Below are 121,896 nucleotides of genomic sequence, written 5' to 3'. Positions count from 1 at the left end.
CTTGGGTTAGCAGACGTTGCAGCTCCCCTTTAACGCTGCGATGAGCTGGTGCAGCATTGCCCTCCAAGGGCTGGATTCCGATCGCATGCACCAGCTGTTCTGTGGCGTCGCCCCATTGATCTCCCTGCGGTTACTCCTGGGAGCGTGGGGGAGTTGGGCTCTGCTAGCCCGACTGAGCCCACCATGAAACCCGTGTCACCGTGCCATGCCGGGAAGCTGTTAGGGGCATTTTGACCCGTCCTTCCTCTCCCCAACCTGCTAGCATTGGAAAGCCATAAATAGGGCCATAGCATCAAACTCCACTGGGATACCCTGGGCTGGCTTGCCAGAACAGGGAAAGCAATAAATATTTTGCTCAGAAGAAAAAGAGGGTGGCTATTTTCTGTCATTAATGAGGATGCTTTGGGTCTGATCCTGCACGTGCTTCGGCGAGTAACTGCCCTGCTGATCTCAGGTGTAAATGCTTATGCTCAAATAAATTGGTTAGTCTCTAAGGTGCCACAAGTACTCCTTTTCTTTTTGCGAATACAGACTAACACGGCTGCTACTCTGAAAGGTGTAAATGCTGTTACTCCTGGGCATCAGGAAGTCCAGGATTGGGCCACCAGCCTGTCCCTTCCAGCTATGAAACTGTCAAACTGGGGAGCAGAGCAGGAACTTTCTCTGTTGCAGTCACCTGTCTCTGCCCCTTCCCTTTGGCCTTTCACAGCCAAGGCTCCTCTCGAGCCCAGGCACCTCGAATCTGCCAGGTTTCTGGGCCAGATGCGAACGTGGATCGCTGAGCACAGCCGCACTCCCCTGAGCCCCAAGGGCATCTGCCGAGCTGCAGCGAGGGAAGCTCTTTCCAGGCCCTGGCACTTCCAGCTGTTGGCCCCGGAGCCTTGCACCCAGGCCTGGAGCCCTGAGCCAGGGCTCGGGCAGACAACCCAAGCCTGCTGCAGCGGCTACTTCAGCTGGAGGCAGCCTGTGCAGCTTTCTGCAGTCCCCACCCGCCCACGCAAGGAAGTGGTTACATTTCTCAGAGAGGAAAAGGGAAGTCAGGCTACTTCAGAGCGAGAACTCAACTCCTGCCTTTCATTCGGGGCTGGCTCAGCGGCAGTTCGTGTCGACTGCCCAGAGTCCATGAACTAGCTAACCCGCTTTGGAGAGAGAGATTTTCACCCTGCTTTCCTCAGCTTCTCTTCTCGGTAAGTTGGCCGGAGTGTCTTCTCTTTTACCACGGGAACGGGAGGAACCTTTTCTCCTAGCGGAGTTACTGGCTGTGTGTTTAACCCCGGAGTGTGCCACCAAAAGAAAAATCTTTGTTCCTTTTACTTGAGCAGAACAGATCCGGAGCTACGAAACGGCGCTGGGACTGGAATGAACGTCCCCTTCCCCTTTGAATCAATAGGGCCAAAGAGCTGTTGGCTTTTTTTTTTTTTTTCTCTTTCTTAAATGTTTCTTTTCCATTGTAGCATTTTTTCCCCCCCTAGGAGGCCTGAAAGCTCCACGGATTTGGAACAGATCCCTGAGCGGGGAGACCGCAGAAATGAGTGGAAACGGTGTGCTGGACCACAGCCCCGTTAGCCCTGCTGCTGTTCCCAGATCCCTCCCCAGAGATCCCCTCTGCGTGCCCGCTGGGCCTGACTCTCCCCTCGCTTACACGGCTCCCTTCGGGAGAGTTACTTCTGCGTTACACCGGTGGGAGTGAGAGGAGAGTCAGGGCCTCTGTGCCTTCCCCTCCTTGATTTTCCCCCTCTAGCCCTGACATTGACACTCGAGGCGAAGGTGGCTCTTGGCACATATGCCTCGAACCAGCTAGGGGTGCTCTCTTCCCAGCCAAAGGGACAGATCCTGCGCAGATTCCTGCGTCACCGCGCGGGCAAGCGAAGAGGGAAGTGCCCTCCTGGGAGCTCCGAACGGGGCGCTGATCTGCTGGATGCTCCGCTCTTGGATTCGGGGCTTATCGCCGAAACCATCAGGATTTGCTCGCGGGGCAGAGACCTCGCAGCAGCAGGCAGACAGAGAGCTCCTCCCAGTCTAGCGGAGAGGAACTGCCTCGGCTCTGGTGATCTCCGGCCGCCCGGGGCGGGGGGAAGGCGCTGTCAGTGAAATTGGTGCATTTGGAAGAAGGAAGAGAAAACCCTGGCGAGCAGCCGTTGTCACCCTCAGCAATGGGCTGCTGCTGGCTCCCTCTCCTGGTGGGGGGGGGGGTGACGGGCACTTGGCCACAATGACAAGGCCAAGCCTGAATCACAGGGGAAATCGATGGGTTGCAGGCCCCTGAGTCACACAGCGTCACCCCGCCGAGTTGGCTGGAGAGGAGGAAAGGAGAGAGCAGAGCGCTCACCCCCACAATGTAGGGAGCGGATGGGTAGAAAGCAGGGGCCTCCCCCTCCCTGCAGCTGTTGCTGGAGTTGATGGGATTGACCGTTGAGGCCCGAGGGCACGGTCAGTAATAGGGGGCTGGGGCAGTGGCCTGACTTGCTCCCATCCCTGCTCTGGGTCTCTCTCTCCCCAGGCTGAAGCAGGATAGTGGAGATGCAATCTTAACCCCTGTGCAGAGCAGGGTGATCAGACGTCCCGACTGTATAGGGACAGTCCCGATATTTGGGGCTTTGTCTGATGTAGGTGTCTGTTACTCCCCACCTCCTGTCCTGATCTTTCACACTTGCTGGCTGGTCACCTTAGTGCAGAGCATGTTAGCTTGCCTCGCCCCACCTCCCACTGGAAAGGGTCAGAGGAGCATTGCTGGACTCCCAAGGGAACACTGATTCTGCCTAGTCTAGCAATAGAGCCCCCCTGATTGACCGTCCAGCGGGGCAGGGGTTAACACGGATGCCCTGCCTGGCTCAGGGCGGGGGCGGGGAGGACGACTATATTAAGCTGCATGTGCTAAATACAATTTCCTGCTGAGCGTTTTCACTAGGGGAGGCAGTTACAGCAGAGAGGCTGATCCAGCATTTTGCCCCTTTCTGACCTAATTCAGCACTCCCCACAACATTTGCAATCAAGGCCTTTCCTTTTGGGCAACTTCCTTAGCTTGGGGCGGGGGAAGAGAAATTGCCCAGCTCTGGATCAAACATTCAGTTACTTCCCCCAGCCTTTGTCTTCATTGGTGAGGCCTTGAGCCTGGGCAGAAAAGGAGTGAAACGAGAGGAAGTTATCTTATTCTAAGCCATATCAGTGCTGGGGATCAACTCATCGGTCTCAGGCAGACAAAGATCCTCAAACTTGCCTTTGCTTTACTTGAGAGAGCAGGTGTCTGATCGTTCCAGGGCGGCGATGTGCAGCCAGCAGATTCAGGAGGTGAATGGGACCGGCTGTTGGAGTGAATGTTAGTATAGAATGAAAGGTGACGAGCAAAGGAGGGTGGAATTTTTCCGGACCCTTTTTTGGTTCTTTATTGTGCATAAAGGAGACCAGAAAGCTTGTTTTATTAACCTCTGTCCCGCTTTGTCCTTGCATTACAACTTCAGCTCTTATATAGTCTGCCCGGAAAACAAATAGTGGGGCTGTGAAATCAGATGCCAGGCAAGTGAAACCTAACCTCGGAGGGGAAGTGATTATTATTCAGATTGCTTAAAACGCTTGGGTGCAGGCAGCTGGCAGCAAAGCGTCTCCATTTTTAACCATGCAGCCTCCAGTGCCTTCGAGGGAGGGTGAGGAAGGCAGCCAATGAGTCCTCCTGCAAAAGAGGGAAGGCAGAACTGGATATTCCCAAGGCAAAATTAAACAAAACTTCCCCCCTCCTGATATTATTTTAAACCTTTCAGGCTGTCTTGATGCATCGAAAAGAAGGGAACGGGGACACAACTCCCCTTTTCTCCTTTGCAGCTCACTGTTAAAAATGACAGAGACGCAGTAAATGCACCCTTCCCCCAAACCCATCTCTCCTGAAGCAAGGTCAGCTGCTTAGTTCTGGTTAGCAACTTCATGTTTTCTGCTCCAAGCTTTCCCTAACATTAGCAGCCAGGACCAGCTCCTCAAAAATGCCCTGCTTGCAATGGGAGTTAGGCACCTAAATAGGTTTGAGGAGCTGGGCCCAGGCCCCTATTTGCAGCCAGTTTTATTCAGACCGGCCTCCTTAAGCACCCAGCGCAGAAGCCTGCTTGCTTCCTGTGCATCTCACGGCAGCAGTGCAAATGGGATGAGCTGTGGCAGGTTTCAGGACAGCGGCAGCACTGAGTGGTAATCACTGAAATCTAGGGTCTGTCTGGTTCTCATTGGGTCAAACGAATCCCCAGTGTAACCTCATTGACACTTCGATGGGATTATAGCATAGTCCTTTGATGCTCATAACACTGCCCAGGGTTGACACTGGTCACGTTTCCCCCTTGCAGATGATACGTACAATCTCGCAATAAGACAGAACCTTTGCATTTTTAATACAACGGCCTCCAAAGCTACTTAAGCTTAATTCAATAAGGTTTGTGAGGGACAGTGCAGGAAACTGCCAGATCGGTCACAGCTGGCATTGTGCACTTAGATTTATTACGGGTTTTACAGCTGTGTGCAAATCATCCAGCCTGCAGCACTGCTTGCAACAGGGTTAGTAGGATCATTGGTTTGATCCGCTGTAGTAAGTCCTATGTCCTCCACTATCTCCAGATATTCTCATGAGCAATTCCTTGGAGGGTGTGGCTGGATGTCACAGCTGTTTGAAGCATGGGTAGATGGCACATTATGTGCTGTGGATCTGAGCTTTGCTGGGACTCAAACCATTAGGCATTGGGTTTTGCTAATTCCTGTGTGTGGGGCCCTGTTTCTCTTGCTCTTCACAGGGAGGCTGGAATCTGTTATTAGAGACGTTCCCCCCTCCTTAGCATTCACAGCTGCCAAAAAGTGGGCAATGCTTTTTTGCCTCCAATAATAACAAGCAGCAAACGCTGCAATTAACATCCTGTCTGTCCCGTCCAAGTCTGGCGCAGAGAACAGTGGCAATTTCTGAGGACTCCTCATGAAATTGACTTCTGGGTTCAAATTACCTCTGAGTGCAGCCCAGCTCAGCAAACCGGAGTCTGTTGCTTATTCGATGGTTCCGGTTCCTTCCATAGAGTTGGCCGAGGCCTGTTTAAAGTCAAGGGTAGGTTAATTAAAAAAAAACAACAACTGTAAAAATAACCCCTCCCACTCCAACACTGAGTATTTCAAGAAGCAGAACAGTGGTTCTTTCATTATGAATTCTGTACACTGGCAAAAGCCAGCGGTGAGCTAAGCTAGTGGAAGATATTACTCATGATCTACACTGGGGTTGAACAGCCAGCTTGCTCTTAATAAAAATGTAGATTGATTGCTGAGGAGAGGCGAAGAGAAAGGAACGTTTTAACCATAAGAATTGAGATGTTTCTAAAGAGGAAGGAACTCACAGAGGAACCAAAGTGAGGCAACTAAGATGAAGCAACCAAGTAGGCTGAGAGATTGCACACTGTTATACAGTGTCGGCAAGATAGTTTCCAGAAGAAGAGGATGACTTCTCATTTAAAAGGTTCTCTGACTTGGGAGCAACTTGTTAAGACGATCATGGTTGATTTTGCTAAGAGAATTTTGATCTTGGTTGATTTTGGAATGGAAGCATCTTGAGGCACATGCGTGCCAGCCCCTGAGCCTTTTAGCCACAGCCTCTGCTGTGTTTTGGGATGTTCAGCGCAACAGCTGAGCATGAGCCAGAGTAAAACCAGTGGCATTTGTATTGACTAAATCGGAAGCTGGACTAAAGCACGCAGCATAGTGACTGCAGACGGAATGACGCCGTGTGTTGCATGGGCAACGCCAACCATTAGACAAAGCTCAAACAAGCACATCTACAAGAGCTACCAGGTCTGACTTGGCTGACTGCATCTCAGAGAGGCACCTCCCAGCAGCCAGACAATGGTTCGTTCTTTTGCAACATCCTGCAGTGGACCCAGCTGGAGGCAGGAAGCCAGGCTAGATGGGCCACTGGTCTGATTCAGCATGACAAACATTTGATCTGAGGTCAGCCTCTTTAATACTGGAATGCCTCCAATCTAGCCATAAAATGCATCCTTATAGGGCAGCCGGGGGTAACTGGTACAGCCCGCTGCTCCGTTCAGGGCGGTGTTGGTGGGAATGGATCACATGATTCTAGCACCAGTGATTGGGAATAGTGAACTGGAAGGCGATCCATGGGGGACTGCCTGGCTCAGGGGATGGGGACACGGAGCATTTCACCACTCGGGCGCCAGCTTGAATCTAATCACGGTTGGTAGTGACAGAAAACTCTTCTCCGCTCCTATTTGTTCCTTGGCTGTGAGCGGCTTGATGCTCCCTGTCTTGGTACCATTCCCTCCAGGTGTCTGATCTCGTCTGGGCTGGGCTGGGACAACGTTAGGGGAGATTTGCACTAAGTCTGAAGCTGCCCGGCTGTCCCCCTTCTATAAATAAATGGAGGACTGGCCTCTCTAGGGCAGTCAACCCAGCACTGAATTCACCCCCTGCCCCCATGGAGACTTAGTGGGGACACGGCCCCCAGTAGGTGACTGTGTCCAACTGCTTGTGGCTTTGAGGGCGAAAGTCAGGAAGAAACCTGAGCCATGGGAAAGAGAAGATTCCCAGCCACAGATAGTCTCCTCAGCACGGAGGCGTCCATGAGGACTCCCAGATGGGGCAGGCTGTTCCCAGTGCACTTAATTCCCAGGCCTGCTGCTGCTACGTTCTGCTGCTTGCAGCTGGGGCATCTGAGGAATGTGACAGGCATGTGAAGGAGGGGTCTAAGGCACAAGGATGGGGAGGGGTTAGCACAGCCAGCTGCTCTGTGCTCCAGCTGATGGAGGTTAGTGGCTCTCTGAGATCACACTGAAGGTCCTGGCCAGGAAGAAGGGAGGCTGGCAAGGCAAGCAGCAGTTCCTCTCTGACACTACGAACTTGAAGAATTTTGCACTTCATTCATCTGCAAGGAACCCCAATTCTGGGCTTGGTGCATGTGAATCAGCACCAGATAAGTCACCTCCCCTTCATTAAGGGGCCAGTCAGGACTGTCCATGTGAAGTGGACTGAATGGCACTACTGATATGATCTGCTGACAGATAGTTATGTGCCAGTCACCTGGATTAAGAGGCCATGGAACAGAATGATTTCCTGCACCTCTGCATCAGTACAGCAGACTTTCCCATAAACCGGGTGTAGCTATAAACCAAGAACAAATGTGTCCATTTGGATGGAGCTGTTCCAAGTGTTTTTGATCCTGGCTTTTCTGCCCAATTCTTATCTCCTCTGCCCCAAATGCTGAGAGCTTCCCTGATGTTTATAGACATTACAGAAACCAGAAATCCTGCCTAATGCGTCCATTTGACTGTCACCGCATCCTCCCCCTTTTTATCTCCTTCCACTTGTTGCATCTTGACTTTATCCACCCTACACTGCGAGCTTTGGGTGGACAGTCAGGGACTGTCCTAGGTATGTGTCTGCACAGCAAGGAGCAATGCACTGCCCTGATTGCGGCCCCTATACAATACAGCTGATTTCTATGAGAACATCAGACTAGCCACAAAACCGGATTGAGATCACAAGCGACTTTGTGTTGAGCCTGCTCCAATCCCCTCCTGTAAAACCCCAGCATGTGCTTATGTGCTGAGTCTGTTTGCTTCTGGAGCAGGAACCAGCGCCAAGAAGGTTCATGAGTGATTAGAAAGTCCCTTAACATTCTGAGCCAGCTTCCTGTTTTTTAAGGTTATCAGGACCTTTTTGCTTCCTTTAAAGGCCCTGACTGTGACAGGTTGCTGCCAAAGGGCCATTCCAGGGAGACTTGCAAAGGGAACTGGGGGGGCCTCGCTGTGTGCTTCCAGCAATAAGGCTCGACTGAATGGTAATATCATTGCGAGAGCGCCGCGTCCATCCTGTGGGATGGACCATGAGGCCCTAGCCTAGTCTCTTCTCATTTTGCACCACGAATCTCCCTCCACCAAAGCCAAAGGCATAAGGGGAGTAATTTACCAGACTAAATTAGTAATGCATTCCAGCGCTGACTTGTGAGAATCAGACCGTCTTAAGAAATGCTTGGGGCTACTGACCAGAAAGGGCTGGCCAAAGAGAGAGGAGTTACTGGCTTTTCATCGGTTGGAAATCTGGGTTCAAATCCACCCTTAGGTTAACAATGAATTGGTGGGTCCTCATCCTAGATCCTAGTGGCCCAAACAACTACACAGGTCATGATTAGTGGAACTGGTCCGAAATCAAATCTGAAATTCAACAGAGAAAAGTGCAAAGTACTACAGTTCAGAAGTAAAAATAAAACGCACAAATATAAAATGGGGAATGACTGGCAAGGCAGGAGTGCTCCTGAACAGGAGCTGTCGTACTGTGTCCAATTGTGGGCATCATGCTTTCGGAAAGATGTGAAGAAACTGGAGAGAGTCCAGAGGAGAGTGTCAAAGTCAGATTCAGGACTCACATAATTTGTCAGACCACGCTGTTTATTAGCAAAGCGCTTTGCTAATGCACCCAGATGTGAGCCCCTCTCTGAGGCTCAAGATAACTTATTTATACAGCTAAGCTAAAGCCAGTTTAACATAAGAGACAAAAGAAAGCAGAAACTGACAAATATACATACATATCTTATTTGCATACTAACGTTTACCAATCTCTTAGCTCAGTAGGAGCTCTAAGTTAATTAGTTTGAGGACCCATTGTCTCACACTCCTTAATGTTTCTCTTCCTAACAACTATATTTCAACAAACCCTTCAAGTAGCATTTCTTTAATGAATTATAATTTCAATATAATTCATTCTACTTTCACAATCCGTCCTTTTGGTCAAGCTACACAATGACCAACAATGACTGGGTTCCACATATCAATCGTTCTTTATCTCTTTGTTCATCAGTGATATTTAAAATCATCAAATTAGCACTCTGGTTTGGGGCAGCTATCTGTGTAGCATGCCTGACACAATTTTGGATACAACAGGAAAGTAACTGAAAACATACAAAAATTATTAGGATTCCAAACAGGAGAGTTAGGGCTCCCTGAAACAACCAGTTTCCTATGCCAGAGAAATTGAAAAGGTTACTTAGCCACTTCCATAAAGAACTTGGCTCTTCGTGGGGAAGATATGCGATTTGTTTTAAGTGGCTAGCACGATCTATTACTTCATTGGTGTTGTCTGGTATATACATACAGCAGTCTTTTCCAGTGAGAGCACAAGTCCCTCCTTTTGCCACCAGCACTATGTCCAATGCCTGACGGTTTTGGAGGGCCATCTGTCGGATTGCCCCTGTTTCTTTGGCCAGGGCTCTTAAACTTTCTCCGGTTTCATTTGCCATTATTTCAGCTACTGCTTGTAACCTTAGGAGCCTTTTTGCATGGTGTATTACGCCCCCTAATGGTATTAAGGAACCGCCAATGGCCTCTTCCCAGGTTAAGGGGCTTACGTTATTTACATACCATTGAGCATCTGTTAAGTCCCTTCTTTTTCGCCTGAAATTGCGGAGGCGTTCTCGAGGGAAGGTTCCTAGCACTCGGAATTGTGGGAAGAGTCGGGCAGGATAACAGATTCCTGACCAATTAGCTGGCAGTGCGGTATAAGCTCTGGTCTCACACACCCAATGATGGCCTATTAAGGCCGGGAAGGGTTGGTTGCACCCCTTTGTCATATAGGTGTTTGCAAAGGAGGAGTAGTATCCCCCAAAGGGTACAGGGTAATTCTCCTTACGAGAAGTGGTGTTATTTGCATGACATGGAAAGATTGTATTGTTTTCACTAAGGTTACTGTTGGGGGAACATGAGTGATTTCTCTGTTTGATCCCAGGTTGAGAAAAAAATTCATATCTCCATACCCGGCCTGCCACTTTTTAGTTTTGTTTGAATAATCCCATACACCATTGGCCACAATATGCTGAAGGCAACGGCTTTTCCCCAGCTCCAGCCCTGTCCCATTACACACCCAACACCAATGACCTTTTCCCTCCACCACATTTATCCATTTAGATGCATTTATTCCCACCGCTTCCCAAGTATCACTGCTGTTCCATATTTTGTTAAACGGACGAGGCCCTCCAGTGAGGTCTGGGGACTTGAGTGGGATAGCCAGGACAGGATCACCAGTTTGAGAGTGGGCTGGGATGTGGCTGCAGACCCAGCAATTAGAAATATGAAGGGTCTGAGCTATCCACACCTGCTGCTGGATAAAAGAATTGTCATCGTGGTCTCCCCAGACCGTAAGATACCAGCAGCCGAGGAACAGGCCAAGGCGCGTGTTGGAGGCAAGGCTCTTCTGGTTCTGACAACCTCAACGGAGGGAACCGCAGTCACGGTTTTACGCCCACCAGGCAGTAGGCGCTAGGCTCGCTACTGCTTTTTTTTGTTCGTCGTCTGCTTCTGGCAACCCTTACGAGAGCGTAGATGGTAAGATATTGCAGACTGTTCCTCTATGTCTTCTTCTGGAGTCAAAATTGACTCTGCGTTGTCCTGAGGTGACGATTGGTTCTCTGGGGATGGTGCCTTCTTACACTGTGAAGCATGTATCCATGCTGCGATGCCAGATAGTTTAACAGCCGTCTGTGTGGTAAGCAGTACCTGATGAGGACCCTTCCACCGGGGCTCCAAGGCGTGCTTTCGATGATGGCGCCGTACGTAGACCCAATCACCTGGCTTGAGGTTGTGGCAAGCGTCGGAGGTGGGTTCCGTGGGCCAGGCGGCTCGAACCTGTGAATGGAAGTGACTTACAGCTTGCATTAGTCCCTTGCAATACTGAAGGAGCGCACTGTGAGTCAAGTTCAAATCTGGAACGGGGGTAATGGTCGTCATAGCTCGCATAGGGCGTCCCATAACAATTTCAAAGGGACTTAATTTATGCCTTTGGGATGGAGTGGATCTCATGTCCATAAGGGCTAATGGTAAGGCTACTGGCCAGCTTAATCCTGGAGAGTCACAAATCTTAGCACGCTTATTCTTAAGGACACCATTTCGTCTTTCAACTGCACCTGCACGCTGTGGGTGGTAGGGACGGTGCAGCAGGTGTTTGATATGCAATATACGGTCCAGGTGTTGAACAAGTTGTCCAGTAAAATGTGTACCCCGATCACTGGACAGAGAAGCAGGAATTCCCTTGGCAGGCATAATACGATTTAACAAACATTTGGCAACAGACAGTGAGTCAGCCTTGCGACAAGGAACGGCTTCAATCCAACCGGAGAATAAACATACCGTAACCCATATCAATTCATATTGTTGACACTTAGGCATTTGTGCAAGAACGGTGCTTGAGGCAGGCCCAGGAACCCCTGGGCCGCTTTTACAGGTTTACCTGTAAATATTATGGCTTTGGCAAATGGTACAGGCTGCACAGTGGCGGGCTGCAAAAGAGCTAAAATGGGGCGGGGGGGCCTACCATCCTGTCTTTGTTACAGCAGAGACCATCCCCTCCTTTCCGACATGCGAAACACGTGCAGCAGGGCGGCCAGAGATGGGTAGAGTGAAAAGGGGGCTACAAAGGTGCCAGTAGGCGAGCGCCAAAAGGAATCGGGATGTAGAGAGCAACCTTGGGCAACCCAGGATTCTCTCTCGGTTTCTGGGGCAGTCTTAGAGCAGGGTGAGGTCAGTGAGGGACCAGGAGGGTAAGAGGCGAGCAGAGAACAAGGGAATCAGACATTTCGACTAGGCGCGCTGCAGAAGCCACAGCATGCAGGCAGGGGGATAAGCCTTGGGCAACAGGGTCTAAAGTGGCAGAGAAATAAACCACTGGGCGGTTCTTTTCTCTGTGCATCTGAGTGAGAACTCTAAGTGCACACCCAGATTGTTCGTGGCAGAAAAGGGTAAAAGGCTTAGGCAGCCCTAAAGCAGGGGCAGAAGCCAAACCCTGTTTGAGGGAAACAAAGGCAGAATTGGGCTCAGGGGGCCACGGCATGGGATCAGGCACAGAGAATTGAGTGAGTTCCTGGAGAGGTTTTGCAAGGGAGGCATATTGGGGAATCCATTGTCTGCAAAATCCAGCCATGCCTAAAAACTTCCGGACCTGGAGTGGGGAGCAGGGTCGGGGAAAGTTAAGGATAGCTTGGACGTGGGTGGGAGAAAGTGCATGGGAACCCTGGGAGAGGAGAAAGCCAAGGTATGTGACAGAAGCTTGACAGAGTTGTAGTTTAGAGCGGGAAGCTTTGTGACCCTTATTTGTTAGGGCAGTAAGGAGCACTAAAGAGTCAGTTTCAGAGGCAGACATTGAAGGGGAACAGAGGAGTAGATCATCTACATATTGGGCTAGTGTGGACCTGGACGGGAAAACAAGGTCAGCAAGGTCTCGGGCTAATGCTTGGGAAAAATATGATGGGCTTTCAGTATACCCCTGGGGCAGTGTGGTCCATGTGTACTGTTGCCCCTTGTAAGAAAAGGCAAACAGGAACTGGGAGTCAGGGTGAACCGGGACAGAAAAGAAAGCAGAGCACAAATCAACAACAGACTCCAGCGAGAAACTGCTGAATTGGAATTCATTTGCAAATTGGATACTATTAATTTAGGCTTAAATAGAGACTGGGAGTGGCTAAGTCATTATGCAAGGTAGCCTATTTCCCATTGTTTTTTCCTACCCCCCCCCCAGACGTTCTGGTTAAACTTGGATTTAAACTTGGAGAGTGGTCAGTTTGGATGAGCTATTGCCAGCAGGAGGGTGAGTTTGTGTGTGTGTCCCCGGGAAAAAAAAAGGGGGGGGGGTGAGAGAACCTGGATTTGTGCAGGAAATGGCCCACCTTGATTATCATGCACATTGTGTAGAGAGTGGTCACTTTGGATGGGCTATTACCAGCAGGAGAGTGAGTTTGTGTGTGGGGGGGTGGAGGGTGAGAAAACCTGGATTTGTGCTGGAAATGGCCCAACTTGATGATCACTTTAGATAAGCTATTACCAGCAGGACAGTGGGGTGGGAGGAGGTATTATTTCATGATCTCTGTGTGTATATAAAGTCTACTGCAGTTTCCACGGTATGCATCCGATGAAGTGAGCTGTAGCTCACGAAAGCTCATGCTCAAATAAATTGGTTAGTCTCTAAGGTGCCACAAGTCCTCCTTTTCTTTTTGCGAATACAGACTAACACGGCTGTTACTCTGAAACCTATAATTTCAATATAATTCATTCTACTTTCACAAGAGCAACACAAATGACAAAAGGTTTAGGCAACCTGCCCTATCAAGAAAGATTTTAAAAATTTGGTTCGTTTAGTCTTGAGAAAAGAAGACTAAAAAGCAACCTAGTAACAGGCTTCCAATATGTGAAGGGCTGTTGTAACGAGGACTGTCATCGATTGTTCTTCATCTCCACTGAAAGCAGGACAAGAAGTCATCAGCTTAATCTGCAGCCAGGGAGATGTAGATGAGCTATTAGGGAAATGTGTCTGTTAGGATAATTACGCTCTGGAATAGAGTTCCAAGGGGGACTGTGGGATCTCTGTCCTTGGAGATTTTAAGAACAGGTTGGCCAACATTGGTCTAGGTGTACTTGGCCTACCTCACTGCAGTGGGCCGGACTAGATGACCTCTCACGGTCCCTTCCAGCATTACATTTCTATGGTTCTATGAAAGCCAATTGAAGACAATGGAGCTATGCAGATTTACACCAACTGAGGAACTGGCCTTTGGTTTCAGTTGTCATTGAACACCAATGTGAGAATCACCATGAATCTGCCGAGTCAGGCAATGATTGGGTGACCAGTGAGCAGATTCCAGTTTACTGCCCTTACAGTGGCTTGATCCTTTGGTGGCTATTTCCTTTAGATGTGGCTGACAAGGGCCGTCTTGTAACCTGGCTATTACATCTGTGCTTTTTCACTTTCATTCCAGCTGAAAAGCCATGGCCTACCACAGCTTCGTGCTTGAACCAATCAGCTGCCACTCCTGGAATAAGGACAGAACCCGTAAGCATACAGATCCCCTCTCCTCCATGTGCCCTAGCACCAGGGGGTGAAAACAGGTTACGCTGATATAACTGAGTTAGCAGAACTGGCCCCTGGTATGGATGGAACATGCTGCACTGGTAAAGGTCCCTTTTCCCAGGCCCCAGCCCCAGAGCGCAGAGTGCAGAGCTGGCCACGCTGGCGTCCCTTCAGGGCTGGCTCACAAGACTGCTTCCCGTGTTCTCCCCAGCCACCAGCTCCCCCCAGATGTGCAGTCTGTGGAGACCCCTCGCATATGTCTTTGCCAAGTGCAATGACACACTGGGCTGGGCCTATGACCTAGTCATGCTGTTTGTCAGAAAGAAGAGCTACAATGTTCATCCAGGTTCTGAGCGCCTTAAACTCGGCAGAGGGGTTTTCAAATCCGGGACCCTAACAGAGAGAGGGGGCCATTTGCAAAGTCCAAGTCCCAGTTCCAAACACCCAGCAAGTCTGGTGGAGGGGGGGGGGCAGATCCCAGAGTTTGCTTTTGTCCTGTCTCTGAAGCAGTTCGTACAGAGGGATAATGCCCAGAAGCAAGTGGGGAACACATCTGGGAGATGTTCCAGCAGGCTCCCACTCCATGTCTCCCTAGCAGGAGATTGGGGTCATGTAGGAGGAGGCTCAGCCTGGTGCAGCCAGCTTAGAGAGAGGATTGTGCAGCCCCGTTTACTTGGAGCCAGGCGCACCATATGTGCTGCGTTCCAAGGGGCCCAGCCCCCATGGTGCAGCCATGGGCAGAATTGAGGTTGGAGGGAACAGACTGTTACTGTTAGTAACACAGATAAATACATTTCAAGACAATCTGAGCTGCCTTTGTGGCCTGTTGGCAGAGTCCCAAGGCGATTCATGGTGAGCGACACTGTCTCCCCAGCCATGGCGCCCCGGGGTGGAGGGCATAAAAGGGCTGCAGTGAGCACGGAGTGGCTCACCAGAACAAAAAGCACTTTCTGTAGGGGGCAGGGGGAAATAGGCCATGCGGCTGGCTGTAGGCAGGATGGGGTGGGCACAGGGGGCCACCCCTCGACAGCTGGCATTCCAAAGGGAACCTCCCAGCAGAACGGCTCACCCGATGTGGGCGGAGCCTCTTCTGGTGGTGGGCGGGGCCTCTTCTGGTGGTGGGTGGAACCTTCTTCCCACTTGCCAGTTTAACTCGGAGCTGAAAATCAACGCCGGGGGCTGCACAGTGGTAGCAGACTGGGGCATAGATGGGCTGGGTCAGAGGCGCTCAGCTAGGACAATCCACATTCAGCTGCTCCCCTCCAGCACGAGGTCTCACCTAGCTTCACCCAGCTGCCTCTTCCCCTTGTGCTACTGCCCTCAGATACTTGGGGCCTTAGCAACGGGAAAGATCTAAGCTATGCTTGAACAAGGCCTCAGGCTCCCCTTCGTGTCCCTTTTAAAACCTCCACCTTCCTGTGTAGAGGCCCCTGCCCACCACATGCTAGTGCCAGGTTCACCAGCACGCAGGCGCCGACTTTCCCGCTCCGCCCCAGGCTCCACCCCCAATCTGCTCCTTCCTCCAAGCCCCCGCCCCCCCACCTCTTCCTGCCCCTGTTCCCCCCCCAACCCTAGCGTGCCCCGTCCTCGCTCCTCCCCTTCGCTTCCTGCACCCCGCGAAACAGCTGATCCGCGGCGGGCAGGAGGCACTGGGAGGGAAGGGGAGGCCCTGATCGGTGGGGCCTGCCCACGGGTGGGAGGCGCTGAGGGGTGAGGGAGGAGCTGATCGAGGGGCTGCCAGTGGGTGCTGAGCACCCATCATTTTTCCCTGTGGGTGTGCCAGGGCTGGCGCACCCCCGGAGTGGGCATCAATTCTCTCCTAGCACCTCTCTTTGTCACTGTACACAGCGACCCCGCACCCCAGCCCCGCGTCACAAGGCAAGGGGGATGTGGCTTTCAGGAGCTTTCCCACAACAGCGAACTCAGTATCCGCTGAGTGTGCATTACAAGCTGGGCTCCGGCTCCAGACTCAGGGTCACAGAGCAGGCAGCCCTGGGGAAGGTACCAGCAGTGGAAGGTTGAACGAGGAACGGCTGGGGACTGGGGTTGCTCAGAGCGAGCCCCTTTGAAGTGTACAACTATTCCATTGGCTCTGGTATTCGGCCTCCGGCTGCAGCTGGCAGCTGTTGCCGAGCCAACCTCCCAGCCCCTGGCACTAGTCAGGGTAGAGGCTTTCCTGCCTGACCCTTGTGGGCCATAAGCGAACACCCTGAAGCTTGAGACTGGCCTTTCTCACCATGAGCTCGGCCTGAATAGCCACTTGCCGTAGTCATGCGCATCCGGCTTTTCATTGGAACCCAGCTGCAGTACTTAACCCCTCGCGCCCCCCTGCCGCGCCCCCCCCCCCCCGGCGGCTGGTCACGTAACCGCCGTTACTGTTCCACAGAGCTTGCCATCTGCCCCAACAACCACGAGGTCCACATCTACAAGAAAGCTGGGGAAAAGTGGAACAAGGTCCACGAGCTGAAGGAGCACAACGGGCAGGTGACAGGTGAGACAATGCCTCATTGGGCCAAGGGTCCCCCTTCTCTGAGAGCAGCCAGGCAACACTGCCCCTAGACACAGCCGCATGCGAGCGACGGGGCTGGAGGAGCCAGATCCCCGGCGACTGGGAGGGCTCCCTGCTCGGCAATGTGCTCAGAAGGACGCGCGTGTATCTGCAATGGGGGGGACGGGGACGGGTGGCCTTGCAAGCTTGTCCCTCCTGCAGCCAGAACCCCTCAGGTTGCACTTGGTCATCTTGCTAACTAAGCAGGGTTGGGCTGGATCAGCCCTTGGACGGGAGCCATCCATGGAACACAGCCGTGCTGCCGGAGATTGTGGCGTATGCGCTGCGCTGTCTTTCAGAGGAGATCCTGACCCGGGGTCATTAAGATCCCGGGGCACTTTCCACAACAGTTCATGTACTGGCTGAATTCCCCATTGGTCTCATTCTTCACTCCCTGTACTGAACGGTTGTGTTGCTGTATGCTGTCAAACAGCTGCTATGTTCCACCCAGAGGTGGCCGCATTTCAGGGGTGAGTGAAGGAATTTATATAAATTGTTAAGCAGTGCGGGATCTTGTGAAAGGAACAGTGGAAATCTAAGCTTTTGCTGTTAGCCAGCTGAGGGCAGAAGCAGCTGAAAGGACCTCCCCAAGGTTTAAATTGAGAGGGGAGTTGCAGCTAACAGGAGAGATGGCTTTAAGCCATCATTAAAGCTGATCTGGGGCAGGGACTGTCAGGTGGCAGCACCTTGGAGTTCAGGACCTCAACACGCTGTCACTGCAAGGACGGGGAGAGACAGAGGCTTGGAGTGGCATCAACAGTCTCCAACTGGAACAGCATCCAGCCCTGTCCTGCCCCTGGTAGGCCTTCTCGGGAGGGGATTGATCCTACTTCCTCAAAATGAATACGCTTGCAGCTTCCCGCCCCCAAAGATCTGTCGTTTGACAGGCTGCCTAGCTGAGTCGTTCTAGGAGGTCGTGGCTCTGTAGCAGGAACCCCACATCCAGCTTGGCAGCCTGGAGCACTGAACATGAAATGGCACGAGTGAAAAGGGCAGGGCGGGGGAGAGGGGAATTTTGGAAGTGGAGGCTGGCAGCAGAGGGGGAAGGAAAGGGCAAGGGTGCCCCCTGCTGGCCATTTTGTTGGTTTTGTCTCGCCAGCTTTCCAGGGGGCAGTAAACTGATGCCGGTAATGGAGCCAGGGCTTTGGGTCAGGCCTAAACACCCGTACCCCTGAGGCCCCTTAAACCCAGCTGTGAATGTGGTGACTGGGGAGGGGCTCAAAGAGCTGGGGAGAAAGGAGTTTGGGAGCACAGTCATAGATCTTCAGAAGGAACCATTATATCATCTAGGCTGCCCTCCGGCAAAGGCTGCCCTCCCTCAGCACTCCCCGTCCCCGCCCTACCCACACGGCTCTCTGCATTTCAGGCATCGACTGGGCCCCCGATAGCAATCGCATCGTGACCTGTGGGACGGACCGGAACGCCTACGTGTGGACCCTGAAGGGCAACGTCTGGAAACCCACCCTGGTTATCCTGAGGATCAACCGCGCCGCCCGCTGCGTGAAGTGGTCCCCCAAGGAGAACAAGTTTGCTGTGGGCAGCGGCTCCAGGGTCATCTCCATCTGCTATTTCGAGCAGGAGAACGACTGGTGAGTCCTGGCCCTTTGGAGCCCTGGAGGACCGTGCTCCAAGGGGGTAGGGCGCCTCTGCCCTGCCGCTGAGTCAGGCACCATGCTACCTGCTTGTCTTGTGCCCTAGGTGGGTTTGCAAGCACATCAAGAAGCCCATTCGCTCGACCGTCCTCAGCCTGGACTGGCACCCCAATAATGTTCTGCTGGCTGCCGGCGCCTGTGACTTCAAATGCAGGTGAATTAAGAGTCCTTGAGGAAACACTGAGCCCCGGGGATGGTAAGGAACAGGGGGTTCTGGAAAGGAACAGGAAGGCTGCTTTCTAGCGGGGCACCCTCACCCTGTCTGGACGGACGTGCTCTTTGGCGCTCCAAGGTTAGAAATGGGGCCGTGTTGGGGTTTGGATGATGACCCCGCTGGGGTTAGGGCTTGCACAGAACTGCCTCTCCCTTTGCTGTGACCCGTCACTTTCCTCAGGGAAAGCGGATATCACCCTCCTCCCCTGTTTATTTCTGACTAGAAGTGGGCCCTAGATCAGAGATCCCCAAGCTTTGGGGAAGCCCTGACCCTGGATTGGATCCTAGCTGTGCAGCTCAGGGCCATCGCTGGCTCTTCAGAACCAGAAACGTCCACTGGGCAAACAGCAAAGCCTCTCGCGTGAGAGTAACAAGGGACGATCATGGGACTAAAATAAAGATCCAGGCAGCAGCTGAGAGGTTGGGTTTGCCAGATCTAGGCAGGACTGGGCCCTCCAGGGCTGGGAGTGTCATTCAGGACCCGGGATGCGTGAGGGGAGTCTCCACGTGGCAGCATTGCCTCCCTGGCTGATGATAAAGCAGGTGGGATCTTGGTATCAGTGCTTGCCTTAAGCATCCATTAGGGACCTTCCCCTTTGTTGTTCCCCACCCTGGGGGTGTCTCATTAGTGATGTGGCTCAGCTCCCTGGCAAAAGCTCCGTCACCTGTGGCCCTTCTTAACACAGCTGGGCCTGGATCAGGAATGAGTGAGGCCTGTCGGGGGGGCAGGGGGAGGAGAGAAAACTCCCCCTTCTGGGTTCTAACAATGCTCAGCTCTTCTCTGGAGCTCACCGTTCATCCCAGGGGCACAGAGAGGGCCAAGGGACTTGCTCAAGGTCACACCAGCCAGGATTACAAACCTGGGCGCCCAACTCCTCAGCCATGGCCCAGGCTGCTGGACGCTGCTGCTTCTCGGGCTACCAGCACCATTCATCCAGCAGCCCAGATCTGTGCTTCGGCTCCCCATAGGATTTTCTCGGCCTACATTAAGGAAGTGGAGGAGAGGCCGTCCCCCACACCGTGGGGCTCCAAGATGCCCTTTGGGGAGCTGATGTTTGAGTCGAGCAGCAGCTGTGGCTGGGTCCACAGCATCTGCTTCGCTGAGAGCGGCAACCGCGTGGCGTGGGTCGGCCACGACAGCACCGTCTGCCTCTGGGACGCCAACAAGAAAACGGCGTAAGTGGGACTGGTTTCTTTAACTGAGCAGGATGTGCCAGCTGCAGCCAGGACACCTGCATCTCCAGTGCGGCTGGCTGGACGCACAGCGGGGCAAACCCCAGCTCGTGGGAGAAGCCCTTGTCTGCACAGAGCAGGGAGGTTTACGAGCGTGGGACTGCAATTTAAGGCCGGGTGAAGGGCTGAACTGGCTGCAGGTAGCCTGGAAGCTGAAGCGGCCGGGGTTTGGGTATTTCAGACCCAAGGCTGAAAGCCTGGCTCTGCCCCATGCGCTGATCCACTGTCAGGGGGCATGGGGCTCTGTAGTCAGAGGTCTGGGAATGAGCAGGGTGGGTTGCTAGCACCGGGGCTGATTGCTGAGCCATCTGCAGGTCTAGCCTCTCTTGCTTCTCTGCTGGTGCTGCAGCCACCTCTGGGGGCAAAAAGTGGCAGCAGCTGGACACTCGCAAATAGCCTAGGGCAGCATGCGAAGCCTGAATCCAACACACTGCATCCAGCGCCATCTCCTGCCCCTCTCCCAGCCACGTACCAACCCAGCCAGATCCTGCCCTGCCAGGCTGCCAGGGCAAGGAGGGGACCACGCTTCTATCTCCCCGCTAAATTGGCCCCTTTCCATTGCTCACCCTGTGGTGCTGGAGACCAGGATGGGCTCCGCCCGAGGAAGGGCCGGCTAAACCTGGATGCAGTCTGGCTCACTGCTCGCGCTCAGGAAATCTGGGGTGCCTGTTACGTTCCCTGGTGGTTCCAAGGAGGATATGATGTGAAGCCAGAAGGCTGCTCAGAGGTGCTAACCGCTCTTGGCTTCCTCTCCCCCCCTAGCGTCGCCTCATTGTCTGTAGAAACTCTGCCACTCCTAGCTGTCACCTTCATTACCGAGAACAGCCTGGTGGCCGCGGTAAGTCTGTGGCTCGCGCTGGGAAGCTGAGTGGCTGCTCTGGTGTCTGGCAGCATTGAGCAGAACACACTGTTGGTCTTTCCCCAGGGCCACGACTGCTACCCGATGCTCTTCACCTACGATGAGAGCCAGGGCTCGCTGACCTTTGGTGGGAAGCTGGACGTCCCCAAGCAGAGCTCCCAGCGTGGCCTGACCGCTCGCGAGCGCTTCCAGAACCTGGATAAGAAAGCCAGCACTGAGACCAACAACGTCATCCTGGAAACACTGCACAAGAACAGCATCAGGTAAGTGGCGGGTGGGGCACCAGGAGACCCTGCTGCACGTTAGTCCTGGAGACAGGGTCAGGGATGGAGCTAAGTCCTGCCAAACCCAAACTCCAGAGCTGCCTCCTCACTTCAGTTCTGACCACGATAGCATGGGAGTGGCTAAAGTGGAGGCTTGTACTGCAGGAGGCCAAAAGCGGAGGCTTGCACTGCAGGAGCATCTCCCTGGCCATTCTGCCAAGACAACCTGCTTCCCCTTGCTGGAGCCCACTTGCCTTGTTAGCTGGGAGAGCCCCTGCTGGTGGCCTTCACAACTGAAGGTGGTGAGTTGGGTTGCACGATACAGAAATTTGGGCAAAGCTCTCCTGTTGGAGCCAACCTTCCTGTGTGGCAGGCATGGAAAGGTGGTAGGTGTTAAAATAACGCCAGAGCTTAATAAACTCCTGAGTCGAACACGCCAGCTTCGAAAGACTATCAAATGTCGAGGCCAGGGAAGCCAAATGCCAGCTGACTTTCCAGTGTCTGTCTCTGCTCTCCAGCCAGATTTCCGTGATTGCCGGTGGCAAAGCCAAGTGCTCCCAGTTCTGCACCACAGGAATGGACGGGGGGCTGAGCATCTGGGATATCAAGGTAAACAATCCCAGCAGGGACCGGAGAGGTGTTTGCAAGTTTTGGGGCTTCCTTGGGTCACCTCAGATCACAGCCTGAGGGCCAGGCCCTGCTCGCAGTTCTAGTAGCATCAGTGTCTGCACTGCGGCCAGCTGCAAAAGAAAACGGCACGCGGCCCCGCAGCCCTTCTACACGAGCGTATTGCTGGCTCCGGATAGTGGCATTTCTGCAATCACCGTGGGTGGGATTCTCAGACGCACCTGGCGTTGGCCTAACTCTCCCAGGCCAACTCTGAGCCCTTAAACAAGCAGCGTTTTTATTTAGCGGGATTGTTTTCAAACTGTTGGCATGAAAGACCCAAAGAGCAGGGGAAACCTCCACAGACATTTCAAATTACTTCTTTGGGAGCCGCGTGTTGTTTAACCACAATTATTAGGCTGTTTGTAAAGCTAATCTCTGCCCTGATTGCGCTTTCTCGTTGCTTTTATTACACCTGTTGGCAGCATTTGGCTGCTGATTAGCAGCAGGTAACAAAATTCACACTACCCGGAAGGACTTAGCAGAAGCCTTTTGCCTGATTACAAGGCTAGACAGCAAGAAGGAAGCTGGGTTCTCTCTGTTTGAAAGTGCTCGGGAGACGTTATATTGTAACAAAAGGTTCCATTTCATGTCAGCATCCCACTGATTTGCAATTCTGTGACACCCAAATGCCTGGGAGCTACGGCCCAGCACCGAACACTGCTTGCAGGCCAGTCCTGGTACTGAGAGCACATACCCTTTACCTAACACTGCACTACCCAGACTCACAAAGCCACCGCGTGGTTCCCCAAAGCAGTGCTAGGAGCTGATGGCACTGAACGCTAGCTGTTTGCTGGTGCAGGCATATAGCTACTAATTGTTATTGCCCCTGCCAATGTGCCATTCTCTGCTGCCACTGGCTAGCTCCAGGAGGATCTGTGGTCACAGGAGGCTATTGCCTCGCCTTCATACCCCACAACATGGATCAGCTTTTCAACCTTTTCTTCTGTTAAAAGCTATTCAACAGGCCAGAGGGAGTGTTCCACGCCGGCGCTGCACCCATCACAGCCACTCTCACATGAGCACGAACGATTGAGTCATTGTGTAATAAACGCTGCTTGGAATGGGATCAGACATGCATCAGAATGAATGCCACCTCGCCTCTGGCTCTCATCTGGTGCGACTCCACCCATTCCAGCACAGCTAGTAACATTCTGCGGGGACGCTCTGTCCATGATTTGACCTACCCAGATAGTTCTCCAGGCTCGTGAGGAATATTCCTGGGATGGTATTTTTAAAATTCAGCCTGATCAAAGGGAAATTTAGAACATGACACTAGCCCTGCTGATTAGAGGATCCTGCAAAAGAAATGAACACACCCAACTGGCTCTGACAGACAGGTGACTTGAACAGCCCTTTGGAGCAATGGAGAGTTGTAAATGCGAAGCACCACAGAAGAGCATGCCATGATTTCTCCTCTTGGTGCGAGGGGGGGTGGGGGAGATGGGGTGGTTGGGGAATGCTAAATGCATGCTAGCCTCTATTTTTACATAGATGGACACAATGTCTAGCTATGCCCCCCGCAGCATAAAACAAATACAGGCCATGGTCTACATCAGAGGTCTCAAACACGTGGCATGCGGGGTTATTTCCTGCGGCCCACCAAACTCCCCATGCCCCCTCCAAGAGTTATTTCCTGCAGGCCACCAAGCTCCCCTCCCCCCAGCATGCCGCATCCCCGCTCCTCTGCCTACCTCCAGGTGCTTCCTGCCACCCAACAGCTGTTTGGCAGCACTTAGCGCTTTCCAGGAGGCAGAGGGGAGGAGCGGAGAGCCACACGCACAGGGGAGGAGGCAGGGCAGGTATTTTGGGAAGGGGTTGGAATGGGGGCTGGGAAGAGGTGGGGCAGGGGCAGGGCCTCATGGAAGGGGTGGGGTGGGGCTTTTGTACCTATGTATGAAAAGATGTCAGTGATGTGGCCCTTGGGCCAACATTCTAGTCCTCATGTGGCCCTCGTGGTGACTCGAGTTTGAAATCCCTGGTCTACATCCAGTTTTTGCAGTTTCGGTGTGTCCACACTAAATCACACCCTTAGTGGTAGGAAGATGCTCTACAGAAATGTGGCTTAGTCCCCTTCCCATATGGAATCCGTTATACCGCTATGACTGCGTCCACAGTAGCGGGGTGGTGGTGCAACACTAACTCTAGCCATACAGCTAAAGGAGTGCATCTCGCATGTGTAGACAAGGCTTACGAGATGAGGGTACAGCGGGCCCTGCATTAGAGAGGTGCTGGTTGAGAGGCAAGGAGTCTGCTGCAGGAAGCAGGCATATGTCCATGGCTTGTGCTTGCACTCTGGCCGAGCGAGCCAGTCCCCGAATTTGCAATGGCCAGGCTGCCCAGACGTGTTTCTTCATTCACTGTGCTCTCACACACTCGGAGAAAAGTGTTTGTTAGAAATCTGTGCTGTTTTCCTTGTAGAGCCTGGAGTCTGCACTGAAGGATCTCAAGATCAAGTGACAGAGCCTGTGGGGAAAGGCCAGTTGCAGCACCGCCAGCCTCACTCTCTTATTCCAATTCTGCTTGCTTCTTTTTCTGTAAGATGTTGAGTTTAGATCAAGACGACTGATATTTGCAGAGACACATCTCCCCTGGCAACGGTACAACTGCCTGGGCTCAAAGGCACTTGGGAGACTTGTCAGCTGAGGTAAATTAAGTACAAAGAAATTAAAGCGTTTTTTTTTTAAAGACTTTTTTTAAATTTTAAAACAGTGCACCTATGCTGGTCATAAATTGCTTAAAAGAAACAGAAAATAAAGTGTCTTTTTCATGTAAATCAAGCGGCTGCTTTCTTTCTCCTATATATTGATGTCAGTGTCACTGTTAAGTTCTCCCCGAGGTAGCAGATATCATGGGGGAGTCTCCTAGTGCTGTCTCCGCGTCTGTTTCACACCTCATAACCACTTCCTGTGTCAAACAATTGCTGCACTGCCGCCTGGCACCCTTCATTGCCAGAACAGCAGCAGCTTTTGTCTGGGAAAGGCTGGGAGGGGTTCTGCTCATGCCTGCCTCAGCCATGAACAGCCCCACCCAGTCTGCTTGAAGACAAGCAGGTTTCCCAACCTGCAATGCTGCTGTGCTGGTTTCATAACTCTACCTGCAAACACATGACCCAAAGCTTGCACCTCCAGCGGGCCATCCTCACGGTTGAGTTCAGCACAGCTTCCAGACAGGTTGGGGCTTTTCAAAGACGCGAATAACAAGCTGTGTGGTGTGTGGCATGTTATCTTTCCAAAGCACTTAAAGATACAAGGGGATAAAGATGGAAGGGGAAAAAAAAGAAAAAAAAGATCGTTCCCATTGGATTTTAACCAGTCATGTCCACTTCTAAACGTCTCCTTCTCCAGGCAATGCCAGGTCACTGCATTGCTTCCTGCTCATTTATACAGACTTCCAAGGATCATGTTCTGGCGCTCAGCTAGAGGACAACTCTCTCCCAGTAGCTGAGTGGCATTTTTGATTGTTGGAGTTTACATCCCCACTGTGTCTGATCACAGGTGGTTCTGAGAGACACTTTTGAGACAGGTGTTTAACATGGGAGACTCCATGCAGGACAGATTATCAGACACTGATCAAACCTTCACAGATACATCACACTCCCCCTACAAACATTCAGGTCAGGGCTTTCCATTCTAAATACACCCTCTTTTTCTTCCCTCCAGAAACCCCACACTAACCCCCACTCTGATGCCACCCAATTCTGAATGGTGTAACAGTCCAGGGTTAGCTCTATCCACACTGAAGAGGACATGGATTGAAAGAAGCTAGAGGACAGTTATCCCCTTCCACTAGACTAGCCAAATATGTGTGTGTAGAGCAGATCGAATGAGATGTCCACCAGAGCCAAGCAGGGAAAGCACGTTACCTTCAGGCTGCAGCTGTCGGTACAGTCCAGACACTCCTAGCAGACTTGTCCTATTGGCTCCATTTTGACAGTGCAAGCGGCACAAAATGCCAGGAAAGCACAGCAAAACTGAGACATGAAATAGCAAGTCACCATCATAGCTCACAGGCACTGGGCATCTCCCACAAGTTGTTGTAACTGGAAACCCCGCAGAAGCACACCCGGTGCCCATGAAGTTTCATGCTGACATGCACAAAAGACAAGAGCAAAGCGTTTACGATAATTTAAATTTTAATCAGCCAAATATACACGTTTGGGTTGTTTTTTTTTTTTTTTAAATTTATTGAGTTTTTCTTTTTATCTGGATGTTGGTACAATCAATGAAGGCTTTGCTTTAAACAAAGGATGATGTGGTTAAAAACTGACACTATCCCTAGTCAGAGGAGAGAAAAAAGGAGGGAAAAGGGTGGGGGTGGAGGGTGAAAATGGGAATTAACAGCACTGCAGAAAAACAGCCATGAAGTTAGGCTTCCAGACTATTCTTACAACATTCTGCAGCTCCATTTCATCAGCTGTTTGTTTGCAGAAGAGGGTCCTTACGATACACCCCCCCCCGACCTTTGGGTTTTCATCAAGATTGCCGACCCCATGCCCCACCCCCAAGCTGACAGAAAATCTAGGTTTTGCAATCTAACATATGAAGCATTTCCCCTCCCACCTTGCTCCCCCACCCTGCCCCTAATGTGTTCTTAGTCCTAAAAACAGCAAAAACATTCAGGTTTCCAAACTGTTACACAGAGAACTGCTGTTCAGCACGGTTCTGCCCCGAAGATAGCAGCTGCCCCCCCAACCCAAAATGGAATTCTGTGCCAAGATGAAGACAAACACACGGTCAGTGTCTCTTGGAGGTGAATTTGACTTCGATGTTGCAGTACACCCTACATGGTATGCAACATGGCAGAGTTCCTGGCAGGCACCAGGCACAGTTCCCTGGAATTCTTCCTCCTGCATGTCCTGTGCTTATTTGTTAAGGGATAGTGATTGCAGTCTTTTGCCTGCCACAGACGCGTCATCTTTTGCTGTGGGAATGGGGGGGTGGGGGAGGGAAAAAAAAAAAAAGAGAGAGAGAGAGAGAGAGAGAGACTTGTCAATGTTTCCAGATGCATGTGGGGAATTGGTGCTGTCTCAGTGGCCCTAGGGAGACGGAGCTCCATTTAGCCACACCACACACATAGCAGCTTAGCAAGTGTCCCTCTGTCACCCCCCTCCTTAGATGCTAAAATTCCTGGTGGGCCCACATCCAGAGTGAAAGGAGAATTCCATCTCTCCGGTCCATTCTGACCCTGGTCTCAGTCATTCATGCCAGCTGTGGAGAGATCTGTGCAGTGCGAAATGGACTGAGACCAAACCCCCATCACCACTTTGGTTCATTAGAGATTTCAGCTGAATTAAGAGTCAGCCTGTAAGCTGGAGGTGCAAAGCTCTATATCCCATTACCAATTCCCTGAGCCATTTAGGTAATGTCATATGTAATTCTGATAAACAATATCCACGCTGTTTGCAAGGAATTCACTGAACTGCTGGTGTGAACGTGTACAAAAGAACCTTTAGCTGTTCAGCTGAAGCATTGTAGGTGTAGAGAGCAATTCCCTCCTTACTTTTCCTGCTCACTGCCTACCTAAACTACCACTTTATGAATCAGCATAAAGCAGAGGACGAAACACAGCTGGCTTTAGGGTTGAACAGAATAGCTGTTTAACAGCACACAGTAACAGCACTGTTAGGAAGTGAATACTATACCTACTTCGCTTGTGATACTGAGATCACAGGTCCTGGTGGTATGGCTGTCGGTGAGGGCAGTTACAGGTGGACTGAATGAGAAACCATTAATATAATTGTAACAGCCTTACCTTTTCTTTCCTCCTCTTTCTTTTTGGCAGCTTCTTCCCTCTGTTTCCGGATGATGGCTAGTCGAGCGAGATCTGCCTTTGCCTGTTCTGTTTTACCAGCTAGGTGCATTTTCATGTATCTTTCTTTTGCTTTCTGCTTCTCTATTTCTTCTCTGTTTGAATGAAATACACTAGTCATCATGGTATCCAAATTAACACACAGGTATCGTTAGAGTTAGAAAGGGGATTAAGAGAAGGCATGATCTTGAGCAGCATCGACCTCTGATCTTGGAGCACAAATGCATACAGTCATTTCAATCTCCAGTTATCATGTTAGCGATCTAGCAATTCAAGGAGGCTGAAGATCAAAATAATGTTTAAATCCTTTTCAAAGTAGTCCTGGGGCTTGGGAAGAACCATGCTGAAGATGGCTTCTGGCTTGAAAAGCTATTCAATATAATGAATACCTAAATAAAGGCTTCTTTCTAACATTCATTATCACCACACCCAAGTACCTCACAGTAGTCCAGTGAATTAGGGATTGTTTCTGTTCCCACTGTGCCAGGGAAAACTCTGGCACAAAGAGTTGTGACTTAGCCTAATATCCCACAGCAGGACAATGTCAAAACAGAGCACAGTCCTCCTGTTTCCCAGTCTAGTGCCCTACCCACAAGCCGTCCTCCAGCTGAAGGAATTGAATCAAACTTGCACTTTTCTCTCTAAAAACTCACATGTGAAATGGCAACTGAGTTCAAGATTGAAAACAAAATTTAAGTGTCCACTGGGGCAAGTAACTTCACTCTGACCCCAGGAATCTGGAAAACACACTCCCATCAATACCAGGGCTCCCGCCATACCAGGAATTAACAGGGTGACCCTTAGTATGGTATTTTTCTGGCACTACGCGCTAATGCACAGGGGCAGTTATTTCTGATTATTGACATCAGGCTTTTAGAAAGGAAAACTAGATAGCCATGGTCCATGACTAGGGCTCCTAGATGCTTAACACAAATAATTAATAATCATTCTAATAATTATCAGAGGAACAAACATTTATGCCCATCTAAATGCATTTCGCAAAGCTGCCTGATTTTAGGATGACAAGGTGGGCCAGGTAATATCTTTTATTGGACCTACTTCTGCTGGTGAAAGAGACGAGCTTTCAAGCTTACATAGAGCTTTTCTTCAGGTCTGGGAAAGGTGCTCAGAGTGTCAGAGCTAACTACAGATTGTTTAGCATAAGTAGTTAACACACGAAGGATGGCAGCCACCAACATAGGCTGGCTCTACTTAACCATGTAAGCCCTACCCAATGAAATTGGGATCCAAAGTGAATCCTGATAATTATCTTCACACCTACTGTGATGGTGGGCTCAAATAAATAAAGGACCTCACTGAGACATCAGCTTCCCTCCCAAAGGGTCAGATTTACTGGCACTACATGACTTGGCCATTGCAGGGGGAAGAGCGTTATTCTAGGAACAAACAGCACACACACATCTCCAAGCTATAAGAGAGGAGGAGGATTGTTACCGCTCTCTCCGCGACAGCTCCTTGGGTCCATCCAGATCCAGCTGAGTTACTTTTTTGGCTGTCTGAACAACTCGATTGGGATTCTCTATGTCTATCAACCCTTCCACGCCTTTGCGCTTTTGCTGGAGTTTAGAAACAAAGGACATGCGTGTTATCAATGAGTTCTGTAGCTGTCAAGGCTCAATGAGACTTCGTCATGTGCGTCCTGGTGGAGAAAGTTTGCTCATGTGGTCACTGCCTCTGAAACCAAACCTAGACAGATACTAAAAAAATTCTTATTACCAGGGAATATACCTGCTGCCACATCATATTTTACTTTACCATATGTTTTCAACCCCACTGTTAATCATGAAAGCTACCACCTCTGTTTCTTCCACTTCAGTGTACGGCAACGAACAAATTATTAACAGAGTGAAGATTAACTGGGAGGAGAAACACACAAAGTTTAACTTTAAAAAATCCCACCATCTTTATAAATCTGGGCTCAGGAGCCAGAAGATTCATGGGGAAAATAAAAATCAATGATTAGCAGATTGGTTGTACATTGAGACTATGGGGTGTTCATCTACATTAAATGCATTGGGAGTTACGGTACCTGATAGTCCTCGTCATCCTCATCACTCTCGTCTGAATCTAAGGATTTCTTCTCTTTTTTGGGGTCTCCTATTGCCCCTTCTCCCCCTTCTTCTTGCTCCTCCTCTTCCTGTAAGTTTACAGGAGATTAAGAAAAAATGTAAACTGATGAAATTGTAACCTCTAGCAATGACTCTTTAAAAGAAGTGAAAACATTAGCAGGTAAGGGATACAACTACATAGCCGAGAATGTCAGTATTATTGGCATGTCTCCTATAATCAATTTTATTTTTATTGCATCCAAGAGCAAGATACGTTTAGGGCACAAAATGTGTCCCATTATTCACATCACCTGCATTAACAGGGTCTTCAATAAGAGACTCCACTGCTTTCTATATACAATATGATATCCATCGCTAGGTAACTTGATCACCGTATTCTATGTTTCAAATTTTACTTCCCACAGAGGCAGAGAATAAAGGATACATTCAGACTTTGGTTTCAAGTGCTCGATACCCCATTGATTTTGATAGAAACTGCCCAAACATTACTACAAACTAGATCCAGCTCTAAAACTCTAGGTCATCAATAGAAAATCTGGAGAATAGCAGATTGTCAAACCCAACATAAAAGCTTTTCCACATATTGTAATTCAGGTGACAGAATGATTTACAATACTTGACTCTAAGCGGCCTTTGCTCATGAACTGCAAAATAACTGAACTATAAGAGTAGCAGTTTATCTCGCTAAGCATGTGACCAGAGAGAACACATACCCTGGCCTTTTGTTTTTCTGCTTGGAGCTGTGCATCAATCTCTTCAGGGCTTGTGTACTGTCTTGCTCGGCCTTTGTGGCCTCCTTTTCTACCTGCATGAGAAATTAAGTCAGTAGCTGATTTAGTGAGACGTTTCCACAAACTCAAAAGCCTTTCCCCCATTTTCTCTTGATTGTGGTTGTGCAAGGTACAGACTAGTTCTTCTTCCAGTAAAAGCTCAAAGAACACAGAAGGAGCCCAATAATTCACCGACCTTAGTCAAGCACTTCGAGCCCTTGGATAAATACACAGAGAACTGTTCTTGAACCACAAAAGTGTTCAGAGAAAAACTTTCAGACCACCCAGCAGTTAACTTACCCCCCTCCAGATTCTAGGGAAGCCTGCCCCACTTGGACCATCTAAGCCAATGGTCTGTATTTGAGAGGGCCCAGTTTATACCTGGCATCACTAGAAAAGAACACAGCCCATCATCTCCATAAGTATATCTACATCATGTTAGCAAATAAAAGCTATGATCAATTTCAACTTTGCCTGTAGTTCACTAGGTATGTTCTCACCACTCATCAAGGTAGGTACTACTGTTCTCATCCCTCAGCTACTACAGACACCAGGCACTGCAGCCCAGTTCTGTCAGGCTATAGAAGGATGAGGAGAATTATGCTTCCAAGGACTCAGACAGTGAGTAATAACACCATCCTTCCCCTTCCATCCACATCCACAGTTGCCTCTGATTCACTTCCTGCGTTGGCAACCAAATTTAAATCCCATAACTGCTCCTTACTCTGCATTTCCTGCACAGCAAGGCGCTGCACTCTAACTATGCTGCCAGAGAAACACTAGAGAGTGACAGCAATTGTAAGTGAGTTTCTACGAGAACCCTGATTTTCCCTGGCTGCCCGCTGCCCCTACACACACACACAAATGAGAGATGAAATCAGCTTCCCTGGATGGATTGCCCTGGCTGAGATCCGGTACCTACCACCAAACGTTAATCGATTGATGTGAAATCACTGAAACTATTAATGTTTCCTGAAGAATGGCAGCTCCCATGGTCTTGGCACAAGACATCTAAGGACTGCTGGAGACCTGCGCTTTCTTTTTTAAAACAGTCTCTACCTTTCTGCCTGCAGACACAGAGCTCAGAGTACAATCTGACCATTAAAAGTACTTTGCAATTATTTTTTTGCCAAACAGTTCATGGGGGGGTTCTCTTCTCCTGCAGATCTCAGGAGGGCCACTGGCAGGAGCTATGGGACATCCCTCTGACCTCTTTATCCCTCCCTGTTTATTCCCTGAGGTCAGTAGGTAGCCTTGGGGGGAAGGGGTCAGGGGCGAGAAATCAAGGGAACACTTCTTGAGACCTGTATGAGGGGAGAGCCCCCGCTCCCCTGCAGAGGTTCATTAGTGCCTAACTAACCTAATTTGTTGAGCTGGTTGAATAATTGGAAAACGTTCATGAAAAAAACTGTCCCTTTTTTGGCTGTAAGTTTGGCAACCAGCATTAGTACGTTGGTTCAGCAGAGGCAGGCAACCCCTGCTTTCTTGATCAGAGCTGAGCCACTTACTGTGACTGTGGGAGGAGTCGTCTTGAGGAGCCTATCAAGGCTTGGGGGGGCACAACTGTTCATGAGGAGGGCTCTCAATAACTCAGTAGCTCCAACATACCTCCTCCCCCCATCCCCTTTCCTCACCCTGTTTATCACTGCAGATTTTCATATGTCTCTAGGAAGGGAGCCTTGAACCTGCAGCTCTTAGAAGATCCGAAGGGGGGAAATGAGAAAAGTAGGAGGCTTGAAGGGAGAATTCCCAGCCAATCTTAGGGAGCTCAATGAGCCACCTCCCCATAAATCTTAGGAAGCCTGATGGCCACCTTCACCTCTGCATTTCTAAGTTTTCTAACATGAGAGGTGAGGTTCTGTACACTAGTGGCCTTGAAAGGTGATATTCACTCAAGGAACTTATATGTGCCTGCCGCCTTCACTTCACCTTAAAAAAGCAGGTGATGGATTTTCAGTTGTGATTTCAACTAGAGCGTCTGCTGCCACTGATAGATGGTGCTGTACATGAAAGGACTTTTATCTACCCCTTTAAACCACCCTTTCTTCTCACAGCTTACTAGAGCTGCCAGAGTAGAGTTACAATTCAAAATTGGTTACTTATTTAAAAAAAAGTGTGGCATGACTGATACAGGTACAAAGTAACTACTATGATGTAAACTTTATGCGTTATTCTACACCATGAAGGGCTACATGATCTAAAACAATGATCTGCTACAATACTACCAGGGTAACTAGGCTTATTGTTGTCTGGCAGATTCATTTTCAGACATTTGTTTTCTTTATGTGTAAGGTCAGCTTATAACAGCAGATTTCAATGTACTTTTTCAAAACATAAAACTAGCCTGTAACCCTTTGGTCTTCACATTAGGTGCTGTCAAAAGCAATAGATATTAAGAGCAAAGCTTATTAGTTCTAAGCTTTACTCATTCTATATTCAAGCCTGTACCAAAGAATTAAGTATTGTACCGCTCAATACTTTTACTATCATCTCATCAACTAGAATGAGATGAGACTTGAGCCACATTAGTATGCAGATATTTCATCAAGGAGGGCGTAGGGAAGGCCTTTGCTCATGGTAAAGGAGGCAGGACTGTAAGGGGCTTTGGACTGTGAGTCATGCAACCTGGGTTCTATTCCTAGCTCTGCCACTGACCTGCTGCATTACGTTGGGCAAGTCACTTCACCTCTGTGCCTCAGTTTCCCCATCTGTAAAATACGGATAATGATTCTTATCCTCCTTTGCAAAGCACTTTGAAACCCACAGATGATTGTATTTTTAAATTATGGTAAAGGCACACAGAGCCTAAACTATGCATGGTTTTAGATGCTCTTATAAACTGAAATAAATATGTATCACTATTAATGTGAATTTAAGCTTAGCAGAATTTTATGGAGCTATGAGTTAAAAAAAAAAAAAAAAAAAAACCATGGGAAAACTCCTGGTTTCTACAAGCCTTTAAACAGAGATTTTAACTACTTGTTCTGTATTAGCAGACAAGTTCATATTTGTGCAGTAGAAAGGGTCTCTCCCCCCAACACATTAGGAACTACTTCTTCAATAGCTTTATTTCTTTACAGAATATAGAGGATAAAAAATTACACACACACATTACAGAAAAGAGAAGAGCATTCACTGAGTGGATCCTTTTGGAGCAGGATGTATTTGTAACATATGCAGCTGGGGTTTTTGTTAATTATTTCTGACAGGATTAAATCTAAGTCTGCTACCAAACACTGTAGGCAAAACCCTGACCCCCCTGAAGTATATGACAAAACACCCACTGATTTCAATGGGGTCAGGGTTTCACCCTGCAAAGCCACAGACAAACTTGAGGGGCATATTTAGAATTGTGTGATGAATTTGGAATTGGAAAAATTGAATTGAGTTTTCATTACAAAAATAATTATGAGCATCAATACAAATAAGTCTGGATCCTTTTCTTTATCTAGCAACAGTTTTATATAGTACAAACTGGTATGAAGGATGGCTGGCCTAGATCAAGACATCAAAGAAACTGTATAAAAAAACTGGGAAACAAATCTCATGATATTAAAGACGGGCGGAGGGGTGGGGGGAGAGAGGGAGAAATACTGTATCTGATGCCTAAAAAATTCTCTCACAGTCTGGCAACAATTCACAAACTCACTTAATGGACACTAATAAAGTAAATTGGCAGAGACTACAGGAAGGGCAGAATGGGGAATAATAATTGACATTAACACAGTAAAATTTGATTCCATAGAAAGTACACCAGAGCCAATTATGTGGACAGATTTAGTGCATCTAGAGAATGATCTGGGTGGCCAGCTCAGACTTGATGGCCTCTCATTCCCTCATTAGCTCTCCTGTATCACACGCAGGCAGGCTGGTACCTGCTGCATAACAGCAAGATGCTGTGAGTGAAGCTATTATGGTGGTGGGTTTGGAGCCACTAAAAACTCTAAAATGATACATTAAAAGTCATCTGTGTGTCTTCTTCTGTACTGTCTCTTACACAGCAAGTAACCACCTTCTCTTCCTTTAGATCCTTTCTGCATATCCCCAGAGGCCTCTCAAATATTAATCCACTGAAAGAAGAATCTTAAAGAACAACATGCTATCAGCATCCCTTTGAAACAGGCCCCATCAGCCAGTACACTGGGTACATAGGAACTGCATTCTGTGCCCGATTTAGCTTGTGAGCTCAGTGCCTCATGTATTCAGTACAGCACCCATCACACTCTCCATGCTCAACAAATGCCAGCCTCCTCCCCCGTGCAGAACAAAACCCATCACTCTGCACTAGATCTGCTATGGGCCACCAGTCCCGCTACTTTTTCCCTGCGCACAGTACCCCTACAGCTTGCACACACCCCTAGGTTCCCAGGGGCTTATTGCCCCCCTCATGCTTCTCCCATCAGCCACATGGGCTTCAAGCTTGTACTCCCCTGAACCGTCCATCAGTCCACGGGGACTTGCACCCCAAAACCCACCGCTCCATTCCCCTAGGGACCTGAGGCTTGCCTCTCCCTCTTAACCCAATCGCTCCTGGGGGCTTATCCCCCTCTCCCAGGGCTTGGGCCCTCCCTTGATCCCATCACTCCTGGGGGGGGGGGCTTACACCCCTTCCCCAGAGCCCTAAATGTTACCTCCACTAACCCCGCTGCTCCTGGGGGGCTTATACCCCTCCCCCAGGGACCTAGAGCGTGGGCCCGCCCTTATCCCACCTCTCGTGGGGGGCTTATATCCCTCCCCCAGGAACCTAGGGATTGCCCCCCCTTAGCCCCCTCGCTCCTGGGGGGCTTATAGCCCTCCCTCAGGGATTTAGGGCTTGGCCCCCCTTTGGCCCCCCCGTTCCTGGGGCCTGTTTCCTCTCATCCGCCCCTCCCTCACCTCCTTTAGGCATAGCGGCGGCGATGGCGGCTCCGGCAGCAGCTCCAGCGAGTCCCCCCCAGCCTCCAGTCCTCGACCCGGAAGCGGAAGCCGCAAACCGCAGCCCCAGCGCGCGGCTCCCTCCTCAGCCCAGTCACCAAGCCTGGCCCCGGAGCACGAGGCCCCCGGCACCAGGGCTACCTGCGGCACTGCCTGAGTACAAACCGAGCCGCTAGCTTCCCATGGCACCTCACTCACGGCACCAGTGGGGAGGCCTGTCCTTGCTCCTTCCTTCCGCACCCACCGCCTGGGGAGGGGGAGGAGAGGGAGATTCCTTACAGGCGTTGCGATGGACACCAAATGCACACGCGGATTGCCGCGACGAGCCTGGAACGCGAAAAACCCGCGCTCCCCGCCTAGAAAATAGCGAATGAGTTTAGGTCATTAAAGCGACTAGGCAACGGAAGGACCCCCTAGCTGCTTGTGACGTTATAGGGGAGCGACGGATTTGAAAAGGCGGAAGCAGTAAATAGCGATCGTCTTTCTCTCCCCACTTGGCAGGTGAGCTCCCTTCTCTCAGGGAGGGCGATATCCCCTGGGGCGGCTGTGTGTCGCGTTGCGCTGCCTGACGCGCTGCTGGGCGGGATGAGAGTAGGTCGGGGGTACCAGGCCAATGTAAGGGGTGGCACGTTCTCCCTTCGAGCCTAGCAACAAGAGACTCGCGCCTGCTCCTTAGTCGGGCCTGCTCCTTATTCCAGCCAGCCCGCTTCGACCATCCCTTGGGGCGTCTGGGCTGGGTCTCGTACAGAGATAGTCCCCTAGGTACACGCAGCAACCACTAGTCGATATGACTAGTTTTCAGCCCAGCCCTGGATGTTTAAACTCGGGTTTTCTTTGATTTGGCTAGGTGGTTTCACAATATTTGTGTATAATGGTTATGGCCACAGTCTGTGGTTAAAAGCAAATGTGACGGGAGCTAAAACTCTGGGATTTCCATCCCAGCTTTGTCACTGACTTGCTGGGTGCTATCTGGCTTCCCTGTCATTACAAGGGCAGTTATGATGCATATGTATCTCACAGTAGTTTGTGAAGCATAATAAATAGGTCTTTGATTTTCTCTAATGCCTTCAGTCCAAAGTACTATTAACTGGGAAACCTTCCCTAGCTGGCCCTTAAAAGTGAAGAAATATGTTATGAATTATAAGGGCAGTTAGGAAAGGCTCACTCCCTCCTATACACTGGTAACACGTTGAACACTTATTCATTGTATAAAAAAAAGTGTTGTTTTTGTTCCTTTGTTTCATTTATCTCTAAATTTTTTTTAAAAAAAATGTTTATCTTTATCATTGAAAAAGGAGTAATGACAGCAAGGGAGTCAAAATAACCCTGAAAAGTCTCACGGGCTTCCTTATGCTTTTTTTTTCTTTTTCTTTTCTTTCCCTGCGGCAGGGGGCACGATTTTATGATATCTGGAAACAAGTACTATTAAAACCTGACCTGCATTTTTCTCCTGAACAGGCTTTTTTGAGAAGATGCCCAAAGTAAAGAGAAGCAGGAAAGCTCCTCCGGATGGCTGGGAACTGATTGAACCAACATTGGATGAGCTGGATCAAAAAATGAGAGAAGGTAAGTTATGAAGCCAGATGCTGGTTAGCATGTGACCCTGTGATTGTACAAACCTTAAGAGCTTCAGGATACACATGTTTTATAAAAGGACAGCAAGTGTGTTTTTTTTTTTTTAAATCTGTTTTCAGTAGGGGCTAATAATGATGAAACACTTTGATAGTGGTAACTTAGTGTGTTAATTTCCTGCATTGAAAGTTACCCCTAGAAGACAAATTCCTAATTCTAATTTAAGACACATGGGGTTGGGACATGGCTGAATGAGTTATGTGGATCATCTCTGGATCTATGGCTTGATTTGCAAATGAAATGAATGTTGTTCTGAGTCAATAGTACTCCACCCAACCTCTAAGGACTACTATAGGCCAGAATTAAAGCACACTGGTATAACTATGTGCAGGGGGAAGCTTGCATTGCAAAGGCCAGCAGTGTTTGATTCCAGTCTGTGCTGTCACTCTTGGTTTCATGGGTATTCAGATGTGCCTGTCCTATCCAATCACTATACCTGCATTTTCCTTACCATCATCCCTTTAGCTCTCTGACTCTCTTTCCAACGGGAGTGCTTGAGAGTTAAATACCTCCTGTGTGTTTTTTCTCCATTGAATTTTGTTTTTTACAATCTCCCCAGGCCCCTTTAAAATTACATTTTTTTTTCTCAGAATAATGGTGCTTTTTTTAGGATATATACTGCTGTAATAACTTGCAGGTCACTGACAGCAAAGTCTGACTTCTGTGCCCTCTTTCCTCAGCGGAGACTGAGCCTCATGAAGGGAAGAGGAAGGTAGAATCCCTCTGGCCCATCTTCAGAATTCATCACCAGAAAACACGCTACATCTTTGATCTCTTCTATAAGAGAAAAGCTATTAGCAGAGGTAAAAAGCTTAAATATTTGCTCTTGAGGTGAAGAGATCAGAGCTTCCAGATGGACTGTCTGAGTCATTAGCCAGTGAGTGTAAACCAGAATTAGATTATTGATGGGAAAGGATTAAATAATTGTTCTTTAAAAAAAAAAAGTGACTTTTCCCTCTGCAGTTCGACTTGCTAGCAAATACAGACACTGAGAACTAGATTGAGTGTAAAGACTAAAACTTTTTAAATAAACTATTCATTTATCTTCCCCCATTGAGAATTCTGTGGTGCTGACCAGTCACCTCTCTCGTGCAGAACTGTATGAATACTGTATCAGAGAAGGATATGCTGACAAAAACCTGATTGCAAAGTGGAAGAAACAGGGTTATGAGAACCTTTGCTGCCTGCGCTGTATCCAGACTCGGGATACCAACTTTGGAACTAACTGCATTTGCAGGGTCCCAAAAAGCAAGCTGGAAGTGGTATGAATTTATTTGCTCTAATGCTATTTTCCTTGCTTGGATTGTGAGCCAGCAATTATGACTTACCGGAATTATATCTCCTCTACTACCTTTGACAATAGTATCAGTTTCTAGTTTCCTTACCCCTGGATTCTGCTGTTAAGTGGCTATACTCTGTTTTTCCTTTGTTTCCTGAAGCATTTGCCCATGAAAATGACATTAAGGGGGTAATATAGACTTGCCCCAGTTACCGTCACACTTAACCAACTAAAATTCTGGTGCAGTGTTTAGGGTGCTAGAACAACACTTGAGACCAGAGCACTGACTTCCTATACATAGTGTCTTGAGCCTAATTATGTGTATTGCTGTGGCATCTAGGAGCCCTAGTCCTAGACCAGGACCTGATTGTGCTAGGCGCTGCATAAATACAGAACAAAGAATGGTCCTTGTCCCCTGCAAGTCAGACTGAGCTATTTTTGAGAGGGATTTGACTGTGGCAAAGTGCAGTGAATCTTAAAATACCCAAAAGGAAATACAACTGTTTAGTTTCTGATGTGTTCCCTTTCTTCTTGATGATAACTTGAGCTTGGAACATAGCAGTGGGAGCTTCTGCACTATAGCTTTAGATGAAAATTTGTATAGTAGAAAGGAAAACTGATAGTCACTGGACCAGTTAAAATCTAGAACTATCCCTTGAATTTTCTATTCATAGTTCCAGACAGCAGAGGCCCAGTGATCCACTTCTTGACCAAACCTAGTTCTGTAGGATTCCATAATCTTTCCTGATGGAATATTCACTTCCATTTGTTTTTATAGTAATACCTGATTCCTCCGCATAATCTTGTGTAAAGCGGTGGTGGAGACTGTATGTAGAGTAGCAGGAAATTTAGAGCTATGGACGCTTCAGAGGACTTCCCCTGTTTGAGACATAGCATACTGCACTAGCTTATTAAGAATACTCGTTCTCTATATAAAGTAACTTATCTAGAATGTGGTGACTAATGCTTGTTTTTGCTTTATAGGGGAGAATCATTGAGTGCACTCACTGTGGATGCAGAGGCTGCTCAGGGTGAAATCTTTAAAAACTGGACACTTCTTTTGAGGTTCTGAAAAGTGCTGATTCCACATCATGGACTTTTACTGCTATAATTGTCTTGTATAAACCCTGCAGTGAGTCAAGCTTCCTTTAACAGTCTGAACAGCAATATGCCCACCTGGATCATAAAATGCAGTAGTGAGTGATTTTGATTAGTTTTGTATATCCATTTTATTTTAAAATAAAATTTTACCTCCCCCACAGTGGAGTGGCACAGTCCTGTGACAAGGTTCAAAGATTAATTACATTCTCTCTCTCTCTCACACACACACACAATGGCAAATGGCTCTTAGCAGCAGAGCTCTACTGTCAGTAGTAGAGGCACCTGTGAATGGGGTGTACTCCTTAACAAGTGACAACTCTGCCATACCCAGAAAGCTGACTTTGTACAACTATCCTTTTGTCTCTAATAGTAGTGTCCTTAATTACAAAGTGACTCACTAAAGCAAGATAGGGAGGCAGGTATACAGAAACTAGTACAAACTTCAATACAGGTTTTCTGTTACTTCAAATTTCAGTACTAGTGAGGCTAGCTGGCCTGGTTGTGTGTTGTACCATTGGAAAGTCAATCTTCCTCTTTCTCCCTGGGTTACAGCTTTGTTAGGAATGAGTTCCTGGGGTTTGGAATTCTGGTCTGTTACTAAATTTAGCAAGTCCCAGACTGCCAACTTTCAAGCCCTGAAAGCTTCTCTAGGTGGAAGGGAAGGCAGCTTTCAATAAATTGCTTAACGAGAATTGCATTGTAAGTTAGTGGGATAGCATGGAGGTACAAACGGAGTACTTAATTTCATGGATAATCACACCCTTGGCAAACAGTAAGGAAAGTAACACAGGGTCAAAGCTGTATTGTCTCCTATTTGAGCCAAGAACTGGCCTTAGGTTTGTCATTCACGTTACAGATGCTTAGCAGCTGTATTCCACAAGCAGCTGTTAGTGTTAAGCATTTTAAGTTCTCCATCTCCTCTGCCACATGTGACCACATTGTATCCCTCCTAAAAACAGCAGGAAATGCTTCTGTGGAAAAGTAATAGGAAAGCATTTGCATCTAATAAGTGTTTTGGCCTTTGAAAAAGAGAATCCTCTTACTTTTTACTTCATTTCCTTTGTTGCTTTTGTTTTAGGGGTGATGTTAATTTCTTCTCCCAGGGAGCAGCAGACAGTGGTTGCTGTTCAGGTCTAAAGGTCCTCTTCTTCAGTAATGCCTGGACACAGAGGCAGATGGAATCAAAACCTGCCTTATGATCTACCTCTGCAGATGAATTAGAGAACCACTAAGTTGTTTCGAACAACTCTAGCAATTCAAACCTCTAACACAAGTGTGCCACTACTAACAAAGCATCTGTTTAACAGTAGTGGGAAGCTACACTATGACCACCCACTTATTTCTTCTGTTGAGATGGCACTTTATTAAAATAGTCAACATACAAGTAGAGTGTTGCCTACTATAAGGCACCTGAAGGAAACAGCCCTCCAAATTCCTCTGTCTAGGTAGTTCCAGCATCTGAAATAGTGCACATTCCACACATGGAAAATATTGACTTGCTCTCAATAGTTACTGTTCCATGGTGCCCTGGGGCTGCATGTCCTCTGCACTGTCCTTGGCTGCTGAAGTTCTGTATTTTGCCCACGGGTGTGGAGTCTCCTCTGCTACCATTGCTTTCAGCCAGCGGAAATAGTAGCCTCGGAACCCATCAATCTTCTCCAGGTATGTGTTCTTTGACTTATACTGCAAGTAAAAACCCAATAGTATGTGTTATACTTTGGAAGAGTAACTAGGCTGCTCTGATTTTGCAAATTGGAAGACAGAATATTCCACTACTAAGCCAATATAGAAAATATTTGGCAGGTGCACTTGACTCTTAACTGTCACTATTTCAGCTGATGCTAAAACAGGTGGTAAATGAGGAAGATATAAATTTATTCGGGCAGGGAGGAAAGGTAGAGATCTTAAAAGTTACTCACTCTCCTGCTAGGCATTATAAACACAGACAGTCCTTATCCAAAAGAGCTTAGTCTCATCTGTGCTTTTCCACATTACAATGTTCACTTCAGCCTTAATCAGTTAATAAATGACTGTGGTACTTACCCTGTCAAACTGAGGTGGATACTGAGCTGCAAACTCCAGCTGGCGTATGACAACTTCGTTTGGGGGGACCTGGTTCTTTCTCATGTCTCGTAGGATTTCTGTGAGGTAAGTATAGTCCAACTGCTTCACCGCTGCATTGATAAGGGTGCTGTATATGTGGGTGTTAGGAGTAATCCCAGACTTCTGAAAACACATCAGTGGCAGAATTGCTAGTGCCTGCTATTTACTACAGAGCTGATCTCTGCAGACCTTTCTGCTTGAGAGATATGAGCACATCCTAATGGAGGATCTTTGACCAGTGTTATTATTTGACCTCAGTGCTGGCAAGTCACATCACCACTTAGGCTAAGAGTGCAAGAGCTGAAGCATAAATACTTTTGCCTGCCAACATGCACTTTGGGAAACACGTGTCACAACTCCACTACAGATAAGAGGGAAGGGCCCATTGCCTAGGGAGTGCAGCTGCATTTCCTATTATGTTTTTGGTTACCTGTACAGTATTAAGTAAGCTTACAATCCAGTCCTCCTTCCCATGCATTAAGCTAGGATACTGTACCACAAAGGAGGAGTTGCAGAAGATCTGACTAGAGGGAGTTCAGCTACTTTAGCCTCAGTGAAAGCTCATATAGAGAAAGGTATAGAATCACTGACTGAAGGAACCCCACAATTACTCCTGTCCCAATAACAAAAGTAATAACACTTTCCAGTAGCCAGAGCTGTAGTTTTTGTACCTTCATGTCCAAAAGTAACTGCAGTCCATCTTTCTCTCTGCGGCAGGCTATTGCCAAGTTACAAAACGTCTGTATGTTGGGTGATATTCCCCTCTGCACTAGAGCCGTCAGCATGCCCTGCAAAACAAATACTCGAGTACTCATAGACCGTTCTAGATGATTTACGGTGGAAGCCATCAGTGCTGCAAGAGAAATTCCACCTATAGTTCTCTTTAGACAGAAGGCTCCTATCTGACAATGCAACATAATCCTCAGGGCTCCAATAAGGACTTTAAGGGTCACTTATGGGGTAGGAGAGAGGATATAGGATTCTCTGCCTTCTGCTGTGAGTGGAGGGTTGATCTCCTCATAGGTTAAAAGGCAGCTAACACAACTCCAGTAGGAAGATAAAAGTTTGCAGTATAGTCATCATTTAGGGGCTCTTATTCTCACCTTTGCACCTTCTAGGTCTCCCAGTTTACTCTTCTTTCTCAACAAAGTATTAAAAAAGGTCACATCTACTTTCACTTTATGTTCATCCAGGACTGTCAATAAAGAGGATTCTGACTGGCTCAGAGGTTCAACCAGCTCAGCCAACAGTGTGAAAGTCTTAATGTTGGGTGCCACATTGTCCTCTTTCATTTTATTCAAAAACCCTTCCATGTTCCCCATCAAAGCCAGCCTATCGGACGGCGTTGCTATCGTCCCTAAGGAAACCAAGTTCTTACTGGGGATTTTCAAGTCCAACAAATTGGGCAGGTTGCAAGCAGGCTCAACAAATTGACCTTGGTTTGCTTGAGGTGGATCTGAAATAGCCTGGTTTCTACTGAAGTCTCCAGTCCTACTGCATTCTACTGTCTTATTGGTGATTCCAGCCAATCCAGTTCCTGGCTCAGCCTGAACCTCACTCACTTTGTCTTCATGGTTGATTAAATGTTTCTCAGCTTTCCTGGAATTTTCTTGAAATATTTGTTTTTCCATGGTTTCCACATCCAACTGGGTAGAAATTCCACTGTCTGCTCCCTTCCTTTTCTGACCTTTCACCTTTTGACCCCGCCTACCCGATATGAGCTTTACTTGAGTAGGGTTTTCATCTGTGCTTGTTAGCAACAAGTCAGAAGCCACAACTGGGTCACCTATTCCACAATCCCTTGCAGCATGGAGCATCAAATTGTAATTGTAACCATGAGGTTTAATTCCCAATTTAGTCATTTGTCGCCAAACCTGTTTTGAAAGGGAAAAAGGTAGAGAAGCTTAGATAGAGTTAATGTATGTGAAATGTGTACAGCATTAAAGAAGTGAGGTATTTTTAGCCAGAAGTAATCTGTCATATTTAGACCCAATTATTGTAACATTTTAGGTGCTCACCATCAGGGTTTCTAGCTGCACAAATGGGAATGAATACACTTCCTCAACAGAAAAGACCTCCACACCAGAGGCTGGACACCCATCCAAACTATGATTAGTACAATCCTGTAGTGCACATGGCACTTTATGGGCATCAAATAAGGAGCCTGACTGAGGAGCTTACAGTTTAAGCACCTTCCACCTCCATCAGCTCCAAAGGCGCCCCCCCACCCCCCCCCCCAGTTTCCAATCCCAAGTTACAGATACAAGAGTTACATGAAGGAACACTTTAATGGCAAAACACAGCATAGAGCTAGACCTGCAAGGCATATCTGAGACCACTCTCCTTGTCCTTTATACAGCCCATGAGAAGGAAGCTGAAGGTCTCTGTGGTGACAGCATGGCCTTTATTCACAATTTCCTAGAGAAGGAAAAGGAAGCTTACAGTTACCAAGGCAGCTTATTCAGCAGCTGATTCCTTAATTGAAAGTACTACCTCTCTTGCAACTCAATGGAATCACTTTTTGGAGACACATCTGCAGCAAACTGAATGGGAGGTCTAAGGACTCCCAAGTATTTTAAGCAGAATGATGGCTGTAGAAAAGAGAAAAACATCTGACAGCTACTCCAATCTCAGCCTGTCCCAGCTGAAGATAGTGTAAGGAATAGTGTAGGAAATTTGGGTGGGATATGGGAAGGAACCACTCAGCTGCTCCACTGTCAGCCTTTCAAGGGGGAGCTGCAATAGGGGCAAAAGCAATCGCTTTAGATTAATACACATTTGTAAAAAAGGGGACTGTAAACCTGACCTTTACACAACACTTAATACTTAAGAGCAGAATTTCAAAACCTTGAAGTCCGAGTCTGCAAAATCCTGTTTTTGTCTGTTTAAACTGAATACTTAAGATATCGAACTACCTACCCAGTTTGACTGCACAACTCAACGCAAGCAAAAAGAGTGATTTTTTTTTTTTAAAAGGACCAATCTATTCTTCCAAGCTTAAAGGCTAATATAACAATGCATAATTACAATCTGTCTGCAAGGAAAGCCACAAGCTTCCCTAAAGTGCTTTGATTAGAGATGGAGATATGTATAGTACAAGAAGAGACTCCTCTTTACCTTCAGTACATCAAAGCATGTCCTGAGATCTGAGCAGATGGCACATACTTTCAGCAGAGCATGATACGTTATCAGATTCAGCTCCAGATTTTTGCTCTTTAGTTCCTGCCGTAGTTTGAACGCACTCTGCAGGCCCGAATCTTTCCATGGCGACTCAGCACAGGCATTGAAGAGGGCTGTGTATGTAGCGTCTGTGGGGACTAAACCCCGCTTTTTCATCTATTCTCAGGGGAAAAAAAAGTTAAGGAAATAATATTAAATAAAGAGCCCAGAATTAAGTTAAAAAATAGTTCCACCTTGTACAGATACCATGGAGATAGGCACATTAGGAAAACCTAAAATAGATTAGATACAACATGTACGATTCAAGGCTACAGTAAATTCTTGAGCTCCAGTCTTCTGAGTCCCCAAGCAAAGTGGAAACATCCATGGAAAGGCATTTTGGAGGAAGCATCTCCAGAATGACATCTTTCTATGGGACAGAACGTGAATGGGCATACTTTAATTCATGAACGATCCCGCACTGTACTACCTGCCAGTGACCTTGGCCCCTTTCTTAGGGAAACAGCTATAATATTTACATCGTTGTAAAGTCTGAATGCCTTCTTCACATAGCCGACCCTGCCACAGCCACCAATCAGAACAGTGTAGTTGCTCTCCTCTGGCTGCAGACGCTCTTCCTTCAGCATCTGCACCTCAAATAGCTCCAGAGCCTCTGCCAGCTACAGACAGGAGAGACAAAGTTGAGAAGGTAAGAGAAGCAGTTCCTTAACTAACATTTAATAAAACATGAATTTATTATTCATATTACCATAGCACCTAGGAGCCCCAGTGGTGGACCAGGACTTCCTTGTACTAGGTGCTGTACAAACACGGAACAAAGATACAGTTCTCTGCCCCCGAAAAGCATACAATCCAAGTATGGTTATGCAATACTCACAGTCCATGCTAGCCTGGAGAAAGACCAGGAAGTGAATGAACATTCACATGACATGGATTAGCATTTGTTTGCCTCATTTCTCACCTACAAGAAAGGACTTGATGCCAGGTGAGCAAATTGACTTTTTTTGCACAGTAGAGATGGGACAGAGAGCTGCAGGGCTTGGGATGAAGAACTGCAAAAGGTGAGGTAGAGAGCCACTGAACAGGGAATTAGTACCTGAGCTCAGGGTGTTTTCCTGCACCAGAGTTGATGGAAGCAACAAGCACACAGAAAGGGCATTCATCAGGACTGTACTGTTGCACTTTTTGTATTAGTATACTTTGCATCTTATTAGTAGTGTATTTCTCCAGATGGTATCAAGATGGACTGATGCTTTTTACAGCGAGAAGGTAGGTGAGGTAATATCTTTCATTGGACCAACTTATGCTGGTGAAAGAGACAAGCTTTCACGCTTATACAAAGCTCTTCTTCAGGTCTTTTAATGTCTCCATTACAGCATCTGTGTATGTTTGTGGTGGTCCCTGCATGAACTTCTTCCTCTCCCTACTCACTGTCCAGAAAGAACTACCATGTTTCCTTGACCCAGATGTCAAAGTCACTGGGGCAACAAGTCCAACAAAAGAAGAACTTTTAAACATGGCATCTGGACAAAAAATAATATAGCTGGACTGTGCTTTTGACCTTTACTGTTGACTTGGTTCAAGAAGTATGAAAATGCTGTATTTCCTGTGCTCTTCAGAGGCCACAAGACTGATCAGTCACTAGTAGTCATTTTTGTGCTGTTTATTAAGATACTCTAATATAGACTAGTTTCAGAGTAGCAGCCATGTTAGTCTGTATTCGCAAAAAGAAAAGGAGTACTTGTGGCACCTTAGAGACTAACACATTTATCTGAGCATAAGCTTTCGTGAGCTACATCCGATGAAGTGAGCTGTAGCTCATGAAAGCTTATGCTCAAATAAATTGGTTAGTCTCCAAGGTGCCACAAGAACTCCTTTTCTTTTTGCTAATATAGACTAGTGTTCATTGCTCAGCACTTTTATTAGGGTGTCACCAGCCACTAAACACCATTTAGCATTCATATAGCACACTGCGCTCTTTGATGAATTAATCCTTTCAACACCCCTGTGAATTAGGTAGATAGATATTAATCCTGAAGAAACTGAGGTATATAAGGAAGTAGGCAAAGTGTCTTGGGCTTTAATGCTACTTCAGAATTTTTGTCTCCCAGTCTCACAACCAATCTAATAGATCATACTGCCCCATAATCATCAAATGCCGTTAACTACTCTAGTGATTACAAGACCTGAGAAACCAACCTTGTCTTTCTTTATCAGTGCCTTGCATTGCAGGAAGTACCAGTATGGTGTGTTCTTACGACCACGTCTAGGTTTCCACTCTGGCTCTTTTTCCTCCTCTCCCTCCTCTGCTTGAAACCTTAAGTTCTGCAACTCTGATGTTGTTTTGTGAAAATATTTTCTAGAAGAAAATTTATTAGATAGTGTTCCAAAGCCTTCATCTGCATCACCATCTTCCGATTCTTCTTCATGTTTCCTGATGGCTTCAGGAGAGCTGGCAGGGTCAATCTGTTTCAAGTCTCTGTTGTGTAACTTATAGAGACCCTGCGATGAGCTGAAAGGCCTCAGCCTCGTGCACTGCAGTCTCTGGCCCAGGAATCCGAGCAGACTCGGTATGTTTTTGGGACACCCTGAAAAGCTCTTTGGAGTTGCCCACAACATTCGAGTGTGACACACCAAGGGATAGTAGCATTTCAGGGAGAACAATCCCACAGGGAGCTGGCGGGGCACCAACTGCGTGAACCTCATGATACACCTCTTGGGTCGCTCCCCTTCATTACGAGGTTAAACGTCCATCTCCTAAAGGCAACAAGAAAAGAGATCCGATGAGAGGAGCCTGAATGGGGCCAGCGAGGGGAGCCCTCCGCGACAGCGGAAGACACACCCGCAAGAGGCCCGGGCTGAAGGTGGAGAAAGTCCAGGACCCTGCACAGGCTGTCAGGGCTAGTCCCAGCCACGGCACCTGGCTCCTCCCCGAGCACCTTATGATCTGCTCCCTCCCGCCCCCCAGCCCCAGCCCCGGCCCCGGCCTGCTGGGGCCAGGCCCCACGAGGTGCCGCTGCCCCCTGGAGGGACGGGGGGGGGCTCTACCGGGTACTGCTCGTAGGGCGGGTATCCGGGGGGGGGGAGGAGACCCCTCCCGCCCCTCAGCCCAGAGCGCGCGGCTCAACCCCCTTCCACTCACCCGCAGCCCTGGCCTCAGCTCGCGCTGGGGGGCGGCGTCACGGCAGGCTCCCCTTCCCATTGGCGGAGGCGGCCCCGCGCGGTGCATGCTGGGAGGGGGAGAGGGTCAGAGGTGGCGGCGGGTGAGAGTTGAGATCCCAGCATCCCGCGGGCGGGCGGGCGGTCCGGAGCGGCTGAGCCGGTGCCCCCCCCCCGCCCCTTCTTCCCCCCTCGGCCCCGCGCGTCCCCGGCCCAGGCCCAGGCCCCCGCCCCGCCGCCACCATGCAGGAGCTCATCGCCAGCGTGGACCACATCAAGTTCGACCTGGAGATCGCGGTGGAGCAGCAGCTGGGGGCGCAGCCGCTGCCCTTCCCCGGCATGGACAGTGCGTGAGGGGCCGGGAAGTCCGCTCCGCATCGCCACCCCCGGGAGACCCCCCCCTTCTCCTGGGGAGACCCCGCCGGCCCCCGGGGGGGGGAACACCCGCCTTCTCCTGGGGAGACCTCCCCCCTCACGGCCCCCCAGAGGGAACAACCCCCTCGGGCCCGGGGGTGGGAACACCCCCCCTCTCCTGGGGAGACCTCCCCCCTCACGGCCCCCCAGAGGGAACAACCCCCTCGGGCCCGGGGGTGGGAACACCCCCCCTCTCCTGGGGAGACCTCCCCCCTCACGGCCCCCCAGAGGGAACAACCCCGCCGGCCCCCGGGGGTGGGACACCCCCCCTTCCTGGGGAGACCTCCCCCCTCACGGCCCCCCAGAGGGAACAACCCCCTCGGGCCCGGGGGTGGGACACCCCCCCTTCCTGGGGAGACCTTCCTGCTCATGGCCCCCCAGAGGGAACAACCCCCTCGGGCCCGGGGGTGGGAACACCCCCTCTCTCCTGGGGAGACCTTCCTGCTCACGGCCCCCCAGAGGGAACAACCCCGCCAGCCCCCGGGGGTGGGACACCCCCTCTCTCCTGGGGAGACACCCCCCACAGACCTGGGGGGACGGGACACCCCTGCCCCGCTCCCTTGGGGAGACTTCTCCAGATCTTTCTTCCTAAGGGAACGTTCCCCTCAAGGCCTTGAGGAGACCCTTCCTTCATCCCTTTAACCTCCCCCACCCCCCACCCCAGCACTGAGCAGATGGCCCCACAGGTTCTCGTTCATGGCCTAATGGAATGTGTTTTGTATTTTGGTGTCTGATCTGCATGCTTATTGCTTGAAAACAGACGTTATCTCATTAATGCTGGATGAGGGACACTAGGTACTGTGAGGAAGGTCAGCATCAGAATCCCCACCTTATTGATGGGGAAAACGGTTGGACAGAGGGGTGAAGTGACTTGTCCGTGGTCACAGCAGGTCTGTGGCTGAGCCACAAAACCTTGTGTCCTGATGATAGGACACCAGGAGTGGGAGGAGAGTCACAGTTTAACAATATGTGCTGGCGAGCCTAGTGTCCCTGTGTTTGACTCTGCTTGCACTCTTCAGATGCTCTAAGTCAGGGTCATCGTGCATCACAAGGGGCAGTGTGCTGTTGACCATGCTGTACTTGTTCAGTGGATAAATACTGTATGAGACTTCAGTCTCCAGGACTGTCAATTTCTTTCACAAATGTGAAACTGACATAAAAGAAACAACAAATACTCTGAAGAGCCAAATGGCTGAGACCAGCACAAGAAAGTTCATATATTCCATTAACATGCAGTTTGCCAGGGGGATTTTTAATACTGCTCTCCTGCTTTTGATGCTCAGAACTAGCGCATCTCCAGATGGAAGGAAACACTTTTAACATGGCTGCCGAGTTTCAGAAACCTTAATTGTGAATTTTTTTCTCCACAGAATCAGGTGCTGCTGTCTGTGAATTTTTTTTAAGAGCTGCTTGTGGAAAAGGCAAGTGACATCCCTAATACTGTATTCTGACAGAAACAAAAATAGGATAAATAGGGGGGTTGGCAGTTCATTAATTATATTATCTTAATTTATAATACCCTAGTTATATTGCAGGGGTTGGGGAGAGAGAGAGAGACAGTGAGATGGAGATCAAGAGGGACCATATTTCACGCACTGGAGCTCTCCAAAGCAAAGATGCAATGGTGGGATCCCTGTAAGGTGGATGATGCATGAACTGAGATGTTCAGGAGGGTGAGGCTTGAATTGATTACATGCAAACCCTTTTGAGGTGTTTGGGCACTGGGTACTAGACTGCCATGCAGAGGATCTGGCTGTTGAGCTCCTAGCCATCTACGTGGATAAGCAGAAGACCTCGCTTTCTAGGGCTGTCAGTTCAGGACATGTCACCAGCACTAAATGGTAAATTCATATGCAAATGTAAAGACTTCTGAAATTCCTCCTCTTCCAGGATTCAAACAAAGGACCATCACTGCCCTGTAGGCCTGCATGAAACTTCTTGCACTAAAAGTTCCAACTTTTCATTCTTGCTTCTCCCCTCTCCATCCACAGGAGGCATGTGTCCTTTCCGACACATCAGTGGAGAAAAGACAGTTGTTTGCAAACACTGGCTCCGAGGGCTGTGCAAGAAGGGAGACCAGTGCGAATTCCTGCATGAGTATGACATGACCAAGATGCCTGAGTGTTATTTCTACTCCAAATTTGGTAAGGGGTGTTGTGGCTCCTCGTTGACTTCACTTGCTAGTATGGGAATAGGCAAAGAGGACCCTGGTATATACCTGTCATCTCTGCTTCATCTGCCCTCTCTACCCTTCTATGTCTGCTACTGATACTTGTTAGATTGTAATTTACGAGCTCTGATCAGATCAGTTTAGTCCCACATTGTATTTTACCACCTTAACGCTTCACACATTTAAAATGTTTTGTCTTTCATAGCTTGTCCCTAACTTGAACTCTCTGCCCCATGACTTTAAGGGGTTTTGTACCTGTTATGCTGATTTGGATCAGAATTGATTTGGATGAATAGATGGTCTCTACATGAATTATTTTTTCAGCAGATAATGAGTGACAGGAGGCTCAAGGGTCCAGAAATTTAATGCATCAGCCTTTCAGCTCTGGAGACCTGGGCTAAATTAACATATTGAGGCAACTTGTTAGAAAATTATAGTCCTGTAGGTTTCCTTGGATCAAGGTTAGCGTGTAATTTGTAATTTCGCCACACTTTTGCTGCATTAAATGTTTAATTTGGCTGTAATGGCTTCCCTTTCCAGTGTACTTTATTTTTAAATGCGCATCTAAATAACCCAATTGAGCAAAATCTTTCTCACCTGCAGGGAGTATTTGTTGTTGTTGGTAAAGGGCAGGCAAATAGATTTTGTGCCTGGATTTAGAAATATTCATGACAGTTTTGCTGGGACTAGATGACTTAGGAAACAGAGCATGAATGAGGTTGAATCCCCTCCCAAAACAATACCTAAGGCGTGTGTTTGGCTTTCGTACAGGAGAGTGCAGTAACAAAGAGTGTCCGTTTTTGCACATTGACCCGGAGTCTAAGATCAAAGACTGCCCCTGGTATGACAGAGGCTTCTGTAAACACGGTATGTATGGTTCATAGGTGTTGCTTTTGTGGCTATAAAAATGAGGCTAATGTAATCCACCTCCCATATGTGCTACTGGTAGGTGCTGGGGTATGTGTGTAATATATGTGATCTATGAAGTTTTATGTTGTAGGTCCCCTCTGCAGACACAGACACACTCGAAGAGTCATTTGTGTGAATTACCTGGTGGGATTCTGTCCAGAGGGGCCTGCTTGTAAATTCATGCAGTGAGTATGTTCTAGGGCCTTTTCTGTCATCTGTAGTTTCCTCTCTGATCAGTTACCCATCAGGTCTGTTTTACCTATATTGCACCCATCAGTGTAGAACATTTGCAGCATTGATGCAATAACTGTACTGTACCACACAGCTGAAGTTTTGTTCATATTTGAGTTTATCTCTTAAAAGTGAAAAGAATTTGTAGTCAGGATGACCAAAAGGGATTGGGCAAATCACACCAGTGTTCCCTAAGAAGACACTGAAAATGTCAGTCAGTGCTTACATGGTCAATACAACTTGTACAAAGCAGTTTAATTAATGACAGTTGATCTGGTCCTCTTAACTCTAGACACGTTATTCCAACTGTTATGATTTCAGCTGCACATCTGTTTTATTTTGTAGTATATATTTTTTTAATCCTTGCATATGAATCAGTTCATTCAATGGCCAAAATTGGTATGGGCATTTACTATATTGCATTGCATTTTCCAAATATCAGATTAAGGAGGCAAGTGGCTATTTACATATTTACACACACAACTCTGGGACATCAAACAAAGGTTGTGAGGACAATTGCAGATTCCATGAGTATATATCCAGAATGCTTCACAGCTGCATACAGAAATACTCTTTACTGTCTCAGTACCTCCCCTACCACTTTAGTTTATAAAGGCTAAGCAGCAGAACACAGGAGAGAAGGTCCACCTGTTGTGAAGCACAGTTTAAATAACTAAACATTTGCTTTGCTCTCTGGACAGTTATTGGTCTCTTAAGGAACTGGTTCAGTGCTGTGCTGGTGGTATATGCCAATTTCTGGTTTTAGTATCAATTCTCTGTGTGTCTTTTCTCTTTGTGTGTTTATAAACCAGTCCTCGATTTGAACTGCCTATGGGAACCACAGAGCAACCACCACTGCCTCAGCCGACACAACCCCAGCAAAAGGTACACGACTTCCCTGCCTCTCTCAGAGACAACACATTTGAAGCATAGCTCAATTAGATAACAAACAAATTTGACTTTGTTTTTTAAGAGGGCGTGTGGTATAATGGTTAGAACAGGAACAAGCCATCAGGACTCTTATCCCACTCATTGTGTCTTGGAAAACATCTGTAAAATGGGCTATCCTATTTCACAGGCATATTGAAACTTGACCAAAAGTTTTTAAAGAACTTTGAGATCATTGGAGGAAATCCACCATAAAAATGCAACATATTATCCTTTTCCTCTCTCCTCTTACTTCTGGCATTGATCACAGTTGCTGCCTTCTTCATTCTGGGGTTGTTTTTTTTTCCTCCTAACTGAACCCCTGATTTCCCTCTTCCACAGTCATCATTCTGCTGCTGCCACCTTCCTTCAGCTGAGAGGGCAAATGCATGGCCAGTAGTGACAGTTCCTTTCCGTGGACTGTCTGGAAGGTGGGCACTGTGTAAGCATGAAGCAGTGCACCTGAGCTCTGCTACACTGACAAGCACAAGTCCTAAGATCACTGTATATTGCAGTGTAATCCCTTGGTCACAGAGCACTACCATGTTACATAGTATATCATCTACATCTGTGTTTTCTTTATTCCAAGAACCATCTGCCAGATTAAAAAAAAAATCTGCTTGACACCTGTCACAGACCTATAATGGACATATCCAGCAGCCTAGCCCAGCTCTGTAGATCTGTTTTGTGAGGGAAGTCTTGGTTGCTAGGTCAAGCCCTGTATGCCCTACTGTTTCTGAACTTTCATCTCTGGAGCTTGGGCTGGCAGATAACCTTCTAAATAAATTCAGAGGAAAATTTATCATTCAATGTATGGGATGTTCTCTTCCCTCCCAGCAAAATAACAATCCGCCATTACAAAGGTCATCGTCCTTGATCCAGTTAACAAGTCAGAACTCTTCTCCCAACCAGCAGAGGACCCCACAAGTCATCGGAGTTATGCAGTCTCAAAACAACAACGTGGGGAACAGAGGTCCCCGGCCGCTGGAGCAGGTCACGTGTTACAAGGTAACTCTCGGAGGGTGTTTGCATTTGAAAAATGCAAGGTAAAAGTCACCTAAACTGACTAGTGCATCCTTTGTGCTGCTAGTCACCTGTCACATCACTTTTCACCTTGGTGCAGAGTGCAGTAAAGGGAACAGGTGGCTGAGTTGCTGGGGCACCAGGGCCTGTGAAGAAGCATTGACATGAAGAAAAGTATTGAAATGTATGCACTGGTTATTCAACATGTATTTTGGATAGGGGGTGCAGCTTGGGATCAGGGAGTTAGTATTGAGCTATGGAGTCTGTGGGTTGGTAATGGTGGTCAGGTGGCTCCTCAGTGGCCTGTATGAAGTGATTCAATGCACTTGATCCACTTGTTAATCACAGAAAACCCCACTGGTGGCAGTTAAAAGGACATTATCAACCTGAAATTGAGCCAGTTTCAAAAACCTTGTCAAAAGTTGTTTCAGATGCTACCCCTGCCCCTGAATGTTCTTCCTTGCATTTTCCTATTTTTAAAAAGGCTTCTACCCTGTTGCTGTGTGGAAAAAATCACCCAAACAACAGGGGAAAGTGACTATACACAATGCAGTCAAATCAAGAAAGGCTGAAGATGGTTCTGTCACAGCACACTTAGTTCCTGCCAAACTGAGGAACAAGACATCAAACCCAAATTTCTCAGTTAGTGTTGCAGGCAGCTCCTCAATTAAATTGAAACCTCAATTTCCGTTAACATTTTGTAGAAACATCCCCAAATGCTACTGTAGGTAGCAAGGATCTTCTTAGCCACTCTTTTCAGTGAGTCGGGCCAAGATGAGCATTAGCATTAATACTGAACCTAAACATTTTTTTATTCAAAACTAAGTCACTTAATAATCCAAACGTACAACTAAGACTGTTTGTTTTTTGGACTCAGATTCCATCATTATCTTCTATAACTTGACATTTCTTCTGGCTACATGATTATAACAGCAAACATCCAAATCAGTTTCACTGACAACCTCTAAGGCTCCAATTTAATACAAGACTTGGGTTTCAGTGGAGGCAAAGGGCCTAAACCTACCCACTAAAGTTATCCTTGTGAGTTTTGCCATTAACTTCCTTTGTAGCAGAAACTCTAATTGGGGCTAGTTGTATGTCATAGTTCGGCAGGGCAGCAGGGGAGAAGTCATAGGCTTCCAGTGCTCTTTTACAACTAATCTATGCAATGCTGTTGCCTTTGTCAAAGGTAAAGCAGGAAAGCAGCACAAAAGAGGACATGGGGGCAGCAGCAGTTCTCTTCTCCCTCCCTCCTGCCCTGTTCTCTCTCTTACCACAGGGCTTCCCCACCAGGCACTGAGATTGTATGTTTAATGGTTTCTAACTTTCAAGTCAGATGTTTATTGGAAAATAAAGGATATTCTGATTTAAATTAGTTACCATGACTCTTGTCATGCATTTGTTTGGTTTGATTATCAATGCATGACTTTCCATTTTTCTGCAGCTGGAGCATTGAAGTCACTACTCTACCCAAGGCTAAGCAGTTTCTCTGCATAGTCATCAATAAAAGAGTGCTGTCAGGCTGGGATTTAAAGAAGTAATTCAAATAAATTGTACATCTGGAGAAAGTAGGAGGGTCGGATTACGATATGTCATGGCTTCATAGTTTAGAAGGCTATTTGAGAGCATAGAAAGCATCTTTTGTTCAGATTGAGTTTTATCCTTGTAGTCCAGAGTGGCTGACAAGAAGACTCTCATATCTGAACTTCCATGTTCATCATACACATTGATCAGAGCAGAGTCCTTGAGGTTTCAGGTGCTGAAATACAGCAGGTAAAAAGCCTCCTCTACAGCAGAGTAATGCAGTTAAATCTCCTCAGGGCTTTGTGTGTCTCTATTGCAGCCCTTTCCCACTGGTAGTGCCAAGAACCCCAATGTTCAGATGAAACCTGGGTGTTCAGGTTATAGGACCAGAACTTACCTGCCACTAACAGTCAAGTGGCCCCAAAAGGGTCTGTGGCAAGAATCTCATTCATGGTATAGTACAGAATGCATTAACTTGCTGAATATTGTCTCTTGTGTACAAATGGTATCATTTCCAAACTAGAACTATTTGCCAGTTGATTTGTTAAAGCCACTTTTGGGAAAAGCCACAATAATGTCTCACTTTTTTCCTTCCTAGTGTGGTGAAAAAGGACATTACGCCAACAGATGCACCAAAGGACATCTGGCCTTTCTTAGCGGACAGTGAGACAGCACAGAGGGAAGAGAGTGCAAGGAGGATCTTTACACTGGGGAAAGGTTTCCGCCTAGCACTATTCCTTGAACTATTGATCAGGTTGTTTTTTTTTTTAAACGCCATTAGTGAAAGAACTGTGGCCAGAGGCTGGCTGCTGATAAACATTTTTGTAACTGTCCAATTTTTTATGTTTTAACCTTTTAAAATAGATCTTGGCCTCTGCCTTCTTTCACTGAGCCTAGCTGGGAGGTAGATCTAAAGGCAAATAGACGTGCAAGCCCTCACCAATACAACATTCAGCATAATACACATCTTGCACCAGTGTGTTTCTGTAAAGGATAGCCTTTGGGAACCTCCAACCTTTTGTTAATCCTTGTGCAAGGAGGAAGACAAACTGGAAGAACTAGTACTTGAAATGCCTCCCACTTCAGTGAGGGAGCTTGTCATGCAGCCCTTGAAAGGAGGCCCCATGTTCCCTTATTCAATCTGAGATTTCTTAACCTGCTCTGATGGCTCACATAACATGTTGTGTACCAAGATGTAAAGTATTTGTCCAACTGCAATAAAAAATTTTATGCTTTGGCTGGAAGCATTTCCCCCTCGCTGTTCTGCAGGGTGAGAAGTTGGTCCTTGTATGTGAAAACCACTTCTAGTGGAATGAACTTACATTTATGGTTTTAGCTGAAATCACGAAAGCGTTGGCTGTAGAAGAGGAGCAGGTCTGTTCTCACCACAGCAACCCTGAACTCAGAGCTGAAGTAGCTTTGATGGTGTAACAGTGTATGGATACCAACAGATGAAGTTAGTGGGCATTCCTACAAGCAGTCAAATTGCACAACTATCTTCACAGGCTCTCGAAACATAAATGGAACTATATTTTCTTGAGATTGCTTTTAAATTGGACTCTGAGTGTGAGAGTATCCTCTTAGGAGCATGTTTTTCCAAGCCAAAACACCTTAATTTTGTAAGACTTTATTTCAAAGGGCCAATGACAAAGGGAATTAAAAAAAAAAAGCCCCACTACTGCATCTGGAATATGTGAGCCTTTTCTGTTCTCGAGCATCTGTCTACATTTGCCTATCTGCCTTTGTTTTTTCCTTCCTGTTTTAAAGTTGGCTGTGAAAATTAGATTGTGATTTCTCAGGAAAAGGGTAATGTATGGCTGGGAAGAGATAAGGCCCTGTGTTGATTTAAACTGATTAATTTAAAAAACATGTCAGTTTGTAGAAGCTGTACTTACTGATACTCCCTCTAGTACACAGTGGGACATTCAGACTTAAAAGTTAAAATTAAATCCACAAGTGTAAATTGGCTGACTGTACTACTCATTCTGCATTTTTCAGAACACACGTCAAGACTTCTGTTCCTGAAGTGTATAAACAGGTACCAAACTTGTGTTTATACTTCCAGCACAGGGCTGTGAGAGACTCTACAGCTCTAAGCAAGTACCCAGTCTACACTTACTCTTATGCAGATATGCTTTAGTTCACTATAGTCAGCTTGTGTTAGTAATTTTTTTCAAGCCAGACAGTAATTACATCTTTATAATACGGCTGAACAGAGAAGTGCCCCCTGCTATCCTCTAGGAAGACCTTTATTCTAACCATGTTCTTAACAGGTAAGCCTCTGTACCCCATTAACAGCTGTTATCAAACACTTATCACTGTTAGCTTTATATAAACAACCTCTTGTAATTCATCCATAAAGCATGGGCCCCTGCATCCTTCTGAACACAGTGGCATCATTACTTACTGATGTGTTTTGTTAGTGTATATGGTCCTGAGTATATCAAAGCTGTGCTGCTTTAAGTGACAACCATGTACTCTCCATTGCTTATTTAGACTTTCACCATCACGGTTGGAAGTATCAGCTGGCAAACATGACTTTGCTGCTGTAGAAGTTTCATTTAACCTCCAACCCCCCACCCCGCCCCTTTATTTAAAAAAAAAACCTACAATAGCTTTAGCATAGTTGCTTTTCCCTGGGATTTAGAATAATCTGTCACATTCCATTTCAAATTCAGGCTACTCTTTTGCTTTCATTCTGCCTTTACCATCACTTGGGCATTGTAGTTCTACACACATCTATGGAAGCCTTTTAGGACCAGTGGCAGGAGCTGCTTGGCAACATACTATTGAAGAGAACCACGATCAGAGATCTTACTTAGTAGAACAGTACAGAATAAAAAGGATGAAAGGGTTCCTCCAGCAGAGAAATTTTGTTTTGTATGAGGCAACCATGATTATGAGTTTTAGGCATCTGTGGCTACAATAAAGTGTCTGTTGGCATCTTAAACAATTGAATTCTCCTTTGCTCCACTCACAACAGTAAGAATCCTGTTAAAACAAGTTCTGACCAGTAACATTTGCACCAATTTGGTTGAAGTGAAGGGATCATTAAAGTAGAAGGTACCCTATACAGTGGTAATACTGCTCAGTAAAATAGTTAAAGATTAATCAGTCTTATCCTTAGTCATTTGCTCTGCACATTAGACCTATTTATTATTAAATGGCAAAAGGCTTTCTAACCATCTTCATTGTACCTACCATGGCGGGGGGGGATGACGACAAGACACACACACTTTTCAGCACCAGAAAGTGAAAGTCTCACAATATTAAGAATATTAGCTACATAAACCAACCAACCTTAAATGTACATATTTTATTGGTCATAGAATCTGCCTGGAATTATAACAGTACAGAATTCAGTGAAAATGGCTTATATGCCTTCATCAGGGAAAGTTGTTCCAGCAGCTGAGTCCAGGTCCAGGGCTGTAACTTGCATTGCTGCAGTAAGTTAATGTTTCAATGATACTTCCTCCAACGATCATGCTCTGCATTATTTAAATTAAAACAAGTCAGTATGCTGAAGTCATAAAGACCATGTTTAGTACTTACGTATTTAAAGTACAGTCTAAGATTGCACTACACAGCAGGCAGTTGACTACTGCTGGACAGTAAAAGCAGTGAGATCATCTTTGTTCGCCATTAGCACAAGTACTATTTTGTAAATTATTTAATTCCTAAATATTACCAAACCGCTAATTCATCTTCACAACTTCTGACAGGCAAGTATTAGACCCATTTTCTACATTGGTTAAAATTAAGTGAAGGTCGCAAAACAGCAGAATCGGGTTAGAATTTAGCCCCCCGATTCCTAGTCCCATGCTCAATCTGTTAGTATGTGTCTTGTCAGTGTTTCTCGGATATATAAATAAGAAAGTTAAGCACTCTCTCTCACTTTGCTTCCTCTTCCAGGAACAGTTTTTGAAATAAAATGTTTTTCCCCAAATAGTTCTACAGACTATTCTAGTGTGCCCAACCATACAAAATAAGGTTTTACTTACTCAAATGCTCATAGTTCCAAACGTAGCTGACAACAACATAACCAAAAAGCACCATAGCGATACCACCGATGCCCCCTTTCTTCACATTGATGTACTTATTTAAGTAGCTGTCATAACCTAAATAGGGGAGAGAGTTATTTTCTTAGGTTCAGTGTCAATTAGACCCTGTATACAATTATACTTACGACTCAAAAGTCATTTTGTACAGTTACTTACTGCACCCCTTTCAACAGAAATTCAGATGAGAAAAAATGCAACAAAAAATCCCTGGAGATGATAGATGCTCTTTTCTAAACATACTAATGCAGTGGTTCTCAACCTATTTATCATTGTGGGCCGCATCCAATATTATCTGTATGGCCCTGGGGATGTCACATGGGCCACAGCTGTGTGCTGACTGGGCCACAGGTTGAGAACCACTGTACTAAAGAAACAAGACTACCAGAAGACAACTCTCACGTTAAGAAAAATAGGATTAGTATTAGCTTTAGACTCATGTATGGAAAGGAGTAAGAGTGACTCAGTATCTTGTTTCAAGCCAGACACTACTGTGACTTCCATGAGATCAAAGTTGTTTCTCCAGTTATCCAGTTTTTTAAAGAACTATATGCTCTGTCTACCCAACTATGATTAGTCAAGAATACTTTAGCTCATTGGAAGCTACATGTGTTTAAAGATATCTGAAGATGCATATGGCACCTACATAAACCGTGAAGTTACACAGAAGTACAGTATTTAGAAATTGCTTAGTCCTTAGGGTTTTTGCAAAATTGTTACTGAATTTCATTAGTCTTTGTATTATGTTAATCTCTACCAAAAGCTTGTTTCTTACCAAGCCACCATCACCTAAAATTACACATTTTATTTGCCTCTTGTGATAAAATTCAGGTCCCACACACTAATTTTAAGGAATAAGCAGGCCATTTTACTGACTTAAAACTTCTAAAAGATCTATTAATTGATATGTAAACTGAAAGCGTATTAAACCTCTGAACAGGCTGACAAAGCAACCTTAAATGAATTCACACACGTTCAAAAGAACAGAACAATATACTATAAAAGGCAACATTTCTGTGCCTGTTTTAGGAACATAAGAATTGACATATTGAATCAATCAGTCGGCCATCTAGTTTGGTATTCTGTCTGCATCAGTGGCCAGTACCAGCTGCTTCAGAAGCAGCACCAGGCAATTGTGGGATAACCTGTCTCCAGGGAAAATTTTTGCTTAACCTCTACAATAGTTAGAGGTTGTCTTATGCGCCAAAGTTTCTTCCTCACGGGAAGGATGGTGACAGTATTTTTAAATATGTGCATGGTGCTGGTCAGCCTCAGTAGAGGAGATACTCCCACTTCCTTAACGAGGGGCAGCATTCCCCACTGAGGGTAGGTCTACGCTTGTGGTGATGTGCAGGATACAGAAGCTGCACACCCAGCTACCACAGGTATAAACACCACCACAGATGATGAGGCACAGCTCTGGCAAGTAGGGTTAAGTACCCAACATGCCTGAACTCTAGGGTATATGCCCTATGTGGCTCTCTACAAGTCTAGCATGCCGCTGCCACAGTGAAACTCCAGCAGCTGGGAAAGGCAGAGCTGTCAGAGCCCTTCCTCACTGCCTCCCCCTTGCCAGAACTTTTCATTGCCATGTGTATCTACACACGGCAGCGAGTGTGGATGCAGGCTGTTTTTCACTGTGATGGGTAGACAAGGTCTAAGTCTGAGAGGAGTGGGGGATGGGTGGGGCATATACTACCACCTCATGCTCCCCAGCAAAGCCAGGTATGGCCATTTAGGCCCAGATCCTGCAGTTGGCTCTGAGCAGGATCTGAGAATGTGTGCAAGGTTAGGCTATGTGGAAAGGATCTAGAGGGCAGGGCAGCTCCACATCTGTCCTTGCCGTCACTAGCTCTTGGCATTGCCCTTTACCAAGGCTACCGCTGCTGGCTCATGGGGCAGACTCACCTCTTCGCACAGCCCCAGTCAGCCCGGAGGGGGTGAAATTCCGCATTGCAAACCAGCTGGGCAGCTGGCCCAGCTTCACGTCCAGCAGCCTGGTATCTTTGAGGGGAACTGAGACATAGAGAAAGCCCAGTCAGTGCCCATTTGTCTGGGAGTAGCTGCAGCACCGGGACAGGGACAGAGAGAATCACATTGGAGGGGAGGGGAGGGGATCCAAGAGGTGAGCAACGGGGGCAGGGCTCCTGGGGGTGTGGGGTGAGCAAGGACCCCTGTCCAGGGGATGGGCAAGGGGGGCAGGGATCCCCGTCCAGGGGATGGGCAAGGGGGGCAGGGATCCCCGTCCAGGGGATGGGCAAGGGGGGCAGGGATCCTGGGGGTGCGGGGTGAGCAAGGACCCCTGTCCAGGGGATGGGCAAGGGGGCAGGGATCCCCGTCCAGGGGATGGGCACGGGGCAGGGATCCTGGGGGTGTGGGGATGGGCAAGGGGGGCAGGGACCCCCGTCCAGGGGATGGGCACGGGGCAGGGATCCTGGGGGTGTGGGGATGGGCATGGGGCAGGGATCCTGGGGGTGTGGGGTGAGCAAGGACCCCTGTCCAGGGGATGGGCAAGGGGGGCAGGGATCCCCGTCCAGGGGATGGGCACGGGGCAGGGATCCTGGGGGTGTGGGGTGAGCAAGGACCCCTGTCCAGGGGATGGGCAAGGGGGCAGGGATCCCCGTCCAGGGGATGGGCACGGGGCAGGGATCCTGGGGGTGTGGGGATGGGCAAGGGGGGCAGGGACCCCCGTCCAGGGGATGGGCACGGGGCAGGGATCCTGGGGGTGTGGGGATGGGCACGGGGGGCAGGGGAGGGCCAGGCACTGGAGGGAGGGAATCCTGGGGGCATGGGGGGGGTCCCTTTGTGGGGGAAGGGGTCACGCTGCGGAGGCCGGGCTGGGGCCAGAGGCAGCCCGCAGGACCTGGACCCAGGGCTGGGCGGGAACCAGCCGCCGCCTCCGGTCACCTTGGAGCCCCCGGGGCCGCACTCACCGGGCCGGTCCGCCATCTTGCAGCTGCGCAGGGTGTCGGTGCGCAAGAGAGGAAGACGGGCGGGACGCGGCGCTGAGACTCACGGGAGGAAGGGCTCAGACGCCGGAAGTGAGGCAGCCGCTGCCGGCCGTGGGCGGGGCGCCATGATCGGGAGGGCGGGGTTGCCTGGCCACGGGCGAGCAGGCCCCCCCTCGCGTGTCACGTGCCAGGAGACACCGCCCCCCCTCCCCCCCCCGGTGTGACCAGACCACCCACGTGTCGCTTGCAAGGCGACGCCCCCCGTGAACAGACCCCTGCGGGTCACCTCCCCGGGCCCTGCACCCCGCCCAGGGGCCGCCCTGTGCTCTCGGGGGGCGACCTTTGTGTGGTGCCTGACACACAGCAGCAGCTGTGCCCGGGCACCGTCTGGACTTTCCCCCAGACGTGACCCCGGCCTCGTGTCGGCCTGAGAACGGCTCCGTTGCGCGTTCTCCCCCTCGCCGGACTCAGCGCCGTGTATCGAACGGACGTCACCTCGCGTGAGACTGTCACGACCTAGGGACGCAAGAGGCGGAAGTCGTGTGAAAGCGTAGTGACTCGTGGTGACACGGGGTAACCTCTTGGACCCGTGACCAAGCGGTATCACCCTGCGTCGGAAATGTCTGCGCAGTGCATCTCTACGCCGTCTTGCAGAGAGGCCGCATGAGGACTTCCGTGCAGAACTTGATGCAATGCAATGATTTCTGTATGCAAATAAGATCAAGTTACATGCAATATCACCTACCATCTCAAGGCAAAGACATAGAAACATAGGAATTGCCAGGCTGGATCAAAGCCAAGGTCCATTCTGGTCCAGCGTCCTGCTGCTGATAGTGGCCAACACCAGATGCTTCAGTGGAAAATGTAAGAGCCTTGCACTAGGCAGATGTGGGAAACTCTATTCCCCACATTAACAGCTTCTCTACACTTACAGGGGGATCGACGAGCGATGCATCAGGGGTCGATTTAGCGGGTCTTCGCGGTCGATTTAGCGGGTCTAGTGAAGACCCGCTAAATCGACCGCCGATCACTCTCCCATCTACCCCTGTACTCCACCGGATCGAGAAGAGTAGGGGGAGTCAATGGGAGAGCGTCTCACATCAACATCGCATAGTGTGGAGCAGGCGGTAAATTGATCTAAGCTATGTCGATTTGAGTTATGCTAGTCACGTAACTCAAATTGGTAGCTTAGATCAAATTTCCCCGGTAGTGTAGACAAGGCCTAAGTCTCATCATCATGGAACATAACAGAGAATAGCTTAATACACGAGATGTAATATCCCTTCCAAAATTTATCAAATATGATGCAGTAGAACCTCGATTTTATGAACACCAATTTTATGAGTAACCGGTTATATGAATTTTTTTTCCTGTGGGAGAAAAACAGTAATCACATAATGAAAGTAATGCTGATGAAGACCAAGTCAATATCCCTTAACATTCCAATGCCCTCCGTGCATTGGAAATCACGTTGCAGTGTTTTGAAGGACAAAAAGAAAACAATGCAGTACATCGTTTTGCAACTTATGCACCGTATCTTCTGTACTTTTGAGATGTTTAATTTTATTAACGTTTTGATCCTCCATTAGTTTGTAAAAGAAGGGGTCTACTATAACTTTGGATATTCTTCTTAGCCATGTAAAGGTCCAGACCCTTTTAGAATCTTGTTAAGTTTTTGGGTCCAGTTACTTTCTGTGGCAATGAATCCTGTATCATGTTAGAACATCTTTGTTCACGAAACCATCACGTTGCAATGCATCATCATCACTTCATGTCTGGTCATCATGAAGTCACATGAGTGTTCTCAAGGAACAATGCAGTGTGAGGACACTGAATCCGAATGACATCATGTCATGTGAAAACATCACATGGGTTAGATCAGTGGTTCTCAACCTATTTACCATTGTGGGCCACATATGCAGCTCTCTATGTGTTATGCAGACCGCATCCACACAATATATATACTACCTGTATGACCCTGAGGATGTCACATGGGCCACAGCTGTGTGCCGATTGGGCCGCAAGTGGACCGCTGGTTGAGAACCACATGGGAGAATGTTACATGATGTCCAAATGGCAGCGCCACGCGATGAAGTTACATGATATTGTTGCCATATCACATCAGAACATTGCAGTGTAATAATGTTTCACAACCCTCCCAAAAGTTATTTGGGGTTTGCTAATATCCTGCAAGTGACATTTCCAGGATGTAGGATCAGTGCAACAAAAACAGGACTATCCTGGCACTGTCAGCTCAGATGATATCAGGAGTCTAAGGGCTGGAGAGTGAAACACCCATAAAGCTCTTTCTCTTTTACCGTTTCGAAAATACTAGAGAGTTGGAGGGTTTGATCTTTTTTTTCTATCTATGTTACTCCAATGTTTCTTAATGTTTCTGAAGCTGAGGACCCGCTACCTGCCTCTTCACCCTAAAAGCATCTAAAATATGTTAATTTTATTGATGGAAAGAGCCTGTCACTGCAGAGTCCCCATCTCTTTCTGGGCCCTTTCTGGCGTCATGGATTTTGGTTTGTAATTAGCATCTCCATCGATCCTCCTACTCCTCTTGTTTCTGTTCCCCACACCTCTGTGCTCTCACCACATCCCTCTTCTGTCTCAGGATTGTATCTTACAGAATGGTCTCAGATGCTGTGTACGCGCTGCTATTAAATTACTTATAGGATGAAGGGGGTGAGTTAGGCCACTAGCTTTTCATATACTAGTGATTATGTGTCAAGCGAAAAATGAATCACGTGGTCCCATCTTCGTCCCTTTCGGGCTTTTTTTTACATGTCAAAACCATCCCACCCTTCAGCACCACAGGCAAAAGTGGCCAACGACTAGTACAGCAGAAGCCGTAACTAAGAACTTCTATGCCTCTGCAGAGGCAGCAGAGTGTAAGGATAGTTAGCATATTACCTACAGGAACTGCGCCTTGCCGTGATGAGTGCTATTCCCTCCTTTCCATAAATATTAACAGATCATCCAGATTTGTTTCATGTTTAATTTTCTGTGCCCACTGTTGGGGTCCCTGGGCATGTGTGGGCTGGGCAGCAAGGAGATCTCTTTATGCAGAGGGGAGGGAGGGACATACACCTACTGTGTAGATTCTGAGAAACTAGATATGATTAAATGAATGATCATTTTAACAAGTAGAAAACCCCAGCAGGTGTCAGCCTTGCTTAGCAGAACTGTTCGTCGAGAAATAATCTCTACATTAGCCCGACCTCTAGAAGTTTTAAAATGACATAATTCAAACTCATGGAATAAGCGTTGGGTTTTCTACGAAAGCAAAATGATACAGCAGGAAACAGAGACTAGCTGTCCACGGTGCCTTTGGAGTGCCAGGAAAGGCCCGAGCTTTGCTACCACTTATTCTGATAGTACTATTCTACCGTTTAATAGACTTTCTCCTCTGCTGCTCTACATGTTCAGGTCATATTTTGCCTTAATCAATTTCTTAACTTAGAAGAATGCTCTCTCCCTTAAATAAGAAAAAGGATGGAATAGCTTATTTTCTTTTAGTTATTAGTAGGAACCAGTATTAGGAAAATGTAATGTGCTCAGTCAGTGAAAGGAATTATTCCTCCCCACTGGTCAGTTAAATGAGTTAAAAATCCTTCTATTCAATTAAGTTTTATTTTATTATTGCACTTACCGGTAATGTTTTTTTTTTAATTGCTAAAGTGGCCCTCTCATGTGGCCTTTTTCTTATATTGCTAGACTCTATAGGCTCAGTCCTGCTTCCCTTCCTGAGGCATGTAGTTCTGTTGTCTGAAATGGGACTATTCATGTAAGCAAGGATAATTTGCAGGGGGAAAATCTGTAGGATCAGGTCCTTTCCTGTGGAAAAGTGCCCGGCACTGTGCAAAGAAGACAATGTCAGGCTGGTGGCAATTAAGAACTGTCCACCTTCTTTTAGAGTAAGAGTAGAGATAGTAGCTGTTTAGGCCCAGAGCCCTAAAGGTGTTTAGGTTCCTAACTTCCATGGAAATCAATGAGAGTTAGGTGCCTAAATAAGTTTTGAGGAGGTGAGTTTTAGTCTTTAAACAACCTCAACCCTGAGCGGAGCACAATATTTACCAGATGTAAATATGTGCAGTGGTTCTGAGACACATAATAGCCTCCTGGACACATAATAGCCTCCTGAAGTGCTGCCCTGAGGCTTTCACGCAGTTCTCCAGAGACCTCCTAAATGGTGGGAAGTTACTTCCCAAGTAATCACATGGAAACACCAGGGATTTCATCTATCAAATATACAGAGTGTTTTGTAAAAGAATTCAATCAATGCTATGAACATTTTTCTTTTTATATAGCATCCTTGATGCACAGTATTTCAGTATGCTTCATTGGGAAAGCCAATTGTAAGCTAAAGAGTAATGACAGACACGGATTATGGTTTTGTGGGGCCCTGGGCCAGAGCAAGTGGGGGCCCCTCCCGACCCCTTCCTCCTGCAATCCGCTCCTGCCGGTGAAATGAGGTCGGGGCGCGGGGTCCTGCCCCCCCCCCCCCCCCCCCGCCATGCTCCTGCTGGGGAGCAGGGTCAAGGTGCGGGGGCTTCCCCCGCCCGCATGGCACTCCTGCCAGGGAGCGGGAGAAACCCTGCAGGAGCGCCAGGTGGGCGGAGCAAATTGGGGCATGGCAGCGCCCATTTTTCCAGGGCCCCTGAATTGGCCGGGGCCCCTGGGCATGGGCCCCATTGGCCCAGTGGCTAATCTGCCACTGAGTAAAGAAAAGGAGTACTCGTGGCACCTTAGAGACTAAAAGAAAAATGCCACAAGTCCTCCTGTTCTTTTTGCGGATACAGACTAACACAACTGCTGCTCTGAGACCTGAGTAAAGAAAGGTTTTATAGCCAGATGAATGAGAAGTGGTTTAAAATTAAGGTTTGTACAGTGCCTAGCACAAAGGAGTCCTGGTCCTACATGCTGTGATAATACAAATAATAATAATAACTTCCTTGTGCCTCGTAAAATATTTTGAGATTCTTGGATGATGAGCACTACAGAAGTGCAAAGTATTATTTAATATTATTATTGTATTACTGAAGTAGCAGAATATTTGCATAAATCAAACCCATCCAAACTGCAAAGGGTCCACACTTAGCTTTTATCATACAGTAATGATACTTTGCATTCCTCTAGCTCCTTCCCTCTGAGGTCCTCAAAGCACTTTACAAACATTAATGAATTAAGGTAGGTAAGGGATATATGAGGACCCCTCCATCCATTGCTATAATGGAGCAGTTTAGCAACACAGAGCAGCACTACTTAGCAATAAGGACAGGAAGTAAAGAAGGCTACCACAGCTAATTGAAACTGCAGAGAGAATTCAAGCAGGCAGATTGCAATTATCTATATTGGAATTTGGTCAGGACACAAGGATTAATTTCCTATGCTAACAAAAAGTACTACGGTTTCTTCAATGGCCCTGGTGATCAGACCCTCAGTTTTACATCACAACCAGAAGACTGTCCTCCCACCTAACACATTAATGGGATATTGGTTTACCACTGACTGGAGAGGCGGGTACCACTTAATGAATTGTTAGCACAACTCCCTAGAACAGGAAGATGTTACTTGCAGGTCTCCTAGCCAAGTAGTGATGCAACCCAATCCTACTTATCTTTTGAGATCTCGGGGCAACCACAGCAGATGATAGCTTGGCTGCAGGCATAGTGTTAAGTTTGGTGCACACAGGGCATGCAAAACATAGCAGCAGCCAGCGCATTCAGCACTTTGCTATCATTAATGTTTCCTTAGAGTGGCTGCCCTGGGAAGCCCTCATATCCTGGGGCCTCTTCCTCTTCTCTCTTTTGGTCCGAAGTTCTTTTTCAGGTGGGGTTTTCTCTAAGATGAAAAGGAAGAAGAGGAAGATGGCAGCTGCAGAGATATTGGCTGTCTGGGTTGGGAAGGTAAAGAGGAGGCCTGAGACACGATCTGTTAAGACAGAGATGAAGCAAGAAGGGAGGTTGAGACATTTTAGAGAAAGACTGGCCAAGCAGTCTCCTATCTCATAAGCACTTGCTGCTTCTCCATTGTCACGAAATACAGTGGCTGGAGTAGCACAAGGCCTTTCTTCTGAAGACCCTGATCTGGCAGGTGATGTTTTTGGGTCATGAGAACTGAAAAGGCTGAAAACTGGAGCTAGGTTCCACAGGTGGGCATGCAGCTGCAGAACCTGAAGCTGATGCAGACAGAGTTCTGAACTTTCCAAGTTGGCTTTATATTTGTAAGGTGCTCAGATATCACTGTAAAAACAAGGAGGAGTCCTTGTGGCACCTTAGAGACTAACAAATTTGAAATCACTCAGATATCACTCAGATATCACTGTGCTGGGCATGGTATAAGAACCTAGGTAGGTTAGCTGAGAGTGGATTGCAATATCATTATCCTAGCTTTGTTATTTACCAGTCTTGACCATTAAAGTATCTGGCCCTGGTGACTGGACAACAAATGGCAGATGAAATTCAATGTTGCTAAATGCAAAGTAATGCACATTGGAAAACACAGTCTCAACTAGACATACAAAATGGTGGGGGGGGGTCTAAATTAGTTCTTACCACTCAAGAGAGAAATCATGGAGTCATTGTGGATAGTTCTATGAAAACATCCACTCAATGTGCAGCGGTTGTCAAAAAATCTAACAATGTCCGGGGCCATTAAGAAAGGGATTGATAATAAGACAATAAATATCATAATGCCACTATATAAAGCCATGGTATGCTCACACCGTGAATACTACATAACGTTCTGGTTGCCCTATCTCAACAAAGATATATTAGAAATGGTAAAAGGTACAGAGAAGGGCCACAAAAATGTGTAAGGATGTGGAACAGCTTCCATGTAAGGAGAGATTGGAAAGACTGGGACTATTCAATTTGGAAAAGAGATGACTAAAAGAGGATATGATGAAGGTCTATAAAATCATGAACAGTGGGGAGAAATTGAATAAGGAAGGGTTATTTACTCCTTCATGTAACACAAGAACCAGAGGTCACCCAATGAAATTAATAGGTAGCAAGTTTAAAAACAAATAAAAGGAAGTACTTCTTCACACAACATAGAGTCAACCTGTGGAACTCATTGCCAGGGGATGTTGCAAAGGCCAAAACTGGGTTAAAAAGATTAGACAAGTTAATGGAGGATAAGTCCATCCATGGACTTAGGGATGGTCAGGGATGCAACCCCATTCTCTGGGTGTCCTTAAGCCTCTTACTGCCAGATGCTTGGATTGGACAACAGGGGATGGATCACTTGATAATTACTCTGTTCTGTTCATTCCCTTTGAAGTATCTGCCATTGGACACAGTTGGAAGACAGGATATTGGGCTAGATGGACCATTGTTTCTGACTCAGTATGGCCATTCTTATGTTCTTATAGCCCTGTTTTAATGAAGGTGCAGGACAATTACTCGGGTGATGGATCTAGGTATGTGTGACAGCAGATCAATCCCTATGTCCTGACTGAGCGAGTGTGATCTACAGGCATTCACAGGACAGTTGACAACTAAGAGATGCCCTTGTTCCTTGCTTGTGAATATATCTCATTTCAGATTTCTGTATAGATAGCATTTTCTCGGATGCCAGCCTAAGGGACAATTATACATTAATAGCTACTTCTTTCAGAAGCAGCCAGCCCTGCTCCTGAGAAACGGCTATTTTCAGGCAGCCCTGTTTCTGCGGAGCTGCTATTTTTAGTGACTTCTATTTCTGAGGGGAAAAAAGCCATTTCTTTATCTCTAAACCATGGCCCAGACCCACTGGCTGCCTCACATTTTGCAATAAACGTTTCCTCTTTACATCTCAGTAGCCTAGGGAAAGTGGCTCTCCAGTCATTACACAAAGCAACGATCCAAGCAAGGTCTAACTAGGCAGACAAAGACTTGCGGGAGTTGGTCTGTGCACATGTACCTTTAATTCCTTTTCTGTTAACAGGGAAATGTAACAGTTCCCTCCTGAAAAATGCGGGACTTTGGGATGCCTACTTTGGAAGTCCAATCTGCTATCCAGTTTCAACAGCCCAAGAGTAATGATTAATCCCGTGCTTTAGGGTTTTGTGAATCAGTCTGGAGGTGTGGTAATATGTGTTGCGCATGTGTGATGGGTCTCACTCACAGCTAGGGAACTGCCTTGCAGCCGGGTCTGGGAATTAGCTCTTGCCCACTCTGGAACCCCTTTTCATGGATTGCTCGCACTGTTCTCCCATCTCTCGTTGTGACTTGACCCTCCGGGCAGGTCACTATTTAATCCTCCCATTCCAGAGTATCAAAGTCCTCCTAGACAAACTGTCCACATGCAGGGTCAGGCAGTTTTCCGATCAAAGTGCAGGTCCGGTACCTCTTTCCCAGTGGCTGGTAGAGGAACCCGGGTCCACCCACTACTCTGACCTCCAGCCAGGGACCCTATGCTTAGCAACCACGGTCTACTCAATCTCCAGCCTTGTTGCTGTTTCCCTGGGCTCCTTCCTACCTCACTTCTCCATTTCCTGCCCCACTGTATTTCCAGCCCCAGCCCAGGCTTCCTCCATTCCCAGTGGCTGCTTCACCCCCTCAGCTTCTTTACCAATGCTGTAGTCCAGGGCAGGATCCAAGGGCTTATGACCCCCCCTAAAACTACTTCTTATCCCTAGCCAGCTCCCTTTCTCCCTCAGCAGGGACTGCAGAACTCCTCCCTGCTAGCCCCTCTTGTGCTCCATGTCCTGACTTTGTACAAGCCCAGCCTGCCTCTGCCCAGCAGGGCTGCACCTTCAATTAGGCTTTATCAGGCCCTGACTCTCCTTCAGGTGCAGCCTATAAGTTAACTGGCCCTTTTTAATCTGCTCAGGCCTTGGTAATGACACTATGTAAATGACTCAAGGCAATAGACGTCCCAGCTTTATGGTCATTAACCTATTGCATGTACACATCTGGCTGAGATTGGAACTCAGAATCTGCTGCTTTAAGGTACAGTTTTCCCTCCCTGGAAGATAAAAGAAGCTCCATTCGTGCAGAAGAAGCCGTTGTACTGCAGTAGATCTCACTAATATGATCCGGATCCCATTGAAGTTAATGGGAGTTTTGTCATTGACTTAAATGGGTGGACTGGTCCAGCACGATGCAATATTGTTTGTGCCCCCCCGCCCCAAGTGCTATACGAGGGATGAGATTATAGTAATATACCAGTAATACTTCTTTCGTATTAGCGGAACTAGCTCTAAACTGGTCGCCAGAAACTAGAATGAAGCAACTCTCGTGAGAGTGAAGACGAAGCTTGTCTCAGCTGGAAGCAACTAGTTTTATAGCTTGTGACTGCTCTGAACATTCCAGGCAGATTGCCACAGCCGTGTGGTTGAATGTAGCCAATATGGGTGACAGCAGCATCAGTGGAGAGCTAGACCATAAAAGAACCATTGGAGCTGCTCTTTTAGTTTACAGGCTAGATGCCAGGCATTCTGGAGGCAAAACTAGCAAGTTTGAATTCCTTGGCCTCCTCTGGATGTTGTGCCTATGGGAATCACAACAGATTGGTGCCCAACCAGTCAGGGCCGGCTCCAGGCACCAGCTTTCCAAGCAGGTGCTTGGGGCGGCATTCAGAATGGAGCAGCGGTCCGTGTCCCGCAGCGGCAATTCGGCGGCAGCTCCGCCGCTCTTCCAGGGGCGGCGGCAATTCGGCGGCAGCTCCGCCGCTCTTCCAGGGGCGGCGGCAATTCGGCGGCGACTGCTTGCGGCCGCAAAATTGGTAGACCCGCCCCGGCCACCAGTTGGTGAACGTCAGCTACTCTGTCTCCTGCTGGAGGCCATAGCTGGAGAAGGAAGTATGTGCTGATTTGTGGTGGATGGGCGACACCACCCTCTGCTGGAGAATAGGAGAATTGATCGTAACACTGAACTAGCAGAGTTTGTCCTTTAAATGGCCTGATGGAGGACAGACTTTCAGGCTACTCTTGTCCTGAGTTCAAATCCATTGCGTTCTTTCAATGTCGCTTTTTATACAGTTCAGCCACACAACCCAGCCAGCTGATCTTTTTCTTTCTCCAGTGGACTGTCCCTTCCCAGAGTTTGACAAGGGTTTTGTGGAGATTTAGATGCTGCCAGGCAGAGCAAGACAGTAAGTGGGTCCCATTTGCTCTACAGTCACAGCTGGCATCTTATTCACTCTGGGCTTGTTACTATTTACAGTGTTATTGTTGGCAGGACAAGAAAATCATTTCTACCGGAGCTGGATTTGCTGCTTGTAGTGGCAAAAAGAAAAGGAGGACCTGTGGCACCTTAGAGATTAACCAATTTATTTGAGCATAAGCTTTTGTGAGCTACAGCTCACTTCACGAAAGCTTATGCTCAAATAAATTGGTTAGTCTCTTAAGGTGCCACTAGTACTCCTTTTGTTTTTGCGAATACAGACTAACACGGCTGCTGCTCTGAAACCTGCTTGTAGTGGGATGCTCCTGATTTTAAGAGAGCTGGACCAAAATATAACTATAAATCTTCATTCCAATGGAAAACATCCCCTCTGGCCGCATGGAAATATGAACAAGCAGCTCTAACGGGGTATCAAATACACACTGGTTACCACGGGCACTGCTGATGCATCAGAGTTACTGCTCCCTCATCAGCACAAGGGTTTTCATAGCAAGACAAAAGGCAGAACAAATCCCCAGCAAATCCCATAAAGGGAGAAGGCTGGAAGAGGTTTCCTTAGCACACAGAAATGATACAGGAAGGGAAATCCCTTTTCTTCCAGAATTATTACTTAATATATTGAGGTTTCATGGTACCATAAAGCCCCACGGATCAGGGTGCAATGGGGAAGGAGCTTGGTGCAGAGTAGACAAATGGCCCTTTAAAATGGGCTCTTGAAATGGCACGAGGAAGCTCTCAGTGTCCTTCCAACAGGGGGTGCTGTGATAATCAGGCCAGACCATTCTGTTGCCATGACAGCAGGGGGCATCCATTGTGTGGCAAACAGCCCGGAGCTGCCATTCCACCCCCGGCATGAGGGAAGCTGGCTGGAGAGCTGTGTAAGACCAGCAAGCGGGAGGGAGATAGCTGCAGAGAGGAGCAACGTGGCTGGGTGAAGAGAAACACAGAATGCCCATATATAAATAGAATAAGAAAGGACAGGATGGGGGGCTAGAGCTAGTTACATGCAAAGTGTCTGCATCTGGGCCTTTAAACGCCAGGAGAACAGGAAATAAATAAACACAGGTGGAACCGGTTTTAATTACAGCATGAGATTTGCGGAGGAAATGAAACCCACTCACTAGCCAAATCCAAAGCCATTCCACTGAACGAACTTTCATCTTGTTTACTGGAAGACACCTGCCTTGTAAGGGGAGAAAAGTCAGCAGAGGGGAAATGTCGAAAGAGCGAGAACTGCCGCTTGTGAGATCATCAGCAGAACACACACCTGAGCAGCTCACTTGACACCCACAACCACACAACATCAGCTGTTGCCGAAGGCCCAGGCCCAAGCAGCCGAAGGAAAGTGGTTAATAATGGATTCAGTTATCTACTAAAACAAAGGGACTGGGCAGCCAGTTTACTGTAAGCGTGTTTATGTTGTGTCCCTACTGCTAGGGGACCAGCTTCTGCGTTAGGGGTGGGACTGTGCTAGCATGTCACATCTGCACTTAAGCACGGCTACTGATAGCTCCGTTTCCCTGAGCCATGTGAGCAAACGTTTTTCTCTCTGCGTTCTATATACTAGAGGCTATTTAGCAGGTAAGTCTCTCGCACCCCTTAAGTACAAGGATTTGCACTAATGATCCTACCTACGGTCATTGAGGTGCTGATCTGGTCTTTGGTGCAAATTAAAGGATGCTCTGATTTACAGGCAGTTCTGGCAGCCCCTTTTGCTGAGCCAGACAGTCCACACGTTCAGCAGGACAGGTTGGCACTATAGACATGTTTTAAGAGAAAGAAGCTGGGGAGGGGAACTCATTGTCTGTGGTGCAGAAAATCAGAGCAATGAGAAGCAAAGGAGACATTAGAGGACATAATTGCTGCAATTGATGTTTGAGATGTGTAATTGATGCATGGAAATTTCCTGGATCTCAGTGGTCTTGTAAGCCAATGAAAGGGAGAACACATTGATCTCTTAGCTTTGATCGTTGAAACCCCTCCAGAGGAGCCTTCTAAATAAAGACACAGACATCACTAGATTTCCCTCAGCAGGATTTTACAATCTAAATATAGCAAGAGAAGTGGGCAGCTTTTGCCTCTGGCCTGGGCAGTAGTGGAAGCAAAGATGCCACCCCTCTGCCAAACCCTCTTTGCTGAAGGCACCATTTGTTCAGAGCAATCTCTCTAGTGACCCTGGGAAAGTGTGGACAGAAGAGTTTCCCTGAGGAGGACGGGCAGAGAAAGATGCTTGCTTCCTGGCCATAGTGGGGACGAGGCAAGGCAGGTTGCATCGGCTCAGTTGAATCACAGGGAAGTTCTCTGGCATGTGTTGTGCAGGAGGTCAGACTAGGGGATCACAGTGATCCATTCTGGAATCCATGAATTTATGAAATGCGGGTAGACCCGTCTTTCCAACCACTGCAAGCTGGGACTTGCATCAGTCCTGGGCCATGTGCTATGCCTACAGTATTGACAGACCTGAAAGGTATTAAATAAAACTTTGTCACGTTTTTAAGCCTGGTCTAAAGAGGTTCTCAACTGTGAGTAGAGCAATGTTTTTTTTTTTTTTACAGAGTAAGAATTCCCTAACTCCAGGAAAAGCCAGGACTCATTGGCAGCCTTTCTAAGCCCTGGCTGCCTTTGTATTCTGGACACAGGCAAAGGACATTACATGAAGCATGAGTGAGTCTCGGCCGCTTCTATCAGAATGGAAGCTTATTATTTGGCACTGTCTCCTTTTACTGCCTTGCTACTGAAATGAGAAAAGAAATGAGACAGAAATCTGGGAACAGAAGGGTAATTTACAACTCATGAAAGAGCAGATCAAATTAATTAGCTGTCTGAGGGGCCACTCTGAACTGTGCTACAGTGCTCATGCAGGCTTTTCTGTATCACAGGGTCTGTCTGTGCTCTGCTTCTGAGATTAGATGTGCTGGGAGATTAAGGGCAAAATTATTAAAGAAGTTAAGTGCCCAGTGAGGGATGCAAAATGTGTATGCAATTGATTGCCTAATTTGTGTGCAAAATAGACATGACTGGGTGTTCAGATCAGGTAATCACATGCTTAGAAGGCTACTTATGACACTACCTGTTACTAGTCACAGTAACTACATGTAAATTATGTGTGCAATTACCCATATAATTGCACATCTAACATTTTTGAAAATCGAGGCCTAATTCAATTCCTAATACTCCTCCTTTTTCCTCTGGCTCAGCCCACATTAATACTTGTCATTGCCATGAATGAAAAGGTTTTCAAACATGACATCATAAAGGCCCATCTACAACAGCAAATCAAGCCTATTGTGGAATTGCATAGCGCAGTAGCACTTCCGGGTCCTGTTATTAGCCACCTTGGTCCTTCTGGTGGAGATGGGAACATACGGTGTTTTTATCATGTTTCAGCCTGTTCCACCTAGCCTAAGAACCCTACCTGGAGAAAGAACTTCACAGTCAGAAATGTCCTAAAATGTGTTCTTTTTTGTGTGCATATTTAAAAAAAAACTGATTTCCATCTGAGAACTATTTGTCCTGATCCCGAGCTTCTGCAGTTTAATTTAGTCAGCAGATGCCATCTGAATGTTAATGCCTTCTTAATTCTCACCTACATGCTTTTATTCTTATTAATTTGGTATCTGGGGCTTTAATATTCCTTTTTTTCCCCTATTCTGATCAGTTGAACTCATTTGATGGCAGTATTTCTGTGGCGCTTGTACTGTGTGATATATAATTACGCGTAGCAGCGATATGTATGCAGTGTATCCTGCTTGTCCATTGGATTGTGTGTGAGCATGAATGATGTGATGTGCCAGGTGATTCGAAGTGAAGGGTTACTGATCCCTGATGGGAATAACCAAAGAGGGAAGAGGGGTCTGAAGATAATTTCCCTTCCCCCCTCGCCCCCCATCATTCTGATGCCATATCCCTTCACTGAGTTTTCCTGGTAAACTGGAAAGCCAAGAGAGAAGAGTGATAGTGTAGTGGCATGTAGACTGCAGGCATAGGTACTGTGGCTTTGGTGCAGTCAGCTTTCCCTGACCAACACATCTATTAGTAAGTCACGTGTCACATGCTGCTCATGTCAGATATGTATAATAATATATATTACCTTTCCTCCTGAAAGAACCCAAATATATGTATTGTATTATAGGTGAGGTTGGTGGCATCACCTATTATTAAGATTGCCCGATGCTTCCTATTACCAGATCTTTTTAAAGTTGTTTATAACTTCGACAAACTTTAGCCATTTGGGGTGAAATAGACTCATAGACTTTAAGGTCAGAAGGGACCATCGTGATCATCTAACCTGACCTCCTGCACATTGCAGGCCACAGAAACTCACCCACCCACTCCTGAAATAGACCCCTAGCCTCTGGCTGAGTTATTGAAGTCCTCAAATCATGGTTTAAAGACTTCAAGTTACAGAGAATTCATCATTGACACTAGTTTAAACCTGCAAGTGACCCATGCCCCATGCTTCAGAGGAAGATGAAAAGCCCCCAGAGTTTCTGCCAATCTGACCAGTAGCCTAGCGGGGCAGGGGGAGGTCACAGGGGGGAGCGGGGTAGCAGCCGCTCTACCACTGAGCACAAGTGGTACCTTTTTAATTTTTTGGTGCCTTTTTAATTTTTACTCACCCAGCAGCGCTCTGGGTCTTCGATGGCATTTCGGAGACAGGTCCTTCACTCGCTCCAGGTCTTCGGCGGCATTTCAGCGGCGGGTCCTTCAGTGCCACTGAAGATACGGAGTGAGTGAAAGACCTGCCGCCAAAGTGCTGCCGAAAACCCGGGGTGCTGCCGGGTGAATACAAGCACCTGGCACCCTTTTTTTTATGTCCACTCCTCCTGTTCGTGCCACCTGGCTACACCACTGAATCTGACCCAGGGGAAAATTCCCTTCTGACCACAAATATGATGATCAATTAGACCCTGAGCATGTGGGCAAGACATGCCAGGCAGATACCTGGGAAATAATTCCCGGTAGTAACTTGGAGCCCTCCCTATTTAGTGTCCTGTCTCCAACAATTGGGGATTCTTGCTACTGGCAGTCGCTGATGGGCCACATGCCATCGCTGGCAGTCCCATCATCCCCTCCCCTCCGTAAACTTATCAAGCCCAGTCTTGAACCCAGTTAGGTTTTTTCCCCCAGTGCTCCCCTTGGAAGGCTGTTCCAGACTCCTCTGAGGGTTAGAAACCTCCACCTAATTTTGAGCCTAAACTTGTTGATAGCCAGTTTATAGCCATTTGTTCTTTATAGCCATGGGGGGTACCTGCCTCAACCTGAATGTTTTTGCAACAGTTCAGCCAAAATCACTCAGATATTTCCAAGGATGAGACTAGGAAAAGATATTTTGTTTTGCCCATATTAAAAAATCCTGGTGGCCTTTTCTTTGAAAAACTCTATCACCCCCGGCTTTAGAGCAGGAACTTGAAAATTGGCAGGGGGTGACCGACCTTTACAGATAGTGATAGGGAGATCACAGCTTCATCCTCCACTGAAATAATGCGATAATGCAGCCATCTCTGAGGTGGGGCTATTCAACAGTGCACAGCAACCCTGTGAATATTTCCTTCATATGAAACCATTAGAGGAATTTTAGGTAGGCAGAATCTAATCATTACTTGTTCTGGAATTAGGCCAGGACCGAGATTACTCTGTTCTGGCAAGAGCATGGACTCTTTAATGACCACAGTGCTCAGGACCTTTGTGGGCACATGCCATTCTTTGGGATGAGATATAAAACTAGTATTGGACTGGGGCATTGGTTCGATACAGACTGAGAGAAGAGTGCCACCTATTGAATCATTGACATCACTTTCTGAAGCCCCCAGAGTTTTCTTCGGAGGTCTCCCATCCACCTGCAAACTGAGCCCTACCTAGCTTGCGTGACGGGTCACCAGCAGAGCCCAAGGTAGCCAGACTAGAAGTTTCTAGGGTATTTGTAATATGGGACTTTTGTCATAGACGTTTTGCATGTATTTTGTCATGCACAGTTGTGTGAAACAAGGGGAGTCTCTTTGGGCGTGTCATGGCCAAAAGAAGCAGAAATGATGACACACAAACCTTGAGCGTGTCCAGTGAACACAGGCACTGACATGAGGCTGCTCACAGACCCTTCAAGGGCAGAGCACAAGAAATTGCTGACTCCTATTTTTGGCTGGGAACTACAGTTGGTCTGCACTTTTGTTTTGATTGCAGGCCCGATAACGTGCCCTTGGAGACCCGCACCGGGAATGTTACATACGAAAGGAGGGTTCATTCGGGGCCAAAAGCAACACCAACTTACAGAATGAAGGAGAAAATAGCCAGTTTTATGAACACAGCCACATATTTGTGCTGCAAAGAAAGAAGGGGGAAAAAATGTCCACGTCCCAGTCTCGCAGCCTTTGGAGTTCACACCCGGCTGGCAGGAGGGAGAAAGGGAGCATATACCCTGAGTCACCTCAGTATAGCTGGCTGAGGGTAACATTAACTGAATTCCAAAGCAAGTACTCCAGCCTGGCGGACAGTCAGGATGACATGAATCCTTAGACAAGGAAATGAATTAAATAGGGGGAATAAGGTGCCTTTTACCAGGTGCATCTGGATCCCTTACTGACTGGATCCCTTTATGTCATGACAGGGTTCCCACTTTTAGAAACATGTCAGCTAGCGTGGTTTGAGGCTAGAAGCAGCAAGGTCTTATCACAGCTGTTAGAGCCAGGCTGAGATTTGGGGGGAAGCTCTCCAAATGGGAAGGGAGAGGAGAGAAGGGAAAGGAAGAGAGAGAAAGAAAGACATGTACAATGACTTGAAACTCACCATCCTTGTCTTTAACACATTTAAAGCCACATTTTCGTAAACAGTAGCTACATTTGCACACCGGTGACCTAAACCTGGCTTTGCGCCCTCAAGCTATCTAATTTTTCCTGAGCAAATCTAAGCATATGGACATGCAAACATGCCATCTCCTAATGCAGCAGGCTCCAAAATATGGGGAAACCAATACAGAGGCCAAATTAAATCCCCTTTTGAGATGTCAGCCAGTTCTCGCAACTTCTTGTTATTGTAGGGAAGGGAATACATCCCTGGAGTCTCCCCAGGAACCCCACTTTCTGGGGAGGATGATTTTCTCAAGGGCTCAAGCTTTCCCCCTACAATGTTGTATGACGATACCTGCAGACCAGAGCTGGAGTCTTCTTTTGGATGCCTTCCCACCTTGTGTTACTTTCAGTGGATCACTTTGGTTCTGTAGAAAGTTACGTGTGTATGTGGTTGTCTTTTAATGCAGTGAAGGGTTTGAAAGTGAATGCATTTGTTCGCAGGGCAGCGTCCCCTGGAAAGCTGGGATACCTGAACTGCATATGCCAATTAGATATTTGATTGTGCAAATTAGAAAACAATGATCATTCTGTATTTTGGTCAGCTTCCAAGTTCAAATTTCAGTCCTTTATTTCTATGGCGTGGGGACAGCAGCTGATACTATTTATCACAAAAGATGCTTATTGCCATGGTATCTGGACCCCACTGCAACATAAACCAATTTCTGTCACTTACCATACCGGGTAGGTAAGCTGATTCTGCCACAAACCAACTCCCACTTTGACCAACCTGCTAGAACAGGGGTGGCCAACCTGTGGCTCTGGAGCCCCATGCAGCTCTTCAGATGTTACTATGCGGCTCTTTGTGTAGGCACTGACTCTGGGGCTGAAGCAACAGGTGCCAACTTCCCAGTGTGCTGGGGGGTGCTCACTGCTCAACCCCTGGCTCTGCCATAGGCCCTACCCCCACTCCACCCCTTCCCTGCGCCTGCCGTGCCCTCACTCCCCCCTCCCCCTGAGCCTTCTGCACACCACAAAACAGCTGATCGAGAGGTGGGGGAAGGACAGGGAGGTGCTGATCGGCAGGGCTGCCGGTGGGTGGGAGGCGCTGGGAGTTGGGGGGAAACTGATGGGGGACTGCTGACGTATTAATGTGGCTCTTTGGCAATGTACATTGGTAAATTCTGGCTCCTTCTCAGGCTCAGGTTGGCCACCCCTGTGCTAGAAGGAGCAAGTTCCAGAACCCTGGCCTCTCTACGGGACGCCCAGCCCATGAAGTTCAGCACCATCAAGAGAAAATAGCTTTCTGTCTGATGGCAGCTGCTGCACGAGACAGCAGAGACTGGTTATAACACAAGAGGGGGTAAACGAGAGCTAGCCGAATAATTCATTACCCCTGTGAGTTAGGGAGTATGTGGTGTTGTCCTCATTCTCTAACTGGAGCACAGAGAGGTTGAGAGACTGCTCCAAGGCCACAGAGAGAATCAGTGTCAGAGCTAGGGTTCAAACCCAGGAGATTCTGGTTTCTCAGTCCTATGATCAGACAACTAGATCACATCGGCCTCTCTCCTTGAAAACCACGATCTATATCAGGGATCATTATTAGATCTGGTCACATTATTCATTATGTATATCTTTAGATGTGAATTTTGCCCTCTCCTCTGTTTGTGAATGGTTCATGACTCAGTTTTCATTTTATGTATGCGCTCACCAGATACCTTGGATGGACAGTTATCAGAGTGTCTGTTCAAGGGTATCAATGAGCTGAACATAGTACTGTTAATTGTTTGTGCCTGATTCATGCAGCTCTAATGCAGACATAAGAAGAAAATACTAGAAAGAGACTGAACAGGAAGAGATAACTGCTTGAGTTAAATATTTGCGGTGATGTCTGGACAGTAGGAAAGAGAAATTCCTTCCTACACCAAGAACATAAGAATAATGTCAGACCAACGGTCCATCTAGCCCAAGATCCTGTCTTTGACAGCAGCCAGTACCAGAGCTTCTGGGGAAGTGTACAGAACAGGGCAATTTTGGAAAGATTCACCCCTGTCGTCCCCTCGTGGCAGTGGTTTAGGGTTGTCCTGAGCATTGGGCTACAACCCTGACCATCCTGGCTAATAGCCATCAATGGACCTGTCCTCCATGATCTTATCTAGTTCTTTTTTGAACCCAGTTATACTTTTGGCCTTCACAACATCCCATCGCAATGAGTTCCACAAGTTAATTGTGCATTGTGTGAAAAAGTATTTCCTCCTCTTTTTTGCATTAAACCTGCTGCTTGTTAATTTCATCGGGTGACCCAAGGACTTATATAGTGGCTTTATGATATTTTCTGTCTTATTTTCTATCCCTTTCCTAATAGTTCCTAACATTCTGTTAGCCTTTTTGACTGCTGCTGCATATTGAGCTGAAGTTTTCAGAGAACTATCTACAATGATTTCAACATCTCTTTCTTGAGTGGTGACAGCTAATTTAGAACCCATCATTATATATGTATAGATGAGATTATTTTTTCTAATGTGCATTACTTTGGATTTATCAATGTAGAATTTCATCTGCCATTTTGTTGCCCAGTTACCCAGTTTTGTGAGATCCTCCTGTAATTTTTTGCAGTCAGCTTTGGACTTAGCTACTGTGAATAATTTTGTATCATCTACAAACTTTGCCATTTCACTGTTCTCTCTCTTTTCCAGATGATTAATGAATACGTTGAACAGCACAGGTCCCAGTACAGAGCCTCGGGAGACCCTGCTGTTTACTCTCCCCTTGATGAAAACTGACCATTTATTCCTACCCTTTGCTTCCTGTCTTTTAACCAGTCCATGAGAGGACCATCCCTCCTAGCCCATGGCTACTTAGTTTCCTTAAAAGCCATTGGTAAGACACCTTGTCAAAGGCTTTTTGAAAATCCAAGTACACTATATCCACTGGCTCACATACTTGTTGACACTCTCGAAGAATTCTAAAAGATTGGTGAGGCATGACTTTCCTTAGAAAAGCCATGTTGATTCTTCCCCAACAAATCTTGTTAATCTGAGTCTGATAATTCTGTTCTTTACTCTAGTTGCTACCAGTTTAATGGTATTGAAGTTAGGCTCACCAGCCTGTAATTGCCAGGATTGCCTCTGGAGTCCTTTTTAAAAACCAGCGTAACATGAACTGCCTTCCAGTCCTCTAGAACAGAAGCTTGTTTCAGCCCTAGGTTACATACCAGAGTTAATAGTTCTGCAATTTCATATTTGAATTCCTTCTGAACTCTTGGGTGAAAACCATCTGGTCCTGCAAAAAGAAAAGGAGGACTTGTGACACCTTAGAGACTAACAAATTTATTTGAGCATAAGCTTTCGTGAGCTACAGCTCACTTCATCAGATGCATTCAGTGGAAAACGCAGTGGGGAGATTTATATACATAGAGAACATGAAACAATGGGTGTTACCATACACACTGTAACCTGAGTGATCAGGTAAGGTGAGCTATTACCAGCAGGAGAGCCGGGTGTGTGTGTGTGAACCTTTTGTAGTGATAATCAAGGTGGGCCATTTCCAGCAGTTGACAAGAACATCTCAGGAACAGTGGAGGCTGCAGGGGGTGTGTGGGAGGGAAATAAACATGTGGAAATCTGGTCCTGGTGACTTACTAGTGTTTAATATATCAATTTGTTCTAAAACTTCTTCTGTGGGCACATCAGCATGGAACAGTACTTCAGATTTGTCATCCAAAAAGAATAGCTCTGCTGTGGGGATCTTCCCCACCTCCTCTGGAGTGAAGATGGATGCAAGGAATTCATTTAACTTCTCTACAATGGCCTCATCTTTCTTGAGCTCTCCTTTAGCACCTTTGTCGTCTAGCAACCCTACTGCCTTTTTGGCTGGCTTCCTGCTTCTGATGTACTTACAAAAATTCTTTCTGTTAGTTTTTTGTGCCTTTAGCAAGTTGCTTCTCAGATCCTTCCTTGGCCTATTGTATGATACTTTTACAGTTGACCTGCCAGCATTTGTGCTCCTTCATATTATCCTCACTAGGTTTTCACCTCCAAATTTTAAGGTGCCTTTTCACCTCTAACAGCCTCTATTACTCAGCTGTCTTGCCACAGTGGCATTCTTTTACTCCTCTGATTGTCTTTTCTGATTTGGGATATATGTTTTGTCTGAACCTCTCTTACGGGGTTTTTACATAGCCCCTTGGTAAACGTACATACCGAGAGCATCTGTCAGACCCCCTGTACACACAGGAACAACGACAATTATTGTTAACAAAGTCTGGCAGTTTGTGTGGCAACAAGGGTGGTCTTGGTTTTAAACCAACTAGAGACCCAACCCCCTGATTCTATGCTTTTTGCAATGTCTGTTTATTACTGTGTTTCTGTTTCCCAGTCTAATGTCTTAAACATGCCCAGAAAAGGCGGTTCTTTTCCCATCAGACTGCGTCTCTGCAGAGAGAATCTGAAACCCTCGTCCATTTCAGGCCCGTCTGACCTTGCGTTGCAACCAGATGGTTCACTGGAGAGCAACACTAAGGAAAGCCCAAGCTGTACATAGCTGCCAGTGAACTCTCTGGCTTGGTCAAGCAGTTGTAAACACAAAGAGAACAAGACAAACAAACCTTTTCTAAGTGGAGTCAGTTGAAGGCAGAGCTAAATCCGAACATGTACACAGCTATGTGCAGATCACGTGAGCCGGGCTCACACCCGTTGGAGCAAGACACCTGCCAGCAAGGGACTGGATCTCAGCTTTGACTTCACAGGTCATCTTAAATCTTGTAGCCACACATAGCTGAGTCATTGTGTTTTGCAGATACCGAGTATTGTCCCCGCTTGTTTGAATAGCAGGTGTTGGCTAAGCCCACCACAGCAGCCCCTGCTCTTTCTGTGTCCCCGACCTACTCAGCACCCCAATCCAATCACGGCTCATCACCAGGCTGGAGCAGAGGAATAACCTGTTACATGGCCCAGCCACGCTACTGTACTTGAGCAGGCTTCTAGGGGTGGAAATCTGAAATCCTTGCAGCAAGTGCTGTGAAAGGCTGCCGTACTGGGCTCACTTAAGGTAGCAGTTCCTAGGCAGTGAGGCAGGATAGGACCATTTTGGTCATTCCCTGTGGGACCCATTGTGGCACTGGATGTTTTTTCTCTAAGCATGAATTTTGCTCGGCAGGGCCTCAATCTAATGTGTGACCTTCTGCCACCTCATTTACCCCCCAGCCTCAAATTCTGCCTGACTTACCTCTTGTGCAAACCAACAGACGCAGGTGAAAGGGGCTGCACAGGGTGGAAGTCAGGGCAGAATTTGGTTTGAAATCTTTGGACTATCCAGATGCAAAGATCAGATAAAGAGGGGCTGAGGACTCCTATTGCAACACGGGGCTAGGGAGGGAGGAGGGTCTTGTGAGTCAAGACACTGGCCCGGGATCCAGAAGACCCCATTTCAATTCCTGGGTCAACCACAGACTTGCATGACATTGGGTAAGAGTCCTTCTCCTCTTTCTCTGCGTCTGAGCTCTCCATCTGTAAAATGGGGCTAATGAGGCTGCCCTCCAGGGGGCTTGTGTGCGTCGAGTCTTTGATGATTATGAGACATGCAGATACTCGGGTGATAGGGGCCACAGAATACTTAGCTAGATATTCCTTGAAACTCACAAGGGGCAGTCACCAAGCCAGTGGCATAATGGTTACAAATAGTGTGACATTTGACATAGTACCTTTCATCCCGACGGATCTGTACAACATGTACTATCCATATATCAGGATCTCTCACCTCCCATTGAAATAGTTTCATTCTGCACAAGCAACATTATCCTACATAGTTTGTTTAGCAGAGGAAGCAAAGAGTAATGTCAGCTGTTGAAACTGTAGGGGGAATTTAGACTGGCAGAATGTAATTACCCAGGCTGGAATTTGGTCAGGCCCCCTGGAGTTTTACTCTTGCCCAAATTTCAGTGGGATCAGGCGAAGACCCAGTTTAATGTTTCATTTGAAAGGTGGCCCCTACAACAGCCCAGTGCCCCCCTAACACTCTTGTTATGATCGATATCACTGGTTGGCATTGCTACCCAGAGCCTTCCAGATTCTTTTACGTGCTGGGCAAGCAAATGTTCAGTCTTGGGAAGATGTGCCTTGTAGTTGTTAGTTTTGTAGGAAAAGTTAGAGGGCGTGGGGAGCTGTGTGAGCCACTGGAGAGTTTGCTCTCTGCCCTGGTCTCTGATTGGAGTCAATTCTTGAGGCAGACTTATTTCCTGGTGGTCGGCTGAGATCCCTGCAAGAAGAGATTTCCCTGCATGCTGTTTGACCAGTGCTGCTCCAGGTCTGGTGTATATTTGTGTAAATAAACAAGTTACACCTAGAATAGACCCATACGCCACATCGCTGATTTCTCCTCCAGTGGGAAGCCAATCTGCAAGGCCTGGACATCTGCTCTACAGGGACATCTCAGCAGCGGGGCAGCATGATGCTGAGTCATTGATCCAGTAGCTGCTCCGAGGGAAGAGTGCCATTGATTGAACTACCATCATAATTTCCTACAGCACTTAGATTTCCCCATCCAAGTGCTGGCTAAGCCTAAGGCTGTCCTGCCAAAATCATAGACCAGAGTGGTATGGCTATTGTCCACTGGGAAGAGTCACACATACACAGTCACACACTAACTGGCTGTGGTTTGTATTAACCTCAGTGTTGTTATGCCCATAGAGAATCTGGCCCCATAAATCTACTTTAATAATCAGGCTGCGGTTCTAATGTGGATGAGGTCTAGTTAATCATGTGTTTCATGCCAGTCTCACCACCATGGTAGCTGAGTACCTGTGATTGTCTCACATCAATTGTAAATCAGGAGTAACATCTCTGAAGTCAATCAGGTTCTATTCTATTCAGGTTCTTAGACTGCGTCCATTACCACGGTATCTGAGCGCCTCCCCGAGGTGCGTTAGGATGAGTTACACTGTGTAAGGAAGAGAATAATTAGGCCAGAAGATACAATATTTTACCAAACAAAAAGACCCAGTTCAACTGTCATACTTTTTCTGTACAGTATTTCTTATTCCAGTTTCTGCCTCTCAAAGAGCTATTTTCTCATTGAAATGTTCTCCTTTCGCTTGTTGGCTTCTGCTTCTGGTCCTGTTATTTTAATCACTGACATCACTCAGTGAATTGGGCACAGGGCGCAAGCTGATTAGGAAGGAGGAAGGGATCCGATAACATTGTGTTCCACCCTCCCCTGTTAGTGAGACATTTCAATCTGTTTTAAACATCCGCTGCCTCATTGCTGGAGTCTAATATTCCACAACGACCAGGGCAAGAGCTATTTTAATCCCTTTTCAGCATTGCGAGGCCCCTTCCTGTTCCCTTTCCCTCTACTCCTGCATGCACGTATGTATATCTGTCTGCCGAGAAATTCCCTGCTTTAGCTGTCGTTGGAAAGGTCACCCAGAGGTATTCACTACCAGCTGGTGTGAAATCAACAGGGTTGTGATTCCAATCATAGGGCAGGAAGGAAGCGATTGGACAGTAGATGGGGGCTATGGTACAGTTTCCAGCTGAAGACTCATTGCCTGATATAGGATGGTGGGATGGGAACGCCCCTAAAAGTCTGACACCGATAGGGTCTTACTGTGGTATAGCCCCTCCCACTTGTTTTCAGCTCGTTTGATAATATTTAGAAACGTTACATGTAAAACCCACCTGGTCACGTGTCCTATGGTCCCTTCCAGCCAATCAGATTTCATCCCTCCCCCTTGCTTTGGTCCTTTTGTTTTCCTGGATGAATCCGAAGATCTTAAAGCATTTAGAATGAGCTGCTACTACAGCATATGAAGCTCTCCACTCAGATCTACAGTGATTAGGGATGGAGGCATAGATAGATAGATCAGATAGACTATCCCTTGCCCCCTTAAAAATAGTAATTTTGTTTAGCTCAACCCCAGTCTTTCTTAATGTTTCAACATAAATGGATGGACAGAAGCAATGTGCATTAGCACTAGGTTCTTGGAGGCTGGCATTTTCATGGTTTGTTGCTTTGGTGGGTGTGAAAGTTAGACCTTACAAGCAGTAGAAGTAGAAGACAATGACTCAAGCACGGTCAATATCAATACTTAATACCAAAATTGGCACTGACCCTGAAGTTCCATGGTCCCTGCCCTTTTCTAAACAAAAAGACAGCATTTATCAGACATCAGATGTCCTGGGTGACCCAGAGGATGATATCTGTTTTAGAGGAGAACTTGGCAGGACAGTTTTCCCATCTCATGAGGATTTTCAAGATTTTTTTTAAAAAAAATTTCCATTGTGAATTGGGATGAAAAGTCAAAAATCTGGAAAAATGTTCACAAAATGAATTTTTTAAAAAAAATTGGATTCAGCCAATCAAAACATTTTCCTTTAGGAATTTGGAAATGTTTGGTTTAAATTTAGACTTTTTAAACATTTTTTTTGCTATAAATTAACTTAAATTTCAAAACTAAAAGTCACTTTGTACAAAAAAAAATGGAGCTTTTTCCCCTCTAAAAAATGTCCCAACCAGGGCATCTTGACAATTTCAAAACTTTTTTTTCAAAATTTTTCAAAACAGGATATTTGTTGAAACCAACCATTTTCTCAAACTGGTTCAGTGTCAATGAATCTGCATTTTTCTGATGAAAAACATTTAATCTAAAAATACCTGACCAGCTGTATTTTACAGCATAGTGGGTTTCTTCTGTCAGCTGGTGGGTGACAGCATTTTTACTGTCACGGATTGGCATCAGTTGGTTTCCTGGGAGTTTTGAAGAAGGATTTGAATGGAGAGAGGGTGGTAGCTTTGTGCACGGGGTAGGAGAGAAAATTCCCCTGGCTTAATAGGCATGGGACAGACCTCATCCACCCCATTGTGGTCTGTTTCATACAAGTGCCAAATATGCACTCAACCCATTCTTGCAGGCCTTTCTTTTCCACATTGCTAACCAAAAGGTCACATGACACCCCATTTGTGAGGCTGTTCCCAGTTAATCAAGGACAGCCAATCAAAGCAAAGGGGAGGACTGAAATCCTCTCATTTGATTGGCCAAATAGGACCCCCTTTCCTGTTTGCATCCTGGGGGATTTTACACTTGACATTTCTAAACACCCTCAAGCAAGTTGGGTGGGAAAATATCCCATGTCAGTAACGGATGATGACAGGGCTAATAACAGCCACAGGTCAACCCCCGGGGTCCTTGTTCAGTCCTTCTTCATGCAAAACTCCCACTGATAAGGAAGCCGGCATTTGACCACATGTCAAGGACATTGTCAGTTATCATTTGAACCATCATTTCGACGACCGCATTGAATGAAACCCTATATAGCCCTAGGCGAGCCAAGTGCTTTCATTCACCTTCCAGTACAGGAACAGATTAGAGAATTCCAAGTATCTTCTTCCAAAGGAAGGTTCTTTCATGCCTGGATTGAGCGTTGAGCATAAACCGTGCACTTGAAACAGCCAGCAAGCACTTCAATTCATAGTGACACTCAGAGATGTTGATAGATTTTCAATTGGCTGGGAAATTCTTTCCGTCTGGAATGGTGTAAGCTGATGCTTTAAATTTCGAGAGATGTCATGAGTTTTCCCATGTCCCCTTCCATCATTTGGAGGTTAGCAATACAGCACTGCTATTGTTGTTAGCCTCACAGAGACTCTCCGAAATAAGGAGCATGCTGCATTGGGAACGCCACACTTATATATCAGGGAAGGAGACAGCACGGATCTCACAAGGTGGCATCGAGTGGACAGCGCCTGGGATGGCATTAACTGAGATGTGGCATTAGAAGTCTGACATGTGGCATTAATTTGTGACAATGAGGCCACCAGAATGGCCCCCCCACTGGTAGTTATAACAGCTCCCTATTTTCTGTCCTGTAGCTAGGGAGGGATAATAGTATTTCACTCCTCTGGATAGCAGAGTAGCAGACCAGCATTTGTTCATTAACTTGCCCTCCCTGCAAGGGAGGTCACTATTGTCTTCCTATTACAGAAAGGGTAGTTGAGATACAGAGAGGTGAGCGGACTTAGGTGTCTAACTGCCACTTTAGGTGCCTACATCCCAGGACCAGACAATACTGGTTTTCATAACTCCCACCCCCTGCTCAGCTGCTGCCAAATCCGGTAGGTGCCTAAACTCACTTGGCACTTAAGTTTTAGCCGTAAAATTTCTCTCTTTGCCTATGTTTCTGCCTCTGGGCAAGCACACTGCTGCTGCACGCCTAAGCCTCAGTGCAATGCATGGACCGGGGGAAGAGAAGTGTTCTCCTCTGCCCGACTCACCTGCAGGGCCAGTCTGATAGGCAGGCTCGGGGTACTCATCTGGGATGTGGAAGATGTCTGGTTCAGCTCCCCCTTCTGCCAGAGTGGGAGAAGGGATTTGAATAGGGATCTGGGTGCTCTCACCATTGGGCTACGGGATAGTCTGATGGGTCTCTCCCGTTGAAGCTGTTTCACTTTGGATGAAATCATTAAAGAGTCATTGGGCCAGAGAGCGAGAGCAGAAGAGAGAGCAAGCACAAGGACCACTCTACCGCCTGGTGCTTAGATGTGGGAGATGCAGAATCGAGTCACCCAGCTCCAATGAGCGTTGTAAAGCCTAAGTTCCTTTGTGAGTCTAGTCCCAAGTGACTTGCCTGATCTCCCACAGTGGCAGAAAACAGACTCAGGCGTTCTGATCCCTTTGTCCCTCTCTCAAAGGCCAACAGTGTAAACCACAGGAGTCTACCATTGGGTTCCTAAATGAGGAATCTGATTTTTCAAAAGTGCTGAGCACTCAATAGTTCCCACGGAAAGCAGTGCATGAAAAAACATTCATGGGGTGATTTTGCAGCCAGTCTCACCTCCCTCCAATTTTTAGTCCAACTTATTTGCACATCTCAACCCTTACATAGGGCCTTTGTTTCTTCACCCAGCAACACATTACCCTTCCACACAAGGCATCTTTGTGCATGCATGCAAATCTAGCTGGAGGCCAGGACTTAAACATTTGGCCCTTGTGTCCAGCACCCATAGCTTAACTGAAAGCACCATTGTTGTTGTGTTTTTCTTTTTATGAGCAACGTGAATTTCTTCCGACTTACTATCGTTAACAATGGCGTGAATAGTCTCTGGAAAATGACCAGTAAGCTTCAAAGATGTCCAAATATTATGTCTCGGGTATTTGATTGGAATTCTTCTTCTGTCAAAATCAAAGTCATATTAACACACGTGCGCTTGGCTGTAACTTGTTCGTAACAGAATGTGGGAGAAGTCTAGAGAAAGGCTTGTCTGTTGCAAGGGGAATTTCTCGCCACACTGACTAATTTCCGTGTTATTGAGCAGCTCCTTTACTGCCATCAGTGCTGTTCACTATAGTTCCTGTTTTCTCAGAGTGTTTGGGGTCTTCATCTCAGTCCCTTTTAATGTGGTTAGAGACAGCGATTGCAGAGGGCAATGAGTCAAACTGAAGATGGGTTTGGAGTGGTGGGGAGGAGCCCACAAAATGTCAGTTAGGTTTTGCACAACTAAAACCTCATATGCAGTTTGGTTCTGGGTGCCATTCCATTGTAGAACTTTAATTGGATAGGTGGCAAAAGTGGTTAGATAAAAGGTTTCAGTCTCGACCCATCCCACTCAAAGAACAACACAGCTACAGTGCCTCCTGGATATTTTTGAAGCATGGTTAGGTGAAATTCCTGATGGGTTGAAAGTTGGTTTGATCCTCAGAAGTTGGCTGACTGACACTCTGCTTCTACAGAGCTCCTGATCTCGGCAGGAGAGGAACTCCAGTCCTAAAACGTAACTAAACTCCTCAGGGCTGAAATTAAGTTTCTGTAGGACTTCTGATGTTAGGGTCTGTTTAAATGAGCCGTTAGTGCCCAGCAAGCTGGGGTGTTAATCTACGGAGCTCCAATGTGCTGTGCGCTAACTGTCCATGTGGACGTTGCTGATGTGCACTGAAAGTTCTGTAGTTTGCACTGATGTACTGTACTTGCTATAGCCATGTAAAATTACACCCCAGCTTGCTGTGCACTTACGGCTCATTTACACAAGCCTTTGCCTTCAACCCTGTGGGGATCAGAGATCGTTTGGATCGAACGTTCATAATTATACAACCCCCAGCCTGAATTAAGGCTCTTGGTGTCCTCCTGATTTGTATAGTCAGGGGTGTGTCATGCCAGAAAAGAGAAAAACAGCAAGTGTTATGGTTTCAGGCTAGCAAAATTGATGCCAAAACCAGGTATGGTTCTGACCTCGGTTCCATTTTATCCAAAACCCCAGCGTTCAAGGAGGTTCAGATAAAACGCCCCACATTTGGTTCATCTCTTTTAATCATAGAAAAGGCAGACCAGCTGGTTTTTTTATTGGACAATCAAATATATAATTGTACCCAAGACTTCACGTCCAAAAAAATCACTTCTACACATACTGGTAATCAAGACTGGAAGGGACCAGTTTGGCTTCTGGGTGTGTTTTGTGATCTATTTGTGATATCTGTGATAGTGATTAGATGTGCTTTAGTCAAACATGGGTTATTGGGCTCCAGACTGGAGTAACTGGATGAAACTCCCCAGGGTGTGATATCCTGGATATCAGACTAGACAGATGATCTAATGGTCCCTTCTGGCCTTAAACTCTATGAACCTGTGACATCCTTATTTGCTTTACTGAGCTCCTGTTATGCTTCCAGCAGCACTATTTATACCATGTGACTGGGCAAAGGCTTAGTCTCTGCCTTGGTGTTCTTCTGCCTTCACTGGAAAGGGAGTCAACTGAAAATCCAATAGAGATTGCAGTTCTAGATCATGTTATTAAAACCCTGGTAATGACCTTCCAGGAGACTGCACCATTCATTCTCCTTCCCCCTGCAGGGGGTCAGGCTGCCAAGAGGATAGGACCTATCACCTGGCAGATTTTCCACTGGGGTGTCTGGCTGCGGGAGGCCACTCATCTCTCTCCACCTGTGGTATTTAGCTAGTGCCAATCACTCAAGTATAGAGGCACGCCTCTCCTGCTAGTTCTCCATTGGGAAGGCTGAGACATTCCATTGGCTGAATCTCCGTCAGTGTGGGAGGACTCAACAGCAGGTTTTCAGCTGTTGATTTGAGGAGCTCAAGTCACCTGGAGGCATGTGGCTTTGATCTATTGCCTTGGAAAGGGGGTTAGATAAAAGTGGCAGAGTCCCTGTCCTACTGTGACACAGAATAGACACAGGGTCAGTGTCCAAACTCACACCACATTCCTGGGGTTTCCTTTTTTTTTTTATCTTATTCCTAAATGTAAACTCTAGCCTGATCTTCTTTCTGAACTACCTGTTCCTAGAGATATTTCCCCCCTTATAGCCCAGACCCCACTCTTGCATCCTTCTGCCTCAGACAGGCATAATAACCCTTTTATATTCCTGGAATGGAGCTAATAGGACCCACCTGGTCTAGCTACTGGTGTCAGTCAGCAGAAAAACTCTACATCTCTGTGCCATCCTAGAATCTGATACCCTGTTACAGAGTGGTTTATAAATGTGAATGGGGTTTGCTCCCCCTATTTCCTAACCTGACCATAACATTACACTTCAATGATGTCAGGGAAGATATCAACTAAGTCTAAAACTCTCTCAGCCGTCCATGCCCACGCACTTTAACTCTCATCCCTCGCATGCTTCTGCTCTTCCCCCCAGATTGAAAGTGCTCTCATTAAGACCCCAGAGGGAGGAGATGAAGCTATGAAATTGACTTAATTGCTCTTGTTTATGCTAGTTACGATGGCAATGAATCTGCCATGCAGAGGAGGCTCTCTTCAGGTATGCAGGCTGTGCATTGTTCAGTATTCTGAAGGATTATCTGTAGGCAGCTCCAAGTCATTTGTAACAATAGATTAATATGAAGATCAGTAATACCTGGTGACTCACAATCACACGCACACGAGACCCACCAATCACTGTGACCTGCCGCCAGATTTGAGAGGAGGCCGAGTGCTGCTGGGATGTTCTCACTGGAATTGGAAGGGATAATAATAATACTCGGCACTTCTATAATTCCTTCCATCCAAGGATCGTCAAGAGCTTCACAAATATTAATTGAACCTTACAACACACCTGGGTAGGCGAGAATAACTGTACCTGTTTTAGAGGGGTAAAGTGAGGCAGTGAATGTGATGTACCCAAGGTGACAGCACACACCAGAGCCTAAAATAGGAGTCCTGACATCTCGTCTGCTGAGCCAGCTCCCAGACACTCCAGCTTCCAAACCCCAGAGACTTTTCGCTGGTTTGGCACTCTGCTTGTATTTTACACAATTCCTCACTCAAAACAAAGCTGCAGAAAATGGCCTGGCTGGCTCAGCCCTGCAGGGTCCCATGTAAAATTCTCCAGTATTAGGGCTAGATCTCGGTCTGGTGGGGATCAGCATTGCTCCGTTACAATCAGTGGAGTGACACCTGTGGCCATCCGCTGTGGATCTGGCCCTTCGGTCTCCTGCCATGTTTCTCCTGTTGTCACAGGCTCATGGCACATTTAATGGAATAATGACTAAGGGCCAGCACACTTAGTCACTTCTGGTGGCCAAGTACATTGCATTAATCCGCAGCATCCTTGCATTCCTCATCCTTTCCCACGAGCTCCCTGGTTGCCCTCCCCCACCCTCAAGTTCACTCTATTTCAGGGACTCCCTGCAACCCCCACCCCTTCCCTCATGATGGGGACTCTGTGTGCCTCCCCATTCTCTCCTTCCCCCATGCCAGGGTGTCCCCGCATCCTCCCTTCCTCGACCTGCCAGGGGGTCTATGTGCTCCCCAGTCCATCCTTTCCCCCAGATCCGGGTCCGCCATTCTCTCCCCATGCCAAGGGCTCTCACCCCTTTCTCCCCACCGTACTTATTTCATTTATTTCTGTATGGGATCATTCTGCGTGTCAGCTGCAGAAACAATAGCAACATTTCCATGTGCCGTCCATCCATTTTGCACTGCAGCATACCCACCTGGCTGGGACAAGATGAACGACAGTCCCTTGAGCTCCTTGGATAAAAAACATTATCCAATTGCAAAGTATTAATGCCAAACGCTAGTGGTAACCCGTGAAACATTCCTCTTTGGATCCTTGGTGGGGTACCATCACTAGAGAGTAACTTTATCGCATGTTTTTGTGCAGGCCTGGCATTCTATCCAGGGCTGGTTACACATACACATTGTTGCTGCGTGATGAAGCACAACCAGCGGAGGGCAGCCGGAAAGGGGGATTTAATAAAATAGCCGGCCAGGCTAACAAACCATCATTTCACCTGCTCTGTGGTGGCGAGTAACGTCAAGTGGGAGGCAGCTTTCATTTCCCCACCTCAGGTCAGACGGGACTGTCAATCTCTTCGGCATTATTCCCATGACTAACTTCTGTAACTCCTATCACCATGGCAGCCGGGCATGGGGAGGAGAGAGAGTCAGCCGTAAAAAGAAGAGCACAACCAAATTCTTCTTGACACAGGAATCGGGGGGTCTGACCCAAAGGCCATTGAAGTCAATGGAAAGACACCCCATAGCTTGGGATCATGCCCTGGGTCTCGCACCATGCCCTGAAGGTTGCTTGGACTTGGCCTCTGATGACCATATCCAAGAGAGACAAATTTTGAGTCGCCGACCCTGAGAATTTACCTTCTATTCGCCAGGCACACACCTCAGTGGATGGTATATTATACCTGTCCAATGGCGGCATGGGCTTTCCCAGGCTACCGGGCAGTAGGATTTTTCTTAGCCTGTGCTGGATCCTGGAAAAGAGCCTTCTCATCACCTCCCGCTGCTCTGCCCAATAAGCCCGTGTGTTTTAATCCTGCGTGATGGCCAGGGTTGACGGAGGGGGGAATCTTGACAGCACTTTCCACTTCTGTTCTGATTAAATTTTAAACTTCCTCTCTTTTTGCTTATATTGCGGTGTTTGTCCTGACACGGAACATTGGACTTCCGCCAGGTGTCAGCTCCAGAGGCTGAAATGCCACAAGGCGTTTGCCTGAGATGCTGGAGGGACACTCACAGGTCAAGAGCATGCTGAGCTCTGGGGCTCTTAGGACATCTGGCTGCTTTCATCTGCCCACAGGCACCCAGGAGCCTCTTAACCTGTATGTGTCGAGTGTTTGATGCTTCCGAAACATAGCATGGGTGGGCTACCAAAGCAGGTGGCCACTTCCCTCTGTGAGGAGCCAGCATCAGCAGTACCTTGGAATTTCATTAACCACTCAGACTGCCGGGTCTGTTCAGTGACTTTGTTTTCTAGTTATGCTTTTGATCCTATAGATATCTGCTGTCACCACTGTCACATCATTTCCATTGAGAATAGTTTAATTTAGAAACCCCATGGGCCTGGTCTAGCTGAGACCAAATCAATTTATTTCACCTAACGGCTCAGTTAGCCACATGCCTGTTGGCTGAATCACCAGTAGTTAGGGAGAAGGACTGACTTGTGGTTAAAGCTCTGGCTTGCGACTCAGGGATCTGGAGTCTATTTGGGCCTCAGCCACAGATTCCATGTGACCTTGGGCAAATCACTTACTCTGCCTTGTTCCCCATCTGTAAAATGGGGCTAATAAAAATACTTCCCTACCTCACAGGCCCGTTACGAGGATAAATGCTTGTCAAGTGCTCAGATACTACAGCAATGGGGTATGGTTATCAGCACGTTTGTAGGACATGAGACCCTGTGATATACATTATGGATAAAAGAACACCTCCCATCCCATCAAAGAAAAGCTTAACTGGCATGACAAGGCCGTCTACAAGATGTGGTTATCACAGGCCTGGTAAAATGTGTCTCCACTTTATCTTCCATGTTATTGTTTCTACTGGTTTTTCCCCCTCTCTCTTTTTCACAGTCATGGCTGAGTGGGACACAGATAACATCTGAATGTGAGCTGCACTTTTCCATCTCTCTGTCTGTGACTCCCAGCACTCTGTGTTGTGAGCCGCAACGTTCCACTGGGTTACAAACCAGGAAAGATCAGGTTGCCCAGCCCGAGCCTTTGCAGTGAGCCATATCCTGGGAGGTACCGGGCACCTGCAAATCCCACTGGAGGCAGCAGGAGTTGCAGGGCTGAGCACCTGTCCAGAAGTGACCCAGTGGGTCAATGTATGGGTGCATGTATGCATGGGTGAGGCATCCATGGATTACATGGGTTCCTGGGCTCTCACCTCCATGAGCCATGTCTCCCCATAGAGCAGCGACAGAGAAAGCTGGAGTCGATGCCACAGGCAGTGACGTCCCTGCTAATCCTCTCATGGCAACAGGCTGCTAATCAAAACTGCTTTGCTCGCCGCTTTGGCATCGCTCTGGGAAGCCTGTGGAGCACAGAGATTCTCAATTCCTCCCCCTCCACACACCTTCCATTGTCTTCGTAACTGACAGCTCCAGTGTGGCGTGTCGATAAAAGCCAGCTGACGCTGTCAGGGCCTGGTACAATTGCACCACTGGGAAAAGGGCAACTGGCTCTGACTCATCCTTGCCTCCTTTCGCTGGAGATATCTTGCATGCGTTCTGTCTCCTGGAAGAGTTCAGCCCATAAAGACACACATTAGAGCTCCTCTAGTTGCTGCTGATGTGCAGCAGCTCCTGGAAGGACTGCCTATAGCTGGAGATGTCGTTACAGCTTCCAGGAATCCCAGCCAGCGTTCCTTAGCATTTGCGTGAATCTGAGCTTAGCAGGGAACGCCGGCCATGGAAGAAAAAATAACCAGCATGGCTACCTGAGAAGCTTTCCAGGGGACTGTCCCCCACGATAGCTATCCGCAAAGAGATTTGAGGGAGCAGCTGGTAGGCCGCACTCCCACTGGAGCTACCTTCAGGGATCTTGAGCTGAGCATCTCTGTTCTTTTGGGCAACGGTGCAGCCCAACCCATGGCATGGCTGGGGGTTGCGTGGCCCCTTAGCTGGATACATGGCTGATGATGACTACAGCGGATGACTTCCCTGAATCTTTTGCTCCTAATAACCCATTCTCCGAAGGCTGGTCTTAGCTTTTCTGATGAGGGTGCCAACTGAGACCCCAGGCTTCATTATCGTGCCCACGCCTGCCCGGTAAGAACTGGGCTGAGGCTGTGTTAGGCCAAGTCTATCCTGGAAAAGGTTTGCTGGTATAGCTATGCCAGTGTAGCTACACCAGCAAGACCCCCAATGGAGATGCCGCTTATAGCTCTTTTGCCTCTATAGTTTATACCAATTCCCTGAATGAAATTAGCTGTACCAGCAAAGGGTATAAAGACACGGTGAAGAATCATATCCCTAACCAACATGACTGTACCCACAAAGGTTTCTAATGGAGACCTAGCCTTAGAATCCCTGCCTCAGAGGTGAAGGACTCTTTTGCGTCTCCAGTCTGGTGACATACATTCCATACTTGAAATGCACTAGTAGTCCCCTCCGTTCCATGCCAGAGGGCTAAAGGAAGGGACTCAAGGGAGGAGAGTTGGACAATGTGAACTTTTGTGTGACTGTGGGGAGCTGGACTGTGAAACATGAGGTTGATCACCGTGCTCCTTCCGTCTAGGGAATTGGCAGAAATGCCCATTACTTAAGGTCAGAATTCAGGGCTTATGTTCGCGTCCTTCTTGATGTTTTCCGCCAACATGACATTGAATGAGAGGCATTAGGAGTGCCTCACTATAAATAGGAGCTCCCCTGTCACAGCCAGTTAATTCAAACCTGGTGTCAAAAATATAAACAAGATGTCTCTTGGTGTTAAGGATCCGCTGCTCGTCGAGTCGGAAAGGACGCATGGGGAAAGTTTATTTGCTTCTTATTTGACCTTGTGGTCTTGGGACAATGGAGAATTAGAACCGTGAAATTCCATACTCTTCCACAGCTCCTAGGTAGCGACGTTTGGGAGTGGTGCCAGGGAGATGCAGCCCAGGGGACGCACCGTGCAGCTGGATGCAGTGCTTGCAGTGTACTTTGGGATGTGCATGAGATGCAGTGCACATTGCATCCCCTTTCTATCGATGGTACTTCCAGGGTGCCCATCACTGTAATAGTTAAATGCCCCTATCTCCACAAGTTCTATTCCGAGCTCTGCCGCTGACTCGCCATGTGACTTTGGGCAACACACAACCTCTCTGTTACTCAGTTTCCCCATGGGGACAGCTATGTTCACCTATCTTACAACAGTGCTTTGACTCTTCAGGTGAAAGCCCCTATATTATTAGTGATTATTATCATTGTTATTATTATGGATTGCCATAAGAAACAGCCCTTTCTGTGGGGCCTGCTATTGACAGGTTTTGCCGTATTGTAAGCTTGCTTGAGTGTGACAGTGGCCCTTTAAATAATGTTGGTGGCATGAAACAGTCGAGGCACATCTCTCCCCTCCTGCGGCAGCTCCATGGGAATTTGGTTGGGCTTGGCTTTGTGAGGCTCTCAACAGAGATTTCAGGACCTTAAAGGCAGCATGTGATGTAGGATGCAGCCAGGAGAGCACCTGCCACCACCCCCTTGTCCCTGGCGGACTGGAAGTGTCATCCACACTCTGATTCCATGGAGGCAGGGCTCGTGCTCACAGGCAGCCTCAGCAACAAGTAGACAAAAGGCAGAGGGAGGGGGAGAGATGATTTGAAGGCGTTTTATTTGAAGCTGAGCTGGGGGAAGCAGAACAGAAGCCCGGAGCTGCTGCAGCAGGTGGGGTGGGTTTTGCTGTTCATTCTGAGGTAGATAAACTGAGTTCTGTGTCTGCTGCAAACCCTTGGAAGCCCAAAGTCTACTCAGCCAGGACATTAGAGATCCTGGAGCACTATGCATAAATAGAAGGATTTGTCCTAAAGTCCTTGTCCCAGCTTTCCCCCTTTGCCATATAGCATAGGGTTTGCCTGGCTGCCACCCTCCACCCCAGAGGTGGCTGCATTTCACTGGTGCATTGTGTCAGTAGTTTCTGAAGCACTTTGGGCTCCTCTGAGATGAAAGACATTTTATAACTGCAAGATACTGTCACTCTTTGGGATCAGGCTAACGCCAGCCGCCTAATAGGGACTAAGTGGCATTGTTCAGCAGTCAGTCAACAACTTTCTACACCAGCCCTGGGCCCTTGCGACTGCTGTTCTTTGCGAGGCCAGGACTCAGACAGAAGGTCCACAGTGCTCTCCCACCATACCTGACTCAACTAAACCAACTGAGCCTTTTGATTTTTTTCTTTTACATACAAAGTGAGGCAAGCATTTAATCCATATCTCCGCTGATTAATTCCCCTCCCTCCTCCCCAAAAGTTTTTCAACCTGTCAGATCATTCTCTCTCTCCCTGGTGCATTGGGAGGAAAGATAATCATGAGAGAGAGAAAAAGCTGTGTTGAAAAAAGCCCAGCATGTTACCTTGGAGCTCCCCACAGCATCCACATAGCAGCTGGCCTGGTGCTGCTGAGAAACTGGGGGGAATTGCTGAGTTGCGGCAGTTGTTTCGTACCCGGCAGGTGTTGTTTATGGTTTTTCATTAAATGTCCCCGGCTGCTTTCCCAGTAACTGGGAGCAGGCCTGACCTGGCCCTTGTCATGGAAAATTGCATTTTGCACCTCTCCTTTTCCTCGCTCCCCTGCTGCTGCCACTCTAGCCCTTGTGCTGGGGGAACAGAGACGGTTTGTGCCGGTTACCAGCTGTCAGCTCAGCCGAGTCAGGTTCTTCGCTGTGCAATGCAATCGCCTTGGGAACTGGCTGTCCACGCTCCCGGGGCTGCCGGTGGAAGGGGCAGAAGGACAGAATGTGGTACTTTGCAGCTGGCTGAAGGGAGAGACACAGTCAGCTTCTCCAGGGGTTTCCAGGCGCCCTGTGGCCAGTGGCAGTTTCACTATGGGCCCTTAGTAAACTGCTGGCTTCTCTGAGCTCTTGGGGCCAGATCCTGAAAAAGTATTTAGGCACCTTACTTCCACTTAAGTCAGTGGGAGTTAGGTGCCAAATCCCTTTGAGGATCAGGGCCTTAGGGATGCCAGGCTGTTGGCAGCCTCGTTTATGGCATGAAATAACGACTAACCTCCTCCTGGGAATTGGGAAGCTCTTGGGGTGCGTGAGGCACAACATATCTTCTCCCAGAACAAAGTTTTCCTCCATGGTCAAAGAGTCAGAAATGACCCTGTTAGCCCTTTGGGCCATGAAAGACAGGTGTTTAACACCCACGACCCTGCAGTCACGTAGGCTAACCCCGCTTACCGTGGGTCCCCTGGGATTCTTGCTACATTGTTCAATTGACTAAAAAGCCCTTTTCATTTTAGTGATGGCTAAAGATCCCAGAGAAACAAAATCCTCAGGCTTATAAGTAGCTCACAACAGTGACAGCAGGTGAACTGAGCACTAAGAGTCCTTTATCCCTCACCTTCTTTCACCCTCCTGAAGTTCTCCCAAAGTGGAGCAGCAGCACTGTGGCATGTGCTTGCCCCCAAAGACACTCTTTGGCAGTGAACCTCTTGACTGTGACAGGATGAAAGCTCCGAGGGATGTGACGTGCCTCCAGAAATGGAGGCGCTCTTGTCTCATCAAAAGGAACCCTTCTTTTTCCTCTTGGCAACGTCAGTATCGCCACAGCCATGGGGCACTCGCCCATTCCTGGGGAGGGCGGGAGAATAGGAAGTTAGCTCCCATTGGAAATGAGAGATCCACCCCAAGGTCTTGGGGGGAAAATAGGCCAACAACAAAGAGTCTGCACAGTATTGGGCCTGGCCAGGAAAGGGACAGGTTGACAGTGACTCCCAAAGCTCACCTAATCCATGGACAGGCAGGGCCAGCAATCCAACATTCTGGGACCAACCCCAGAGCACGGGGCCCAACGACCACGGGAATGACTTGTTACAACCCACAAATGAATCAGGGGTTGGAAATGGAAGTGAGATTCTATTACCAAAAGGGTCTTTTTGCACCTGTGACATTGTGAAAGGCTCTGAAGTTTCACAGCTGCCCCCATTTCTACCAAACAGGCTGAGCCAAAATACCAGACTAAAGAACTTGGGGGCTGCCTGGATCAAGATCTGAACTTTGTGATTTCAGCCCACCTCCAGTTCTATCAGCAGCCTGTGGGTACAGCTAGGGTGATCAGACAGCAAGTGTGAAAAATTAGGACAGGGTGGGGGGTAATAGGAGCCTATATAAGAAAAAGACCCAAAAATCGGGACTGTCCCTATAAAAATCAGGACATCTGGTCACCCTAGGTGCAGCACAGAGCTCCCAGGGGGAGATGAGAGGGAGGCGTCATCATCTCTCCCACTTGGAAGCTTTGGACCAATGATTGAAGCCCTTCTCCTTCCACCAGCGTTAGCTCTTGCTTCTGCATGCACCTCCAGGCTCGTTTCCAATCAATCATCCCATCTCTTGTATTGCAGTGGCCCTCTTTTGCCACCAAGGGGAACTGGGGAACCCAGCAAAGTCACCCCATGAACCAAACAGAAGGGGTTGCTTAAGGATATTATGAAAGGCCTCTTCTGCCATCAGCAGTTGAGCTGATTGTCACTGTGGTGCTCCCAACTTCAGCCAACCAAGAGAGCTCCAGATGCGTTCATATCCCCTGCATGGTCACAAGATGAAGGGGCTGGGCCAGACCAGTGCATGGCTTTGCATTCCTTGTTCTGCACACAAAATGTCAAAACTCTGCTTGCAGAAGGGATTGGTTCAGACTCCAGTTGCCCTTTTCCCTTTTTTGAAGGAAGCTTGTGAGGGCGGCTGGAAATCTCTGCAACAACCAGCGGTGTCCAGCAGCCAGTCCGCTGTGATGGGATTGATCTGGAGTGTGAATAACGAGCTCTGTGGGTTGCGAGTGGAAGTTATTTAATCAAAGGAACATGTTCAAAGGATGGTGGAAGCAAAGTCTTAGCTAGTGGAAGAAAGGCTGTTCTGTGTCCTTGAAGTGGGACCCCAGGGGGAGAAAATTTATTTATACTGCATTTGCCAGAATAGAAGTATATTTACAGACAGGAGCCTGATTCTGATCTCACACCAATGCCAAACTTTCCTTTTCTGTAGCATGCCCCTCACTGTCGTATCTGAGTGCCCTCCAAAAGGGTATGAATTGCCATGGCTAATATCTGTCATGTGCATGAGTCAGTGGAATTATACTAATGTAAGTGGGGTTTAATGCCCTCTCTTTCTTACACAAACCTTAGTTAAGCAACTGCTTAACCGATTGTTCGGATTACCCTTCTGAGTGTTCATTTAATTTCGATTGCTTCACTAAAGAAAAGGACTTCAGAGCTGAATTTTAATTTTATAGAGTTTGATTAAATATCGTTAACAGAAACAAATAGTATCGGATATAAGAAGACAAAAATAGCAATGGACTATGATTTGACTGACAAACTAGAAAATTGGTCGATATAACCATTTAGGTTTTTAGGATCAAATTACACAACCACAATAGAAAATAACACTTAGACTCAATCACTGTGTTGGGAAGCTGACTGTTTAGATTTCTGATTAAGGGCCCCTCAGAATAGGGCCTCACTGGTGCCAGTTGGTTATTAACTCTGGTGTTGATAACACAACAGAGGAAAAACAGTCCCAAGTTAGCTCACAAGACAAATGGGTCAATTACCTACATGCTAGTTCACCAAGGTCTCCTTCCCAATGGATCTATACTAGTCAACCCTTTTACCCTACTTCCCAGTGAGTTATACGAACCCGAGGATTTGAATAATACTCCTAACTACCTAAGATAAATTCCTACATTTATGACAAACTGCATAAACAGAGTGCACTTCAAGAAGCTTGCACCATTGGTCTCATTTTTTGTCTGTATGCTGCAGGAATTTGAAAACAGGATGAAACCATTAACTGAGCTAGACACATGTGCTGTGTTCCACAATCTTAGTTAACAACAGTAACTTGTTCAGTTTTAAAGCTACTTTACAATACTCTCGTTTGGAACCTGTTACAAAACAAGGACACATGCTCCGTGATGGTCTTTAAAGCTATCTTTGAGGTGATACTGGTTTCTTGAAAACAACAGGGCTTTCAGGGGGCCTGTGTAGCAGATTGTGCATCACACATAAACCAATGGGAAGGCTGTGCTTGTTTTTACATTTGTGGTGCTTGTGAAATGGGACTAATAGTGATGGCTACTAGCTTAGAAGCCAGCCTCATGTAGCCAGCTGTCACGTTAGCTCCCACCAACACAGCTCGGCCAAAGCACTTCAGACCAGATCTTCAGCCCCCAGGCCTGAGGCTGGCCTTGCTGAACACAGCCTGCCAGTTTGTGGGTGGTTCTGAAAAGCAAACAATGGGGCCAATTTTTCAAAAGCAGCCTCCAACTCATTCACCCCAAAATGACACTACCCCATGTTTGGATGGACAGGCCACTGTGAGTACCCCCAAAACTCTGTTTGTGCACTGAAAAGTACCGTTTGGGGAGCTCAGTATCTGACTATCCAACCTGGGCACTCAAATGTAGTTTGGGGACACAGAACCTAGTTCTCTGAGCACCCGCAATGCTGGGAGAGCAAATTTAGAGGCTAGGTTGGCGCTGCTTTGAAAATGTGGCTCTAAATATCTTTTAAGGCACAAAACAGAGGAAGCAAACTCATTTCACTTGTCCAAACAGAGGTGCAAATCCAGGCCAGCAAAGTCAAAAAGCTCTGTATGAACCATTGGAAAGACTGCCAGGAACCATTGGAAAGACTGCTGGGCTGCCTTGTTCCCGCTTCCTAAAACCTGGGGTGAATAACCAGGAATAATGCAAAGAAGCTTACTGAAGAGAGAATATAGGGGGGATATTATGGAAAACTTCCTGAGCACGAGCCCTCATAGGTAGTGGAACAATCTCCCAAGGGAAATGGTGGAAGTCCCATAATTTGGGACACTTAAACCTAGGCTGGACAATACCCTGGAAAATGAAGAGTAGGGGACAGAGCTACATTCCACCTCTAGATCTTCTGGGCTAAACTCCACCCTGATGTAAGAGGGGACCAGTCAGCTGAAGCCACTGGCCTGGTGCCTGCTTAGGCGAGCGGTGAATTTGGCCATGTAATTCTATCTACATGCTCAGCTCTCCCTCCTCTCATTATCACATGAGAACGGATAATCAACTTTATCTTTCCACTGAGCATAGCAGGAAAATAGCAAACTATTTCTAGATTCCTGTGGGCAAAAATCTATGTATGGGCACCCTGCTGAACTGCATTCAGTAGAGCCAGACAGCCCACTTGGCTGTGCACTGGTAGCATGAATAACAAAGACAGATCAGTAGCTACAAACTGACTAACTACTTCCAAAGGTGGCGTTACTATATCAGCGTCAGTATAGGTCAGTCAGTCGCACTCTTGCTTCTGGACCAGAAAGCCTTGGAGTCAAGTCATACGCCTAGGAGCTTAGCTCTGATCTCACTCACACTGGGGAACTGGAATGGAATTATTTCCACTTTACGCTGATGTGAGATCAGAACCAAACCCTAGGATCTGGTCTCATAACCAGTGCTGATGCATTGGGAGTACAGCACGGCTGAAGGAGCCAGGCTCATGTAACTATAAGGGTAATTAAACACTGGAATAGGCTTCCAGGGGAGATTGTGCAAACAGGTCGGGTAAATACCCCTCAAGGATGGTCTAGGTTTCCTTGGTCCTGCCTTAGTGCAGGGGGCTGGACTGGATGACGTCTAAAGATCCCTTCCAGACTGATATTTTTATGATTCTACATAAAGGAGCACAGCCAAATGCTATGAAGGGGGAAGGCTTGGTCTTGCCTGTTACCCACCCCATAATTACCCTGACAGGACACCCTCTGGCACCCAGTGCCAGAATCATGATTCCATCTATCCCCAGCAGGATTCAGAGACTCAACAGATAGTTCAGGATCAAAGCAGATCGAGCCTCAAGGCGAAGGGGAGGAATCTATCCCTCGCAGGCACTTCTTTTATTGACACTGTGCAAGAAGTGAAGGCTTTCCTCCTGATTCCAAAGAGCTCTAACTGAATTCATCACAGCATCCCCTCTCCTCCCCATCATCAGTTGCAGAGGGATTTTTTTCCTCCAGCCTTTGGAATTTCCATTTGATCCTGTTATTTTTTTAATAGCATCATCTACTGAGCAACCTCTAATGATCAAACGGGTGCCTCATGCAAAAAGTGCTTGGGGAAAAATAAAAAATGTGAGCTCATGGGGCTGGAAAACACAGGCACCCTTCCTGTTGTTCATTCAGTAATCCATGCCTCACAGTCCCTTTTGGCTCCTCTTGTTTCTCCCCGCCAATACTTCGCCAATACTCCTCTCGCTGGCAGATTGTTCTATGAACTGCAAAATTGAAGCCCCCGTGGATTTTTCATTTGCCCTTAAAGTGCAACATTTAACCCCCACCACTTCATCCCAGCTCTGAAGGCTGCAAGGCAATTCCGGTACCGATTTATTTCATTATGAGGACAGCTAATAGTCTAGTTGTGTGATCCATTCAGGCGTAAGATCCCAAGCTGCCTGCAAGGGACAGATGCTCCCTGGCCTTGGCCTATTATCCCAGAATCCATATCCGCATGGTAAAGATTCCTAATTGTGACTTTAAAAGCAAATGAAATTTACCTGTCAGAGAATCTCAGAGGCCAGCAGCTCTCCAATCTCTCTCTCCCCCTTCCCTTCTTCAAGTCTTTCCATCTGGCACTGCTGTGCCGTTCATGAGTTGTTACTGCACTGAGTGCATTCGCAGTAGGAGAGATGGCTGGGTTTAGGGCGCATCCTTGCTAAGCCTCACCTCTCTTGCTGGACGTGGTGAGCTACCGAGGCCAGAGGGCTGCCCCCATCACACCAGCTCTCCTCCATGGTCATTTCCGGGTGATGGTCGAGGCTCTGCACCTGCGGGGGCGGGGTACATGCATGCTATGAGTATCAGGCAGGAGCGTGTTTGGATGAGTGTGTATATGTGTGTGTGTTAGGGGGTTCCATATTTGTGTGTGTGTGTGGAGGGGGAGGGGTTGGCATGGTGCTGGGGAGGACAAAAACTCCTTCCAGTCCCTGTACTTTTGGTGATCCACTTTTCCTCTGCATGTGAGCAAGCAGTGCCGTAGTTACTCCAGATTCGGTAGGAGACAGGCCAGCTCAGGGTCTGCTTGAGGCTGCACGTGCAGCTGAAATACATCATAGGAAGGCAGAAGAGCATAGAAGGGAGTGGGATGAGAGAGCTTAATATATCCCCCCCCCAACATTTTAACTCTTGCTTGGCCTCTGCGTGTGTGGGCACTGCATGCAGTGTGTGTGCACACAGGGTCTGTGCTGCAGTGCTTTCTGAGCTCCAGCTGGTGATGTCCGGACAGCAGTGTGTTCGTATTGGGGGGGGATAAATTGGGCCCCTCGGAGAAAACAGCGCCCTAAGGAGCAATCAGTGTTATGAGAAGGGTGTGGAAACAAAAGGCAACACTAGATCTGGCTCCAGTGGGCCCTGTCATCACTTCCCAGGACTCTGGCAGTTGGTAAGAGCAGAAATATCACACATCGCCATAGGCGAGCAGAACCTGAATTACCCTGACAATTAACATTCATCACCAGTCCCTGCACGCAGCCAGCTGTGCTGACATGTCACCATACATGATGCCTGTTCGTACCTAGGTATAGCTCTCCTCTTGGAGGTGTCCTGTCTGGCTTGTGCCCATCACCGTGGTATCTGAATGCTATGCCAATCATGGCAATATCTATTTATGGCTGGGGATAGACACATCCCTATGGGCATATGCCAGTCATCCCATCTACAGTGCACACACCCCTGAGTGTGTTCCAGCTATACGATCATCAGCTTAGGGCTGATGAGGAGAAATGATGCAGATGCCATGTGTGCCAATGCCCATGAATAGCCAGCAGTGGGAGAAACTCATATTGAGGGCATGGGCCAATCATACCATTATGGGCATGTGACTGCGTCCTCCGGGTGTGAGTATAACTATTGTGTTATAGGACACTTGGAGAAGAGTTTGGGGCAATTGGCCCTTCTTCTTGGAGTCTGGTGAAAGGTGCTGGATTAATGGCTCTGGAAACTAAATTACTTTCATTCGCCGTAGATTGGGAGCAGGGCTATTTAAGTATTTATCCAGAGTGGCACAGTCATTGAGCAAGAGAAAGACCCAGTCTCTTGGCTCCAATCACTTTTTGATTATTTATTCACAGTGGAACAGCTTCACCATGAGAGACTGAGGGAAGGCCCCTCTCAGAATATCCCATAGCTCAGTGGTTAGAGCAGCATCCTTGCCTCAGTTTCCCCCTCCATGGTGGGTCCCCTTGGCCTTCTCCAGGTGGGTTGGTTTTGGTAATGTGGCGTGGCTTGCTGGCCAAGTCATTAAACAAATTTAACCCCTCCGACAGAAGTCCAACAAAGAGTCCAAACTTCCCTATGCCCCTCTGGGCCTACTCTTCAGCCAGCCTTCTAGGCTCAGATCTCAGCCCCTTCTAGGCTACAGTTAAACCCTCAGTGCTGGTGCTGCCCCATTATAGAGCGCGGACTTGCAGGCTGCTCCTGGAGTCCCTCTGGCAGCCTCTCATTCCCCAGAGTTCCCTGTTCTTTGCCCTGTTCCTCAGCCCTGCAAAGTTCCTCCTTGCCCCTTTAGCTTGAGCACTGCCCCCGAGGGCCTTCTCCCTGGAGCCCCTTTTTCCTAGCAGGCTCCCATCCCAGGGGATTCTGGTAACTTCTCCCCAGAACCTATCCGCCTAGCCTGCTTCCTGTCATTCCTCCCCCAATCTGGCTTCTCACTGCCCTTTTTATGACGCCCAAGTGTTCCTCCAGCTAACACCTGACACCAATAGTCCCACCCCCTCTGGCTGAGAGGCAGTTACTTATAGCTCAGGTGGGGCTGGCCCCCATTTCCTCTTAAAGGGGCCATTCACCCTGGGACAGGGCCCAAACGAAAACTGCTTTTGAGCATGGGAAGAGGGCAGGTGCGAATACAGCTCCAGAATCTGCAGCCCGGGCGCTCATCTCAGATGATAACGTGTGCCCCGCACTCCCTCTCAGCTTTTGCAACCGAGCTCTAAGCAATCTGTAACACCCAGGGCAAAGTTCTTGGCTCCAGGAACTGGTTCCCAATGGCTCTATTTACCTTTTGGTAATAATGTGGAATCATTCTCTTGGCTCATTAGGGAGCCCTCCAATTAAATCTTCCCCTTGCCAGATCAATACTATTTCCCATGATGCAGTTTGACACTAAATCCCGGAGACAGATTGATTCTGTGGTTCTGGATCTGTGGAGAAGAGCTTCCTTCTTGATCCAATTAGAGCCAGCCCTGAGTTTTTGATGTGTTGTTGGAGGAACAACAATAGCTGCAAATGGAGGAGTAGCAGCAGATGGAAGCAACAAATGTGACAGTGAGGGGTGGTAGAGAGCTGTGCAATTGATGCCTATTTGTGGGGGAGCTTTGTGGGGGGGTTTGTTGTGCAGGGTTTGGAGGGGACTGTGTACCCCCCGCTCCTTTTCTATTTCATGCACACCACTGGAACAAAGGTATGACACACAAGCATAGGTCCATCCACCAAATAGCCATCCGATGATGATTGTCAATAAACGTTGGATCTGACCTGTGGACCTGGAGGTGAAAGGCTCCTCTCCCTGGTACAAAGTATGTTTCGAAAGGAGAAATCACAGGGCCATCACTTCTCAGCACACAATGAGGCTAATTAACTGGGAGCCCACGGACATACGGGCAGAACACATTGTAGAATGGCACTACCAAGTCATGTGACATGAAACCAATCACACCTGCGGCTGGGAAAGCTCCCTCCACGCCCAGCATTGTCCCCTGACCTTGACTCATAGGGACCATGCCTAGGGGTGAGAGAGTAGGTCAGTCTCTGTGTCTCTGTAGTGGGGTTATCTGTTCAGTCAGCAGGCTCAGTGGTGAGTGCCTGCTGCTCCAATCTCTCTTTTAGTGCAGGTTTCAGAGTAACAGCCGTGTTAGTCTGTATTCGCAAAAAGAAAAGGAGTACTTATGCTCAAATAAATTGGTTAGTCTCTAAGGTGCCACAAGTCCTCCTTTTCTTTTAGTGCAGTGTGTCCAGAACCCCCTATATGGGGATTAGCTGGGTCAGCTTCTGTGTCAGTAACCCCTTAGTCCTGCCCATCCCAGGGCTAGGTGTAGGGGGAATTTGAGGTGGGTAGAGGGACCTGGCCCCTCCTGCTCCACAAGTTCCCAACCCAGGGCCCTGAAAGTGTGACAGCACAGAATGGCCTACACTCAGCCTACGTCCTGCTCGCTTTCCCCTGGGCCAGTTCCTACCACACCAAATGCCTCCGTCTGGGGGCATCGCTGCTGTTTGCTCCAAACCCCAGAGCCTCAGGGCTAATGCAGACAACCCTCTGGTGTCCCCACACACAGTCCTCCCTAACTCTGAGGTGACATCTCAAAGGAGAGGGAGAAAGACTCACAGCCAGATTCTAAAGGGGGCTTCTTCTCCTGCTGTTCCAGGGAAGTGCTCCTCCTAGAAACAACTTCTCTCCTCCCCCTTGCCTGGGATACTGGCGCTCTCTTTGTACTGTTCCTTTCCCCAGGAACCCGCTCAGCAGTGCCTGAGGAATGGAGCTTGCCTGGCCCAGGCCAGTACTACTTCAGCCTTTCCTCTGTCTTGGCCTTAGCATGGGTTTTGTAAACCTCATCCCAGTCCCATTCAGTCCTGGCCTCTTCAATGGAACTGCCAACAAGATGGCCAAATGGAGCGGTGGTTTTGGGCTACAGACATTGCTACCCTGGGAGCTGGGCTGAGACCACGTTATTGGTATCATGGTCACACCACAAGTTCTTCTTCAGGACCCAGGCTCAGAGGTCCCTCAAGCACCACCTCTGCCCCCCACACCGACTGTCCTCAGGATAGTGAGCACTGATTGGTTGTGTCGTAACGCGGGCAGCCAATGGGAGTTCTTACAGAGACAAGGTGGGTGAGGTCATATCTTTTATCGGGGTGAAAGAGACAAGCTGTCGAGCGCCACAGAGCACTTCGTTAGCTCCAGACCAGACAAGGAGCTCTGGGTAAGCTCCACAGCGTGACTCTCTCACCAGCAGAAGCTGGTCCAATAAAGATGTTCCCTCACCCATCTTGTCTCTCTAATATCCTGGGACCGACATGGCTACAATAACACAGCAAAGAGTGGCAGGCTCCAGAGATCCAGCCTGCTGGTCTCCCGACGGGCAGCCTCAGAGGTCACGACTAAAGGTGCTAAAGCCGGGGAAGCTGTGCTTTGAGTGGCTTTTATCACCTCTCTCCCACTGGAATTGCCTTGGACTGTCTGGGCTGTGATCTGACTGCAGGAAAGCTCCCAATTCCTTAGCCCATGGATGAGTGAGCCTCTGGGTGAGACGCACTGTCTGCAGCAATGCCGTGCTGTGGCTGGTGGGGTACCCGTGGATAATCATGTTGCTGCCTGTCAGTGCAGGCCAGGCCTTGTGACCCTGGTTCCTTCGCAACGTGGCTTGGGTTCTGAGACCGCAAGGTTGTTTCAGCTCCCAGGCCTCTGCTGCCAGAGTGCTGCTTTCTCAGCTGCCGTCATGGCCGGTTTGGCTGCTTGCCGGGGCGGGTCCTGCCTTTTGCTTTTGACTCCAAGCTTGGCCTGGATTCCAGCTCTTTGGCCCCAGCGGTTCTGGCTGATCCCTGTGCACTGGTGCTGTGAGGTCCTGAGTGATCTCCTCCTGCCTTTCTCGGGGTCACATCGGCCGAGGCCACCAACCTCGTTTGCCCCAGTGACCCTGAGCGGGAGTCCAGTGCTACAGGCAAAAGGTCAACATTGTGTCACCCGTCCCCCCGCCTCTTCTCCAGCTCCCTGCCCCCCGACACTCCCTAAGGCATGAACAGCAGGATCTCGGGTGCTTATTCAGCTGGTTTGGAGAAGCAGGGAGAGCATGTGGGAGGCTACTGGAGGGGCATGGGTTGCAGCTCATTAACTGCAGTTACAGCTTCTCAGCAAAAATGTGAACAATTTTTTTGTGTCGGGCGGGGGAGGGTTGGGTTGGGTGAGGTTTAAAGGGTGTACCCTTCAGTGCCAAGCTTCACCCATCTGTCCATGCTTCTGAAATCTTCTGTGCTAAAGCTTATCTGTGGGATCAGCGAGATCTCTGGGGCCAGGACTTAGCTGAGACAAGAGATAGGTCCCCGAACCCCAGAGGGGGAAGTGGAAGGAATTACCTCAGCTGCTCCCTACCTCTTCCACCCTCAAAATTAAATGCTTTCTGAACCCAGAGCAACCTGACTGATGTGTTAGTATCTCCTGGTTTATAGATTGCTGCCCTGCAACAGCACAACCTTCTAAAGATATTTGCTGTAACAAAGGGGCTTTTCCCCGCCCTTCATTCCCAGTGAAACCCCGAAGATCCAACAGGCTCATCCTCAGGCAGATCAGGTGGGTGGGTGTGGGGACCTGGCTGGCTGTGTTTGGGTGTGGCCAGCTAAGGGTATTTGGGATGAGAGGGAACAAGTGTGGATGAACATGGGTGCTTGACTGGGATGATGTAGGTGTCTGGCTGAGTGAAAGGCAAAAATGAAATCACCAGTTCCTGGCAGGAGACGATGGGGCAGCTGAGGGAGATGCCAGCAGCAGCTGCTGCAGTATACGACCATAGCAGGAGACAGGGCTACATGGAGGGCCCTGCTTTGGGCCCAGTCAATTCTGGCTGCAGCCCGGCTTGAGAATCCTCTTTCTGATGGAGGCCCAAGAATCCGCCTCTGTCCTGAGATGGCTCAGTGGATTGGCAGCGGCAAGCTAGACACAGATGATACTGGGCAACCTCTCTGGGTGCTCCCTACTGTACCCTAGAATTCTGGCTGCAGCAGCGACTCAATGGAGATGCTGGGCAGCAGGCCGCAGAAGATGTGGTGGGGCAGGCAGCGTAGTAATGGAAGTGTTCACCAGCAGTGGCCTGAAAATGGCTGATGAAAGAAGAAAGAAACCACTAGCAAACCCTGAATCCTTCTTCTGCGGGAGGAGATGTCACCGAACAGGTGTAACATAGCACAGGTTCAACCAGGAGGCCTTGTTTATCTTCACCAGCTGGAATTTGTGGCACTGGAGGCCATGAGCTCTGTTTCCCATGAGCTCTGTTCCCCATGTCACAGACCAGTCTCCCCTCGGATAAGGGAAGCAAGCGGGAGAAGCCACTCACAGACTGATTTCCTCTCCATCCAAGCCACCCACACTTGAGTAGTTTGGGGCTCATGCAGTCAAAAGCACTGGGGTGGGGTTCTCTTTGGCCCTGAGGACAGGTGGATCGGCCAGTCTGCTGTTTGTCAATGTCTGGGAGTACAATGAAGCCCTCCCTGAGTTAGGTATCTAGGGATGGGTACGTAAAGCTAGTATCTTTGGCCCTCCTGGATCTTGTCCTAAGCAAGTGAAAAATACACAGAGTGAGTGCTGCCGGCAAGCCAGAAATAACCAAGGCCCCAAACAGCTGAACTGCTTCAGAGGGTTTTTTCCCCCCCCAGCCCTGGGAGTTGATCTTTTCATTCGGCGTTTCTCTTGCGTGTATTTTTACCGTGCACTTGGGATGAAGCCCTTCCCTGCACTGTGACATAGTTCCTTATGCCTCCCCAGCCCTTAGCCATAGCCGGGCACTGCCAGGCCAGGCAGCGCCAACCCGTCTGCCCTGCAGAGGGCGGGGGGGAGTTGGCCAGTGAAGCCTGGCTGCAGCTCTTCTTGCGCTCCATCTCTCTTACTCTGTGTTCCTGGCATCTCTGGCCCTGGCCGGGAAGAGCAGCTGCTAGTTTGCTTAATACCGTGAGACGGTGCCTAAGAGACACAGAGCTCGATTTCTCTCCCACTCACGCCGGTCTTGTGCCTCTGACGTCAGTGTTGTGACTCTGCATTTACGCTGGCGTGAGATCAGACGCTGGCCTTTAGTGAGGGTATTCAGATGGAAATGAGAGTGTTTCCCTCCCCACAATTAAACAACCCTTTAGCCCGAACCCAAGTCAGCTGGCTCGGGCCAGCCGCGGGTTTTTAATCGCCATTCAGACATACCCATTAGGACTATTGCCCTAGAGCTCAATATTTGAAAGCTGTTCATGGGAACCTCATGATAAGAAAATAAGGGCTTCCCCTGGCATGACCCTTCACTGGAATGCCATGGATTGGGTGAGCTGTTTGAGGGGAGAGGCTGGGAAAATAGTTAAAAATAGTGTCTGCCCCTGCTCAGCGAGGACAGCTGACTTCTACGCTCTCCATAAGGGCATTGGGAGTCATGCTGTTAGCCATGTGGTGGAAACACCCTCCCCATGGCCCTAGGTGGGGTCAGCCCTCGGGCAGGTGAGAAAATCCAGGCAGTGCTCTCTTGCTCCAGCACCACAGAGGGACCTTGCAGGAGACCTCCTGGCCCAACGTCAGCAGAGTCTGACAGTCCCTGAAGCAAGGGCATAGCATGGCAGATGCTGTAAGGAGGAGGTGCTTCCTGCACACAGCCTCAGAGCCGTGTGGATGAGTGACCGAACAGGAACGGAACGGAGCAAACACAGAGCGTTGGCGGTGGAGTTCTGGGTGGGGGTGGTCAAGTGTGGGGACCTCTCGTATCCTCAGCCTCTTCCAGCCTGGAACATAAGCCAACTTATTGCTACGCAACAGGGAAACATTCAGGGCTACAGATTCCAAAAAGATGCAAACAGGTGCTTTGATGCCCAGGTACCCAATCTGCAGGTGCAACTGCGAAGTTTGCAGGTGCAAGAAGTGTCTGTTCAAATTGAACAGACACTCACGAGAGACACCTTCTTTGGAAAATGGAGCCCTCAATGAATTTAGGAAGGGCTCTTTATTTTAAACCCTAAAAGGGGCATTTGCCATCTGTCAGGAGCTGGAACAGAAGCCCTTGATACCATCTGCCCATGGGACTGGTGAATCATCCCAGTTTCCAGTTACCCACAGTTGTTTGCTTTGGTAGATCTCCAAGTTAGGGGGAAAAAAACCCACCCAGACATCTTTTCCCACATGATAAAAATGCATTTTTCTGACAAAAGCCAGTGTCAGCTCTGCTTTTGCTTGGGCAGCGGCTGGACAAAAATAGCAAATGAGATCGCGCCGGCTTCAAATGACCAAGCCAGATCCAGGGTTCTGGGGAGCTCACTCGGGGTCAGGCAGCTGAGACTTTGCTCCACAACACGTGAGCCAGGAGGGAGAGGCCGGGTTCTGCTTAGCCTCCTCCTTTGTTATTTCCCGAGACTCGCATTCAGCTGGTGGGTGGCCATCAGTGGAGGCGCCTTGTGTAGGGTTCTCTCAGAGGCTGTGGTCCAAATTCCACCCTCCTGGGTGACTCCTCTGGAGTTCCAGACTGAGGCCCTGTGTATGGGGGTGTGTACATCAGCTGGTGTGAGACACTTTGCTTTCCCCGGCTAAGGCACTTGGCCTTGGAATCCACTCCACCCCGGCTCAGCTATTTACTAACTTGTCTTTGTGGTCTGTTCCTGCCCAGCCCTTGTGAGGCTTTTATTGCAGGGAGCTGCTCCCCAGAAAGCTCTGGGAGCATGCCTGAGTGACTGCCAAGCTCAGTTCAAGAAGAGGTTTCTCACTCAGGGAGGGCTGGGGCTGGTGCTGTGTGAGGGTTGCAGCCACATTTGAACTCAGCAGGTAGCAACCCTTTGTGCTATTCCTCACCCGGGGTTCCCCCTCGCACTAGGACTGGAGCTGGACTTTTATCTTGAGGGAACTTCTTAAGGGGAACGTACAGCCTCTGGGAAGGGGAAAGCCAAAACCACGCCCCCCCCCCCCGCCCTCCAAATCAAACCAGAAAGACTCCAGACTGCCTCCAGCCAGCAAAGTTCTCAGTTCTCCTGTTGTTCTAGGAGGCAGGCAAGCTTTCTGCACTTCCCTTAGGCACCACGTCAGGGGAGGAGCTGATTCCTTTCCCTATTAATATAGTCCAGCCCCAAGGGCAGGGCCGGGTGCTCCTGGATTGTACACCCTGCCCCGGCGCTGATGCCTCCCGCCCAGCACGTCTCTGGCATCACCAAAACCACAGGGAGAATGTGGAACGTGAAGAACAGGGTTTAAAAGGGTTTAAAGCCCTGAACTGTATGAGTGTTGGGCCCTTGACCCTGCTCCAGACTTTCAGCTCTGGAGCCCGAGGCTCCAATTCTGACCCAGGTCACAAGCGAAGTGAGTTTGGTGGATCTCATCCTAGCCCTCTGCAGAGATTATCTTACATCTTGGAAACCATGTGATTGTTTGTAATGAGGGTCAGTGTTTGTTCAGGGGAAAGCCAGGGCTGATTTAGCAGAGGGATGTGGCAGGTGCATTGCCAGAATTGGAAGGGCATGGTACCAAGGGTGCTCCAGGCCAGGAATGGATCAAAGAGCACTGGCAAAATGCTGAGGCTCAGGACCGGCACAGCACTGTACTCAGAACTGCATCAAAACCTTGCATGGCATCTGCCCATGCTGCCTTTGCTGAGGAAGGAGAGCAGCGTGGCTCCGGAGATGTTCCACAATGGCCCACTTCACCCCTTGGCTGCACTTCTGGTCTAGTGAGTGATGAGTGCATCGATCGCCTTTCTCTCTCCTCATTTACTTCACTGAGCAGTTTGTCTGCCTCCGGGCCTTTCACTCGGTCTGTCAAGTGATCTCTCTTTGAGGGCTGAAGAAGCAGGTTGAGGCAGAAAGAAAAGTCCATTCAGGGTCCCCCTAATATTTCTAAGGCTGTTGAAGATTTAACATAGAATCGTAGGACTGGAAGAGATCTCGAGAGGTCATCTAGTCCAGTCCCTTGCGCTCATGGCAGGACTAAGTATTATAGACCATCTCTGACTAACCTGATCTTAAAAATCTCCAATGACAGAGATTCCACAACCTCCCTAAATAATTTATTTCAGTGCTTCCTGACAGTTAACAATTTTTTCCTAATGTCCAATCTAAACCCTAAGCCCATTGCTTCTTGTCCTATCTTCAGAAGTTAAGGAGAACAATTTTTCTCCCACCTCATTGTAACAACCTTTTATGTACTTGAAAACTGTTATCATGTCCCCTCTCAGTCTTCTCTTCTCCAGACTAAACAAATCCAGTTTTCTCAATCTTCCCTCATAGGTCATGTTTTCTAGACCTTTAATCATTTTTGTTGTTCTTCTCTGGACTTTCTCCAATTTGTCCCCATCTTTCCTGAAACATGGCGCCCAGAACTGGACACAATTCTCCAGTTGAGGCCTAATCAGCACAGAGTAGAGCGGAAGTATTACTTCTCATGTTTTGCTGATGTAAGTGGGCAGAGCTCCATTGTAGGTGGAGGATTTGGTCCATTTTTTTTTTTGAATGAGTAACAGGGCAGCCTTGGTTTAGCATTGCTGGGTGTTCCCAGGAGCCAAAGAAATTGGAACGGACAGAAACATCAACATCAACACCTACGTCAGCGCCCGCCATTCCTCAAGAGAGTGAGTCCCACAAGATCTGTCAGTAGTTTCACTGAAGATGGAAAATCTGGCCCATTCAGTTATGCTTTTTTCCTGGAGACAGGACATCACCTATCCTACCAAAATACTCTTAACTCCCCATCCCAACGTCTATCTTAGGTATTTCTAATGCATCCATCAGTGTAGGATCAAGGATCTGAGTATTATAGTAAGACAACCCATGTAGAAACCTGGTGCTTGGTCTCTGTGCTCATAGAATCAGCATTAGAGCTATTGGGAAAATGGACTTTTTTCCACAGGAAATTTCGACAAAAACCAAAAGGTCATTTTCAGCAGAAAATTTCTAGTTCTCTTGGAAAAACCTGAAAACCTTAAATGTTTTGGTTTTCGGCAAATATTGTAGCTAAAACCCAAAAGTGTTAGGACCAAAAACTTCAAAAAGAACCCCCACCCCCACAGTTTTAGACGGGACATGTTTGTTTTTTTAATTTTTTTTTCGCTTTTCTGAAGAAAAACTGAACATTTCCAAGGCGAGCCGGCACCATCTGCGGACATGTTCATTCCATCCAAACCCCAGTTTTCTCTCGGAAAAAAGTGTAGAGGGGAAAAAATGTTTGATGTGCAATTCAGCATGTGCTTCCAATACCCTTGCAGGGTGAGCGAGGGCTTCATCTCTGTGGAAGGCCTGAGAGGCACAGCAAGAGGGTTAGGTGTGCTTCTCACCCACCGGTCATTTGGAACTAACACAATCCTCTCTGGAGCAATGAGCTCAGCACAGCCCTTCGCTGCCAGAATGGCGCTGCTCTAGCAGTTCCAGATTGTTTGCTCAGTGGCGGTGGAGAGCGGATGGGTGGCCATGGGCGATCATGTCCAAAATATCATTGGCTGTGCTCTTCCTGCTGCAAAGTGCTGACGCCAAAGACAGAATTAGTAGCAGGGCAGCCTGGGTGTTATGATACTGATTTTTCAGGTGTCCACAGGAGCATAGGAAATTGGGCCTCTGGCCCATCAAGTTCTTTCCTTTCTTTTGGCAGGACCTGCCCAGACTTGTGCGGTCGGGAGCAGGATTTCCTGCTTGACCTACCTAGGTTAGCATCTGGCATTGCTCAAGAGCACATGACCCAATAATTTGCCAATGGCACCAAGGCCCAGCTGCTGATTTCCAGCTTTGGGATTCACTTGCTCTTATCTGTTTTCGGTTCATTTTGCCGGGGGACTGGGGCAGTCCAGAAGGATTCTGAAAACCTACCTTTGACACTAGACCCAGCAGCCACAAATGTTTCTGTCTGAGTTTAGTGGTGGGCTAAACCATTTGAACTCAGAGTGGCTACCCTCCATGGAGCCTGGCAATCCATTGCAGAGGAGAGGAGCAAGTGCCGGCGGGGAGTCTTGGGGGAGAGGGGACGAAGGAGAGGAGCACATAGGTGCTGGAACTAATGGTGCGGGGGGAAGGGAGGCTGCTGCACCCCCTGGCTTGAAGTGGTTTCCATCATATACAGGGTTTACAGTTTGGTTCAATGGCTCTCAGCACCCTCACTATACAAATTGTTCCAGCACCCCTGGAGGAGTGACTCAATGAGCAACAGGTCGTGGGGGCCTTGGGGGAAGGGGTGGAGCGAGGGCAGGGACTGGGGGGGAAGAGGAGCAGCGCAGATGGGGCCACAGGAGAAGAGCGGGAGGAGGGCCTCAGGGCGGAGCGCAGGTGGGGCCATGGCCCAGGTGTCTGCACTCTCAAAGGCGGTGGGTCGGTGGTGCACCTCCTCCTGTTTGAGGAGACTTAGCCTCCCCTGGCCTATTATACACCACCGTCCATGCCAGGCATAGTTCCCACGGAGGAAGGATTGTCCCACTGACAATCAGCTGGAGTTTGCCTTAGAGCTGGTCAGAAAATGGCATTTCCTTCCCATAAGAAATTCTGACATTTTCCTTCCAAATCAGGATGAGAAGTTGAAATATCAAAACTTCCTGCAGAATGAAACGTCCTGAAAAATTTTTTTGGAAACAAACATTTCTGGGCATTTTTGATTGAAACAAAACATCCCGAACACTTTGAAACACACATTTTTCTTTCCAGAATGGTGATTTAAACCAAAACGGTTCATTTCGAACTGACACCACAACTTTAAAAAATGACATTGAAGTGGCGTTGTCGGTCGAAATGTCATTTCAGATCGCCACTTGGAAATGCAAAGCGTGATTGCATTTTGAAATGTCGATTCAAACTGAAAGAAATCTCTATGGAAAATAAAAATATATATCTATTCCATCGGAACCAACAATTTCCAGTGAGACATGTCAATTCTGATGAAACCATTGGGAAAATTTTCCGTTGGGAAAAATGTCAATCAGCTCTGAGCTCCCACACCCCGGCTGCCCACCACCTAGTGAAAAACCGCATGACAAAGTTCATGCCATTCCAAAGTCACTAGTGGGCAAGATCCACAGCCGGTGTAAACTGGTGACGTTCCATTGACACTCAGTGGAGCCCTGCCAATCTACCCTAGCTGAAAATCTGGCCCACCTTGTTTACAAGGAGGTCTGGCCATCTCAGTCCCTACAAAGCAGGGGTTTGGTGGAGGTGGCATGTGGACAACAGGGAAAGAGGGGCAGAGAATGACACTGGAGGATGAAGAATCTGGGGAGGTTAGGGAGACAGAGATAGCTCTGGAATGCTATCCCAGGCTGGCACGGTGAGCACTCACTTCCTTTCCAGGCAGAGTGCCTGAGACTCTATATGCACATACTGGTAAATTCATCGGTGCAGCAGGTGAGTTTTGTCTTGGAACCCTCCACTCCAGTGCTGTCTCACCCACCATGACATAGCCTATGGTGTCAGTCAGTTCATTTATCCCATTGGGTTGTTCCCTGCCCCTAGGAAGTCCCAAGATGTACAGGGCGTCAGCTGGCTCAGCCAGCCTGGGAGGGTGCAGTCCTGCAGCAACAAACGCCCCAGTAGAAGGATTTCTTCTTGCTGAAAGCTGCTTAGCAGCTTATGGAAACAATAAAAGTAGCGTTATCTTCAGAGGCGAGGCAGATGGTTTGGGTGATTGGGTTGGCTCTTAAGCTGGATTTGAGCTTCAGATATTCTGATTTTTAACATTTTTTGGCTGGTCAGGCTGTGGCATCATAATCCCCAGATTCAAGTTCCCTATAAATCCAGTTCTCTTCGACTTGGAGACTCTCCATATGACGCTCTCCTGGGCACAACACAAAGATCTGTGTGGCCCTGGGGATGGGTGAGCCCATTAGCCCACTGGCAGGGCTGTGTGCTATGCCCTACTTTGCCCTGCTCCAGACCGGCACCAAGTCGATAGCCAAGCATGCCCACATTTAGCCCTCACACTCAAGGTTGGCCCTTAATTCACACCTGGGTCTTTTGTATTCGTGACAGTCTTACCTTCCTAGAATTCCACCTGGGCTTTCATTGGGATAAAGTCTGCGTCTTCACTTCCTGTCCTAAACTGGTGCTGTCAAAGAGCTCTGGCTGGAATTTTTCATGCTGGCCAAGGGGATTCCTAGGACCGATAATTTGCAGGAGTGCTTTGGGATCGAAGGTGCTGCATAAATGCATCAATGGCATTAACCGAGGCATGACCAGATTCTTCCATTGTCTTAAAAGGGGCTTGTTTTAATCTTTTGTCCTTCTCCTCAGGAGGCCTGGACTTCCCGCTGCCATATGAGTGGTGTTCTCAGCTTGATATGCTCCTCCTGTCTCCTGCTGCTACCATTTAGCTTGTTCTCGCCTTCGCCCCCTCACGGCTTCATTCTGGCAATGCCTTATGGAGCAATTTCCCAGAGGAAGTCTTGCTTGTTCAGAACATGGCAGTGGGACAGGTTCCCACCAGCCCAGCTCCTCACACACGGCTTGGAAAGTTTCACATTCATTTCAACCTACAGGCTTCCACATGGCGGACGCCCTGATGCATTTAACCTTGATTGCCAAGCTCTAGGCTCTCTTCTCCCCAGTGTACCATGGGTAGTGAGTTATGAACTGCTCCTAAATACCAGGTGATGATGGCCAGTGCCAAAGCGTTTGTCTGGTGTGGCCCTGCGGCTCTGGTGTTTGGGTTGGCCAAGCACATCTGTGTGTATAGTGAAAAACTGGGGACAGTTTCCATTGCCTTTGAGAGGTCCTTAAAAGCACCCGCTCTGAACACCCAACCTTTGGGGGGAAAGTGTGAGTGAGGATCTTTCAGAATTTCGCTATTGCAAGTGGCCCCCATCTCTACAATAGGCTGAACCACCCCCTAGATTAACCCCTCCTTCCCCAAAATCCAGATTCAAATCTGTGATCTGAGCCCATCTCTAGTCTCCGAAGTGCGGCTGTCGGCAGGAAAGTGACTTTGTTAGTGCAGGGGCCAACTTTCCCAATCTCCCTGCAGTGCTTCAGAGGGTGATTTTTTTCCCTTCACTTCTGCACGTGAATCCTCGCCTTTGCCCACTGCCAGCATTGCTGGCCCAGCTGCCAGGCTGGGAAACTGAGCTGTGTTCATTGCGCTCCTGAGGAGGGAGGGTTCAGCCCTCAGGAACTCAGCAGCCAGTTTGCCGAAGGTGCGGAAGAGCTGAGGAGAGCCCAGCTCATGGCTTGGGAGTTAGGGTGGCTCTGCAGGGACGATGCCAGGGGGAGTGTACTTTTGTGGGTAAGCTATGCGGCTACGCCCCAGGGAACACATGGGGTGCAGACAGGTGCCATAATACTGAGACAGAGTCCGTGTTTGGGGGCCAGACCTGTGGGGATGAGTGCATCATGAAAGTCACTTGAGAGAGAAGCACATACACAATAGGGTGGTATATAAGCCACCCCTGGGGCTTAGCCTGGCCTGGGAATTGCAGCATATGCTTAATTACCAGGCATGTCACATTGAATAAAGAGCCTCTCCCAACCCACAGCAGTCAGTGTAGGGGCTGGAGGCAGGTTTGAGTCCCAAGCATCCCTGGGTCCAGATTTCTGCAGAGCTGCAGGGCATTGCTGCTTTCTTGCCGGAGAGGGAAATCATCCAAACCCGGCCAGGCAGAGGGTCTTGGGCTTCCAGTTGCCTGGGGCAAGAAAACGATTATTGAATCATTTTAATGTGTACAAATGTCTCAGTAATCTAGCAAAGTTCATTAAAATGCCAGCCTCACGCAGGGCATTGTGTTTAACCTTGGTGCTCTCTTAATTACCAGCTCCATATTTGCCTGGAGTGTCAGGAGACCCAGCGTCTGCTGCAGCTGCTCGGGTCGAGTGCCAACCCACTTCTTCTGCTTGGTTTTTTCTATTCTCTCTCTGCTTCCCATGTATTTGGTGGCAGGCGTGTTGCCTAGTGATTAGCACCCTGGACTAGCATTAAGGCATTCTGGGTTCTACTCCCCAGCTGTGACACTGACATATTGCATGACCGGGGAAAAGTCACTTAGCCGCTCCGTACCTCAGTTTCCCTACCTGTTGTGAGGCTCAGGCCATTAACATTTCTAAATTGCTTTGAGATCCTTGGAGAGAAGACGCTATAGATGAATGAGTTATTGTCGTTAGTATCTCCCCACACTTTGGGCACAGCCCAGCCAAACAGTGGGGGACTCAGAAAAGAGAACCTGTCTGGGTATAAAATCCTGCAGTGCATGGGCCGGGGAAGGGTCTTCTTGTCGTCCTCTCCATCCCTGTACAGCCCACCTCCCTGCAAACTGTCAGCATGGGAATGCCCCTACCCAGCAGCTGGGAGGGGCAAACAGAGCTTGCCTCAGACACTGGCTGAATCTCTTTCAATCAGCCGGCAGGCATGGCTGCGGAGAAACACAAAACTCCCTGCCTCAGCACCCCAACCCTCTGGGGGCTGAGCCTGTTCGCCTTACGGTGCTTCAACCTCAGCTGCCTTTGGAAGTCTAAGGTAAGCCAGCCACAGCCATCCAATGGACCACCCAACCAAAACGAGGTTACGTGCCCTGCCCCTTTACCCAGTCCTTATCCCCCACGTTGCCCAGCATCTTTGGGTTGGTAGCTCTCGGCCCAGTGCCAGTTGCTGCATTCCAGTGGAACAGGTTCATTCCAACTCCGTAGTGACACAGCACCCTCTGGTCTTCCAGGCAGACTTCCCAGTCTTCTCACAGTCTGGCACGAATGTCCAGTTCAGCCTTCAGCTGCCCATCAAGATCACCGTCCCAGTCAGTGAGGGTCCTGGCGCATAGGCCTCCACCCAGGACTGGATGTCACTCAGTTCAGTTTCTCGGACAGGACGATGGGGTTGGGGGACCTAGCCCTTCACTGCTCTCA

The 121,896-nt window shown here is 48.0% G+C and overlaps 6 protein-coding genes across 7 annotated transcripts; 3 read left to right on the top strand and 3 right to left on the bottom strand.

The window, feature by feature from the left end:
- Positions 1-1,009: 1,009 nt before the first annotated feature.
- ARPC1B (actin related protein 2/3 complex subunit 1B) lies at positions 1,010-24,043 on the top strand. The gene is made up of 10 exons (XM_073361888.1): positions 1,010-1,187; positions 13,760-13,833; positions 16,238-16,342; positions 17,766-17,988; positions 18,098-18,205; positions 19,234-19,440; positions 20,260-20,335; positions 20,423-20,619; positions 21,138-21,228; positions 23,707-24,043. Exons 2-10 carry the CDS (start codon positions 13,770-13,772, stop codon positions 23,743-23,745), a joined length of 1,110 nt encoding a protein of 369 aa, XP_073217989.1. The 5' UTR covers positions 1,010-1,187; positions 13,760-13,769; the 3' UTR covers positions 23,746-24,043.
- Positions 23,977-34,911, bottom strand: PDAP1 (PDGFA associated protein 1). Its single transcript, XM_073361892.1, has 6 exons — positions 34,832-34,911; positions 29,900-29,991; positions 29,147-29,254; positions 28,552-28,673; positions 27,040-27,191; positions 23,977-26,208 (listed from the first exon to the last, which is right to left on the bottom strand). Exons 1-6 carry the CDS (start codon positions 34,842-34,844, stop codon positions 26,150-26,152), a joined length of 546 nt encoding a protein of 181 aa, XP_073217993.1. The 5' UTR covers positions 34,845-34,911; the 3' UTR covers positions 23,977-26,149.
- On the bottom strand, positions 34,830-47,404 carry PTCD1 (pentatricopeptide repeat domain 1). The gene is made up of 10 exons (XM_073361887.1): positions 47,308-47,404; positions 46,365-46,922; positions 44,684-44,824; positions 44,103-44,321; positions 43,302-43,403; positions 42,089-42,859; positions 41,657-41,773; positions 40,926-41,108; positions 40,396-40,565; positions 34,830-40,041 (listed from the first exon to the last, which is right to left on the bottom strand). The coding sequence occupies exons 2-10, from the start codon at positions 46,869-46,871 to the stop codon at positions 40,032-40,034; spliced, it is 2,220 nt and encodes a 739-aa protein (XP_073217988.1). The 5' UTR covers positions 46,872-46,922; positions 47,308-47,404; the 3' UTR covers positions 34,830-40,031.
- BUD31 (BUD31 homolog) lies at positions 35,269-39,055 on the top strand. Its single transcript, XM_073361893.1, has 5 exons — positions 35,269-35,371; positions 36,329-36,436; positions 37,183-37,305; positions 37,598-37,764; positions 38,766-39,055. The coding sequence occupies exons 2-5, from the start codon at positions 36,343-36,345 to the stop codon at positions 38,814-38,816; spliced, it is 435 nt and encodes a 144-aa protein (XP_073217994.1). The 5' UTR covers positions 35,269-35,371; positions 36,329-36,342; the 3' UTR covers positions 38,817-39,055.
- CPSF4 (cleavage and polyadenylation specific factor 4) lies at positions 47,390-55,277 on the top strand. Of its 2 annotated transcripts, XM_073361891.1 has the most exons (8): positions 47,412-47,670; positions 49,109-49,159; positions 49,730-49,882; positions 50,680-50,775; positions 50,909-51,002; positions 51,861-51,933; positions 52,813-52,983; positions 55,121-55,277. In XM_073361891.1, exons 1-8 carry the CDS (start codon positions 47,568-47,570, stop codon positions 55,187-55,189), a joined length of 810 nt encoding a protein of 269 aa, XP_073217992.1. In that variant the 5' UTR covers positions 47,412-47,567; the 3' UTR covers positions 55,190-55,277. The 2 variants fall into 2 exon arrangements, with proteins under 2 accessions (XP_073217990.1, XP_073217992.1); XM_073361889.1 differs by lacking the exons at positions 52,813-52,983; positions 55,121-55,277 and adding an exon at positions 52,318-52,761 and having other exon boundaries at positions 47,390-47,670.
- Positions 55,278-57,819: 2,542 nt separating this feature from the next.
- ATP5MF (ATP synthase membrane subunit f) lies at positions 57,820-61,617 on the bottom strand. The gene is made up of 4 exons (XM_073361894.1): positions 61,514-61,617; positions 60,489-60,596; positions 58,524-58,640; positions 57,820-58,010 (listed from the first exon to the last, which is right to left on the bottom strand). Exons 1-4 carry the CDS (start codon positions 61,527-61,529, stop codon positions 57,982-57,984), a joined length of 270 nt encoding a protein of 89 aa, XP_073217995.1. The 5' UTR covers positions 61,530-61,617; the 3' UTR covers positions 57,820-57,981.
- Between the last annotated feature and the right edge of the window lie 60,279 nt (positions 61,618-121,896).

This window comes from Lepidochelys kempii, chromosome 10 (assembly GCF_965140265.1).
Source record: "Lepidochelys kempii isolate rLepKem1 chromosome 10, rLepKem1.hap2, whole genome shotgun sequence".
Classification (NCBI taxonomy): domain Eukaryota; kingdom Metazoa; phylum Chordata; order Testudines; family Cheloniidae; genus Lepidochelys; species Lepidochelys kempii.
Note: the sequence above shows the minus strand (reverse complement) of the source record. Positions and strands in the feature narration are given on the sequence as shown.

Excerpts from the sequence above, each read along its gene's own strand:
- PDAP1 (XM_073361892.1), bottom strand. Across the intron at positions 28,674-29,146 it reads AGGATGACGAGGACTATCAG|CAAAAGCGCAAAGGCGTGGA; the intron begins GTACCGTAACTC and ends TCTAAACTCCAG. Across the intron at positions 27,192-28,551 it reads GAGCTGTCGCGGAGAGAGCG|AGAAGAAATAGAGAAGCAGA; the intron begins GTAACAATCCTC and ends TCATTCAAACAG.
- PTCD1 (XM_073361887.1), bottom strand. The coding sequence starts at position 46,871 with ATGAGGTTCACGCAGTTGGTGCCCCGCCAGCTCCCTGTGGGATTGTTC. Across the intron at positions 42,860-43,301 it reads GTCTCAGATATGCCTTGCAG|GTTTGGCGACAAATGACTAA; the intron begins GTCTAGCTCTAT and ends CTTTCAAAACAG. Across the intron at positions 41,109-41,656 it reads AGTTACTTTTGGACATGAAG|AAGTCTGGGATTACTCCTAA; the intron begins GTACAAAAACTA and ends ATGTGTTTTCAG.
- ATP5MF (XM_073361894.1), bottom strand. Across the intron at positions 58,641-60,488 it reads GACTGGGGCTGTGCGAAGAG|GTTATGACAGCTACTTAAAT; the intron begins GTGAGTCTGCCC and ends TCCCCTATTTAG. Across the intron at positions 58,011-58,523 it reads TTGGAACTATGAGCATTTGA|AGCATGATCGTTGGAGGAAG; the intron begins GTAAGTAAAACC and ends TAAATAATGCAG.
- ARPC1B (XM_073361888.1), top strand. The coding sequence starts at position 13,770 with ATGGCCTACCACAGCTTCGTGCTTGAACCAATCAGCTGCCACTCCTGG. Across the intron at positions 20,620-21,137 it reads CTGCACAAGAACAGCATCAG|CCAGATTTCCGTGATTGCCG; the intron begins GTAAGTGGCGGG and ends TCTGCTCTCCAG. Across the intron at positions 21,229-23,706 it reads TGAGCATCTGGGATATCAAG|AGCCTGGAGTCTGCACTGAA; the intron begins GTAAACAATCCC and ends TTTTCCTTGTAG.
- CPSF4 (XM_073361889.1), top strand. The coding sequence starts at position 47,568 with ATGCAGGAGCTCATCGCCAGCGTGGACCACATCAAGTTCGACCTGGAG. Across the intron at positions 49,160-49,729 it reads AAGAGCTGCTTGTGGAAAAG|GAGGCATGTGTCCTTTCCGA; the intron begins GCAAGTGACATC and ends CTCCATCCACAG. Across the intron at positions 51,003-51,860 it reads CCTGCTTGTAAATTCATGCA|TCCTCGATTTGAACTGCCTA; the intron begins GTGAGTATGTTC and ends TTTATAAACCAG.
- BUD31 (XM_073361893.1), top strand. The coding sequence starts at position 36,343 with ATGCCCAAAGTAAAGAGAAGCAGGAAAGCTCCTCCGGATGGCTGGGAA. Across the intron at positions 36,437-37,182 it reads GGATCAAAAAATGAGAGAAG|CGGAGACTGAGCCTCATGAA; the intron begins GTAAGTTATGAA and ends CTCTTTCCTCAG. Across the intron at positions 37,306-37,597 it reads GAGAAAAGCTATTAGCAGAG|AACTGTATGAATACTGTATC; the intron begins GTAAAAAGCTTA and ends TCTCTCGTGCAG.